General features: G+C 42.2%; 5 protein-coding genes across 8 annotated transcripts; 3 read left to right on the plus strand and 2 right to left on the minus strand.

Moving 5' to 3' along the window:
* The first annotated feature begins 7,427 nt into the window (after positions 1–7,427).
* LOC109899661 (oocyte zinc finger protein XlCOF6) lies at positions 7,428–10,989 on the plus strand. The gene is made up of 4 exons (XM_020495089.2): positions 7,428–7,786; positions 8,013–8,270; positions 8,453–8,549; positions 8,709–10,989. Exons 1-4 carry the CDS (start codon positions 7,640–7,642, stop codon positions 10,505–10,507), a joined length of 2,301 nt encoding a protein of 766 aa, XP_020350678.1. The 5' UTR covers positions 7,428–7,639; the 3' UTR covers positions 10,508–10,989.
* A 5,812-nt stretch (positions 10,990–16,801) lies between these two features.
* On the plus strand, positions 16,802–24,889 carry LOC109899659 (adipocyte plasma membrane-associated protein). Its single transcript, XM_020495086.2, has 9 exons — positions 16,802–17,142; positions 17,909–18,025; positions 19,149–19,264; positions 19,667–19,759; positions 20,221–20,340; positions 20,579–20,753; positions 21,978–22,112; positions 23,055–23,247; positions 23,637–24,889. The coding sequence occupies exons 1-9, from the start codon at positions 17,051–17,053 to the stop codon at positions 23,844–23,846; spliced, it is 1,251 nt and encodes a 416-aa protein (XP_020350675.1). The 5' UTR covers positions 16,802–17,050; the 3' UTR covers positions 23,847–24,889.
* Positions 24,890–25,595: 706 nt separating this feature from the next.
* Positions 25,596–28,736, minus strand: LOC109899660 (cystatin-F). Its single transcript, XM_020495088.2, has 4 exons — positions 28,604–28,736; positions 27,954–28,111; positions 25,934–26,056; positions 25,596–25,777 (listed from the first exon to the last, which is right to left on the minus strand). The coding sequence occupies exons 1-4, from the start codon at positions 28,650–28,652 to the stop codon at positions 25,685–25,687; spliced, it is 423 nt and encodes a 140-aa protein (XP_020350677.1). The 5' UTR covers positions 28,653–28,736; the 3' UTR covers positions 25,596–25,684.
* An 18,551-nt stretch (positions 28,737–47,287) lies between these two features.
* On the minus strand, positions 47,288–74,535 carry LOC109899658 (synapse differentiation-inducing gene protein 1). The gene is made up of 4 exons (XM_020495085.2): positions 74,055–74,535; positions 70,755–71,427; positions 64,297–64,434; positions 47,288–48,794 (listed from the first exon to the last, which is right to left on the minus strand). The coding sequence occupies exons 2-4, from the start codon at positions 71,319–71,321 to the stop codon at positions 48,636–48,638; spliced, it is 864 nt and encodes a 287-aa protein (XP_020350674.1). The 5' UTR covers positions 71,322–71,427; positions 74,055–74,535; the 3' UTR covers positions 47,288–48,635.
* An 8,827-nt stretch (positions 74,536–83,362) lies between these two features.
* Positions 83,363–118,846, plus strand: LOC109899657 (cullin-9). Of its 4 annotated transcripts, none has more exons than XM_020495084.2 (41): positions 83,363–83,602; positions 84,543–85,205; positions 94,643–94,797; positions 94,933–95,529; positions 95,679–95,820; positions 96,008–96,198; positions 97,843–98,242; positions 98,462–98,654; positions 98,760–98,961; positions 99,153–99,346; positions 99,471–99,667; positions 99,876–100,113; positions 100,307–100,412; positions 100,533–100,760; positions 100,974–101,064; positions 101,320–101,491; positions 101,820–101,925; positions 102,038–102,133; positions 102,255–102,430; positions 102,514–102,647; positions 102,765–102,950; positions 103,259–103,288; positions 103,576–103,712; positions 103,919–104,101; positions 104,305–104,462; positions 104,575–104,776; positions 104,957–105,128; positions 108,058–108,203; positions 108,327–108,456; positions 108,700–108,902; positions 109,085–109,335; positions 110,153–110,528; positions 112,859–112,999; positions 113,229–113,393; positions 113,631–113,794; positions 113,950–114,043; positions 116,253–116,438; positions 116,796–116,913; positions 117,023–117,156; positions 117,248–117,382; positions 117,492–118,846. In XM_020495084.2, the coding sequence occupies exons 2-40, from the start codon at positions 84,548–84,550 to the stop codon at positions 117,359–117,361; spliced, it is 7,566 nt and encodes a 2,521-aa protein (XP_020350673.1). In that variant the 5' UTR covers positions 83,363–83,602; positions 84,543–84,547; the 3' UTR covers positions 117,362–117,382; positions 117,492–118,846. The 4 variants fall into 4 exon arrangements, with proteins under 4 accessions (XP_020350673.1, XP_020350671.1, XP_020350669.1 ...); XM_020495082.2 differs by having other exon boundaries at positions 83,367–83,602; positions 103,262–103,288; positions 117,291–117,382; XM_020495080.2 differs by having other exon boundaries at positions 83,368–83,602; positions 117,291–117,382.
* Positions 118,847–129,784: the final 10,938 nt, after the last annotated feature.

Below are 129,784 nucleotides of genomic sequence, written 5' to 3' on the forward strand. Positions count from 1 at the left end.
CCCAGAACTTTTTTGAGTTAGTGTTGCAGGAAGCAAATTTCTGCTTGAAAAAGCTAGCCTTGGCTTTTCTAACTGCCTGTGTATAATGATTTCTAGCTTCCCTGAACAGCTGCATATCACGGGGGCTGTTCGATGCTAATGCAGAACGCCATAGGATGTTTTTGTGTTGGTTAAGGGCAGTCAGGTCTGGGGAGAACCAAGGGCTATATCTGTTCCTGGTTCTAAATTTCTTAAATGGGGCATGTTTATTTAAGATGGTTAGGAAGGCATTTAAAAAAAATATCCAGGCATCCTCTACTGACGGGATGAGATCAATATCCTTCCAGGATACCCCGGCCAGGTCGATTAGAAAGGCCTGCTCGCAGAAGTGTTTCAGGGAGCGTTTTACAGTGATGAGTGGAGGTCGTTTGACCGCTGACCCATTACGGAAAGCAGGAAATGAGGCAGTGATCGCTGAGATCTTGGTTGAAGACAGCAGAGGTGTATTTAGAGGGGAAGTTGGTTAGGATGATATCTATGAGGGTGCCCGTGTTTAAGGTTTTGGGGAGGTACCTGGTAGGTTCATTGATTATTTGTGTGAGATTGAGGGCATCAAGTTTAGATTGTAGGATGGCTGGGGTGTTAAGCATGTTCCAGTTTAGGTCGCCTAGCAGCACGAACTCTGAAGATAGATGGGGGGCAATCAGTTCACATATGGTGTCCAGAGCACAGCTGGGGGCAGAGGGTGGTCTATAGCAGGCGGCAACGGTGAGAGACTTGTTTTTAGAGAGGTGGATTTTTAAAAGTAGAAGTTCAAATTGTTTGGGTACAGACCTGGATAGTAGGACAGAACTCTGCAGGCTATCTTTGCAGTAGATTGCAACACCGCCCCCTTTGGCAGTTCTATCTTGTCTGAAAATGTTGTAGTTTGGAATTAAAATGTCTGAGTTTTTGGTGGTCTTCCTAAGCCAGGATTCAGACACAGCTAGAACATCCGGGTTGGCAGAGTGTGCTAAAGCAGTGAATAGAACAAACTTAGGGATAAGGGTAAGAATACAAATACACACATACAAATGCAAAACCTCTCTATCATCCCACATTAACACACATTATATAATGCGAATCAGGTATTTCTGAAGCTTTGAAATGGCTTCTAAACCGTTGTATCACGGTACAATGCAACCATGAAATGGAGAGCTTCTGAGCTTTGAGTCAACTGACCAGGATGCATCACTCCTTGGCCATGATAGAGATTCTTAGACTCTAGAGACTCCCCCTGGTTTATCTTTCTCTTCCAGTCCTGTTTGCTATCATGAACATTACAGACTGTTCACCATGTCCTTATAGTCACTGTTTTCCTTTAGTGGTACAATAGGCACTATTTCTCAGCTGTGTCAATACTGGTGTAATCTACTCTAAACTATAGGGGTAAAACCAACAATATCTTAGTATGGTTTGTCACTGAGGTTAATGATCAACCCTGAGAAAGCCCATGGCAGTTTCCTCTTGGTAAACTCTTGACACTCAGCACCACTGTGTGGCTATAAAGGGGAATAACAAGGAATATGTGGCAGACTGAACATGAATTTAAAGGGCAATTCCACCACTTTTCATTATATTCATATTCATTATTTTAAGCACCAAACCAGTGTCTACATGTGTGGTTAAATAGATAATAAGGTCCTAAAAAAATGCTTCTCTGTGACATCACAGGGTAGGATTAAAAGTTGTTTTTTTTACAGTGATTTTCAAAACCTGCAACAAGTTTCTAGTTAGAGGGAAGGTATTTTCTTTGCTTCCCACGTCACCGTGAATCTTGTGTTTGAAAATCACGTTTTTGATGATGTCATCAGGTAGAACTTTTTAGTTTCATATTTCTTTCTACAACATATAGAAATGCACAATTTTCATATATGTACACTACATGACCAAAAGTATGTGGACACCGGCTCCTCGAACATCTCGTTCCAAAATCATGAGGTTCGTACCCCTTTGATGCTATAACAGCCTCCACTCTTGTTGGAAGGCTTTCTACTAGATGTTGGAACATTGCTGTGGGGACTTCCATTCAGCAACAAGAGCGTTAGTGAGGTCGGGCACTGATGTTGGGCAATTAGGCCTGGCTCACAGTCGGCGTTCCAATTCCTTCTATACCTTTCCATTTTTGTATGGACCTCGCTTTGTGCATGGTAAACTAATGTCATTTGGAAATTTTGCACAGAAAATATTTCCCAGTTTTGGGGGGTTATTGCATTTTCTCCCAGATCCCTAAACGTCTTAGCTCTGCGAAAGAATCCGAGATGACCAGAAAACGTTACCAATATCAACTAGACATAAGCATTCATTCTACAATTTATGACATTATTCTGGTGGGAAAGGGTTTATTTGGTCTTCTATGGCAACATAATGTCAGAAGAGAAGCTGCATGTATCTAATTATAGACAAACAGAACTACAAATAGCCCACCAAAATGTCGTAAATTATAAGCAGAAACATATCTAAATCAGGCAACAACAAAAAATCCTGCACTCCATGTCAAAAAAAATCGTTCTGCCTTCTCTGACTGTAGCCTAGAGCGCAGTGCATGTTCTATATTTGAGGGTTGGGTTCGGGAGCAGGTCTCAGATTTTCACTTTATCACATACTGTGTAATCGGCGGTTGCGGTTGGTTTATTGCGGGTTAAAAAACAGCTGACTCGCGCACAATGATTTAACCTCGTTTTTTTCGGAGTTCCCAGATCTCTTGAAAGCACCATTATATCTGGAGTCTCGTTCGATATTGATGACGAGTGGCCTACCTTATTCAGAAAATCTCAGGAGTGGACAGTGCTCATCGCCTGACCAGTATGATAAATGGAAAGAAGGAGAAAAGCCTATCAATAGAGACATTGTGAAGCTTGGATATGTGAGGTAGAGTGTGGGAATTGCAAAAGATATGGCCACATGTCAAATGTTTGCAGATGGAAGTTGTGTGTTATTGATGAATCTGTGAATGGAAAATGTTGCAACTGTGGTGTGGATCATACTCTGGACTTATTTGAGTAGGGTACTAGAGGGTAACAACCCCCCCCCCCCCCCCCCAGTCATTAGTGGAAACATTAACAACCTGCAATTAAGTTACTTTATATTCTTAATGTATTTTACCTCAGACGATCTGGTAGTAAGGTTGCTAGCTAGCTCTTCGAGTACGCCAGTTGCCCCCTAGTAACGGGGGCGAGTTGCCCCCAACACACTCATCCAACATATTACTACTTTACTCTAAAATTATCTAAATGTTTCTCTCTAAACAAGTGGATTATTAAGGCTTTCCAATTTGTATAGTTACCCCATGGGGCATTGTCCCCTGGGGACACCATCATCCCAGAAGCCATAGACCCACTCCAGTTCGCATATCGCCCCAACAGATTCACAGATGACGCAATCTCAATCGCACTCCACAATGCCCTTTCCCACCTGGACTAAAGGAACACCTATGTGAGAATGGTGTTCATTGACTACAGCTTAGCGTTCAACACCATAGTGTCCACAAAGCTCATCACTAAGCTAAGGACCCTGGGACTAAACACCTCCCTCTGCAACTGGATCCTGGACTTCCTGACGGGCCACCCCCAGGTGGTAAGGGTAGGCAACAATACATCTGCCACGCTGATTCTCAATACTGGGGCCCCTCAGGGGGGCGTGCTTAGTCCCCTCCTGTACTCCCTGTTCACCCAAAACTGCGTGGCAAAACACGACTCCAACACTATCATTAAGTTTGCTGACAACACAACAATGGTAGGCCTGATCACTGACAGCGATGAGACAGCCTATAGGGAGGAGGTCAGAGACCTGGCAGTGTGGTGCCAGGACAACAACCTCTCCCTCAATGTGAGCAAAACAAAATAGCTGATCGTGGACTACAGGAAAAGGCAGGCCAAACAGGCCCGCATTAACATCGACGGGGCTGTAGTGGAGCGGTTCGAGAGTTTCAAGTTCCTTGGTGTCCACATCAGCAGCGAACTATCATGGTCCAAACACACCAAGACAGTTATGAAGAGGGCACGACAACACATTTTCCCCCTCAGGAGACTGAAAAGAATTGGCATGGGTCCCCGGATCCTCAAAAAGTTCTACAGCTGCACCATCGAGAGCATCGTGACCGATGGCATCACCGCCTGGTATGGCAACTGCTCGGCATCTGATCGTAAGGCGCTACAGAGGGTAGTATGTACTGCCCAGTACATCACTGGGGCCAAGCTTTCTGCCATCCAGGACCTATATACTAGGCGGTGTCAGAGGAAGACCCAAAAAAGACTCCAGTCACTCAAGTCATAAACTGTTCTCTCTGCTACTGCACGGCAAGCGGTACCTGAGTGCCAAGTCTAGGACAAAAAGACTCCTTAACAGCTTCTACCCTGCAGATGTAAGACTACTGAACAATTAATCAAATTTGTCTTTACACTGCTCTTACATGCTGTCTAACATCTATACATAGTCACTTTACCCATACTTACATGTACATATTATGTTGACTAACCTGTACCCCTGCACATTGACTAGGTACCGGTACCGCTTGTATATAGCCTCGTTATTGTTATTTTATTGTATTACTTTTTACTTTAGTTTATTGAGTAACTATTTTCTTAACTCTTGCTTGAACTGCATTGTTGGTTATGGGCTTGTAAGTAAGCATTTCACGGTAAGGTCTAAACCTGTTGTATTCGGCTAATATGTGACAAATACAATTCAATTTGATTTGATTTAGTTACCGCCTCTTACCCTGAGTACCCTGTTATGGGGAAAGCGGTCGAGGTGTGAAGGATCAGGGCTGTACGGCAGATCTTGTATGTGGAGGCGTTGAAGAGAGCGGAAGGGGCAAAGAGGCCACAATGCTGAAGAAGATACTCGACAACCAGTTGCAAATGTTTTATTCCAATCGAGTGATCTGCATAAACTCATTGTGAAGGTGGGTTTTGTAGCATTTTTTTGCCACATTTATTAGTTGTAGCCTGCTACACAGAATTGTGTAGAAAAGATTTTGCTCTATAAGCCAATATGTATTCCATATACAGTGATTCATGTTGTGTCCAATAGAATGGGTGGAGTAAAAGGCCAGCAACACTCCGTATTATTCAGAGCCCCATGAAATGACACCATATATACATCCTACGACTTTTTTATTTTGAACATTTCTGAAATTCCGTGACCCAGAAGTATGATGAGTCTGTGACAGTAGGAGTGAGGTTTTTGGAAAAAGTGGACCCTTGCCTTTTGGCTGATCTATTTGGGGTTTCAGGGTGGGTGAAAACAGAATTGGGTACTGTGGAATCGGTGGGGGTAACCAGAAGTGGTCTTGTGATAATTGTTTGTGTTTCTGCTGGTCAGAGGGAGAAGGCGCTCGGCGTTAAACAAATGGGGGCAAGAAATGTGAATTGTTTCGCTCTCAAGAAAAGGGCGCCTTTGAAAGGAGTGATTACTGGAGTAGCAGTAAATGTAAAAGTTGACCAACTGAAGGGGAAGATTCCCGGTGTTTGTGATGCTCGTCATTTGGTGCGATTCAGACAGGGTGGCGAGAGTGGGGAAACAGAAGAGTCATTGTCTGTTCTTTGGGGCTGGGGATCAGAAATGTCCAGTGCGAGAGAAGCAGGTTGAGGTTTCCAGGGATAGAGTAGTGCAGAAGTTGTCATATGCTGAGGCAGTAAAGAAAGTAGAGGAAGTTGGGACAAGGGGAGGGATCCTGAGAGGAGTGGTGTGAGTAGTATATCTGTACCAGTACAGAGTGATAGGCCAACAAGGGATATACAGTTGACATACACCTTAGCTAAATATAGTTAAACTCAGTTTCACAATTCCTGACATTTAATTCTAGTACAAATTCCATGTCTTATGTCAGTTAGCATCACCACTTTATTTTAAGAATGTGAAATTTCAGAATAAGAGTAGAGAGAATGATTTATTTCAGCTTTTATTTCTTTCATCACATTCGCAATGGGTCAGAAGTTTACAAACACTCAATTAGTATTTGGTAGCATTGCCTTTAAATTGTTTAACTTGGGTCAAATTTTTCAGGTAGCCTTCCACAAGCTTCCCACAATACGTTGGGTGAATTTTGGCCCATTCCTCCTGACAGAGCTGGTGTAACTGAATCAGGTTTGTAGGCCTCCTCGCTCGTACACACTTTTTCAGTTCTGCCCACAAATTTTCCATAGGATTGAGGTCAGGGCTTTACGATAATACCTTGACTTTGTTGTCCTTAAATTTTGCCACAACTTTGGAAGTATGCTTGGGGTCATTGTCCATTTGGAAGACCCATTTGCGACCAAGCATTAAATTCCTGACTGATGTCTTGAGATGTTGCTTCAATATATCGACATAATTTTCATACCTCATGATGGCATCTATTTTGTGAAGTGCACCAGTCCCTCCTGCAGCAAAGCAACCACACAACATGATGCTGCCACCCCCATGCTTCACGGTTGGGATGCTTTTCTTTGGCTTGCAAGCCTCCCCCTTTTCCTCCAAACATAACGATGGTCATTATGGCAAAACAGTTCTATTTTTGTTTCATCAAACCAGAGGACATTTCTCCAAAAAGTACAATCTTTGTCCCCATGTGCAGTTGCAAAACATAGTCTGGCTTTTTTTATGGCGGATTTGGAGCAGTGTCTTCATCCTTGCTGAGCGGCCTTTCAGATTATGTGAATATAGGACTCATTTTACTGTGGATGTAGATACTTTTGTACCTGTTTCCTCCACCATCTTTACAAGGTCATACAAGGTCAAATACATCCTCAGGTACACCACCAATTGGCTCAAATTATGTCAATTAGCCTATCAGAAGCTTCTAAAGTCATGACATAATTTTTTGTAATTTTGCAAGCTGTTTAAAGGCACAGTCAACTTAGTGGATGTAAACTTCTCACCCACTGGAATTGTGATGCAGTGAATTATAAGTGAAATAATATGTCTGTAAGCAATTGTTGGAAAAATGACTTGTGTTATGCACAAAGTAGATGTCCAAACCTATAGTTTGTGAACAATAAATGTGTGGAGTGGTTGAAAAATGAGTTTTAATGACTCCAACCTAAGTGTATGTAAACTTCCGACCTCAACGGTATGTTTCAGGAAAAATGGATTTTTAGCATTTATAGCAATGCTTTTCAACTTTACTGCAGGGTTGGAATGTATTTCGCAGAAAACTGAGGTTGTGGTGGCAGCTGCAGAGAAGTATTTGGGTATGCGAGACTTGACATCAGAAGAGTTACAGGGTGTGTTAAGTGGTGATGTCCCATCTATTTCAGGTTGGCATGAGGTAGGACTAAATATATTTAAATAGTGGAGTAGGATGGTGTTTTATTGATTTTTTAAACATTTGTTTTGTGATTTTAGTGTTAGATGGTAGGGTATTTATATTTTTTTATTTATATTTTTTTAACCAAAGTATAAGGGAGTTGTACTCCAGTCTAGTAGGTGGCGGTAATGCAACACGTTGGAATTCAACTTCCGTTAACACCATCAAAGAAGATGAAGACCCGGAAGTACTTTTCTATTGTTGTTGACGAGATGCTGGTGTCATCTTGTTGAATGAAATAGTTAGCCAGTGAACTACAATGTGACAGCATCTACTGCGTAATCATAACGTTATATTTGTCTAAATGTAGGCTTTTAAATCTCAGGGAAAATGTCACGTTTAAAGGATCAACTGGCCACCGTCATGAGGCTTTTAGTAAATGCAGCCGTGGTGGAAATAAGTAAATTGTTGGACGAGTGCACGAGTCAAAACGTTTACACCGAGTCACAGAGGCAGTGCACTGGCCCTGGGACTGAGGTAAGTGGGTCACAAGCAGAGTTTACATTTGCCTAGCTAACCAGCTTGCATTGTGTTGGCACGGACGTGTGTGTTACATAGGATAAATTGTATGGGTAGCTAACCTTAATTGTTTGTTTGACATTATTATGTCATGTCTTGGGTCAGAAAATTGTCATTGAGACTAGCTAGCTCAGAAGTTAAGAAAAGAGTCAGTGTCATATGTTTGTGTCTTCTCCATATACAGCTGTCTGCCACCATGAAGAGATTGTGCAAAGAGGCCATGCAAAAAATCATTAGTCTCATAGATGAGGATACAGCTTCTCTGCGTCTGCAAGTGTCTGTGTGTCAGAGAGATAATCAGGTTCTGAAGGAGAATCTCCAGGTGATGGATGGGGACCTGAGGTCGACTGGAGGGCTTGGAGAGGTGGATGCAGAGGACAGGAAGACCCAAGGAAAAGACCTGACTAAATTTGTGCGCTTGTCTGAAGTCAACAGTGGCACGGTAGGCTCCCATATATCCATATCACTGGTCACCAATATCTTGAATATGAATAGGATGCAAATTAGTTGCTATTCAAGGAATGTAGCTAGCCTATGTTAGAGGTCAGAGAGAGAGAGAGAGAGAGAGACAGAGTGCGTGTTTGGGGAAGGATACTTTCCACTGATTTATTATTTCACGTCTAGTCTTCAGAGACGGAGGAGGAATGTGCTGAATGGATCACGCTGAAGGAGGGTACCCTGCAACAGGACACCCAGACAGGACACACACATGAGCACACAGGTAAGCAGTTATGAAGTCACCTTTCAATACGTTCAGAATAGTCTGAATGTAGACAACTGACTGCATTACATCTTATATTCACAACTTAGAAAGTTTAAATGAAATGCTGAAACTGCAGCACAACAGCAGTGATATTAATATGGAATGTCTACTGCCCAGATGGAGAATCCAGGACAGAGGATGGGGAGGATGCTACTATTGAACACAACTTAGAGGAGGAGATTACTACACCACTCTCACCAGCAAAGGCCAAAGATGACCAAGACTTAGAGCCTGCTGTGCCCACAGACATATCCAATGATGCTAAGATGGCTGCTCCCACAGTACGTCAAATGAGACTGCGTGCAGTGAGACGCACCCAGGGCCAGAAATCTGTCAAAGGAGACAAATGTTTAAGCTGTGTACAGTGTGGGAAGGCTTTTAGTAAACTAAGTAACCTGAAAGCCCACCAGGTTGTCCACACAGGTGAGAGGCCATTTAAGTGTACGCATTGTGGGAAGGGCTTTACAGCAAAGTGCAGTCTCAAAGTACACCACGTTATAGTCCACAAAAGGGAGAAGCGATTCAAGTGCACATACTGCGGGAAGATATTTGGCACCCAGAGCCAGCTTAAAGAACACCAGGTGGTTTTCAAAGGAGAGAAAGAGAAGGTATTAAGATGTACTTTGTGTGCTAAGGCTTTCCCTGCCAAATGTAGCCTCAAAGCTCACAGAATAGCTGTACACAGAGGAGAGAAGAGATTCAAGTGCTCTCAGTGTGGGAAGGTTTTTGCCAGGCAGAGAGATATGATAGTACACCAGGGTGTACACACAGGAGAAAGACCATTTAAGTGTACAGCGTGTGGGAAGTCTTTTACAGCTAGACGAAGTTTAAATGTACACGTGCTGACTGTACACAAAGGAGAGCGACCTTTCAGCTGTGACATATGTGGCAATAGATTCAGCCAGAGAAGTGGCCTCAAGGCTCACCGAAGGACCCACACCGGAGAGAAGCCCTACATGTGTGACCAATGCGGAAAAGGCTTCAGCCTGAAAAGTGCCCTTAATACCCACCACGTAGTTCACACTGGTGAGAAAGCATTTAGCTGTGAGATCTGTGGCAAATGTTTTAGTTTAGCGCCTAACCTCCGTAGACACCAGCAGACTCACTCGGGTGTGAAAGCGTTCACCTGTGACATATGCCAGAAGAGTTTCACTCAAGCTAGTCATCTCAAAGTCCACCAGCGCATTCACACAGGTGAGAAAACGTTTGTATGTGACGTATGTGGAAAGAGCTTCAACCAAAAGAGTTCGCTGATGATCCACCAGAAGATACACAGTGGGGACAAACCCTATGACTGCTTAGAGTGTGGAAAATGCTACCGGTCTGCAAACTATCTGAAAAGGCACCAGGTGACACACACAGAGAAAAAAACTCACTCTTGTGAAGAATGCGGAAAGAATTTCCACACCGCTACCAATCTCAAAACTCATCGTCGGGTCCACACAGGCAAGAAGACGTTTACCTGTGATATATGTGAACAAGGGTACAGTTCCCTGAGTTACTATAACGCTCACCGGCTCATTCACACTGAGGGGAAACCATTCAGCTGCACCATGTGTGAGAAGCAGTTCGCCAAACAGCGTTTCCTCAATCTTCACCTACGCACTCACACTGGAGAGAGGCCACATACCTGTGACCTGTGTGGGAAGAGCTTCAGTTTTGCACAGAACCTTGTTCGCCACAAACGCGTGCACACTGGGGAGAAACCGTTTCTCTGCATTTTGTGTGGGAAGACTTTCAGCCAAGCGAACAATCTCAAGGCTCACCAGCAAGTGCACACTGGGGAAAAACCATACAACTGCTCCAAATGCAGGAAGAGCTTCTCCTGTATGAGAAATCTGAAGGAACACAAGTGTATTGGAGTTCAAGAACAAATAGTGGAAGTGACTGTTGGGAGACTCTCACAAGTACTGTAATAATGTATGAATAATGGCACAATACCAACACACCTGACTAACTGGAGCTGCTTAGCAAAAAATGCTATAAATGTTGCAAATCCATGTAGCAATTATAATTCTAGAATATCTAGCTATTACACAAGCTGCATAAATGACAATGCATGCCTTCTACTGTACGTCCATGGCCCTTCCATGGATTCCCCCTGATGTTATATTAGGATGGGTTGAAATTTGCATCACTGTTGCTATCATCATGTCTCTCAGGTAACCTGGGCCTAGTCTAATGATAAGTACTACTATGTTATTATATGTATGTAATATGAATTTAGCATTTCCATATTTCAACCCACATGCACCAGTAATGTTGCAGCATGAGTATTTTACAGTATGTTGCAATACATTTGCTCATTTTACAACTCAGGTAACAAGAGGTGTTTGACTTGTGTTTTGTCCCTGTAAATCTGAATTAAATAAATCTACTTAGAATCAAATTATATATATATATATATATATGTATATGTGTGTTTATTCGTTACCCATGTCGTTACCCATGTCGCTGTTCAGTTGAACCAAAGAAAAGTTGTCAGTAAAAAATATTCAGAACTTTGAGTTTTTCAATTTAAATGATTATACAAAAGTCTTGCAACCAATAGAATGTTTATATATATATATGTCATGTGCCGTTTACTGAGCAGTGGCTTCCGTCTGGCCACTCTAGCATAAGGCCTGATTGGTGGAGTGCTGCAGAGATGGTTGTCCTTCTGGAAGGTTCTCCCATCTCCACAGAGGAAGTCCAGAGCTCTGTCAGAGTGATCATCGGGTTCTTCATCACGTCCCTAACGAAAGCCCTTCTCCCCTGATTGTTCTGTTTGGCCGGGCGGCCAGCTCTAGGAAGTCTTGGTGATTCCAAACTTCTTCCATTTCAGAATGATGGAGGCCACTGTGTTCTTAGGGACTTTCGAAGTGTCATAGCAAAGGGTTTGAATACTTATGTAAATAAGATATTTCTAACAGGCTGTTTTCGCTTTGTCATTATGGGGTATTGTGTGTAGATTGATGATTAAAAAAAATAATGTATTCATCCATTTTAGAATAAGGCTGTAACTTTAACAAAATTTGGAAAAAGTCAGGGGGTCTGAATACTTTCCGAATGCACTGTATATATTTTATATATTTACAAAAAAATATGCACTACCGTTCAAAAGTTTGGGGTCACTTAGAAATGTCCTTGTTTTTGAAAGAAAAGCAAATTTTTTTGTCCGTTAAATACCATCAAATTGATCAGAAACACAGTGTTGACATTGTTAATGTTGTAAATGACTATTGTAGCTGGAAATGGCAGATTTTTTAATGGAATATCTACATAGGCGTACAGAGGCCCATTATCAACATCCAATGGCACGTTGTGTTAGCTAATCCAAGTTTATCATTTTAAAAGGCTAATTGAAAACACTTTTGCAATTGAAAACTGTTCTGATTAAAGAAGCAATAAAACTGGCCTTCTTTAGACTAGTTGAGTATTTGGAGCATCAGCATTTGTGGGTTTGATTACAGGCTCAAAATGGCTAGAAACAAAGAACTTTCTTCTGAAACTCGTCAGTCTATTCTTGTTCTGAAACATGATGGCTATTCCATGTGAGAAATTGCCAATAAACTGAAGATCTCGTACAACGCTGTGTACTACTCCCTTCACAGAACAGCTCAAACTGGCTCTAACCAGAATAGAAAGAGGAGTGGGAGGCCCCGGTGCACAACTGAGCAAGAGGACAAGTACATTAGAGTGTCTAGTTTGAGAAACAGATGCCTCACAAGTCCTCAACTGGCAGCTTCATTAAATAGTACCCGCAAAACACCAGTCTTAACATCAATAGTGAAGAGGCGACTCTGGGATGCTGGCCTTCTAGGCAGAGTTGCAAAGAAAAAGCCATATCTCAGACTGGCCAAGAAAAATAAAAAAATAAGATGGGCAAAAGAACACAGACACTGGACAGAGGAAGATTGGAAAAAAATGTTATGGACAGACGAATCTAAGTTTGAGGTGAACGGATCAGAAAGAAGAACATTTGTGGGATGCAGAAAAAATTAAAAGATGCTGGGGGAGTGCTTGACGCCATCTGTCAAGTATGGTGGGGGCAGTGTGATGGTCTGGGGGTGCTTTGTTGGTGGTAAAGTGGGAGATATGTACAGGGTAAAATGGATCTTGAAGAATGAAGGCTATCACTCTATTTTGCAATGCCATGCTATACCCTGTGGACGGTGCTTAATTGGAGCCAATTTCCTCCTACAACAGGACAATGACCCAAAGCACAGCTCCAAACTATGAAATAACTATTTAGGGAAGAAGCAGTCAGCTGGTATTCTGTCTATAACGAAATGGGCAGCACAGTCACCGGATCTCAACCCTATTGAGCTGTTGTGGGAGCAGCTTGACCGTATGGTACGTAAGAAGTGCCCATCAAGCCACTCCAACTTGTGGGAGGTGCTTCAGGAAGCATGGGGTGAAATCTCTTCAGATTACCTCAACTTAATGACAACTTGAATGCCAAAGGACTGCAAGGCTGGAATTGCTGCAAATGGACGATTCTTTGACGATAGCAAAGTTTGAATCATTACCTTGTCAACGTCTTGACTATATTTCCTATTCATTTTGACACTCATTTCATGTACGTTTTCATGGAAAACAAGAACATTTCTAAGTGACTTCAAACTTTTGAACGGTAGTGTATATGGGGGATTGGAAATGATGCAGACAATTACATTGATGGAAGCCACAATCTATTTGCAAAATTAAAGCTGATCTACACCCTAAAAAAAGTGGGGAAAAGGTTATTATGTCATTATGCTATCGTGACGTCAGTTGAAACTGTATAAAAAGAGTCTGAAACAAGGTCATTTGGTCATTTAGCTTCATTTGCAACTGAACCGGGACAGATCTGCCTAGTCACTAATTTCTGGGTGCCCTGAGCAGATTCTGCTCTGCATTTACAGGGAGCAGACAGCAACCGTGGCCTCCCCCTTGGATCAACCAGCCCGTCATGGAGGAGACTCGAGGCGGCTGAGCTCTGAGATTGCTTGAGGTGGCTGAGGTGGAGACCTTGGCCATGACAAAGAGACTCAATGTTCTCGCGCTGCGAGGCTATCTCAGAGTCAAAGCTGAAGGTCTCTGCCTGGAAGAGGAACTCCAGGGTGGAGGACCGGTCAAGTTGCTGCTTCCCCTACTGGTAATTTAAAATGCTCTGAGGGAACCCCTGTCAGAGCGGAGACTTCTGGCCCTTTGCCCTCTTCCCTAGGTGCAAGGAGGTAGTCACGCTGCAGGAGAGAGTTACTGTAGAGCAGCCTACCTCCAGCATCACTCGTTTTAGTGTGCTCTGGGCAGACTTAATCAGTGAAGCCAAAGATCTCCACCTGCTGTTGAACTCCAGGGTGGAGAACCAGTCAGACTGCTACTTCCCCTACTGGCAGTTTGAACTGCTCTGCAACAGCAAATAATGGGCACATTCCTCTGCCCAGGTTTTGCTGACATGTGCCAGATCACCTGGATAGATATTTTACGTGTCAGCTAATCACATCAAATGTTACAGTAACCTGTCAGTCAATGACACAGTCGATGACATAGCACGCAACCATTGGTTGACGCATGCAAAGTCTGAGGAAGAGAACGCTACCGGAGCCACCCCAGGAGTATGTGCATTGTGACATCACAGTTGCTTAAAGGAGCAATCCGCAGTTGAAACAACAACAAAGTGTTCACAGTTTTGGCAAAAAGCTGAGGGATGGGGATGGAGAAATGTTATCACTCTTAAATTCATAGACAGAGCTATGGATGCGAGGAGTGACCATCCAGAATACCAATATGATAGTTTTAACCATGTTTTGAGGCTATACAGTGTTTGCATTTACTTTGTGTATAAACATAGACGTAAAAAAAAGGGTATTTTGGCTCATGAGGCATTTATAATCTATATTCTTCATCAATCAATAGGTACATATCATTAATTTATGAGTCCAAAAATGGATGAAGCAACTGCAGATTGCCCCTTTAACGTTACCATCCACAAAACCTGCGAAAATAAACAAAAATACAAAAGACAATGGAATCTAAAGTAGCATACCCCATTCCCTGATGATGCACTTTTCAAAACCAAAATGTAGAAAATCTGCCCAAAATGTGGGAAGTGTGCACTCGTTCACTACTCATGAATTTCTTCCCACAAATCTAAATGCATTGGAATTGTAGAGACATGGGTTTCCCCCACATGTGTTATACCAGTCATTTCCTTTCGAATCAGTGAAGGAAAGTGAACAAGTGCCCACTTTGGGAGGGAGAGATATAATTGGGACATTGCCAGTGTCACATGTAAACATTCATGGCCATGGGGCAAGGAAGTTTGCGTCAGGTGATATCAGAGAAGAAGAGGCGAAGCGAAAGGGTTTATTTACTCTGCCCAAAATCTGTTCACGTTAAGCAGATCATTAATTATTAAGAAAGTGGTTTGTTTATGTTTCTACCATTGTGGCTAGATGGAATAGGCCAGGGGTGAAAGTAGATGTGATTTCATCCCGATATGGGACCTCATGCACCAACATTTCTTATGTACCTAATCCTAGAATTACGTATAGAATCCCTATTAATTCAATAGGATCTCTGTAGGCCTAGTCGTAAAGATTTATCATTTAACTTTTAAAATGTATTACCTTTTACTGTTGAATAAACACAACCAGTTTCCATCTGTTTGTCAAACAATCACTACAAAAGGCTCCTTTACTAGGCTACCCGCTCACGTTCATCCACTCACAACATATTTACAGCCTCCAAACAGTGATGAATGGAAACAGACATCTTTTACACAAAACGCCAAAAAGTGTAGGCCTAATGACATTTGGCGATTGTCAGTTGGCCAGATTTTTTACGTTTTTATCTTTATTTTGCAGGGATGCAGTACCAGAAATTCCCTCCTTACGTTCACCCCTGGTGTAGGCCTATAGCTTCATCTAGTGGTCACGTCGGGGAACAAATCATCAGTATCACCACAGGGAATGGGCAATGAGAGAGTGCTGAATTTAGGCAAGGAAAAAATGAATTGCTATTTTGATAGGCGAGGCTCATTTGATCTAATAGAAGTAATGCTTAGGTTGTTACGAGTGTACTGATAAGTGTGATTCAAGTCACATCGCGGCAATTTTGAGAAAAGCATCTTATATCAGAGTTCGAAACAGTCTATGCATACCAGTGGAGGCTGCTGAGGGGTTGACGACACATAATAATGGCTGGAACGGAGCAAATGGAATGGCATCAAACCATCTGTTTGATGTATTTGATACCGTTCTGCTCGAGCCTGTCCTCCCCAATTAAGGTGGCACCAACGTCCTGTGATACATATTCATGGAAATAGCATGGCATATCACTCTCCATTGAATACAGGTGGTTGACGTCAACACCCCTCATAGAATATTCAAAAAGTATTTAAATAACGAAATGTATCCACCAATCCAAAGAGAGGAATAGGCGGGAGCTTGAAAGCCCGCTGTTCTGCTCTAAGGTCGACGAATCCGATTGTTAGGGCGGAGACACCAGCATCTCGTAATTATATCCAGTATCTGAAAATATTTGGCATGGGTCCTCAGATCCTCAAAAGGTTTTACAGCTACACCATCGAGAGCATCCTGACGGGTTGCATCACTGCCTCGAATGGCAACTGCTCAGCCTCCGACCGCAAGGCACTACAGAGGGTAGTGAGTACAGCCCAGTACATCACCAGGGTCAAGCTTCCTGTCATCCAGGACCTCTCTACCAAGCGGTGTCATAGGAAGGCCCTAAAAATTGTCAAAGACTCCAGCCACCCTAGTCATAGACTGCCCTCTCTCCAAGTCTAGGTCCAAGAGGCTCCTAAAGAGCTTCTACCCACAAGTCATAAGACTCCTGAACAGCTAATCAAATGGCTACTCAGACTATTTCAACCCCCCACGCTGCTGCTACTCTCTGTTAGTATCTATGCATAGCCACTTTAATAACCCTACATGCATGTACATAATTACCTCAATTAAGATTGACACATTGACTCTGTATGGGTACCCCTGTATATAACCCCGCTATTGATATTTACTGCTGCTCTTTAATTATTTGTTTTTCTTATCTCTTACTTTTTTTGTAGGTATTTTCTTAAAACTGCATTGTTGGTTAAGGGCTTGTAAGTAAGCAATTCACTGTAAGGTCTACACCTATTGTATTCGGCGCATGTGACAAATAACATTTTATTTTATTTATCTCTGGCAATATGACGTTCCAAAAGGGTCTGTAATGCACACTCCACAACAGAAGGTGGCGTTGAACATCAATGATCTAGAGACAGCAGCTGTCGCTGACGTAGAAGAAAAAAATGCGTATTGCGAAAAAGGTGTCCACTCAGAAAGCTCGTCGTATACTGTAGATATCACTACGATATCCTGTATTTGTCTGTCTTTACAAACAATCAAATGATCAACCTACTCATGTAGCGAGCTTCTTATTTTAAACATCATTCTTGGGTAATAGAGTCATAGTAGAAGAAGTCTCATTTCATTATGAATGAGCCAGAGGGACTGCGGTTCAGGAGACTGAACAGACCACAGATCATCACAGACGAATTACAGGAACCCCAATACAAGGGCACCAGGTAAGCTATCTTACTCAGTATTGATATTAACATCAGATGCTGCTTTCCTTGCTACTGTAGTATTGCATCACGCAACGATGCACAATCAACCACTGTGTATCAGACTGCATGATTCTCATTTGCGCGTCCTAGCTGATGGCAGATGCAGAGGTAAACAATCCATATCTAGGTCAGTTGTACACTCACTGACTAAAGGTAAAAGTGGATGGACTGAATATGCAATTACTTTGCATTATGCATGCATGGTATGAACCAAACAGTCAGTAATAAGTGGAGAGAGCGTTGACCAGCGTGCACTTAGTGTAGGCTACTGATAGATAGTAAGGCCTATTCAGGTTTTTCATAGATGCTTTCCCTCTGAAAATAGATACATGTGCATTCTGTGTGTATGTTTTGAGTACAGTATTATCCACTGTTGACCAGAGTTCATGGATCTCTTCAAACACCCAAATAACAAATTGATATTAAAGCTATAGTCTGGGATCTGGGAATCGGTTCGATATACCCATTGATTCTTGAAGAATGTAACTTAGGCCTATGCCTGAGGACACAACTATCGCAACTTATAACCCCAAATATAAAGGTTATAGGCCTATGCCATTGTTTAACAACAACGTAAACCGACAATGTATAAATATATATATTAAATGAATGTCATAGACTGTCAGTCGTTGCATCTAGTGCCCTGTCTATGAATTTGAGAGAGGAAACATTTCCTCAGCTGTATTTAAAAAAGTGTTTAATTTATCTGTTTTGTTTTTCCCAGTACCTATAGTGGAAAGGTATTCCGTGTGATCCTGGTGACCCTGGGAGGATGCCTGATCCTTCCAATGCTTGTAGTCTTTTTTCTGCTTGAGTCTCCTATTCACCCTGAGCTGCTTAGGTGAGCTGTCAAGAATTTAAATCCTTCTCTCTTTTTTCTCCTGTTCTTTAGAATCATGTTCACTCTAATGTATCAGAAACATATTGACTTCAAGGAATGTTGACATTTACATTTGAGTCATTTAGCAGACGCTGTTATCCAGAGGTACTTACAGGAGCAATTAGGTGGTGTCAATGTAAATTGTCCGGTGGCGATTGTTATGAATTGTTCAGTTGTCTAATGGCTTCGGGGTAGAAGCTGTTGAGGAGCCTTTTGGTCCTAGACTTGACGCTTCGGTACCGCTTGCTGTGTGGTAGCAGAGAAAACAGTCTATAACTGGGTGACTGGAGTCTCTGATCATTTTAGGCATCCAGTTGCAGAGGGAGGTGTTTAGTCCCAGAGTCCTTAGCTTAGTGATGAGCTTAATGGGCACTATGGTGTTGAACGCTGAGCTCTAGTCGATGAACAGCATTCACACATAGGTGTTCCTTTTGTCCACGTGGGAAAGGGCAGTGTGGAGTGTGATTGAGATTGCGTCATCTGTGGATCTGTTGGGGTGGTATGAGAATTGGAGTGAGTCTAGGGTGTCCGGGAGGATGCTGTGTATGTGAGCCATGACCAGCCTTTCAAAGCACGTCATGGCTACAGACGTCATTGGATGAATCCCGGAACATATTCCAGTCTGTGCTAGCAAAACAGTCCTGTACTGTAGCGAGTCACTGGTACTTCCTGCTTAAGACTGTTTAATCAGCTTTACAGCAAGATACTTTAGAATCAGTCTGCATAGTCAACATTTCTGCTTACTTTTCAACTTTCTGGAAATCGGTTTTTGGAAACTATTATGTACTAGTCCTTCTCACAGATCTCACTCCACTGAATGACTAGACCTATACTACTTGTATAGCATACATATTATGTAGTATGTAGAATGGTTTCAGTCATCCCTTATCAATATAATTGATCATGTAGGCCTAGATGTTCTGATGCAAAGACAAAATGCTTAGCCAAACATTACTTTTTCAGTAATTGCTTAATTATTGATTGAAGAAAGATTGATGAGGCACTCGGCTCAAAGCTTGAATGCAATTTTCCCTTAGGCACTTTTTGATTTTGTTTCCACATTTCTTTCCTCTTGTCTTTTCAGCCTCAATGAGCCGCCCCTTATGTCTGGCTGTTACGAGCCCAACTTTAAGCTGAGGGAGGCACAGCGGCTGTTTGAGGACCAGCTGGTTGGCCCAGAGTCTATCGCTAACTTTGGAGGTCAGTATGGGACTAGAGTATTCCAGCTGGAGTCTCGCCTCATGACAATGTCTTTCATATCTTTCACCCAGTTTGTTTGGGGCTTGTGTAATTTGTGGGGATTCCACAGTAACAGCAGTCTGATAGTTCAAAGTTGAGGGGGCAATGCTGGGGTAATACTGTCTGGATGGCTGTGTTGACCAATAATAGCAGATGCTTAAGTTTCCAAATCTGCACATACTCTGTGGTCTTAGTGAAGGACAGATATTTGGCATGACACATTGCCACCTTTGATTTGACTTGTGCATTATTAGTTTACCTCTGCAACGGTTGTTCTATGCTGATGTCCAACATATTGCCTTTGCGTTTGACCAGTTTCAACATACACATTTTGATTGTTTATCTCTCTCTCGCTCTCTATAGATTTGATTTACACTGGTACGGCCGATGGAAAGATAGTGAAGATTGAGGGCAAGAGCATCACTGTTATAGCCAGACTTGGCAAGCCACCCTGTGGTAAGTGAGAGAGGGGCTTTGACTGACTGGTTACTCACACACTGTGTGTCCAACTGATTGTGTGTCCATCTTGTGTGTCCATCTGATTTCTTAAGCTTTCATGACACAATGTTGTCTCTTCCCTCAACATGACATGATTTAGACGAATGACCCAACAGTTCCCATTGCTCAAGACTGGAGTTTCAAATGCTCATTCATAAGCAACTCTTAGCAGGTGCATTTCCCACATGCCCTTTATGGATTGTTTTTATGCTTACACAACAAGGACAACTTAATGCACAACAGGCCTAGCATGTTGGCTCAAAACTGAAAAGACCTCAAGAATAGACTCAAGCTCTAACCCAAACATTTGCTCGTATTAATCAGATTAGCCTGTTCAAAATGATTGAAATTATTGCACCCAATAAATGATCAATTACTTTACACACCACATGCCCACTGTGTTATGTGCTTTGTTGTAGATGGATCCCGTGAACAGGAGCCTAGCTGTGGACGACCCCTGGGTATCAGAGTGGGTCCTAACGGCACCCTGTTTGTAGCTGATGCCTACCTGGGGCTGTTCAAGGTCAACCCTGTCACAGGTAAGCAGCACACACAGCAATGGCATCGCAGTTCTCTATTCCTTATAGGATCGATTTTAATATCAATAATGTGACAAAGATATTTTTATTTTTTTGCAAGGTATTAAATATTTGTTTTAGATTTTCTAACAATTTCACCTTTTACTCAGTTTAATCAATTTTGTTCAATATACTATCCTCAAAATAAAAGTGCTGGATTATGCAAGTTATTTGAGTGTTTCTTTGACTCATTACGAAGGTGAGGTGACCAACCTGGTGTCAGCTGGGCAGATGGTTGGGGGCCGGAGGCTCTCCTTTGTCAATGACCTGGATGTAACGCAGGATGGGAGGAAAGTGTACTTCACTGACTCTAGCAGCAGGTGGCAGCGCAGAGACTACCTTCATCTCATCATGGAGGCCACAGCAGATGGACGGTAACTGTTACCACAGAACATATGGAGATCCTTGAGCACATTCTAATAGCAAGGTCTTGTCTACTTTGCCAAGAGTTTCTATTGATATTTGATATGCATATAGGGCAGGGGTCTCCAGCCTTTTGTAGCATGAGAGCTACTTTTAAAAAAATGAAACATGTTGTGAGCTACTCATTATTTTCTAGCTTTCAATAGGCACATTCTTCTCTTCTCCTCTGCAACACTTCCCAGGTCCTTAGTGTACAGGAGAAAGTAGTGCACTGTTTTCTTACAATATACATGGTACTATAATGGCTAATAAACAACTAAAAAATCCCTATAAAGCCCTATAAAATATGTCACTTTTTTATCTCCCAAATTATGTACTCTCAGTTTTATTTTTTGGGTTTTAGATATTTTACTTTTTCAATCTCAAAATGATAATTTTGTAGAGAAACAATGAAATTGAATCTTCTGAGTCCATGTCAATGCTTAAATCAAATCAGGAGACAATTTATTTTATGTCTGGATGGATTTTGGAGTGTAATTCCCCTTTAATTGCACATCTGGCCCTTTTTAATTTCTCATCTAGCGAGTGAGGAATGTGCCATCTAATGTGCCTGTCTAGCGATGGTTCTGTAATGTTGCTGCTCATTTCATGGCAAAATGGACAAATAACAGATACAAATGATATACTTACTCGTGATATACTTCTGCCAGGTAAACTTACTTTACAGTTAACATTTAATTGAGAAGATTTTGGGGAACGTATTTCTGTAAATTAATTGGCAGATATTGTGTTAGGTTTGGCTTTTTAAGCCAATAGTGGCTAACCAGGGGTGGGATAATGTCAATGTTGCGTTGATTAGATAGTAGCTGGGAGCTTGCGGTGTCTGATACTTGTGATATTTGTTTATGACAGTTTGTGGTGGAACACTTGAAAATTGCATGTACTTTAAGAATTGTTTGGCGAGCTACTCATAGGTGGGCTGCGAGCTACACATAGGTGGGTTGCGAGCTACTCATAGGTGGGCTGCGAGCTTTTGGTAGCTCGCGATCGACCTGTTGGAGACGCCTGGTATAGGGCCTTGTCATATTTGAAGATTGAACTTTCTAGAATGAAAGCATTTGTGTTGATACATAATGCGGGTACCTTATATTTTTAAGAAATTGAACACTTTATTAAGACAACAACCTGACGGCTGAGCGAAGATGTTCGTATGTAACCCTTTGTCTGTCTTCTAGCGTGTTGGAGTACGACACAGAGACCAAGGAGGTGACCGTGCTTATGGAGAACCTTCGTTTTGCCAACGGGATCCAGCTTTTCCCTGATGAGGAGTCTGTGCTGGTGGCTGAGACCACTATGGCTAGGATACGCAGGTACTGTAGAGTTGATCCTCCTGAGGAACACAACCAACCTTATTTAACTACTGCACCGAGTGACGAAATGCTTCCCAAAGGGGATTGAAACGTTCTTTAGTTATCTCATGTTTCATCAGATGCTAGGTTGTTGTGGTGCCAGATTTTTTAACGTGCTCCAAGTGCGCCAACAGGTTTTAAAAAATTCTTCTCTGGTTTTCATTATTTTCTCTCTCCCTTATCAAGATTTCATGAATATATGTCGCCTTTGTAATATCAAACTTTTTAAAAATTGCCGGGAGCAGTCAGTTCTCCCACGACTCACATGTATAAATGATGCAAGCTCACTGTTGCCTCGGTAACAGAGCCCCTTCACTGAGCTGCCTGAGCAGAAATACATTATATTGGCTTGTCCTTACACTCATTTTGGAGGTGAGGGGGAATGAGTGGGAGGGAGGTGTTCATTGTTTGTTCATTTCAGCGCGTATGGTAATGCAGACAGTTAGGGGAAGGTTTTTTATTTGCTGACTGTGCATAATGGAAATCAGTAAGTTGATTCCCTGAAAAATGGGGCAGAATTATTTTTTTAAATTTTTAAAATTGTATTTTAGGTTTCCCCAGCAAGTAGATTGTCTCCCTCCCATAACTGGTTTATAATAGTCATAAGTAATGCATTTTATTTTGGCTTTATCAATGCAGACAGAGTCAAATCCCCTGCTGCTGCTAAGAGATCTGAAGCTGGCTTGTTTTTCAATAACACAGTCTTAAAAGTATTGTGAAGACTGCTCATACAGGAGTTTTGTCAAATGTTTTTGAATTGTTTCCCATAATACCTCTGTTACCTGTCACACATACCATAAGCATGAGGCAAGCCATTTTAACCTTAATCTGCATGACAGAATGGACTTTCTTTCCCTCATCTCCTGAATTTCCACAACTTTGTTTCTGACTGTGTCCGTGCAGGGTCCATGTGTCAGGTCTAAATAAGGGAGGAATGGACACGTTTGTTGACAACCTTCCTGGTTTCCCTGACAACATCCGTCGCAGCTCCTCTGGAGGGTACTGGGTGGCCATGTCAGCTGTGCGGCCCAATCCTGGATTCTCCATGCTGGACTTTCTGGCCCAGAAGCCCTGGATAAAGAAGCTAATATTTAAGGTAGATGATATGACATGTAATAGCATATGGTATTATATGATATGTTGTAAAACGATCTCTTTATTGTCCATTTACATGGAAGGTCATTTTAATCCACCAAAAGACTAAAGGGAGGATTGACGTGCCCTATTTACTGTGACTATAAGTCTGGTATTCATTCCTGTTGGTCTGTTTCTTGGGTGTTTCTGCATACAAGGGTTTGGGATCTTGCAAGCTGGAAATCTGCCTAACAAAAATCGAAGGAATACATACAGTATACCTCATTCATTGTGACCATGAGACCATTTTGTTAGACTGTCTCTTTGTGTGATCTCTACTTCAGTCTGGTTTTGGTGACAAGACTCATCCCCCTCTCCCATCTCTCTTCATCCCTCCCCCTCTCCCTGCAGCTCTTCAGTCAGGACGTGCTGATGAAGTTTGTGCCTCGCTACAGTCTGGTGATAGAGCTCCAGGAGAGCGGGGCATGCATGCGTAGCTTCCATGACCCCCACGGCATGGTGGCAGCCTACGTCAGCGAGGCACACGAGCACGACGGCCACCTCTACCTAGGCTCCTTCCGCTCCCCTTACCTCTGCAAGCTGGATCTCAGCAAGGTTTGAGCTGGGAGCTGAGCACAACCGCTGTCTCTAAAGAAAAAAAAACAGTGTTGCTTTCTGATGAAAACCACTCATCTCCAAAACAGGAACTTTTCAGGAAATGGAAAAAACTGCCATATTTTCCCATTAACAAACATACTATTATGAAACTTCAGAAGCTATTTTGAATATATGTTCTCAGTCATAGTCATAAAATGTTCAGAGTACATTGAGGGGAGTTACCTCTTTCAAAAAATGGAGAATAGGTTTTCATCAGACAGCAATATGTTCCACACTGTGAGACTGCTCTCTGCCTACCTAACACCTCCCTACCTAGTCTTTCCCAAAGGAGTGTTTTCCAATAACAGATACATTGGAATTGATCGGAATGGCTTAATGCTTGATGTGCTGGGTTTGCATTGCTTTTCGCCAGCTTCAGGAAAACATGGGCTAGTCTTCATTAAGTAGCTGCACTACTGAGGCACATTTGACTGGGATGCATAGCCATCCTTTCTAGTCTTATCAGCCCACAATGAACTATTAACCCTTTAACTTCTGTTGACAGGTATGATGGTGTGTTTCATTTGGAGCTCAAGTGCTTTTAATGTTTTAACCAAGCATTCCTTGGGCCAAATTGTTTGTGCAGAAATCCCCATGTAAGGTACATTGTTTTTCAGGTCTGTTTTGTTGAAATGAGGTGCCAAATGTGTTACTTTTCTTGTGTGAACCATTCAGTACTGAGCTCTAATCTCACCCCTAAAAATAACTGACAATGTTATTCTTGTACTTCAGACTTAATTTTATCAGTAGAAATAGACGTAAAGAACAGTGAATCTGTATTTTAGGAGTGCCACTTTAAACTGATTTATTGTGTGTATATTTAGATATCCTAGACCAAGTTGATCATACTGTGGTGAGAAAGGAAATAAGTATGAATCATTTCCCCTGACTTTGTATATTGCACAACTGCTTAACGGAATGTTGAATGCTGCCAGCCTTCAGCTGAGCTTCCTTTGAAATAAAACAGTTTGCCTAATAATAAAAATGACATTTCTAGTGTTAATATACACTACCGCCTCCACTGCATGTCTTCAGAGAAACCAGTTGGACAGGGGTAGTTTCATGTCAGTGGACACCTCAAATGTACAGTAGAAATGAGCACACAAACCCTCCCCTGCCTCAGAGCCAGTGGAGCTCATCAGGTCAAGGACCTCATTAAGAGGGTGCACGGAGAGCTGCGTCAAAGATGTTACTGAGAGCTCCGACCCCACTCAGCAAGCCTGATCCCGGGGCTGCCCTCTGTAGGAGGGGCCCGTCCACTGCTGCTGGCTCTCTACTCACTAATATCAGACGCTGCTGCACTGGTTTCATAAGAGCCTTTGAATGATGGAGGCTGTATCATAGACCAGGCTTTTCAAAGGATATAGGTCACGGAGTGCTGAGGAAGAATCATATCCCAGTCTGTACAAAGGCCCTGTGGAGCAAGCCTTCAGATGGAATCTCTAGAAGTTTAGATAGCCCGAGCACAAACGCAACTCGGAACAGCCGCACAGATTTTCTATTCTTTCCTTCCTACGGATATGATGATCCAGTTTGGGATTTAAGGTGTTGATCAGAATGTATTAGTCTGTGCAGACCCTAACTCATGCCAAAACATGAGTTATAATTCATTGTATAATTTGCACAGGATAAAGCAGTCCACCATTTTGAGGATAACAAGGTTCGATAAGTTAACCTAAAATACATATTGGTACTCAAGAAATAGTTTAACAATGGCTATTACTATACGTTAAGGCTCAATTTTATTTTGAGGAATGAAAATGCTCAGTCATGTATGGAGAGAAACAGCTTAGGAACTTCCTTCAAGATCGGTCAGATGGGCTGCATGAAAAATAGGTAGTCTTCATGAAGTGGAGCCAAGGCATTGTCCAAACCTCAAAGACACAGTGGAAGGTCTGAAAGACACAAATGCACTATTATAATTACTCAAATGTTATTACTTTTAGCTATGATCCACTTGCCAGCCAAATTTAGTGCTGATATTCACCCAATTGCTATACATACAGCTTCAACATAATGTATCATATTTCTAAACTAAAAACGTACAATACCTGCTGCAACAAACCATCTGGTTGGAACTTGCAGTTGGCCAGGTCTGGGTCTTTGTGTCCGTTTTTGCGGCACACGGTCCGTGAGAGGTCTACTTCCAAAATGTATTTGAGTCCCTTTACAATCTGTAACAGAAAGCTACATTGAACTGAAGAAGTTTGTGCCTCCCTGGTGTAGTCTAACTATACCAGGGCTGCCCAACACTCTTCCTGGAGATCTTACTGTCCTGTAGGTTCAGTCCAACCCTAATTTGGCATACCTGATTCAGCTAGTTAAGGTCTGGTTGAGCAGCTAATTAGTAGAATCAGGAGTGTTAAATTAGGGTTGGACTGAACCCACAGGATGGTAGATCTCCAGGAAGATGGTTGAGCAGCCCTGAACTACACTGCTCAAAAAAATAAAGGGAACACTAAAATAACACATCCTAGATCTGAATGAATGAAATTTTCTTATTAAATACTTTTTCCTTTACATAGTTGAATGTGCTGACAACAAAATCACACAAATTATCAATGGAAATCAAATTTATCAACCCATGGGAGGTCTGGATTTGGAGCCACACTCAAAATTAAAGTGGAAAACCACACTACAGGCTGATCCAACTTTGATGTAATGTCCTTAAAACAAGTCAAAATGAGGCTCAGTAGTGTGTGGCCTCCACGTGCCTATATGACCTCCCTACAACACCTGGGCATGCTCCTGATGAGGTGGCAGATGGTCTCCTGAGGGATCTCCTCCCAGACCTGGACTAAAGCATCTGCCAACTCCTGGACAGTCTGTGGTGCAACGTGGTGTTGGTGGATGGAGCGAGACATGTCCCAGATGTGCTCAATTGGATTCAGGTCTGGGGAACGGGCGGGCCAGTCCATAGCATCAATGCCTTCCTCTTGCAGGAACTGCTGACACACTCCAGCCACATGAGGTCTAGCATTGTCTTGCATTAGGAGGAACCCGGGGCCAACCGCACCAGCATATGGTCTCACAAGGGGTCTGAGGATCTCATCTCGGTACCTAATGGCAGTCAGGCTACCTCTGGCAAGCACATGGAGGCCTCCCAAAGAAATACCACCCCACACCATGACTGACCCATCAAACTGGTCATGCTGGAGGATGTTGCAGGCAGCAGAACGTTCTCCACGGCGTCCCCAGACTGTCACATGTGCTCAGTGTGAACCTGCTTTCATCTGTGAAGATCACAGGGCGCCAGTGGCGAATTTGCCCATCTTGGTGTTCTCTGGCAAATGCCAAACGTCCTGCACGGTGTTGGGCTGTAAGCACAACCCCCACCTGTGGATGTCGGGCCCTCATACCACCCTCGTGGAGTCTGTTTCTGACCGTTTGAGCAGACATGCACATTTGTGGCCTGCTGGAGGTCATTTTGCAGGGCTCTGGCAGTGTTCCTCCTTGCACAAAGCTGGAGGTAGCGGTCCTGCTGCTGGGTTGTTGCCCTCCTACGTCTCCTGATGTATTGGCCTGTCTCCTGGTAGCGCCTCCATGCTCTGGACACTACGCTGACAGACACAGCAAACCTTCTTGCCACAGCTCGCATTGATGTGCCATCCTGGATGAGCTGCACTACCTGAGCCACTTGTGTGGGTTGTAGACGCAGTCTCATGCTACCACTAGAGTGAAAGCACCGCCAGCATTCAAAAGTGACCAAAACATCAGCCAGGAAGCATAGGAACTGAGAAGTGGTCTGTGGTCACCACCTGCAGAACCACTCCTTTATTGGGGATGTCTTTCTAATTGCCTATAATTTCCACCTGTTGTCTATCCCATTTGCACAACAGCATGTGACATGTATTGTCAATCAGTGTTGCTTCCTAAGTGGACAGTTTGATTTCACAGAAGTGTGATTGACTTGGAATTACATTGTGTTGTTTAAGTGTTCCCTTTATTTTTTTTAGCAGTGTAGTTGGACTATACCAGTGAGACATGAACTTCAATTCAACATAGCTTTCATCCTTATTTCAACACATTCAATATACGACTACTTCAGTATAAAATGTCAGTCCTCCATACCTGTCTTTCGGCTTTTTCAATTGCAGATGGCTTGAAGAGAAAAGCATCATTGGTCTGATTGTTAAATGAATTGGTCCCATGAAGCGCCGCTTTTAGGACCCTCTTGTCATTTGTGTCGATCTTATATGGAGCGCCAGGCACTAACCTTTGGCAACTGACTGAAAAAAAAAAAGATAATTCAACAAATTCACTAAATGTTTGCGACGTTAGGTTTTAGGTTCGACAGGTCTTCCTATGAACACAGAATTAGGTCAGCTTACGCAAGACTGTGCTACAACTGACAGTCAGAACTATAGCCAAAAGGCAAGTGACAATATATTTCTCATACCGATAAAGTCAACCAACATGAGCAGAGAAACCTAACTCCCCACAAAGAAACTGAAATCAAGCCATAAGGGCCTAACGCTAACAGGATACAGCTACATTATTTCACAACAATAATCATTAATGGTCATGCACTGCTACTGATCAAAAGACAATTCATTATTCAACATTTTTGTAATTACAGACATTGTGTGGTTATGGTAAAGTAATTAGAATTGTTAAATTGTGGACAAAAATCCTCAATCCTAAGAAAACCTAGATAACAAACATGCCATACTACTTCTACTAAACACAGACAATGTAATCCTATTAAAATAAGATCTTACCAATTGAGCACAAGCCAGAGAAGAGCAGAAGCATGTAACTCAGCCCCATGCCTGTTAGAGATTTCTCAACACTGCTCTGTTTATTTTACTTCCTGTAAGGCAACACTTCCACCACATGTTGCAGACTAGCCAAACCTACCATGGGCCTACTTCCACAAGACAATCAATTAACTAACAGGTGCAGCCAATAGAGAAAACTGAACAAATTAGTTTGATCATTTCAATATCTTTTGATTGACATTCTCTCATCTTTTTGCAACAGAACATTATTTTCATTAATTGTGTTACATGGAAAGGTGGTGCTTTACTTATATTTAATCAGTACATAAAATAAAAGAACCACAACCAATTTTGAATTGGCCTTAAATTGGTTTAAAGCTCCCTTTGAACAGTCTTGTGTAATAGCATAATTTTTATGTTTAGACAGGCAGCCCAATTCGGATATTTTTTTTCCACTAATTGATCTTTTGACCAATTGCATCAGATCTTTTTCAGATCTGATTGGTGAAAAGACCAATTAGTTGGCCTCCCGAGTGGCGCAGCAGTCAAACGCACTGCAATGCTTGAGGCGTCACTACAGATGCGCAACCGCGAGACCCATGACGACGCAAGAGTTAGGGGAGCACGCTGCCACTTTCGCCAGATGTATGGTGTCTTCCGACACATCTCATGGCTCTCGACCTTCGCCTCTCCCGATATCCAATATGATATCACAAAAAAAATACAAAAAAAATAAAGACCAATTCGTGAAAATAAAGAACAGAAGAAGAGTGTTGCTTGTGTAAAAGTAAAAGTGCTTTTTAAAATAATGATGTCTGTGGAAAGTGGCAATACAAAGTAATAAAACATTAATAATAAAAAGGCGTCTAATCATCCACAAGAAACCAAAGTAGGCTTTGAGAAAACAGTAAACGTGACGAAATTCATGACATGTAGAGTCATAAAACCCTTCTCTATGGGCTACTCATACTGTAGATATACTGTACATTGTTTGTAGTACCAATTACCACCAGCAGCTGGTAGACATAGCTCGCGTTTCCAAGAGCTTTGTCTGCATTGAATTGACAAAATAATGTCTTATTTTACACAAGGAGATAAAAATCCAGATGTGAATTATTAATACATTTTGGGAAACGTCATGGAGTTGTAGAGATCTCAACTAGAGAACGTTGATGATTACACTGACTGGGGGAATCAGTTTAGGCCATGTCAGAGTGACCTGAATCGAGACATTTTTGGAAACTATACCCTGTGGATAAATCTTTGCATGGAAACTGAACATTTACTCTGTCTTCAGACTAACAACCCTGTTTTGAGAGATCAAACTGCACTCCTCAAAACATCTGACAAACTTTTATTTCACTTTTGTCTTGTCTGTAAAGAAGCGCATTGCACTTTCAGTATGTAGAAGTAACATCAAGTTAATTATAATGCTCATCTCATAATCATTTAAATTAACTGGTTTACTGGTCCCACATCCCATAAATGGGATAAAGCCAGAAGTGGGAAACTGTACACATTTTGTAATGTCTGTCAAATTTGGTCTTCATTGGCTGTATCCTCATTGTCTCTTTATTCCCTGTCACATCACTTGACCATGAATTGCATTCTGGTTTTGACATCTAGCTGCATAAAAAAATCTGCTCACTGAAAAAGGTCAGTAGACATTCTACTTCCGAGGAGAGAGATGGTAGTTCACTGATGCACTAAGGTTGAACCTCTGTCATCAAAGTCCCCCCCCCCCCCCCCGTCATAGGATGCTACCTTTCCAAAAACTCAGTTCGTCAAATGTAAGCGCTGTTATTGTGAAGTGGAAACGTCTAGGAGCAACAATGGCAACAGCCGCTAAATGGTAGACCACACAAGCTCACAAAACGGGACTGCCGAGTGCTGAAGCTCGTAGCGTGTAAAAATCAGCTGTCCTCAGTTGCAACACTCACTACCGAGTTCAACCTGCCTCTGGAATCAACATCAGCACAAGAACTGTTCGTTGCGAGCTTCAAGAATTGGGTTTCCATGGTCGAGCAGCCTCACACAAGCCTAAGATCACCATGCGTAATGCCAAGCGTTGACTGGAGTCGTGTAAAACTAGCCACCATTGGACTCTGGAGCAGTGGAAACGCGTTCTCTGGAGTGAGGAATCACGCTTCATCATCTGGCAGTCCGACGAACGAATCTGGATTTGGCGGATGCCAGGAGAATGCTACCTGCCCCAATGCATAGTGCCAACTGTAAAGTTTGGTGGAGGAAGAATAATGTTCTTGGGATGTTTTTCATGGTTCGGGCTAGTTCCAGTGAAGGGAAATCTTAACGCTACAGCATACAATGACATTCTAGAATCTAGACAATTCTGTGTTTCCAACATTGTGGCAACATTTTGGAGAAGCCCCTTTCCTGTTTCAGCATGACAATGCCCCTGTGCACAAAGCAAGGTCCATACAGAAATGGTTTTTCGAGATCGGTGTGGAAGAACTTGACTTACCTGCACAGAGCCCTGACCTCAACCCCAGAGAACACCTTTGGGATGAATTGGAACGCCGACTGCGAGCCAGGCCTAATCGCCCACATATTTTTGGCCATGTAGTCTCCAACATGAAATAGATTTTTATCATTCAGATCTATAAAAAACAAGGTGAGAAACCATGATAGATATTGACTTTGAAATGTTTACTTTGATGTGTGATAGAATATACAGTCAGGTCCAGAAGTATTGGCACCCTTAATAAAGATGAGCTAAAAATACTGTATAAAATAAATAATACAAACACTGAGCTAATGTATACTGTATGCACAAACATGTTTTTATTATATTATTTTATACTAATACAATTGCTCAGAGTAAGAGATTTAAAAAAAATCAAGTAATCATCTCTTTTCCCCAAAAGATAGGGGTCAAAATGATTTGCGTCCCTGTTTCCAATACCTTTCAATACCTCACCTTGCGAAAATAACAGCACTGAGCCTTTAAAATAATTATTTATGAGATTGGAGAACACATTTGGAGGGATCTTAGACCATTACTACATACAGAATCTTTCCAGATTCTTGATATCCTTCGTCTGCGCTTATGGACTGCCTTCTTCAATTCAAACCACAGGTTTTCAATGGGGTTCAAGTCCGGGGAATGAGATGACCATTGCAAAATGTAGATTTTATGGTCAATTAACCATTTCTTTGTAGATTTTGATGTGTGCTTTGGGTTATTGTCTTGCTGGAAGATCCACTTGCGGCCTAGTTTCAGCCTCCTTGCAGAGGCAACCAGTTTTTGGGCTAAAATGGTCTGTTACTGGGTAAAGTTGATGATGCTGTCAGCCTTAAAAACTGCTACAGTAACATGATGCAAATGGGTTTGTCAAGTATACTGTATTGATTTGTGGGCCTTTTAGAGGCCAATCTTGTTGCAAGAGGTAAGCAATCAAATAGACTGAGTGGTTCCTGCCATTTTGATGGAGTGCTCTAAATTTATCTCAGCCCAACAATGTGAGCATTTGTTCTGAGCTCATGTTGCTCTTGCAGGAGGATTCCGTTTGAAAGGGAGAGGTTGTTTTTATATCTCAAAGTGTCTGTTGTTTAATTATTACTTGATTTCCTCGGTAGCCAGAGAGCCATGTGCAGCTTGAGGATGTACATTTCTAGGTACCACTTTATATTTAGCTCCCTTCATAAAACATTTATAAATAGTTTGTAAAGAGTTTACTTGCCACTTATGAATCATTGTTCCTATGTTTGTAAATGTCAATAAGCAATCTTTAAATATTTCCGCATTTATGAACACTATTTTAAATAATTTATTAATGATTTATAAGATAATGAATAAGGTGTTTGATCATAGTAGGTTCACAATTTGTGTAAATGATAAATTAATAATAATGTATTGCTAATGTACTTACAAACCAGTGATAAAGGAGTTATTTTCAACTCACAAGATTATTTATAAGGCATTTGTAAATGGTTGATTAATGGTTTGACCATATGCATATTTATCAATATATTTATATACGCCATGACTGGGATATTTAATACTTGTTAATGAGTGCATTTGTAAATGTGAGTAAATGCACATACTAATACATCAGTTGATGATTAATGTAGCACCTTATAAACCATTTACTGATTATTCTTGTGTCTTGTCATTCTGTTACCAAAAACCCACATATCTTTAAGATATTTTCTTATTTCACAGAAGTAATAGTAAAGGTAGACCTACCAGTTAGTTATAGTGTTTTAACTGATAAGAATTTAGTTGTTTCTGAATTATTAAGTGGTTAAAATTCAGAATTCTGTTGCCAAATTGGTAACAGAATGACTGCAATTGAATTGGCTACAATTGGGGAATCATAGTAGTGACAAGCCACAGTTGGGTCACCTGCTACTGTCCTCATCTTCTACTGGCATACTGTTATGTTCAGCTCATAACTGTTTTCTTTCTCTTTCTGTCGTCTGGTGGTCAATGGGAAAACCATTTGGACAACCCCTAACTCTCTCACTCCCTCGCTCTGCCTTCTCTATATCTAGTTAATGTTACCTCTCCCGGCTCAGGGGTATTACTGACACATACCCATACTACCCTTTCTTTCCATTTACTGTAACCAGCATCCTTACCCCTGAGCCCCGACCGACACCTGACATCCATGAACGTTGAAAAGTAGTTGAAATTCAGTCTGCCCTGGCCTTGATTTTCAAAGTACATAGGCGTAGTTTTTGGGTCCAGTCCGGACCGGCCATGATTTGGCCTAAACATAGACGTCCATGATTGGTTCAGATTTGGTCCAGTCCAGACAGTAGAGTACAGTACTGTAGAGCACACTAGAGTAGAAGAGAGTAGTATAATGTACTGTTTTGCACTATACTGTACTAAACTCTACTTTACTGTACTGTTACTGTATTCTACTCTACTGTGATGTACTGTGATATCCAAACTTGAAACATACATGTCTGTGATTGGTTCAGGTTTGATCCAACCAAATTTTGTCTTGTTTGGGGGTGGAGATTATTTAAATAATAGCCAGTGTGTAGGATAATACCCAAATATGAAAAGAAGGATATTGCACCATAAAGAGAATGACATTCATATCCATAATTATGCCAAAGGATCATGTGTGAGTGATATAATATGTAGGAGTGACCCTCCAAGTTGGTTAGAATGATAAAAATTGTGATTATTTTCTGAGCCAGCCTTATATAAACAGGTGTGTGCCTTTCGAAATCATTTCCAATCAATTGAATTTACCACAGATGGACTCCAATCATGTTGTAGGAACATGCAAGGAGGATAAATGTAAACAGGATGCACCTGAGCTCAATTTCGAGTATCATAGCAATGAGTCTGAACACTTATGTAAATATATGCACGCCTGCTCCCGCTCTTCCCCCCTGGCGCTCGAGGGTGCCAGGCTCTCCAGCATTGCGCACTCCTGCCACCATCATTACGCACACCTGCTTTTCCCACTCATGCACATCAGCATATTATTGGAATCACCTGGATTCAATCACCTGTTTATTACCTCCCCTATATTTGTCAGTTCCCCATCTCTGTTCACCGCTGCTGCATTGATTGTCATATGTCCTTGTATAGTGTGCTGACGTTGTGCCTGTCTTGTTTCATGTCTGTTCCTTATTGGTGACTCCCCTTACCTGCTTCTCATCTCCGGTATTGGTCCTTACACAGTGTTACATTACAGCCTTATGTTTTTCATTCATGTTTTTTTATTTCATTTAAATTAGCAAGAAATTCTAAAAACAAGTTTTTGCTTTGTCATTATGGGGTATTGTGTGCAGATTGATGAAGGATTTTTTTTAAAGTTTGGAATAAGGCTGTAATGTAACAAAATGTGTAAAAAGTCAAGGGGTCTAAATACTTTCTGAATGCACTGTATATAATGTCCCACAGCTGACAGCGCATGTCAGAGCAAAAACCAAGCCATGAGGTCGAAAGTGTCACACCCTGATCTGTGTCACACCCTTATCTGAAACAGATCAGGGTGTGAAACCTTCGACCTCATGGCCTTCCAACAGGACAACGACCCTAAGCACACAGCCAAGACAACGACCCTAAGCACCCCCCCCCCATAGAATTTTCTATGTGGTCTATATTGTGTAGTCTTAACATTCGGTATACTCCCCTTGTGTAGTCTTAACATTCAGTATACTCCCCTTGTGTAGTCTTAACATTCGCTATACTCCCCTTGTGTAGTCTTAACATTCGCTATACTCCCCTTGTGTAGTCTTAACATTCGGTATACTCCCCTTGTGTAGTCTTAACATTCGGTATACTCCCCTTGTGTAGTCTTAACATTCGGTATACTCCCCTTGTGTAGTCTTAACATTCGGTATACTCCCCTTGTGTAGTCTTAACATTCAGTATACTCCCCTTGTGTAGTCTTAACATTCGGTATACTCCCCTTGTGTAGTCTTAACATTCGCTATACTCCCCTTGTGTAGTCTTAACATTCAGTATACTCCCCTTGTGTAGTCTTAACATTCGGTATACTCCCCTTGTGTAGTCTTAACATTCGCTATACTCCCCTTGTGTAGTCTTAACATTCGCTATACTCCCATTGTGTAGTCTTAACATTCTGTATACTCCCCTTGTGTAGTCTTAACATTCGCTATACTCCCTTGTGTAGTCTTAACATTCGGTATACTCCCCTTGTGTAGTCTTAACATTCGCTATACTCCCCTTGTGTATGCTTAACATTCGGTATACTCCCCTTGTCCTAAGGGTAAAAAATTACCCGCTTTCACTTAACCCCTAATATAAAGCAGCTTAGTTGAATTTTAAACCCCAAATATTTTTTGCATGAAGAAACAACCTGTCGTTCATCACAAACTTTGCGAAAAACTTGGTTTTCCCGCTTCATAATGCAAAAAGATTGCATTTAATCAGTGGACCACTCGTTTTTATTACAACACACCTTTTCTTTACTAAAGTAGAGGTTTAGTATTATTTGTATTATTGCTAAAGGTACTGCATAGGTGTAAACATACATTTTTTAGCAAGAGATAGCACTTATATATACTGTACAATGAGGAACTCAACTACAAAATACTAGTCTTCTCCCATTTTTTGTACCATTACCCCCACACAGTAAGGTGTGTAAACAACAACAATAAATAAGAATAAAATAAGATAATAGATACGAAACAAAACGTGAAGAACATAAATCATTCAACTCTAATTAGCACATGTAGGACAGTATGCAAGTGTGTGTGCATGGACTTTGCAGATGTACGTACGTTCCTCCTGGACATCTGAAAAAATCAGATCTACGACCTGTTGGGCTCTGAAACGTGCACTCATGGCTTCAGCAAAGCTAGAACTGGGGGGACTGTCACCTGCACCTGTGTTTTTTGTGGTGTGTAAATTATTTTATAACTGCCAGGTGAAAAATGACCCTAAGACAATCTTTGTACCCTGGTGGTGTACAGCTTTCATGGAAATATGAACAAAGGCGATGTTTCACTTTTTCTAATGTTGGCGTCACTCTAGGAAAAGACATCACATTTCAAGTTGAAAAAATATAATTTAGGTGGTTTTATCCAAGGGTTAAAATTCAATATCTGTGCACAATTTCTACTTAAATTATTAAAGGGACGCAAAAGGCACTCATTTCGTGGAATGACCCTTCTCTTGAGCATATCAAGTGGATGGGGATGTAACTGTATGTAGTTTTATTTGTTTTGTGTACTCTATTGTCTATCCTTGGTGTGAACGTCTCCAGTTGCTTTACATATGTTGAATTACATAACCTAATTGCAAGGGCTTTTTCAACCCTTCAGTGGTGAAATTTTTACTTTCAAAGTGTGTTGTATGATGACCCACAACGGGTCATCAGCTAAATGGCAACTATCTGGCTGACTATTATAAAGTAATAAAGAGTGTTTGTGGTTTTCCAGCTAGATATGAGCATTACACAATACAGCTAGTCATCCAGTCTGGAGGCGTGTAATGCATTTAGTTATGAATTGCCTCTCGCTCCCATCCTGCTTTTCCAAGGACATCTGTCCACAGGTATAATGTGATGTTCAGAGATAAGGGGATGCTCTCTGAGTAACGTTTATTCAGTCACTTCCAGTCATTTGACATGCCCGGTGGTAGAAACTCATGCAGGCACAAATCAAAACAAGGCTTTAGCCCAACTAATGTTATGTATATACCCATTAAAACAGGTAGCATCTGTCACTCTTGGCCCTGTCTTTGCTTTGCCTTGCAATACGACAGCTTGGAGGAGGCGAGGAAGACATACAAATTCCTGTATTTTTTCCATCTTTAGTGGATATGTATTTTATATAATGAGTTTTTGCCACATCTTCACAACTTTTAAAAATAGAAATAGCAGAGGCATGTTTCTCAACAATTTAAACCAGGTCATGTCATTATTCTGTTAAACTGAATGTAACCTAGCAACAGCACCCAAAGTGGATGCATTTTTATTCCCCAGTCTAGGTCCTCCAAACTCAAACCTGTTCATCACCACATCACCAATGACAGCAGTGCTGTGTGATTGTTAACTGCATACTAATTTAAATCAGATTTAGTTCAATATAAACCTATACAATATGTAATGTATGCAAAGAGGGAAGGATGAAAAGCAAAAGCGGTCTTAACCAAAGTGGACTCATAGTCGTACATACAGTCGATCAAGTGAAAACAGGTAAGGTATATAGAGGCATTAGTGCAGACTGATTGAGAATGGAATGCCTGCATTGCTCTTCCAGTCGACTGAGGCTGGTGACAGATGACTGCCAGGCATGGATCATTGCAACCGGTTTAGGGAACAGAGCTGAAAAAGAATCACATTTTTCGAGGAACAGAATCAGAACTGGGAACGAAAGTGATCTATACTGTTCCAGAAAATAACTGTTCTTTTAAAAGCTTGGGAACTGGTAAATAATGCTCTTTTACATTCTGGGCATTTTCCCCCATGTAAACAACTAGCTATATCCAGCCTGCTCCAAGGCATGTTGCTCTATCCACACTGATTGGTGAAAAAATGTAATGTTGAGCTAAATGTTTAAAAAAATGTATACTAAACAAAAATATAAATGCAACATGCAACAATTACAAATATTTTACTGAGTTACAGTTCATATAAGGAAGTCAGTCAATTGAAATAAATTCATTAGGTCCAATCTATGGATTTCACATGACTGGGATTACAGATATGCATCTGTTGGTCATAGATACTGTCGCTTAAAAAAGGTAGGGGGCATGGATCAGAAAACCAGTTATTTTCTGGTTTGACTACCATTTGCCACATGCGTCGCGACACATCTCCTTTGCATAGATTTCATTGTGGCCTGTGGAATGTGGTTCCACTCCTCTTCAATGGCTGTGCAAAGTTGCTGGATATTGGCAGGAACTGGAACATGCTGTCGTTCAGCATGATGACATTTTCAGTTTCCAGGAATTGTTTACAGATCCTTGTGACATGAGGCCATGCATTATGATGTTGAAACATGAGCTGATGGCGGGGGATGAATGGCACGACAATTGAACCTTTATTTAACTTGGCAAGTCAGTTAAGAACACATTTTTACAATGATGGCTTACCCCGGCCAAACCCTAACCCGGACAACACTGGGCCAATTGTGCGCTGCCCGATGGGACTCCTAATCATGGCTGGTTGTGATACAGCCTGGGATCGAACCAGAGTCTGTAGTGACGCCTCTAGCACTGAGATGCAGTGCCTTAGGCCGCTTTGCCACTCTGGAGCCCTAATGGGCTCAGGATCTGGTCACGGTATCTCAGTGCATTCATAGTGCCATCAATAAAATGCAATTGTGTTTGTTGTCCATAGTTTATGGCTGCCCATACCATAACCCCACCGCCACCATGGGGAACTTTGTTCACAACATTGACATCACCAAACCTCTAACCCACACAATACCATACACCCGGTCTGCGGTTGTGAGGCCGGTTGGACGTACTGCCAAATTCTCTAAAACGAGGTTGGAGGCGGCTTATGGAAGGGAAATTAACATAAAATGATCTGGCAACAGCTCTGGTGGACATCTCTGGCATTGTGTTGTGTGACAAAACTGCTCATTTTAAAGTGGCCTTTAGTGTCCCAAGTACAATATGCACCTGTGTAATGGTCCTGCTGTTTAATCAGCTTCTTAATATGTGACACCTGTCAGGTGGATGGATTATCTTGGCAAAGGATAAATGCTCACTAACAGGGATGTAAAGTCATTTGTGAACAAAATTTGAGAAAAACAAGTTTTTTGTGCGTATGGAACATTTCAGGGATCTTTGATTTCAGCTCATGAAACATGGGACCAACACTTTACATGTTGCGTTTATGTTTTTGTGAATTTCAGAGGTTTCACAAGGAACTGAAAAGAACAATTGAACCATTACTTTTTTTGGAGTTCGAACCGATTCAGAACTTTATTTTGCTGTTCAGAACAGTGAAATGGAACGAAAAAAAATTATGGTTCTGTTTGGAACAAAACAATTGGAAAATAATTTAGGTTCCAACTGCTGCGGCTCAATTCTCCCTCCCCTGCAGCCTCTCTTAGAGAACACAGACAAGTTACACCCCAAAACATCTTCTCACAGCCATGACCAGTACACGTAGTTAAAGCAGCGTTTTGAAAATGTTTTATTGGCTTTGATACTCTGATTGGTTAGAAATGATCCAATCGCTGATGACTTTGTTTTGCGGTGACATCCTTTTGACGCCACCACAAATGACTTCAACGATGGCAGTCTCAGACTGAAGTATGTAGCGAACATAGAGCAAGCGGAATAATTAAGTTTGAGTCGTCAAGCTAATCCTGACATGACTCTGACATCAATGATTTGGACCTAATGGGCATCGGTTTGGACTTCGTACCCTGCTGCTATGAATGGGAAGATATCCTGAAAATATATCCACTCCATATCCTGATGGTCAGGGTACACGGGTCATGCTTTAATTGTTCAGTAGCTTCAGCGTAGTGTGAACAAATAGGCTACTGCTTCACATGTTATTCGAATGCTGTGGATGTAATTTTAGACATTGACTTCATTGTTATTCCCCATAGCTTTGAGTAATGCATGCATGTCACCCCATACATACAGGAAAGTGCATAAGCCACTGTCTGGGTTGCATCACCACCATAAGAAGCACTCTAAACTCTGTAACCCATGGCTCTGCCTTTGGCATACATACTTGTTTACTTTACTAAATGGCAGAACTATGTTCAGCAAACACAATTGTTAGAAGCTTGAGATTTTAAAAGTATTACTGAGAGTTGAATTAAGAATGCTAGGGATTGAAATTGCACATTTGGGTTTAATTGTATGATTGTACTTCATTTTCCAAAACGTTTCTGTATTTTCCACTTCTACCTCTTCTCTTAAATGGGGCAGCTGTAATCTGGGATATGGATTTGCTGTCACCTGACTTCACTGATACAGAACATCACTTCCTGGTCTTGACTGCTTCCTCTTGCTTGCTTGATGGATGGCTGCCATTCCACGCACAAAAACGACTTCCTCAAAAACAAATAGATATGCAACACACTAACTGCATTACCACTGCTCAATGAAGTTATCTGGCTTTTTAGAGGGCACTTTCATTAAATGCTCTTATAGAAGAACCATGTCTCTGTATTGTATAGCGTCTCCTGTGGGATAGCTGACAGTGTTGTTTGTATAGAGTAATAAATTAGCTATTTATATAGCTTTACATAGCTTTTCCACCAGGAGCTCAAAATGCTTCACATTGTATGGGAAAACTCACCTCATCCACTATCAATGTGTAGCACCCTCCTGAGTGATGCCTGTGCAGGCATTTCTGTCCCAGAGCTCATCATCACACATCAGCTATCACAGTGGAGAGGTGAGGAGCGACAAATGCCAATTAATCAGGGGATGATTAGGTGGCAATGATATGAGGGCTAGATTGGGAATGTAGCCAGGACACTTGCAATAAGTGCAATAGATCCCAAGTGTTTGGGATCTATAGTCAGGAGGACCTCGGTTTAACATGTCATCCCAAATGACGGGACCAGTGAAAATGATGACGTCAATGTGTCGGACGCAGTAATAGCAACATAGTGGTTTAATGAAGGGAGAGGGTGTCTGCTTAGCCCATTCATAGATGCTAACTAACTTTAGAACCTATTGATGAAGGTATCTTCTTCATCGCTTGCGGGTTTTGGACACATAAGGAACGTATCTGTCATATCAGCGAGAATACATTTTCAAAAAAACAAAAGGTTCAATTACTACACACCGTCATAGGATTAGTGTTCCCACACTGCCATATCTCCATGTTACAGCGCTTGTTTACGGAAGACAGACAAAAAACAGAGGCGACCCCCTGTGCTAATTAGCTATTTAGCGTGCTCAGTACACCGATGTGTCAGCATAACTGGGGAGGAAGTGTAGTTCGTCAACTGGAGACACACACAGCATATGGATGCAAATCTCCTACAGTAATTGTATATTTTTTTATTTGAAATATCATTTTTTGCTGATATGAAAGCCATGTTTCGAAAACGTATCTTGACGTTAGTAAACGGTAAAACACAGTGTCAGGATTGTAGTTCACATGGAGCCAAGCTTGGGTGAAGCTAGCCACTCTGAACTCTAGGGAGAAATCAGAATTCTGCCTAGAGTTTGAGAGAGCTAGTGTCTGCTCTGCTGTGGTGTGATTGGAGCAGTGAGAAGCAGGGCCTACATATCGAGCCTCAGGAGGCATAGACAGCATTTGCATAGCAATTAAAACTCCATTGCTGGGTGATTTCCATTTGACTGCATTACATTTCCTTTTTAAAGGTTGATTTATTATACAGTACTCTCTACGTTAATCAGCCTTCCTCTTCCCACCTCTTTCTCCTTCCATTTTGTTTTCTGCTTCATCCCTCCATCTGAAGTCCATTTGGTTTGTGGTTGCTCCTGCCTGGTCTCTCCTCAGACTCCAGTGGCTAATGGCAGTGGTTATTAGCAGAGTGCTACTGTTGTCTCCCTCTTAACCAGATGACACTGTCTGCATCACTGATCAGAAATCCTCATTATTGTGTCTGAAGTTTCCGTTTAACCTGTGGTCGGTTGCATTCATATTGCTGATTCATTTAATAATCAAATACAGTACATTATAATGTAATCCAAACAACCAAGTGAAATTCTTGCATCAGTATACACAAGTAACTGCATTTCCACCAAAGAGTTTTCATTCAGGCATTGTTCAGACTCTCACTAAAGGGTCAAGCTAGAATTGCAGAATACAGTCGTAGCTACAACAATGGTGTGGTATGCTGAGTGTCTCAAGCATGGTCTCCGCTGTGCAGACATGCCTCACTAGACCCCAACCTCCCTAAAGGCAGGGCTTGGTCTCCAATGTGCAGACATGCCTGACTAGACCCCTCCCCCCTTCCCCCTACCCCCTCCCTAAAGGCAGGGCTTGATCAAAAGCATTTGGGTCTGCTGCTCTGATCCTCAGTGAGGTAGGGCCGTGATTGCCTTCTTCCTTTCTCTCGGCGTACAGTATGACGGAACCGCCCAGAAGAGCTTGGCGTCTGTGATCTCACAGGAACTCTCTACGGCATAAGCGGGGAACACAACAGTGGAGGAGAGAAAGTAACGCTCTGTGTATGTGAGGTGACCCAACTCTGATTGTTCATTTCAGGCTAACATCTGATTAGCCATAGTGCCTGTATTGTTCATGAGATAATATGACACTAGCCATGATGACCCAGTTGGAACACAAGTGTCCGATTCTGTATCAGAGTACACAACAACCTCCTGTTGACTTGCCTTGCTCCCCGACCACTTCTCACAACTACTGGCCCATCGAGAGAGTTGTTGGCCTCGGAGAAGACTGGATGAAAAAATCATTCAAAGATGAGAGAAGTGGGTTGAGTCATCACTGCTCCGTGCCACAGCAGTGGGCTCTTGTACATTGATGCACCACTTGCACATTCATTAACATTTGCAGCTGTCATGGAAACCCGAGAGCGAACCCTTTAGAATGAATTGAAAAGGGTAAAGCCAGGACCTTTTTCTTTGCTACTTATGCTGTATTATGAATAGCTTAATCTCAGCAATCTTTAATTGACCCATATGATGATTATATTGAATTTTGGGTGAAGCATCTGAGTGGAGGGTTGAGATGCACACCTAGCTCAGTATCATATAGATAATGTATTTATTTGTGCAATTATTTATGTGTTGTCCTTTGCAGGTAGTTATGCACAATATACCTGTGAGTGTGTGTAAGTGTGCGTGCGTGCGTGCGCGTGTATACATTCGTGCCCATTATTCATACCTTATTCATGTGGCAGATATTCTATGTGACTCTAAAATGGATCTTAGGGACAATATGTCTATTTCATCATAATTAACCCTTTAGCTCAAGGGAGAGGATGCACACACTACAGATCTAGGTTGACTTTTCTTCTTAATTAACTGCAGCCCAAACCACAGTGTTGCATCAATGGAAAAGAACTCAGACCTCCCGTAATGTAATGTACATTATTAGGGGCAGTGTATAATGATAAACACTATACATTTCCAGTTACCCACAGCATTGGTTCTCGTTTCCATACATTTTCCATTACAAAATATTATAATGTATAATTTAAAAAATAATCCCCTTTCTCATCCTTTCCTTGCCTTATTCCTTCTTGAACATAAACAGGTGTAGATGTGACCTACCAGATCGATTCGGTCTTATGTTACAAAATTTGAAATTGTATTTTTTACATTGGATAAAAGTAAAGACTCAGAGCTAGAAAATGGTATATCATACACTACAGTTGAGGAACAATGGGAAAGTAATTCTGGTAATTAAGTAATTCTGGTTTGAAAGTTGATAAACGTGCAACCTCACTTTGAGAAAATGGCCCTTGAATATTTTGGTGAACCAACTGGAGAGCGCTTCTTTGTCTACACCCATTCAGCATCGTTCACACCCTCTTAAGCCTTAGCCCCACCCATCTTTTTAAGGATTCACATGTGAGGCCATGTAATGTACTAACCAACCAAAGATTTCAAGACTAAAGGTTGGTTTATACTACATCTACGGACAGTTGTTGCAGTGACACCATGAACATTCTATTGTCATCCGACATCAAACTTGTCGTTATGAAAAAGTATAAACACAAAAACTACAGGCTGCATGACATCATAATAATAACTAGTGTATTTTAACACCAATAAACCCACCTGTTTAAAAATGAAATGAGTATATGTCAATCTATCAAACCAGGCTACTAAAATAAACTTTCTAAACAATGTTTTGGTTAGTTTCTAGCTTGTTAACTAACTAGCTAATGTTAAGTTAGCTGGCTAGCCAGTTCAAATAATTATCATATAGCTGACAACGTCTTCACTTTAGCTAATTTGTTTTCATTATTACAGGAAAATAAACTCACAACAAAATCATTATTTACAAATGAATGTTGAGCCAATTACAGAAAATAGCTTACGGTTGTGAGTGTGACTAAATAAAAGCAGGGCATTCTACCAGATAATTTTTTCACTTGGACATTGTCTCATTGGCCTAACGTTATATCCTAATTTGACTTTGGTGCAGGTCATGTTCTTCACATTACCGTCTCCAGTAAACACATACTATGATTTCATTTGATAAACTTTATTTGTCACATGCACAGGATACAGACGGTGTAGTGAAATAGTTACTTGCATAGTGGAGTCTTTTGTTTAGACATGTAGCTAGCTAGCTAAACAATGAACCATAATCCCAACTCATAACATTACTACCCTGCATGAATCTGCAGGTAGCTAACCAACCAGGTTCAATGTTAGCTAGCTAGCTAACATTAGGCTATAACTAGCAATGTAAATGGCTCTGAGAAACAATTAATATTACTACACAGATCATACACGTAATGTAACGTTAGCTAGCAAGCCAGCAAGCTAACATTAGCTAGCTAGCTAACAGTAAGTTTGAACTTTAAACGAAAACGACTTTGACAAAATTAGGAATGTATAATATCTGAAAATGTAGCTAGCTAGACTATCTTACCCGTATACATGGATGGATGCTTCTCCCTCTCTGTCACGGGTGCCATGGTTGCCCTTAGTTTGAAGATGTTATCCGAAGTGTTTTTTACAACAGCCTTCTGTGTTCTCTTTTCGACTCCCTCTGCATATTTGCATTTAAACGTGAGATTTTTCTCCATCTCCTTAGCTATCATACTCTTAATTGCACCAGGCATTCCACTGATTTCAAAACGGGGTCTTCCAGAAAGTGGAGAGCAACACTTTTGTGGTTCTACTATGTGATATATTTCAAAAAAGCAGCATTACAAAGGAAATGACATACACGTACTGACCAGCTCATGTTATAGACAGAAGCGTGCTACAAACTCATCTCTCTGCATGTTCAGACTTTATCTCAGCCAATCATGGCTAGTGGAAAGGTTCCTGTCTTTTTCGGTGGCTAAACCAACTATTCGTATTTATTCGTATTTACAGATGGCATACAAGTTTGTTATTAAGGCACGTGAAAGTTCACATGTTCCAAAAAGCATTTCTGCCCAAAAATGATATATATATTTTTTAAAGTTTATGTTCAAATGGCTCTCCTGTGAAGTAGTGACGCGCGACATACACCTAGTTTCATAAAACGAGTGTCACAAATGTCAAACTGCTGCAAAAGCTAATGTAAACCTGTCTGTCCCTCTGTGTCTCCTCCTCAACAGAGCCCAGCCAGGCCAAGTTTTTCTGTGGAAGAAAATTCAATCACTGTTCATTTACAATTAATGAGCCTTGGGAGAAAAACAGCTGCTGTCATTCATCGACTAGATTCCTCCTCGCCACAAGAACCACACCATGTGATGAATGGTAGCAACTTCTCATTTCATTCACTTTTTGTTGCTGGTTGAGACCAGCAATGATATGTATTGTAGCTAGTGCTACTATACATCTTCTGTCTAACCTATCAAATCTCTGGAGCCGAACACTGTATTTGACTCAATGATTGACATTGAGAGTTAAGTGTCAAATGGGGGTGTTGTGCTAATCGACATTTGAATTAAAACATATCTCCTTTTAGATCTTACCCTGCCAACTCTGCCTCAAAGTGTAGTCTTACAGTACACAACCATAAATCAATGCCCTTCACATGTTTTAGAGGATACGACAATGCAGATATGAATAGACTGCGCAATCATCATCTCTGCTTTTCAAATCAGATGTCCTGCTAGTTAACAAAAACATTGTTGAAGCCACTGTGCATTAAGCTAATTACCCATCTTCCCCCACTCCCTCAGTCCCCCGCTCTCCAACCATCCACCATTTCACCCCTTATTAGATAGGGTTGTGGGCTGCTCTTAGCACACAGATGTTAGCAGCAGGCGTTTATCCCTATTGGCAGCTCTTTGCCTTGGAGTTGCTTGTTAGTTTTCTGGTGATAAGGGGCCCTCTGTTTAACAATGAGAGCTCTAATGCATTGTTCCAGTGCTGTCAATACATGTTAAAGGTCCGTGTACGGTCGAGTCCAATACTTTGATGGCCAAATGCAAAAGAGTGTCTCATCTGCTTCTTTATCGTATCGTAACACATGTTGGAGGTCTAGACAATACCGATATTGGAATAGGCTATTGATTTCCATGGTTATTGTTGCAATCCAATTTCCCCGTGCCTTCTAAAAAAGGGTATCTTAACCATTCCAGTCTATAGCAATAAACGCTAGCTGGTAGGTGTCTTCTTTACCATCAATCCTCCTTGCATTTACAGAATGGCTGTTGTTATTGCCTCTGCTGGGTTTCCAGCCCCTGTGACTCAACAAGAGTCTGATAGCCTATTGGTATTATTTTTATGGTTACGTATTTTACTTCTCTATTGTCTTTCTCTCTGCGTTGTTGGGACGGGCCATGTAAGTAAGCATTTCACTGTTAGTCTACAATATGTTGTTTCGGAAGCATGTGACGAATACAGTTTGTTTTGAGTACAATAGGCCTTAACCACTGAGTCTCTCTCATGTCACATATAGTTATGATACAACTATAGCCACCCCCCCCCCCCCCTCCCCTCCCGACATTGAAGTCTTGGCAAGCACATAGAGACGCGTTAATTACAGGCAGCGGAACATCCGCTCTGAGCTGAATTACGTTTTCATTAATTAGAGAGAAACCCGGCCTCCCTCTGATCGTGTCCACAGGGTCCCACTCACCAAACCTCCAATCACCCAATCCCACACTCTCATATCATATAGGAGGGACAGAAGAAGAAGGGTTGGAGCAATTAAGGTGCCCGCAATGTCATGTAAAATGTATAAATCATCTGGGCGCCTGGCAAGCTAATATTTCTGACAGGCAGTGAGATGTTTCTGCTGCCATGAAATATGCACAGTGCGTGCAGGTGATTAGTCATTCCTGGGTGCAAGGCTGGGTGTAATAGAGTTGCAATAGTGTGTGTGCAGTGGAGGAGAGGATAGGGAGTTAGGGGAGTGAGTGGAGAAACCTGATGCTTGAGCAGGGTCCATAATGTAGGTCTATATTGACCTCAATAAACACTCAGTAATCTTTTAGTGTGTTCAAGTAATATTTTGGTTTGTTAGAAGCCTTTACATTGCACACATATTTTTTTTAAAGTATTTTATACTGTACAGTATATGCAACAAAATAGCCTAACCTGCAAGACTATATTACTTAATGTGGTAATACTGTGTGCATGAAGGAAAAAAACTATAATTTTAGCAGCTGAACTAACCCAAGTCAGACTGTGAAATCAGCCATTTTAATGGAAATACATTTAATTTGCAAGCACTTTTATGTCAAACACTGAGTCCAATGAGTTTCCCCCCAAAATTGACAGTTTTGACATAATAATAATTACATTTGTCCTACTTCACACATGTACAAGTGTGTATTATACATATGTGTGAATTGGAAATGTGTTTTTTGCATAACTCACTCCCCCTGAGACACCCTCGGAAAGTGGGGTCACAGCCAGAGATCAGCCATTATTGATGGCAATTCTGGAGCAATTAGGGTGAAGTGCCTTGCTCAAGGGCACATAGACAGATTTTCCCACCTAGTCGTCTCGGGGATTCGAACCAGCAACCTTTTTGGTTACCGCCCCAACGCTCTTAACTGCTAGGCTACGTGCCACCCATACATTGCAGTTAGGCATGTATCGAGGTATTTACAGCATGGCTTCTGCCTCCAAAGACTCGTCTGCTTTCTCTTCCTTAGTGATTTGTGCCTATCAACATGGAGGTATCTCTGTGTAAGCAGGTTCTGTCAGAGAGCTGCAAGCCTGTGCACTTGATCTCCCTGACGAAACACAAAAGCATGTTGTCGTAGGGTTTACAACAAAGCTCCACATTTCAGGTGTGTGGCATGTGTTAAAAAATATTGTGCCGTGAGGACACATCAGTTCTCCCTTGAGATAATAGGACCACCAAGATACTGTATTAGAGTGCAGTATATAGACCATCACCTTACTTAATAAGTGAGCTGCAGTGTCTACTATGCGACTTCCACAGATCAATTCAATGTGATGTAGAATACATGTGTACAGGTTGAATGTATGGATGAGTGACAGCTTTAAAAGCACTTTTATCCACCCTCTTTATACTCGACAGGAGCTGCCAAATGTGACTGATAAGTGTGGTAAATGTAGCTGAACATAAAGCAGCCCACTCCACAACTAACTGTTAACAGAGCAGAGAGCATGCCCCGTAAACGAACACTATGCCCTTGGTACAGGTAATATTTAGTGCAGGTTGGTCTGACCTCTCAAAGGATGTGTCTTGCCTTGGTAAAACTCACACACCAATTTTAGACATCTGAAGAACAAAATATTCAGTTGCGTATGGAACGACTAAGAGTTTCCAGTTTTTCTTTGTCAAAATGAGAGAATGACTTGACCATTACAAGACTATTTTCCATATCATAACCCTCTTATGTTACATCCCATGAATTGAGTCAACCATATGGCCAGGTTCTGTTCATCCTGATAGTCCCATAGTTTGCAGGCCTAAATTCCATTGTTAAACTGCCCCCAAGTGAACCACTCCCCCAGCGCAATCAGTCCTGTAGTGCAGGGGGTGGGGCCAGGGCAAGGCTACAAGTGGTGGTTCTTGGAGAGGTATGCGATGAGTGCTACAGCCAGGCCCACATATATGCCTGTCCCGATGGTGATTGACAGCACAGCCAGGAAGAGGGCACGTCTGGAGCTGGAGCTGGCCAAGTGGAAGTCCCCCTTAGATACTGCCTTGTTCGTCTGAGAGAGAGAGAGAGAGAGAGAGAGAGAGAGAGAGAGAGAGAGAGAGAGAGAGACAGAGAGAGGGGAGACAGAGAGGCAAGGCGGGGAGAGATAGACAGACAGAATTACTCAATTAATAGGAGGAAATGAAACAGTAGATTGGCCATTTTCCAGTGAGATGTCTGGGGGATCTTGTGGGGTCTCTCAGCAAAACATGGCAACACACAAAGGATAATAATGAAATCACCTGTGACTCAACCCACCAATAGGGCATGTAGCCTTTTGAAGTGCACAAGATGTTACCAAGATTAACAAGGGATATTCTGATTAATACATTTCTGTCTCAACAACCTAGAGGTATTCCTTATCATTTCATCTACACTGTACATATCTTCCCTGACACACTTCTCTGTGAACTATTCGCCCTTATTACCTTGCTGAGGATCATTCTGATGTATTATGTAAAGGAGAGGGGGAGTTGGATTGTTAGCAAGCAGACCTTGATCTTTTATCTTCAGCATTATGGGTGGCCATCAAAAGATTGTCTCCAGACAGGCTCTCTCTAACATTGTTAATTGTGGACATTTGAACTCAAAGACATTTATGAATGAACCAGTCCTTATTTAAAGATTCCAGACGAAGTTCATCACGAGGTGGGTAGGGGCTGAAAGCTGATTACCCCACCGGTGCATGGCCCAAGGTTTCAAAGAACTGTTCTGTGGTCACTGGAGGGTGAAGACAGGAGATGAGAGGATTGTGATGTTTTAATCTTGTTATTTTTTATATTCAGACAGGTGCATAAATGGAGACTCATATTTTTATGTACAGTGAACACAATGTAACAGCGAAATAACGAAGGGCTCTATTCCATCTATAAAGCGTTACAGATTCTGCGATTGAAAAGTAAAAGCAATTTCCAATTGAGCCGAAATATGGAGTGTTTACCGTGAATGCAGTCTCCGCTGAAGCAGAAACATCGCTTTTAAATTTCAATCACGCTGTAATGCTGAACTTCTGCGATGCGGATCGAATAGAGCCCTAATTACATTTTTTTTTACAAGAACTTCCACCACAACTACTGTCTCTACCGCTGTTGTCTGTCAAATGTTTCGTTCCTTCTCAAATACCTTTCCAATTTAACGGTACTAAGAATTTGCCTAATTATATCATTCTGAGTGGAGATATTAGATTAATTTCTAATTCTTTTTAGGGAAATCTACAACCCTTATGAAGCTTGCAATATCTTTGTTCATATACAGTGCAGTAGAAAACTGCTTCTCACTGAAGAAACAAACCTCCTCTGCTGCTGCAGGAAAAGAGTGAGTCAGAGGAAGTGAAAATGGTTCCTTGGAAGTTGTGGGAACGTACGTTTTTGGTTTCCCAAAAACAACGACGCCATAAGTGTCCTGACTGGTAAAACGTAATGTTTTTTAAACGTTCTGAGAACATTTAGTCTGTTTTTTAGGTTGCAGGGAGGTTCTGATAATGTTTTACCATGATTCCTTGAAAGTTTTATTCATGTTCTGAGAACGGAAATTAAATAACTTTCTGAGAACACTACTAGCTTAGTTTTGGTTAACTGTTTTGAACTCCAAGCACAGATAGGACACATGTAAATTAATTTGCTTTAGCATTAAACATGCAAACACATGTATTTACTTTTGTGGCACAGCGTCAGTGAGATTCAAACCTATGATACTTTGATCTCTAGCCATGGAATTAGTCCAATGCATCACCAGGATGGAGCTGTTTTTCCAAACTCATACAAAGCTGCTCATTTTAGTCTATTCGAACAGATGAAATTCCAAAGGAAACAAGAACGTATTAATATCACAGATAGAGTATAGAGTTTTCTTGATGCTGAAAACCGAATGTATGTTTTTAAATAATGTTCTTAGAACGTTCTCTGAATTTTACTAAAGTTTGCTTGTGGTTTTTATGGAATGTTTTCTTAACATTCTCTGTACAATTTGAGAACTTTAATTTAAATAGAACCATAAGGAAACATTACACTGAAGTACTGAAATTCCCACAGACCACACTGCCAATACTTATTTTCCACCATAATTTGCAAATAAATTCATTAAAAATCCTACAATGTGATTTTCAGGATTTTTTTCTCATTTTGTCTGTCATAGTTGAAGTGTACCTATGATGAAAATTACAGGCCTCTCATCTTTTTAATAAGTGGGAGAACTTGCACAATTGGTGGCTGACTAAATACTTTTTTGCCCCACTGTTCACGCTGGTACCCCGTTGTGACCATTTTCCCAAGCATCTCTGAGCAGTCAGACCTTTTGATTATTTTGTGCCGCCAGGGTCACAATCCTTTGCCCCCTATCTGATTGTCCGAGTGTGACCCCCTCTCCATGAGTTACTGCAGCTAGTGTTGCCAGCACTGCCACTACCTGGTTGATAGTCTCCACCAGAATTCCCACCGGCTAGGAACAAGGTCATAAAAGTTCTCATTAGCAAATTCCTTGTATATTATGCTCACCCACCCGGGGCTTTGGCTTTGTTGGACCAACCCTGCCAGGCAGGCTCAGATCTTGAGGGGCGGTGCTGCTTAGTGGGTCTCTGACCGCATCATCTTTCTGCCTTGGCTGCGTATAGGCTACTTGCAGTAGGCCTATAAAACAGATGAGGACTTCTCCTTAGTCTGTGGGTCGCTCAGGTGGGTGTCTAGGTATAGGGTTGGGGACCGTTCCATCATGATAGGACAATAAATAAATATACTATATTTGTAATTTATTAAAACATTTACTGTGTATCCCATATCTGCACAAGATTGAAAACTCTCTCTGTCACAACTTCTGCTCGCAGACACACATGGGCTCCATTTTCCTTTTTCACTCAACTCACCACACTTTCTCACTCACAAAAACACACACCCCATCTTCCATCACAACAACACTCCCCCCACATATACACCCGCACATACCCACATACTGTTCCTTCTATGTCCTCTGTTTTTATCTCTACCATGTTGATTCCTACCTAATTTCGGGCTTTTGAGTTCCAGTTCCTTATATTTTAAGATGTATTATTTCAATAATTGTCCTTTCGTCTAATGCTGTCTTTTATCCATTTATAAATATTATTTTACAACATTCTCTATCTTGAATGGTATAGTGTATTTGTAGTTTATTTCTTTATCAATTGTTGTATTTTATTGTTTTCCTGTTTTTATAACAATCCCTACCATGGATAGTATTCGACTCCTCTATGGGAACTATTATCGAGAATAGCCATGGAGTAGTCTTGGTGTCTCAGAACAGTTGGTTATCAATGTACAGTTTATCAACTACGAGAGCTACACGTTTCTATCACTTTGAAGAGTGGGTAGAGAACTTTGCGCCGTTCTGAAATTTCCTTCAGGAACTGATCATTCATGCGCCTGAAGGGAAATCTTAACGTTACAGCACACAATGACATTCTAGATGATTCTGTGCTTCCAACCTTGTAGCAACAATTTTGGCAAGGCCGTTTCCTGTTTCAGCATGACAATGCCCTTGTGCACAAAGCGAGTTCCATACAGAAATGGTTTGTTGAGTTCGGTGTGGAAGAATTTGACTGGCCTGCACAGAGCCCTGACCTCAACAACAGCCCTGACCTCATCAAACACCTTTGGGATGAATTGTAATTCCAATTTAGCCTAATCGCCCAACATCAGTGCCTGACCTCACTAATGCTCTTGTGGCTGAATGGAAGCAGGTCCCTGCAGCAATGTTCCAACATCTAGTGGAAAGCCTTCCCAGAAGAGTTGAAGCTGTTATAGCAGCAAATGGGGGACCAATTCCATATTAATGCCCATGATTTTGGAATGAGATATTCAACGAGCAGTTGTCCACATACTTTTGGTAATGTAGTGTATATAGAATTAAAAACATGACATTACATTTCGCAACAGATTTCACTACACATTAAGTGTGTGTCCTCAGACCACTACTCTACTAATACATATCTACAACACAAAATCTGTATGTATGTGTGTGTATAGTGCGTATGTTATTATGTGTGTGTGTGTGTGTGTGCGTGCGTGCGTGCGTGTGTGTATGCGTGTGTCTGTGCCTGTGTGTGTGTCTCTTCACAGTCCCCGCTGTTCCATAAGGTGTATTTTTTATAGTTTTATTTTAAATCAGATTTTACTGCATGCATGAGTTACTTGATGTGAAATAGAGTTCCATGTAGTAATGGCTCTATGGAGTACTGTGTGCCTCCCATAGTCTGTTCTGGACTTGAGAAGAGACCTCTGGTGGCATGTTGTGTGGGGTATGCATGGGTGTCTGAGCTGTGTGCTAGTAGTTTAAACAGACAGCACGGTACATTCAACATGTCAAAACTACTCACAAATACAAGTAGTGATGAAGTCAATCTCTCCTCTACTTTGAGCCAGGAGAGATTGACATACTGATATTAGCTCTCCGTGTACAATACTGGGTTACTCCAAGCAGTTTAGTCTCCTTGCTCAATTTCCACAATATTCATTACAAAATGTAGTTGAGGTTTAGGGTTTAGTGACTGAATACAATGCTTTTATTTAAAAAAATATTTATGGCTAACTTATTTCTTGCCGCCCATTCTGAAACTGACTGCAGCTCTTTGTTATGCGTTGCAGTGATTTCACTTGCTGTGGTATCTGACGTATATAGTCAGCATACATAGAAACACAGGCTTTACTCAGAGCCAGTGGCAGGTCATTAGTAAAGATTTTAAAAAGTAAGCGGTCTAGATAGCTGCCCTGGGGAATGCCGGATTCTACCTGGATTATGTTGTAGAGCCTTCTATTAAAGAACACTCTCTATTCTGTTAGACAGGTAACTCTCAATCCACAATATAACAGGCAATGTGCCCTAACACATACATTTTCCAGCACCAGATTATGATCGATAATGTGAAAAGCTGCACTGAAGTCTAACAAAACAGCTCCCACAATCTTTTTATTATCAATTTCTCCCAGCCAATCATCAGTTATTTGTGTAAGTACCGTCCATGTTGAATGCGCTTCCCTATAAGGGTGCTGAAAATCTGATGTTAAATTTGTTTACTGTGAAATAGCATTGTATCTGGTCAAACACCATTTTTTCCAAAAATTTATTTAGGGTTGGTAACAGGCTGATTGGTTGGCTGTTTAAGCCAGGAAAGGGTGCTTTGCTATTCTTGGATAGCAGAATAACATAAGGCTCCTCCACACACTTTCCCCCATGGCCCTGCAATACAAACTCAATTCAAAAGGATTTATGTAATGCTTTTTGTCAGGACATATATTTCAGTCATTGAGCCCAGGCAGCATGGCAGCAAGTTGTTTCTCCTGTTCTGTGATCCATTTATATATTACTGACATATAGCTACCTCAGCCATGTCCAGACCTGAGGAACAGAGAATGTGGTTTAGCCACACACATCGTCTGGATTCACAAACTGCAGCCTCAGTTATAAGCTTTCGTGAAAGGCTAAGTACAGTATGTTCAAAAACATGAGTGAACCACGGTTCAAATGTGCTTGAATCATTTAGGACATTACCTAATTGCTCACTATATCATCAAGACTAACCCTAGCTCTTGTGAACTTAATGATACTCCAAACCGTAACAGGTTTTATAGAAGATTCACTTTCTTGCCCACATTTCTGACTGACAAATATACTAAAGAGGCACTTACAAGACAGACCAGGAAGAAGACTAATAACATGCAACGTATTAAACACTTCATTTTCAGATCGATTGAAAAGCCTCCTACTTTGTGAAATTAAACATTGGTAATATGAGCTTAAACCTAGTACTCATTACAGATAAGGAGATATACAAAACGAGGTAATCTTTTTTTTTAAATGAAGCATGATGATTTCTCCAATTAGTCAAAAAGCATTGTTCATGGAAGCAAAGGATTAAGTTAATTTAAATAATGATTTTCTGCTTTTGCTGCTGCTTTGTATTGAGAGGTCAAATGTATTCTCTAATATAATAGATTACATTTACAGTGTCTGGGCGGACAACCCACCCCTAACACACACACATTCTCTGTCCAACTCCAAACAATGCTACCATGAGGTCCAAAGGCTGATTATTATCTCCTACGTGGGGATCCCTAATCCATGGTTAATCTGGGCTTGATGGTATTATTTAAACAAAAAAAGAGAACTGCCACCCACTGCCCCCACCATCCTCCAAAATATAAGCCTCCACAGAGACCTTAAAGATCAATAGCAGACCTGAGCAGAGTAACTGCAGGCCATGTTACAGATTTAGTGTGCATCGAGCTGAAAGATGTGGGCCTTGACCCCAGTATCAGGTAGCATTCTGCCCCGCTGCCCCAGTGACTTCTAAAATCTGAAGTTTTTTTGATTACTCTCTGTGTTTGATGTAACATACATTCCCCCAGGGGGAGGGGAAGCCGGGCATAGACACAAAAATTGACCTTCACTACCTTTAAAAAAAAAATATATTTAACCTTTATTTAACTAGGCAAGTCAGTTAAGAACAAATTCTTATTTACAATGACAATGAGCCTACAATGAGCCTACCCCGGCCAAACACTAACCCGGACAACGCTGGGCCAATTGTGCGCTGCCCTATGGAACTCCCAATCACGGCCGGTTGTGATACAGCCTGGAATCGAACCAGGGTCTGTAGTGACACCTCTAGCACTGAGATGCAGTACCTTCGACCACTGCGCCACTCGGGAGCCCATCTGTCTTCATCACATAGTGAGGACACTTGCACAGTTTAACCATTCGCAGAGCTATGCGATGTTAATAGCCTTTGTTAACAATTGATCTGTGTTGTTATGTCTATGATGTTACATACAGTATTTGAAACAAAAGACGAGTCATTTCTGCATGCTTAGAAAGGTCAGTAGGACATGGTTGTTTTGGCTGCAGTCGACCGAATTGTAATGAATTGACAATGAAACATTCAGTTGGGCCTGAAAATGACTGTTTATGAATATACAGTATGAGAGACATCTCTATAGAATGGCTTCGATGTTGTTGTTTAAAGTATAAGACAGTGAGATCAAGATTCCTCAGTAACTCTCAGGAGACCTTCAAAAATACAGACTGTTTCAGATGACTGACAAATGCATGAAAATGAGCCACAGTGCTCCCAGTTTGTGTCTCATCATTCTAACTATCATCTGTTTGAACTAGAGGATGCCACACAGGGTGTTGTTGAGTCTTGGGAAAATCTTACAGACACAGTCCCATTTTCCACCCAGCCCTCCATAAATTGAACGAGCATACTAAGTATGCAAATACGATTAACAATCCTATTGTTTTGCGCAGGCGAGAAACAGTTCTTTTGTAATTACTCGTTCAATTCAAGTCAGCATAATGAGTTCAAATCAAATCAAAGCAAAAAGGAATGAACCACGGAGCAACTGCAGTTCTTCAGATGCAGTACGGAGAAGGAGAGGAAGAGAAACCGCATCATAATTTTGCGACTGGGGATGAATGTTTTTTTTTTTTTTTTACAAACATATTACACAATTATCTTCTACCCTTGTGATCTGAAGGTGTTTCCTTAAAAAAAAAAAAATTGCATTTCAAAAACAAACTTAAATACAGTACTCCTACACTATTATCCACAGGGACATAAATATACTGTATACACTACGTGAAAGTATAGAGAAGTAGGTCATTGTGGATAAGAGGAAAGGACATACAAGCCCATCCATGGTATACAGTAAATAAAGAATCTGTTCTTTGTGGATCATCACCATCATCGCCCAGGAAAGGTATTTGTTCCCAGCTTATTCCATACAAGGCCCACTCTCACACTCTCTCTAGCCAAAATATTATAGAAAAAGCTTACTCCATTTGTATGGAGTAAACTCTAAAAGCAGTGAATCAGATTATGCACACTGGTTTACTAAAACAGATAGTTGCAGTTTGGTATCGGAAACAGTGAGAGACCTCTCTAGGGAGACGCGACCTATTCAACTTTGCCCATGTGATAGTATGGAGCTTAATTAAAATAAGATCTACAGTATTAATATCTCACGGCGACAAAAAAAAACTGGGGAATTATTCAGCTGCACATAATGTGTTTTTCCATCACACCATTTGTATACACAAACACCTTATTCAGAGAATAACAATGACCTGGTATGCTCAGGAAAATAGATAAATAACAATTCCAATACAATAATCCTTGGCACAACACAATGACTCAAATCACAATCATCCGCCAATAACAGAAGAAATGTTTGAGAGGTACAGGTAATAGTAAAATACTATTCCTATTTGTTTGTGTCTGTGGCTTTGACAATGGTAATCCTGTGGAGAGGCACGATACCTGTCTCAACCAAAACTAAATGAGGTGTTACTTATTCTTATACAGCAGCTAAATGACCAGCAGATCTCATTCTGGGCTCTTGTGTTCAGGCCGTTCAATCTGTATTTGGCCAGTGCGCCCCCAGCTTAATGAATTTGTGAGCCGGTAAATGGGCACATGCATAAAGATGAAGCTGTCCATTTAACCACAGCGATTGAAGTGGGTTATGTGATAATAGTCGTGGACACACATGTTGTTTGCTCTTGCTGGGTAGAAAGAGGCAACACCATGCACCAATTTGGTCTTGTCGATACACAGTTGCAATATATCAGCGACAGCTGTTGATTAAAACTGTCTGGGTCCAACCATGTAATGTGTCACTAGAATGATGGTGAGGGCCGAGAGAGGGATCCTCATGAAAACAACACTTTCATTAGTAAACCAGAGTTATATATTTCCCTGGAGAAAGTAAATAAAAACCTTAAGGCTTATTCAAACCAGGGAAATACCCTCAAAGCAAAGCACTTTAAATATTCAAAGAGTTATGCATGTCCATTTACACAGCACTATTTCTCTGTGGATCAATGGAGCATGCAGTTCTGATTTATGCTCTGTGTAATGGCTTTTAGTTAGCCTGGTTGCAGAGTTGTTTGTACTTTAGCATGGTTTGATTGGTTTGACAAAAAGAAGTCTGAAGAGTTTGCTAATGCACAAGCAATTTTGGCAACCAGGCAGGCACGTCAGGCAGTAGAAGGTGGCAATTACAATAACAACGCTCTCAGCCGGTCATATTAACTAGAGACATAAATGGACAGATTGGCCCTTGTTCTCCACCAGGTTGCTCTTGGATTGGTGCACATCTATAGAAGAGACCAACCCTTGCTTGAATATGTATTTCACAATCTACCCTCTCTGATAGTTCCTCCTAAGCCTTAGAACAGATGGGAAGTAGTGTGGTGGTGGTTGCAATATGCATGATGACCAGAGCTCTTCCACTCTGCCAGATGAGTCAGAGGGACATAGTCATCATCAACTGTTTCACTGTTGGTGTCATAATAGTGAAAGTGGAAAGAAATTGTACCAAAACACGCCTCAGCCCAGCTTGATCGGAAAAAAAGGGAATCCGGAGCTTGACTGAGGGACTCGAAAATCCCCCAAAAACATTCCTAACCCCAGGAAACTTCAACGGGTGAATATTCAGGAAAATAAAGAAAAATGGTCACTCTGTATGTATTGATTGGAGTATAGATTGAAGGGACATACAAACCGGCTTATGTTTCGGCATAATGACCTTAGATTCAGTCTGAATCAGTCTGGGAGTTTCCACTTCGATAAAAGCCAATCCATGCATGTCCTTTGAGTTTGAGACAGTAACATAAGAGTAAGGAGTAAGGATGCTGGGAGCTGTTGATCGATATAATAACATATAGTAGTAACACTTAACTGCTCTCAGAAAATGGCATCCTTACCACGTAAGACGTAAAAACTATCAGGGGTACCAATGCAATAATGATGAAGAACGGGCGGAAGAAAGACAAGACGACAACGATCATGATGATGATGTCCTGTATCTCTTTCAGTACAATAACTGCAGCTAACAATGTGCAGAAATGAGTTGCTAAAATCAAAGTCATTCTGACAGATTGGTTTAGGGGGTGGGGGGTCCCCTGCAATCTCACCCATGAAATCTAGATTGGTTGTGGTTAAAGCTTTTTTTCCTACACGCTGTCGCCCCAAAGAGCTGTGTATTGATTGCTTTGTTCCTCCTCAAAGGAGGAAATGAATTGGAGTGTTGAGCAGTACAAAAGGTAAAGGCAACCAATTAAAATGGCTACGGCCTGTAACCAAAGTGCAATACTCAAAACACAGCTCTTACTGACGTCCTACCATTGACACAGAAGTTGCTTTCTGGTCTGCTTTGCTTTGAGAGTAGGATTGAGGCACATTTTCACAGAACGAGCCCATAAGCAGTAACCTGATCTTGATTAGAGTGCACTTAACCTATTTAATCCCATGGGTCACAAAAGTGAGAGCACAAAGCGTTTGTACTTTACAAGCTCTAAAGAAGTTAAAGTTGTACCTCTAAACAAATGTATCATATTATGCATTATTAAGGTGTCTAGTATGATTCACAGAAGTTTCATATGATTTCTCAAAATGGTCACAATTTCTCCAAGGAAGAAGTCTGTATTCAACAACTTTTAAAAAATTGTTGAAATGTTTTAATATTTTCTTTGCAAAAAGAATGTAGTTGACATACAGTATGTGCCTGCATTTTCTATGTTTTGTTAATGCCCGTTGTTTTGTTAATGTCAGTATTGCCTTGTAACCTAAGCTTTGTGCCTTGTATGTGATTTCATTCATTTTACAATGATATGGTATAGAATATATTTATTCCATTCTCAGACCTTTCTTGTTATTATTCTTGTGTCTCTTTAAGAAAATCGGTTGCATGTTCCTATTTATCCTTCAGCTTTATAAAGTCAGATATTCCAGTTTTAATACACTTGGTAATATTAACTACATTGTCTTATTATGGGTTGCATGTGATGTATGTACACTGCCTTCGTAAAGTATTCAGACCCCTTGACATTTTCCACATTTTGTTATGTTACAGCCTTATTCTAAAATTGATTAAATAAATAATAAATCTACACACAAAATGCCCCATAATGACAAAGAGAAAACAGGTTTTTAGAAATGTTTAGAAAAAAAAAATCTAACAGAAATACCTTATTTATATAAGTATTCAGACCCTTTGCTATGAGACTCGAAATTGAGCTCAGGTGCATCCTGTTTCTATTGATCATCCTTGAGATGTTTCTACAACTTGATTGGATTCCACCTGTGGTTAATTCAATTGGTTGGACATGGTTTGGGAAGGCACACACCTGTCTATATAAGGTCCCACAGTTGACAATGCATGTCAGAGCAAGAACCAAGCCATGTGGTCGAAGGAATAGTCCGTTGAGCTCCGAGACAAGATTGTGTCTAGGCACAGATCTGGGGAAGGGTACCAAAACATGTCTGCAGCATTGAAGATCCCCCTTAAGGTTACTAATGGCATTAGATTTGCATAGTGGCATGTCTGAGAAAAATTTGGTAACAAATGGGTTAAGATGATTGATATCTGAAACACAAACTCCTGAGGGAGGTGTTGAAAGAGAACCTATGCTATGGCAGAAACCCTGTATGTGTGGGCGGTAGACAACATGGTTTATCTAGAGTACACATAAATACAGACTGTAGCAGAAAATTGAGCCGTACTGCAGCAGTTCCTTGCTTTAAGATTATCGATCTATGCATGGTTATCCATTCAATTATCACATTGTCACATGTACATAAATGTAAATACTAACAATGTTCTTAATTATAAGGTTCTGGCTTCTAACTATTTAGATCCAATAAACACACATATATCCGTGCCTATCCATTCTGCACACACAGTACATTGTGTCTATAGTATTTTTTTAAATAATGAAGTGAAGATTTCGACATTTTGTGTACGTGGGTTGCTTTCTCAAGGCTGCATTTTCCTTCATTATGTTTTGTAGACCACCTTTGATTTTCCTAAATCCCAAAGTGTCAGTATCAATTGAGGACAACTCAAAGAAGGAAGATGATCAGAAGAGATTTACTTAACATGAGTTTGTGCATGTGTTTTCCAATCACTGAGGCTCAAAATGTTTTCCTGTCCTGCTCCTTTCAGGATCTTTCAATGGCTGCTTTGAATAGCTTATCTTTGATAATACCCTAAAGCTTTTCAAAACCTCCCACCATGGCGATGTTGTTTTAAATCCAGCCTGCTACATTTTTTATTCTGCGTCTGCTAGGCTTTGTAGTTGGATTTTAGGGAATTGATTTTAGTGTGGGCTGTGTTGCCCATGCCAACCGAGCAGAGTTGTTTTTAAAGCTGGAGAATGAGAGAGAGATGTAGGTGTGAGTCGTGATGTGCAGTCAGACCAGAGTGATGCAGTGTGGGTAGCAGGCCTCTGCCAGAGGCTTCGAGCAGCTCACAGATATATGAGGTCGTTACACACACAGGGAAAACAACTACCTACCATCTTCATCAGGTCCACTCTTAACTTCCTCTCAAGTTTAATTAATGTTGTTTTTATATGGGATTTTAAGAAACATTTGTGTGTTGAAAATGCCTAACCACTTGTATAATCTATTTGCATACACTTCAAACAGACATGCACTAAGTGTACAAAACATTAAGGACACTTTCCTAATATTGAGTTGCACCCCCACAGTTGTGTCAAGTTGGCTGGATGTCCTTTGGGTGGTGGACCATTCTTGATACACACGGAAACTGTTGAGCATGAAAAACACAGCAGGGTTGCAGTTCTTGACACAAACCGGTGCGCCTGGCACCTACTGTACAACCATACCCCGTTCAAAGGCACTTAAATATTTTGTCTTGCCCATTGACCCTCTGTATGGCACACATACACAAACCATGTCTCAAGGCTTAACATTTTTTAACCCCCTGCCCTTCATCTACACTGATTGAAGTGGATTTAATAAGTAACATCAATAAGGTATCATGGCTTTCACCTGGATTCACCTGGTTAGTCTATGTTACGAAAAGAGCAGGCGTTTTGTACACTCAGTGTACATACCCCACCAGGCATGTCACTATGGGTTTCTTTACGGTACCAAACCAAAAACAGCTGTAACGTTACTCACCACATTTTATGCTCTGCAGTGCTAGCTAGATGTAACTTATGCTTTCAGTACTAGATTCATTCTCTGGTCCTTTGACTGGGTGGACAACATTGGGTGGTCAGTTCATGCGGCAAGAGCTCTGATAGGTTGAAGGATGTCCTCCGGAAGTTGTCATAATTACTATGTATGTCTATGGAAGGGCATGAGAACCACGAGCCTCCTAAGTTCTGTATTGAAATCAATGTACCCAGAGGAGGACGGAAACTAGCTGTCCTCCAGCTACACCATGGTGCTACCATACAGATTGTTGTTGAGGCTACTGTAGACCTTCATTGCAAAACAGTGTGTTTTAATCAATTATTTGGTGACTGGAAAACATATAGTATAGTTTTATCTAGAAAGAATAACTTTTTTAATGTTTCACTATTTGTATTTTTATGAAATTCACTGAGGATGGTCTTCCCTTTCCTCCTCTGAGGAGCCTCCACTGGCATAGAGCCATGTCATTGTGGAATGCTCTGCCTCCAGAGGTTACTCGGGCGTTTTTCCTATTTTGTTGCATTACAACCTGTAATTTAAATATATAATTTTATTTGAATTTCATGTGATGGACATATACAAAATAGTCCAAATTGATGAAGTGAAATGAAAAAAAAAAATATATATATATACATTCTAAAAAAGTGTTGAGTGCATATGTATTCACCCCCTTTGCTATGAAGCCCCTAAATCAAATCTGGTGCAACCAATTACCTTCAGAAGTCACATAATAAGTTTAATTGATGCCACCTGTGTGCAATGAAAGTGTCACATGATCTCAGTATATATACATATGTTCTGAAAGGACACAGAGTCTGCAACACCACTAAGCAAGGGGCACCACCAAGCAAGCGACACCATGAAGACCAAGGAGCTCTCCAAACAGGTCAGGGACAAGGTTGTGGAGAAGTACAGATCGGGGTTGGGTTATAAAAAAATATACAAAACTTTGAACATCCCACAGAGCACCATAGAATCCATTATTAAAAAATTGAAAGAATATGGCACCACAACAAACCTGCCAAGAGAGGGCCGCTCACCAAAATGTACGGACCAGGCAAGGAGGGCATTAATCAGAGAGGCAACAAAGAGACCAAAGATAACTCTGAAGGAGCTGCAAAGCTCCATAGCGGAGATTGGAGTATCTGTCCATAGGACCACTTCAAGCCGTAGACTCCACAGAGCTGGGCTTTATGGGAGAGTGGCCAGAAAAAAGCCATTGCTTGAAGAAAAACATAAGCAAACACATTTGGTGTTCGCCAAAAGGCATGTATGAGACTTCACAACATATGGAAGAAAGTACTCTGGTCAGATGAGACTAAAATGTAGCTTTTTGTCCATCAAGGAAAACGCTATGTCTGGCGCAAACCCAACTCCTTTCATCACCCCGAGAACACCATCCCCACAGTGAAGCATGGTGGTGGCAGCATCATGCTGTGGGGATGTTTTTCATCGGCAGAGACTGGGAAACTGGTCAAAATTTAAGGAATGATGGATGACGCTAAATACAGGGAAATTCTTGAGGAAAACCTGTTTCAGTCTTCTGGAGATTTGAGACTTGAATGGAGGTTCACCTTCCAGCAGGACAATGACCCGAAGCATACTGCTAAAGCAACACTCGAGTGGTTTAAGGGGAAACATTTAAATGTCTTGGAATGGCCTAGTCAAAGCCCAGACCTCAATCCAATGGTAATGACATAAAGATTTCTGTACACCAGCAGAACCCATCCAACTTGAAGGAGCTGGATCAGTTTTGCCTTGAAGAATGGGTAAAAATCCCAGTACCGAGATGTGCCAAGCTTATAGAGACATACCCCAAGAGACTTGCAGCTGTAATTGCTGCAAAAGGTGGCTCTACAATGTATTAACCTTGAGGGGGGGGGGGAATACTTACGCTCAAGTTTTCTGTTTTTTTGTCTTATTTCTTGTTTGTTTCACAATAAAAAATATTTTGCATCTTCAAAGTGGTAGGCATGTTGTGTAAATCAAATGATACCGTGCTTCCACACCTGCATTGCTTGCTGTTTGGGGTTTTAGGCTGGGTTTCTGTACAGCACTTTGAGATATCAGCTGATGTACGAAGGGCTATATAAATAAATTTGATTTGATGATTACAAACCCCCCAAAAAATCCATTTTAATTCCAGGTTGTAAGACAAAAAAATAGGAAATATTCCAGGGGGTAAATACTTTCGCAAGCCACTGTATATATGAATAATGTGAAATAGTATTTTTGTTGTCTCTTGGTGTCTTTCTAATATATAACTCTTGTTTGAATTTAATGTCACATCTTTTGTTATTGTCTCTATCTGTTCGTGTACTTTGTCATCTATTTTTACGTTTAATGTGGACCTCAGGAAGAGTAGCTGCAGCATGTGCAGTAGCTAATGAGGGTCCTAATAAACAAAACGTAAATCTAGAAATGATTGACTTATTTCGGTTAGTTATTCTCTGATGTTATACACATTCTCCTAAGACTGTCTTGATATTTACGGTGACCATGCGTGGTGTAGAGTCATTGACAGTACAGTAGTACTTACCTCGTGGGACAGGTAGAAGGCAGCGATCCCCAGGGGCCAGAAGCAGCACACCATGGAGAAGACGCTCAGGCCCAAGTGGTCTCTTGGTGGCATCATGAGGAAGTTGTCCTCACTCTCCGAGTCGCTCGAGTACTCGCTCTGTGAAATCACAAAGAGTGAATACTTTGAGTGAATACTGCATGTCAAGAAAGGAGAGAGGTCTACAGAAGACTGCACTGTAGCGCATCATAGGGTGGCCTTGCTAATGTTTCGTTGAAATGATTTTCTGTCTTTATAGACTACAGATGACCCCTTGTTTTCCTCACCTCAGCACAGGTTTGTAAATACACTGACAGCTTGCACAGTTGGGCTCTCTAGCAGTCGATTTGCACCGGGAGGGCCCTGTACATATGTTCACCCAGACAGGGGCACGACTAGCCATGCCAGCTGGACAATGATGGGCAAAAAACAACCCACCACCTTGCTCTCTCTCGCTCTCTCTCTGCTTCCTCTCTCTCTCTTAGACACAGTGCCTTCAGAAAGTATTCACACCCCTTGACCTTTTCCAAAATCTTTTGTGTTACAGCCTGGTTTCAATAATAATAATAAATCAGGATTAACATTATTTTTGAATGACTACCTCATCTCTGTGCCCCACACATACAATTATCTCTAAGGTCCCTCAGACGAGCAGTGAAGTTGAACCACAGATTGAACCACAAAGACTAGAGAGGTTTTCCAATCCCTCTCAAAGAAGGTCAGCTATTGGTACATCAGACATTGAGTATCATTTTGAGCATGGTGAAGTTATTAATTATGCTTTGGTGGTGTATCAATAAACCCAGTTAATACAAAGATACAGGCGTCCTTCCTAACTCAGTTGCCAGAGTGGAAGGAAATCGCTCAGGGATTTCACCATGAGGCCAATGGTGAATTTAAAACAGTTTAATGGCTGTGGCAGGAGAAAACTGAGGATGGATCAACAACATTAACCTAAATAACAGAGTGAAAAGGAAGTCTGTACAGAGTAAAAAATATTTCCAAACATGCATCCTGTTTGCAATAAGGCACTAAATGAAAACTGCAAAAAATGTGCTTTATGTCCTGAATACAAAGCGTTATGTTTGGGGGAAATCCAACACATCACTCACTGAGCATCACTCTTTATATTTTCAAGCATTGTGGTGACTGCATATTGTGTATGCTTGTCATCGGCAAGGAATAGGGAGTTTTTTAGGATAAAAATTAATGGAATAGCTCTAAGCACAGGCAAAATCCTAGAGGAAAGCCTTTTTCAGTTTGCTTTCCAACAGACATTGGAAGACAAATTCACCCTTCAGCATGACAATAACCTAAAACAAGGCAAATATACGCTGAAGTTGCTTACCAAGATGACATTGAATGTTCCTGAGTGGCCTAGTTAAATTTGACTAAATCGCCTTTAAAATATATGGCAAGGTGGTCTCCCGAGTGGTGCAGTGGTCTAAGGCACTGCATCACAGAGACTGGTGGCACAGTCGGCCACAACTCACCGCGATCGGGAGGTCCATGGGGCGAAGCACAACTGGCCTAGCGTCGTCCGGGTTAAGGAGCGTTTGGCCCGTAGGGATGTCCTTGTATCATCGCGCACTAGCGACTCCTGTGGCGGGCCGGGCGCAGTGCTGCTAACCAGGTCGCTAGGTGTACGGTGTTTCCTCCGACACATTGGTGCGGCTGGCTTCCGGGTTGGATGTGCACTGTGTTAAGAAGCAGTGCGGCTTGGTTGGGTTGTGTTTCGGAGGACGCATCTGTCACGCCTTGGTCTTAGTATTTTGTGTTTTCTTTAATTATTTGTTCAGGCCAGGGTGTGACATGGGTTTATTGTGTTGTCGTATTGTGTTTTTTGTAGGCATTGGGATTGTGGCTGATTAGGGGTGTGTCTAGTATAGGCTTGGCTGCCTGAGGCGGTTCTCAATCAGAGTCAGGTGATTCTCGTTGTCTCTGATTGGGAACCATATTTAGGTAGCCTGGGTTTCATTGTGTGTTTGTGGGTGATTGTTCCTGTCTCTGTGTAGTTTCACCAAATAGGCTGTAATAGGTTTTCGCGTTCCGTTTGTTGTTTTGTTTATATATATATATAGTTATTTCATGTATCGCTATTCTTCATTAAAAGACATGAGTAACCACCACACTGCATTTCGGTCCGACTCTCCTTCAACAGACGAACGCCGTTACAGCATCGCTTTCGACCTTCGTCTCTCCCGAGTCTGTACAGGAGTTGTAGTGATGAGACAAGACAGTAACTACTAATAATTGGATACCACGAAATTGGGGAGAAAAGGGGGTAACATTTTTATTTTATTTTATTAAATGGCAAGATTTGAAAATGGCTGTCTAGCGATGATCAACAACCAACTTGACAGTGCTTGAATAATTTTTTAAATAATAATATGCAAATATTGTACAATCCAGGTGTTCAAAGTGCTTTCAGGCTTACCCAGAAAGACTCACAATTGTAATCACTGCCAAAGGTGATTCTAAAATGTATTGACTCAGGGGTGTGAATAGTTCTGTAAATTAAATATTTAATGTATTTCATTTTGAAGAAATTTGAGAGAAAAAAAAGTCTAAAAACATGTTTCAACTTTTTCATTATGGGGTATCATGTGTAGATTGAATCCATTTTTAATTCAGGCTGTAGGGCCATGCTTTATGGCCTTTTAAAAAAAGAAGCTGCCTTTACCTTAATTTCCAGCATGATCCACTGGGTTTGCTGCAGGTAGAACGTTCTAGGAAATGTTATTTTAATTGTCTCCAGTCAATCAATCAATCAATGTCTGGTTGTGCATGTGTGTTTGGTGGGGGAATCGCCTAAGTCTGCGGCGGCGTACCTCTGTGACCTTAATTGCACAAAGCCATTTGTCAGAGAATACTATTTGTAGTTCAGTGATTCTAAACCTCACTTTGCTCAAGCTGATCCTTTCCAACGGACTTGTAAATTGTAGCTAAAAATGGGTCAGTTAAAGGGGAGAGTCAATCAAACCAAATGCAATATACTTCCATGGTTGGTTTCATTGACTCATGCTGGAAATACTGGTGAAAGCAAAGTGCCCCCCCCCAAAAAAGCCAAAAAAGCATTGCCCTAATTATGAGGACATTCTTGTCCTGGAGGGTGGATTAGCAGGAAACTACAAGAAATCCTTGCACCTCTTCAGAACTCTAGCTAATTAACTTCAGATGGATCCTGAGCAAGACGCCAAAGAAATGTAATTCACAAATCTCATTCCAGACACAGTGCCTAAATCCGACGGTAATGGAGGCAGAAATGTGGCTGCATAATAGAAGAGTCAGATGCTCCATTAACTAGATTCTGAGACAGACTTCAACGTTCTATGAAAAATACCAGAGTACACAGTAAATGATATATGATAATTGAAGGGACTTAGATAGTAACTTAGACAGCCTATGTACATTTGGAAGGCTTAGACATGTTTCACTCCACAAGTACTGTAAGAACATTGTGAAGGGCAGTCCAATAACAGAAACCCACGGGAATCATGTTAAGTGTGCGGTACCGTATTTGTTATTCATTTTAAGGATAGTAATCCACAATAATTATTCTGTGGGCACCTCATACAGTTGAAGTAGGATGTTTACAAACACCTTAGCAAAATACATTTAAACTCAGTATTTCACAATTCCTGACATTTAATCCTAGTAAATATTCCCTGTCTTAGGTCAGTTAGGATCACCACTTTATTTTAAGAATGTGAAAATGTCAGAATAATAGTAGAGAGAATGATTTATTTCAGATTTTGTTTCTTTCATTATATTCCCAGGAGGTCAGAAGTTTACACAAACTCGATTAGTATTTAGTAGCATTGCTTTTAAATGGTTTAACTTGGGTCAAACATGTCGGGTAGCCTTCCACAAGCTTCCCTCAATAAGTTGGGTGAATTTTGGCCCATTTCCTCCTTACAGAGCTGGTGTAACTGAGTCAGGTTTGTAGGCCTCCTTGCTCGCACACACTTTTTCAGTTCTGCCCACAAATTTTCTATAGGATTGAGGTCAGGCCTTTCTGATGGCCACTACAATACCTTGACTTTGTTGTCCTTAAGCCATTTTGCCACAACTTTGGAAGTATGCTTGGGGTCATTGTCCATTTGGAAGACCCATTTGCGACCAAGCTTTAACTTCCTGACTGATGTCTTGAGATGTTGCTTCAATATATCCACATAATTTTCTCCTCACGATGCCATCTATTTTGTGAAGTGCACCAGTCCCTCCTGCAGCAAAGCACCCCCACAACATGATGCTGCACCCCCCGTGCTTCACGGTTGAGAAGGTGTTCTTCAGCTTGCAAGCCACCCCCTTTTTCCTCCAAACATAATGATGGTCATTATGGCCAAATAGTTCTATTTTTGTTTCATCAGACCACATGTCTCCATGTGCAGTTGCAAACCATAGTCTTTTATGGCGGTTTTGGAGCAGTGGCTTCTTTCTTGCTGCGCGGCCTCTCAGGTTTTGTTGATATAGGACTTGTTTTACTGTGGATATAGATACGTTTGTACCTGTTTTCTTCCAGCATCTTCACAAGATCCTTTGCTGTTGTTCTGGGATTGATTTGCACTTTTCGCACCAAAGTACGTTCATCTCTAGGAGACAGAATGCGTCTCCTTCCTGAACGGTATGATGACTGCGTGGTCCTATTGTCACGTTCTGACCTTAGTTCCTTTGTTTTGTCTTTGTTTTAGTATGGTCAGGGCATGAGTTGGGGTGGGCAGTCTGTTTGTTTTTCTATGTTGTATTTTGCACTTGGCCTGGTATGGTTCTCAATCAGAGGCAGGTGTCGTTACTTAGGTAGCCTTTTCACACCAGTGTTTCGTGGGTGAATGTTTTCTGTGTCTGTTTTTGTTTCTGTCTTTCACTTTGTTATTTTGTATTTGTATAGTGTTCAGTTTGTATTATTAAAATGGACATATACCACGCTGCAAATTGGTCCGACCTCTCTTACTCCTCATCAGAGTAAGACGACGAACGCTACACCCATGGTATTTATACTTGCGTACTATTGTTTGTACAGATGAATGTGGTACCTTCAGGTTTTTGGAAATTGCTCCCAAGGATGAATCAGACTTGTGGAGGTCTACAATGTTTTTCTGAGGTCTTGGCTGATTTCTTTTGATTTTCCCATGATGTCAAGCAAAGAGGCACTGAGTTTGAAGGTAGGCCTTGAAATACATCCATAGGTACACCTCCGATTGACTCAAATGATGTCAACTAGCCTATCAGAACCTTCTAAAGCCATGACATAATTTTCTGGATTTTGCAAGCTGTTTAAAGGCACAGTCAACTTAGTGTATGTAAACTTTTGACCCACTGGAATTGTGATGCAGTGAATTATAAGTGAAATAATCTGTCTGTAAACAATAGTTGGAAAAATTACTTGTGTCATGCACAAAGTAGATGTCCTAACCGACTTGCCAAAACTAAAGTTTGTTAACAAGAAATTGTGGAGTGGTTGAAAAATGAGTTTTAATGACTCCAACCTAAGTGTATGTAACCTTCCGACTTCAACTGTACATTATTACATTGCTGTGTATTTCAAAGAACCCACGTTGAGAATCCACTGAGCTAATTTTGTACTGAATAAGGGCCAAATGAAGAAGGGGAGTTTTTTTGTTGTTGCTTTCTCTAAAGTATTACAACATACCGTAATAAAGATCTTATTAACTCAAATTAAGAATGCGCTATAAAAAGGGTGTTCACCTTGACTGCTCCAGTGACAACCACCAGAAACCATGGCAATACCAGAAACCAACAGTTTAGTGTTGCCCGGCAAACATTTAGTATATAAATAACTAGTCTTTGAAGGTCACATAAACACAGGGATAGGGAAATAATATATCCACAAGATAGCCATCTGAGCCCACATACAGTACATGTCTTCTCCTGCCTGGTCTGTCCAGAAGCCTCCTGAGCAGGTTAATGCCTGGGCTGTGCTACACCTGAATCAGAACAGTTGGCAGAGACAGTCAGACGCAGTGGATACCCAGTGGTCCAGACTGCCTCTCCCTTTTCCTCCTATTTCTCTTCTTCTCCCATCTCCTCCGTTCTCCTCTATCATCTCTCCTCCCCTGTCTCCTTTCACCCATATCATCTCCTTTCTCCTCTCTCCATTCTAGCCTCTCTGAATTCTCAACAGAGCCTCTTTCATGCTGAGGCAGCCTATGAAAAGCCTGATATTTATCAGATGTCAAGAATAAAACGTTGCTCTCTGTGAACAGCTTCAAGGACCCAAGTGATCTTCGTCCTTCAGACAAAAACTTCTGTAATCCATCTGGTCCATTTGTATTTGGCTCTAAATGCAATAATAGAAACATATAATAGAAACTTCTAACCATACAGAAATACATTAATGTGTTTCATACATATAGCCATCCCTTAAAATGTTTACATTCTAATGTATTATGATAAAAGACAGAGCCCCCGAGCCTTACCTCCAGCTCTTGGAACTCATCATCATCGTCAATGTCATAAGACAGGGTCTGGATCTTTGCATCCTCCACAGACAGTTCCAGGAACTTTCCATCGGAAAACATCAGCCCATCCTTGGAGGCAGCAGAGGAGCCGGATGCCAAGTCCTCTATGAAGGTGGTCTCACAGCAATCCCCGACTCCTCCATCCCCCCAGGCCCGCAGCATGTTTTCAGAGTACAGGATCAGGTTGGGCCTGAAGCGGGGGTCCATGCCCTGGGGCAGAGCGCTGGGGTTGAGCAGCTGTGGGGGTCCCCCTCCTCCGCCTACCCCCTGACCATTCTGCTCCTGCTGAGGGGACAGGTTGACCACCATGTGACCCTGGTACTGGGGGGCCGAGTACACCGACACCAGCCCTTCTTTAGTCTCTACCATCAAGCTGCGGGTGTTGATCAGACCGTTGTGCTTGCAGGAGGCCAGCCCTGCATTCCTTCCTCTCCCGATTGGAGAAGTCATCCGCTGTGTGGGGGGCTCAGCCTCCACAGCCTGGCTCGAGCCTGACCCCGCTCCCTGTCCTGGTCCACTCTCCATCCTGGCTTAGAGAGCTGGATTGTTTGATCAAATCCCCTCCTATTTAAAGGCCTCTCTCATAGGGGCCTTGGGTTGGGGAAGGCATGGGATGGCAGGCTGCACTCTCCTGTGGGAAGTCATATTAAAATGGTTTAGCAGATAAAAAGGTATTTTGTATTCAATTTGCCTTGTTGTTGTTTTCATCAAAAGCAGTATAAACCCAGACAAAGCTTTCAAACGTTCATACTTCCTCTATTTAGGTTACTGAATTGGTATTTCAAATGAGAAAAAAATCATTTTTAAATCAGTGTTGGGCTTTCTGCCTATTTTCATGTAGTCTTGCACATGTTGATTTATTTTGGTGAATCCAGCTCAGTCAGAAACATGGCCAGGTAGAGGGTTTAAGAAAAAGTGAAGAGGAGTGTTTTGTCAATTAACATCCACCATCTCTGTGAAGATTTAATGGCACAGCTGCTAGTCACAAAACATAAACCCTGCCAAGCATTAAATCCCAAGGTGTTCGTTGCTGCCTAAGGCACTTCTAACTCCCAACCTATTTCACTTTGCCTTTTATCTGGTGGGGTATGTACCAACAAATACATTTTGTTGTCAAACACACACATGCCTGCAAGCACATACACACACAAAAACACACACATGCACAGCACACACGCCTCACCCTCGATCCCTCTCTCAGCCTGCAAGATTTTGGTTCTCAACCATGCAAATGTAGTCCCTGCATATGCAGTAACGTTTCATGTCAGAGCCATTGATAATCTATCGGCATGCTCTACCTTGCCAAGGCCTGGAATGAAAAGGCCATTTTTGCTAGGTTCAGCAGTAAACTGTGTGTGCAGGATGAGAAACGGGCCACTGCAGGGGAGGCTCTAATGGACAAGACATCCTGGGCAGTTTTTGAGTGTATTGCCACAGACTGTGAGAACAGATTCCCGTGCAGAACCCTGTGACCAATTAAACGCCTCACTGAATGTGGGAGGTATTGGGACTCCCTTGGCTTAATTTCAAGCCTTCATTTGTTTGCTTTTGCATCTTTTGCTGAAGAGTTCAATGACCTGCTTTGCATTCATGGCCTCGGGGAAAGTTAACCAACAGCTTTAAAGCATGTTCTTGCTTTAATTAGCTAATTAAAGGCTCCAGTGGAATTAAAATGGACTGCCACTGTTCCCTTTCTATCACCTTCAATGCTCAAAGCCAATGTCAAAGCTGAAGCCTATTGGAGGGAGAGTCCTTCAACTGTTCAACATTGCAATCTCTATTTACATTATGAGAATATCTAGCAGGTCACGTTTTGGCTCAGTGGCAGTCACAACACAGTGCTATCTCTGAGCATATGACCACAATTGGCCCTCACAAGACCAAGCTTTTAAAGGCTTGACTCGGCACTGAGCCTCTGAAACCATTGGAGTACATAACTAGCCTTGCAATACAGACAATAATGGGAGTCATTATTCTGAAAAGATACTAGATGGGCCACTTTGAAAGGGACTATAGCTCCCTGTTGACAAGAAGTCAATGAATTGAGAATGTGAAATGAAGTGACAATTGGTACCCCTTGCAACACTAAAATACAATGGAAACAGTGAAGATCATGTTTCCATACAGTCCAATGACCTCTATTGACGTTTTTTTTTTAATACAGAAAAGTACATGTTTTGAAGCTATCAATCAGGCCAGATAATGTTAACGTTTTCAAATAATGAGTGTTAGGGTAGCCTACCAGTCGACAATTTAACTTTCCATGAAAGCAATATACAGTATCTCAGTTTGCGGGTTATAGCCAGGCTAGGGGTTGACCAATTTCCTTGAATTTTCATAGTATACATAGTGCATGCAATACTGGTTCAGTAAAATAACCTAGTCCATTCGAATGAATTAGAGTGTAAACTAATCCAAGTGTAGGACATGACACATGTGAATGGAGAAGTAGGCTAAAACATGGTCAGCACCGGATCAAAATAGCTCCACGAAGTCTCCTCCAGTGAATGAAGGAGCTATCCATGGTGCTGTCATTCAAGGTCCTTTGTTTACCTTGTTTGTAATGAGCACCGGACCGTCGTCAGGGCCCAGACATCCATCACTCATCTTGAAACAAAACCAGCCTTATATGATATACAGCCCACGCGGAAATGCGGCAATATCGTTGATGTTATTGTGAAGCATATGTATTCAAAAAAGCCAGTAGCCTACCCTTTTGGTATATTTATCTGCATCGCCCAAAAAAACGAATCATTGAAAATACCAACTGGGCAAAAACTGGTTGCATCAACGTTGTTTCCACGTCATTTCAACAACCACAAAAATACATCTGATGACGTTGAATCAACGTGGAAAACTGATTGGATTTGCAAAAAGTAATCAACATAAGGGAATTTCGTCTTTTTTTCACCCAACCTTTAACCTAAATCCAGTGACATAGTGACATTTTGTTGAATTCACATTAGTTTACTTCTCAACCTAATGTAAATCAACACTAGACGTTTAAATGACGTATTTTCCCAGTGGCTAACTAACATTTATAGGCTTGCTTGTGTTCTTCGCACTCTCCTCAATTCTTTAAAACCCAATGTCGTGAATAAAATTGACAAATGTAGGTTACACTTATATTTGAATTGTGAATAATTTACGAAGACAGTGTTATTTGGTTATGCGCTGGTGTCATCTTGGTGCAATCATTCATTGCTGTAACCTACTTGTTCGTGATCTGACTGGCAAGGCATTCACACACACACTTACCTTCCAAGGTGAAAGGGCGTTCTGCGGCGAATAGGCTGGATCCCGTGGGAAACATAAGTGGACAGAGGGTTTATCAATGGCTCGTTCCCTTTCTCTGGTAATTATCTACAAGCTATCCCATATACATCTAGCCAGAACTCCGAGTCTCCGCCTAATCTGCCCAAAAGTGTTAAACCCAAGCCTCAACAGTCCGATTTCCACCCTCCAAAAAGCAGAGCAAAAAACATCAGTCAATTACACTTTTCTTTTGTGTGCCTGCAATGGGGGTGTTGCAGTTGGCTTCTGCTCAGATTGGATGAATCCAGCGGGGAACAGATGCAGCAGCATGCAAGCAACACAAGCTACAGACATACCACAAGAAGATCATCTTACTTGTGAAGCGAAGGCAGCTGCACTGTGCTTTGTATGTGAACATGTCGAATAGAAACCTTTCAGACCTTACCTAGGCTATCAGTCTAGTGTTGGATGAAGGTCCCAAACAAAATGGGACAGTTTACCCCATGGTCCTAAAGAATGCGGGTTCTTTCAACTCGTTTTCATACTTTTTTTTATGCTGAAATATAGGGTTTTTGAAGAGGATTACATTATCAATGAACCATCAATATCAATGAACCATGGTTAAGTAACCCATCTGCTACTATTATATAAGGTAAATCCTATACCTCATTTTATATTTACAAATATTACAATGTAATGTTGTGGTTGTTGAAGGAGGCATTATTGAGTTTCTTGCTTGCTGTTGCTTGTCATATCAAATAATCGGATGCTGCCCCCAGGTGTATCTGTGCTTGAACAACAAGAGGTGCTACTTTAAATCTTACTGAATTTCTTGTTGAACAGAAATTAAATTCAAAGAATGAATCATTTTTTGCATATATTTGCATATAGTATTTTGATATCTAAAAGACAATATATTTCAGCACTAGACAGCTCCAATTTACAGATAAAATAGATTATGAACTAAGCTAAACAAAAAAGAAAAATCCTCATGAGTGATTATAAAATTGTGTAAACATCCTGATTGAAGTGTGACCAATCAGTTTCAAATATAAGTTGATTTTTAACTTGATTTTGCTGATTTATTCTAATCAAATGCTTTCCTTCAAGATCTACATGCATGCATGAGCTTGTTGTAATGTATTCATGTTTTCCGAATGTTGTTGTGTTAGAGCCTGAATTTAAAATGGATTGATTACGTTTATTTATTTTTGTCACTGGCCTACACACAATACCCCATAATGTCAAAGTGGAATGATATTGTTATGGCGAGCCTAAATTAAAAATGTCTTAACAAGTCTCAAAAGTTGCATGGACTGTATGTGCAATAATAGTGTTTAACATGATTTTTGAATGACTACCTCTTCTCTGTACCCCTGCTTAGCTCCATTCCATTTATTTCTTATCCTCCCCAGTCCTTACCGATGACAAGAATACCCATAACATGATGCAGCCACCACTATGCTTGAAAATATGGAGAGTGGTACTCAGTAATGTGTTGTATTGAATTTTCCCCAAACATAACACTTTGTATTCAGGACAAAAAGGTAATTGCTTGGCCACGTGTTTTGCAGTATTACTTTAGTGCCTTGTTGTAAACAGGGTGCATGTTTTGGAATATTTGTATTCTGTACATACTTCCTTCTTTTCACTTTGTCAATAAGGTTAGTATTGTGGAGTAATTACAATGTTTTTGATCCATCCTCAGTTTTCTTCTATCACAGCCATTACACTCTGTAACTTTAAACTCACCATTGGCCTCATGGTGAAATCCCTGAGCAGTTTCCTTCCTCTCTGGCAACTGAGTTAGGAAGGACACCTGTATCTTTGTTGTGACTGGGTGTATTGATACACCATCCAAAGTGTAATTTATAACTTCACCATGCTCAAATGATATATCTACCAACAGATGCCCTTCTTTGTGAGGCACTATAAATCTGTTTGAAATTCGCTGCTCGACTGAGGGACCTTACAGATAATTGTATGTGACAGATAAAATCCTGGAGGAAAATCTGGTTCGGTCTGCTTTCCACCATACACTGGGAGATGAATTCCCCTATCAGCAGGACAATAAACTAAAACACAAGGCCTAATCTACACTGGAGTTGCTTACCAAGAAGAAAGTGAATGCTCTTGAGTGGCCGAGTTACAATTTTGCCTTAAATCTACTTTAAAATCTATGGCAAGACCTGAAAATTGTTGTCTACCAATGATCAACAACCAATTTGACAGAGCTTGAAGAATTTTGAAAATAATAATGGGCAAATGTTGCACAATCCAGGTGTGGAAAGCTCTTAGAGACTTACCCTGAGACTCACAGCTGTAATCGCTGCCAAAGGTGCTTCTACAACGTATTGACACAGGGTGTGAATACTTATGTCAATTCGATATTTCTATATTTCATTTTCAATGAATTAGCAAACTTCATTTGCCATTATGTAGTATTTTGTGTAGATGGGTGAGAAAACAAATATATTTAATACATTTTGAATTCAGGCTGAAACAACAAAATGTGGAATTAGTCAAGGAGTGTGAATACTTTCTGAAGGCACTGTACAGTACATAAATAGATCCCCACCTACCTATATGTACTTCTTACCATTGAGCTATTCCCTAACCCAAATCCCCTTTAGAGTATGTCTGGGTGACTCTCCATATTCTGACATGACAAAAAGGTCTTAGTGCCACCAGAAATTGATCATCACTCTTATTGGTACTACATAACAATTGTTATTGTTGCTAATGAATTTCTAGTAGAGGTTGTGTACACCCATAAAGGGCAGCAAGTGCTAGGGAAGCTATGTACATCACCATTAACTAATAGAACAAGAGATCAGAAATTCTGGGATGCATCAAGCTGCAGATTATGTGCACTGAAGTGTGTGTGTGTCTCAGATGTGTTTATATTTTTGTGAACAATTGTTTTTATTGGGTCACATCAGAGGATGGTTGCCAAGATGTTGCTGACAGACACGGTTGCACTGTTTCGAGCTCCTACCCAACATTGCAGGATTTAGTTTTTTTTGTGATACTTTTTACATTATTTGCTCAGAACGTTTCTAGTATTATTACCTACAGCCAAAAATAACTTTGGGATATTAGATCGATGTTCACTCACCAGAAATTCAACTAGAAATTTGACTTCCCTGGCCTGGATCCTTTGTTTGAACTTCCAGAGGCTGCCCCATTCATCCCGGGTGCAAAACCAAAACGTTGACAAAGGAGAAGAGGGAGGAGAAGTGGGGTTCTAGTCATACTCAGGTGGCGAACAAACCATCCACCACTTCCGAGTATATTACTCACTAATGTTCAGTCCCTGGGCATTAATTAGACGAGGTCAAGGCGAGGATCTCCTTCCAGAGAGACATAAAGGACTGTAACAAACTCTGTTTTACGGAATCATGGCTCTCTCCGTGAAACTCTCTGTGAAACACCCCTATACCTACAGAGGTATTGGGGTGTTTGTAATGATTAACAACTCATGGTGTGATTGTGGTAATGTACAGGAAGTCCTTGTTCTCCTGATCTGAAATACCTCACCATCAAATGCTGACCGCATTATGTGTATATCCCCCCCCAATGGCTCTCAAGGAACTACACTGCACTTTGTGCAAACTGGAAACAGCATATCCATTTATTGTAGCTGGGGAATTTCATTTAAAAGAAATCTCCTGAAACGCTCCTGAAATTCTATCAACACATCTTCTGTGCTACACGCAGAGAGAACACGCTTTAAAAAATACCTTCCAGGACAGACTAAATGGCCCTCCCTCCCCCGCCCTCCCTTTGCAAATCAGCAAAACTGAAAGCGTGAACCACCGCATTTAACCATGGCAAGGTGACTGGGAACATGGACGTTTACAAAAAGACCAGCTATGACCTCCGTAAGGCAATCAAAGAAGCAAAACGACAGTACAGGGACCAAGTGGAGTCACAATTCAACAGCTCAGACACGAGACGCATGTGGCAGGGGCTCCAGACAATCACAGATTATAAAGGGAAAGCCAGCCACGTTTCGGACGTAGACACCTCGCTCCCGGACAGGCTATGAGCCTTAACTAGCCTCTCAAAGCACTTAATGATGACAGAAGTGAGTGCTACACAGTGATAGTCATTTAATGCAGTTATGTTTGCTTTCTTGGGTACATGAACAATGGTGAACATTTTGAAGCAAGTGGGGACAATGGATTGGGATAGGGAGAGATTGTATTTGTTTGTAAACACTCCAGCCAGCTGGTCTGCACATGCTCTGAGGATGCGGCTTGGGATGCCATCTGGGCCGGCAGCCTTGTGAGGTTTAACACACTTAAATGTCTTACTCACGTCGGCCTCGAAGATCAGGAGCACTCATCCTACGTAACTACTGCTATACATACCTTTTCTATTCACATACTGTCCATATTATCTGTACACACCATTCACAAACATATATACTGCATTAGTATTCCAGACTCTAGTCCAGAAGCTAATTTCCTGCAATTCTATTCATTTTGCAATGGGGGTTGTACTGTGTATTTAAATTCTGTATTCTCAACAGCTCATTCTAATTTTTCTATGACTGTACATTGCATTTTAGTTACAGTTTCTTGCGAAAGTATTCACCACCTTGGCATTTTTCCTAGGCATTTTTCCTATTTTGTTGCCTTACAACCTGTAATTAAAATGGATTTTTGGGGGGGGTTGTATCATTTGATTTACACAGCATGCCTACCACTTTGAAGATGCTAAATATTTTTTATTGTGGAAACAAAAAAGAAATAAGACAAAAAAACGGAAAACTTGAGCGTAAATATTCACCCCCCCAAGGTTAATACATTGTAGAGCCACCTTTTGCAGCAATTACAGCTGCAAGTCTCTTGGGGTATGTCTTTATAAGCTTGGTACATCTAGCCATTGGGACTTTTGCACATTCTTCAAGGCAAAACTGCTCCAACTCCTTCAAGTTGGATGGGTTCTGCTGGTGTACAGCAGTCTTTATGTCATACCACAGATTCTCAATTGTTTTGAGGTCTGGGATTTGACTAGGACATTCCAAGACATTTACATGTTTCCCCTTAAACCACTTGTGTTGCTTTAGCAGTATGCTTCGGGTCATTCTCCTGCTGGAAGGTGAACCTCCATTCCAGTCTCAAATCTCTGGAAGACTGAAACAGGTTTGCCTCAAGAATTTCCCTGTATTTAGTGTCATCCATCAATTCTGACCCGTTTCCCAGTCTCTGCCGATGAAAAACATCCCCCCAGCATGATGCTGTCACCACCATGTTTCGTTGGGGGGGGGATGGTATTCTCAGGGTGATGAGAGGTGTTGGATTTGCACCAGACATGGCATTTTTCTTGATGGCCAGAAAGCTACATTTTAGTCTCATCTGACCAGAGTACCTTCTCCCATATGTTTGGGGAGTCTCCCACATGCCTTATGGCAAACAGAAACGTGTTTGCTTATTTATTTCTTTAAAGATTGGCTTTTTTCTATCCACCCTTCCGTAAAGCACAGCTCTGTGGAGTATATGGCTTAAAGTGGTCCTATGGACAGATACTCCAATCTCCGCTGTGGAGCTTTGCAGCTCCTTCAGGGTTATCTTTGGTCTCTTTGTTGCCTCTCTGATGAATGCCTTCCTTACCTGGTCTGTGAGTTTTGGTGGGCAGCCCTCTCTTGGCAGGTTTATTGTGGTGCCATATTCTTTCCATTTTTTAATAATGGATTTAATGGTGCTCAGTGGGATGCTCAAAGTTTTGTATATTTTTTTATAACCCAACCCTGATCTGTACTCCCCCACAACTTTGTCCCTGACCTGTTTGGCGAGCTCCTTGGTCTTCCTGGTGTAGCTTGCTTGGTGTTGCCCGTTTCTTAGTGGTGTTGCAGACTCTAGGTCACCAGTAGACAATGGACCTGATCGGACAGCTCAGAGCGTCTGCTCTTTTCTGTCCATAAGAAACAATTGGATTGGTGGAAGAGGCAGGGCAGGCCAGGAGCAAGGAAGGAGGGTGTGGTCAAGCAAGGCATCCCCCGAGGTTAGATGCCCTAGGGTTTTTATCAGAGCGGGCGTAGATTAGTTTTGCTTTTTTTATTTTCCCGACATGAGTTTGTGGTGTTAACTTTTTTTTTTAAATAAAAAATAAATAAATAAATTGGATTGTTTTTTTTTGTATTTTTTAAATATTTTTATTATTATTATTTTTCTTCTCCCCTTTCCCCTCTTCTAGGTCAGTTTCAGCATTATGGACATGGTCTGTGGACTATTTGGCCTGTCCCACGGCTTCCTTCAATGATGGGTTGTGAGCGGCTCTGTTGATGAACTTCTGGCCAATGATTGACTGTCTATTGTTGATTGATGTCAGTCCAGATATGCTGTTAACGTAGTGATTGCTGATGTATCTTGGTAGTCTATAAGCCATTTTTATTGCTATGAACTCTTCAGGTGCATGGATTCTACAAGGTGTCAGAAACGTTTCACAGACGATGTTGGTCCATGCTAAAGCGATGGCATTACGCAGTTGCTGCAGATTTTATTTTATTTTTTATTTTACCTTTATTTAACTAGGCAAGTCAGTTAAGAACAAATTCTTATTTTCAATGACGGCCTAGGAACAGTGGGTTAACTGCCTGTTCAGGGGCAGAACAACAGATTTGTACCTTGTCAGCTCGGGGGTTTGAACTTGCAACCTTCCGGTTACTAGTCCACCGCTCTAACCACTAGGCTACCCTGCCGCCCCAGATTGGACGGTGTACGTTCATGTTGCAAACAGCCAAATCCATCTCATCCCAAAAATGCTCTATTGGGTTTGGTCAGCAACAATGTTCAGATAAGCTGATAACCTGGATGGCACGAAGCTTGGCACCAGTGATGTACTGGGCCGTTCGCACTACCCTCTGTAGCGCCTTACAGTCAGATGCCGAGCAGTTGCCATACCAGGCGGTGATGCAACCTGTCAGGATGCTCTCGATTGTGCAGCTGTAGACGCAACAGGACTCGGATTCGATGGACCAGGCAATGTTTTTCCACTCCTCAATTGTCCAGTGTTGGTGATCATATGCACACTGGAGCTGCTTATTTTTAGCTCCTATCCGTGACAAGGATCGACGAGCTGTGCTTTCTGAGATGTTGTTCTGCACACCACTGTTGTACTGCGCTGTTAATTGTCTGTTTGTGGCCCACCTGTTAGCTTGCACAATTCTTAACATTCTCTTTCAACCTCTCTCATCAATCAGCTGTTTTCGCCCACAGGACTGCCGCTGCCTGGATGTTTTTTGTTTGTCGCACCATTCTCTGTAAACCCTAGACACTGTTGTGCATGAAAAGCTCAGGGGGTGGCCGTTTTGGGGATACTGTATCCGGCGAGCCTGGCACCGACGATCATACCACGCTCAACGTTGCTTAGGCGGACTGTTATGGCTGAATTAACAGCAGGATCTTTTGTTGTTGCCCATTCTAACGTTCAATTGAACAGTAACTGAATGCCTCAATGCCTTTCTGCCTGCTTTATATAGCAAGCCACTGCCACATAACTCACTGTCTGTAGGAGCAATCCCTTTTTGTGAATGGGTTGGTGTACATAATAAACTGTGCAATGAGTGTATTGTTATCTATCTTAAATGACAGGACTTTCACGAATTTTATGATATTATCGTGAAGTTTATTTCAAAACATTAGGGGGGGTGGCAATACACATTTTTGGGATGGGTCCGCCATAACACTCACAGAGAAGAAGAATAAACATTAGGGGTGAGAGGCTATGCTGACAAGCCTGATGCCCAAAATGTATGATTTATGCGCAGCGAGATAGATGCCGCTTTCAAGACAACTTGTAACTGGGAAAATATCAGAATCGAACAGAGCCATAGAATCGGTTTAGTCAGTTGTCTAATGAGCCCTTCCCAGCTAGCTAGTTTATGCTTGTGGCTAGAAACTTCAACCAGAATTTCAAATTTATCTGCCGAAGTTGGGACTTAAAAAAAAGAAATGTAGATGTAATGCCGTAGATTTACATTTTCGGAGAAAATCACTACAATAAATGTGCTTTAGCTGTCACATTGGCATGATATTGGCTACAATATTCTAGATTATTAATTCTCTTTACTGCAGGATCCACGGCAAGCGGGACACACTGCATGTTGTTGTGTTACTATGGAACGCCGTTTGGGCCATACTATGGACATGTACATTGGATGCAACCCGGATATAGACCGTCCATGAATCGAAGTATGCGAATCTGAATAGATTACGGTGAAAACAACGGTAGGACATCTTGGACGCAGTCTCAAATTCTTTGTTGGAAATGGAAATGGCCGTTTCTGACATGACGTGAACAATGTAATATTCTATGAAAGAAACTGTTCCTCTTCACTTCCGTAGCATTCCACCTAATGTGGGGGAGGCTATACGGACACGCCTTGTGCCCAAGTTCGCAGTTGAAAGTTGATTTGAGACAAATGGATTTGGTTTAGTTGGTTCAGTCAGTTGTTCTGACGAGCACTTCCCAGCTCGCTATTTATGCTGGCTAGCTGACAACAGCAGCGTTGCGATAGTTAAAAATTGTAAAAGAAAGTGATTATTTCAATTGTAGTTATATTTAGAGTAGGATAACAGCCTACTTGATATAGCATGAGCAGCAATTAATGAATCATGTAAACCTAAAACATGAGACATTGGATGAAAATAAAATGTTTTTTCGGTTGCAGTGATTTAGACCGCTGTGCAACTCGGGAGGATGGCTATATCAATATTTCCTCCACCAGTTATTGCATAATTAATTTTACTGACACAAAAAGATCGCACCATGTTGAAAAAAACAAATGATCTGTTGGAATTTATACAATTGTACCACAAATAGGATACATGTCATGATTAAATAAGGTATGACTTTACTAGCATACTGGCATAAAAACTGGATGGAATGGAAACGCGATTAGTGACTGTAAAAATAACCGCAGAAGAGTTTTGAAATCTTCCACATCCCATTTGAATCAGCTTTTGTTTTGTTAGAGAAAAACATGCTACTTATTGTTTTCTATAAAATGTTTTTCACAATTAATTTACTTAGTTTTGATCACTTTACACTTATTGAGCGATAGACCCCAGTAAATGTAATTTGCCTAATGAAGCGCGAGTGATGGAGAAGAAGGATATTGTTTCAAGCAAGTGCATTTCCAACCACGTTCACTCGCCTCGATTAACTTCGACCTTTTTTAAGAGGCGAGAGATGACGCAGGAGGTTAGCAAATCGAATTGATAAAAGGCCGGTGACCGGAATCCTGCACCCTTGTTTGCAAAGCGAAATACTTGGATTCCGAGTTTCCCCACTTGGGAGGTATCAGAATCAACCAATAGCAAGTTATACGGTCTATACAAAGAACTTACGTTCATTTGACTCGTAGTTACCGAGTTGTCGACATGACGTGAACGTGGTGAAATTCCTACCTGTCACGTGCGCGCCCCGTATCAAACGCTGGCTAAAAACTAGTTCCAGGCTGGGAAACGACATATTACAACAGAGAAGAACATTCCATCGACAGAGGAGCGGGAAAAGGGGGAAACCCTGTTACACTGGAGGTAAGAGGTATCCCCTGTTATTATAGTGTTATTAGGCCGCACTATTCCAGCTATCCGTAGCTAGCTACTGAGCGATGCTGGCAAGCTAGCTAGTTGAGGCAGGCTTGCCTTGTCAAAACGGGCCCCTGCTGATAATGAGGCAGTCTGTCGGTAAACTGGTGTGTTGGAGTTAATCAGCGACATTGGCAGCCACACCTGTTCACCGTAAATATGAGAATAACGTTAGTGTTTAAAAAGTAGAGCTGACTAACCTCCCAGCTGATGCAATCAGATGTTTCAAGTTCAAAGTTAGCTAACGTTACCAAGCTAACGTTAGTTAGCGTTTTCTAGCTAACTGCAGCAGCAGCCAGCGTTTACCATGTATGCAATGCGCTAACGACGGTGGTTGGCATTTGCAACTGCTAACGAACTAGCTAGCTAACTGTTACTCAATCTCTTATGCAAATTATTCAAACGATGTTCGTAACTAGCTAACGTTATTTAGGTAACTTAGTTGAACTTACAAAATACTTTACTGTCTACATGTTAGTCGATATTATTGTTCAACACGACTAGCTGAGTTGGCTAGTATAACCTGTTAGCTGGCTTTTTAGTGTGGCGTCATTTCGCTAATTATCTTTGCCTTGAAAAAGGGATGTTCAAATAACTCATAGTGAAAATGAAAGTTTCCAGAAATGTATAGTTGTCCTTTCACCAATGGCTTTATCATGTCTATCCTTCCCAAGAAGGGTACATCTTAAATGCAACTAAGCCTTCATTGGCTGAGTACAGTATTTGCCCATCCAGTATCTCACTCTGATTTGCATAGTCTTAATTGCTGATTCAAAATTACTTTAACGTTGCAAAACTAATGTACAGCTGTTTTTAAAAATATTTTTAAATAAATATGCCGATATCAAAGTATATTGATATTAAGCATTCCTTTACATTTCCCTTACAGCAATCATGGTAGGCGAACGCCGCAATGGGAACCTACTTGTCCAGCTGGGCACGAAGCTGCAGGCCTATCCAGAGGAGTTGATCCGGCAGCGGCGGACTCACGATGGCCAGACAGAGTACTTGATCCGCTGGTGCCTGCTGGCCATAGACGACGGTAGTGGCTCAGGTGGAGGGAGCAATGAGGCAGGAGGAGGTGGGGGAAGCAGTTCAGGGGTGGGGGGCTCCAGCGGCTCAACCTCAGGCGAGAGCAAGACGGAGAACATACTGATGTGGATGTCAACGGAGGATGTCTACGCCAACTGCCCCACTCTACTGGGCAAGCGCAAGGCAGACACCCAGCGGCCCCTCCAGGAGGAGGAGAGGCCCAGTGGAGAGTTCCCTGCTGATGTCACCTTTGACGAGGTGGAGCTCTCAGACATGAAGGACGATGTCAAGAACTTGGTCACGAGGGCCCGCAAGCAGATGGCCAAGAAGAGCGACTTTGCCATCAGCATCACACACACCATCCACGTGCTTAGTGCCTACGCCAGCATCGGCTCACTGGTGGGCGTCTTCAAGGAGACCGGTGCCCTGGATCTGCTCATGGAGCTGCTCTGCAACAAAGAGCGACAAACCCGCCGAAGTGCTGGGAAGATGCTCCGGGCTCTGGCCTCTCATGATGCAGGTATGGGGTTTTGATAGTTTCATTCTTAGACTATCCCAGTGTCAGCCATGTCGTAAATGAGAGTAGAGTGACATGCTGTTAGCATGCTGACTGCAGGAATGTCCACCAGAGCTGTTGCCAAAGAATTGAATGTACATTTTTCTACTATAAGCTGCCTCAACATAATTTTAGAGTATTTGGCAGTACGTCCAACAGGCCTCACAACCACAGACCATGTGTATGCGTTGTGTGCTTGAGAGGTTTGCTGATGTCAATGTTGTGAACAGTGCCCCATGCTGGGGGTATGGGCATGCATAAGCTATGGACAACAAACTATTGCATTTTATTGGTAGCAATTTGAATGCACAGATACTGTGATGAGATCCTGAGGCCCATTGTCATCCCATTCATCTGCCACAATCACCTCATGTTTCAGCATGATAATGCACAGCTCCTTGTTGCAAGGATCTGTACACAATTCCTGGAAGCTGAAAATGTCCCAGTTCTTCCATGGCCTGCATAATCACCAGACATGTCACCCATTGAGCATGTTTGGGATGCTCTAGATTAGAGGTTGACCGATTAATCGAAATGGCCGATTTAATTAGGGACGATTTCAAGTTTTCATAACAATCGGAAATCGGTATTTTTGGGCGCAGATTTTTTGTTGTTGAATTTACTTATTTAAATTAAAATGGACTTAAATTTTTTTAAATTTATACACCTTTATTTAACTAGGCAAGTCAGTTAAGAACACATTCTTATTTTCAATGATGGCCTAGGAATGGTGGGTTAACTGCCTCGTTCAGGGGCAGAAAGACACATTTTCACCTTGTCAGCTCGGTGGAACCAATCTTGCAACCTTACAGTTAACTAGTCCAACGCAATAACGACCTGCCTCTTGTTGCACTCCACAAGGAGACTGGCTTACTGCATTTGCGTAACAGGCAAGGTAAGTTGCTAGCTAGCATTAAACTTATCTATTAAAAAACAATCAATCATAATCACTAGTTAACTACACATGGTTTATGATATTACTAGATATTATCGAGTGTGTCCTGTGTTGCATATAATCTAATTGAGCCATACAAGTATCTGACTGAGCGGTGGTAGGCAGAAGCAGGCGCATAAACATTCATTCAAACAGCACTTTCGTGCGTTTTGCCAGCAGCTCTTCGTTGTGCGTCAAGCATTGCCCTGTTTTTGACTTGAAGCCTATCAACTCCCAAGATGAGGCTGGTGTAACCGAAGTGAAATGGCTAGCTAGTTAACGTGCGCTAATAGCGTTTCAAACGTCACTCGCTCTGAGCCTTCTAGTAGTTGTTCCCCTTTCACTGCATGGGTAACGCTGCTTCGATGGTGGCTGTTGTGTTGCTGGTTCGAGCCGTGCGAGGAGAGGGACGGAAGCTATACTGTTACACTTGCAATACTAAAGTGCCTATAAGAACATCCAATAGTCAAAGGTTAATGAAATACAAATGAGAGGGAAATAGTCCTATAATAACTACAACCTAAAACTTCTTACCTGGGAATATTGAAGACTCATGTTAAAAGGAACCACCAGAGTTCATATGTTCTGAGCAAGGAACTGAAACGTTAGCTTTCTTACATAGCACACATTGCACTTTTACTTTCTTCTCCAACACTTTGGTTTTGCATTATTTAAACCAAATTGAACATGTTTCATTATCTACTTGAGGCTAAATTGATTTTATTGATGTATTATATTAAGTTAAAATAAGTGTTCATTCAGTATTGTTGTAATTGTCATTATTACAAAAAATCATAATCGGTTGACCTCTAATCAATATAGCCTAACCAGAAGAGAACCTGTTCCTGACACCCCCCCAGCGTGCTGCTGCTGGCCTTCTGCCATTTATTCAAGTTGCCAGTAATAGGCTACACCAGCGGTCAACAACCTCTTCCATTTGGAGTGCCAATTTATTTGACCATTTCTACTGACATGATTATGATTTTCATATGCACAATTTTATGGAACAGTTACATTTGTAATAGTCTTCATATCTCAATCAATGTCATGTGGTCAATCAAAATGTTACTATTCGAAAAGTAAATGTGCTAATATGTAAGAATAGCATACATACAGCCGACAAATAAAAATATTGCATTCGGTAGGTAGAAAATATCCTGGTTTTAAAAGTAAATATCCTATAAATCACATTGGCTATGCATGGCCTGTCTGCAAGGAACTTAACATTGTATTAACTTGGTCCAGCCCAAAGCATGCGCTTGCAACATTGTATAAAATATTTTGGGCCCTCAGTTTCCCACAGCTGTAGGCTACTTGCGCAAGGGATAATAAGTCAATTGTGCTTTACCGGAATAAAAGTAAGTTACCAGAGACAACTCATTTGGATATACGTGCTGAGGTCAATACGTAAAGCTTATTACTGTCCTTACGAAACTATCAACTTTACCCACACATGAACATTGTGTTTTCACAGGAGGCGCGTGTAGCTTGTTGTTTTTGTTGGCCAATCATCAGTGGCACTAGCCTCTGACTCTGTGGCAAGCAAGTTAGGATATCAATGGAAGATTGATTTAAAATGATGCTGTTAAATGAGAAGGATATGTTTCAATGACCAAGAGCCAGCAGGTAGGCTGCTACTTCAACTTTGAATTAAGTTACTGTGTAGGACGGGGAAAGGGCAGCCTATGTAGCATTGATTTAGCTAGCTTACCAAGCTTCTCTTCTTGGTTTGATGCAGTAAAAACGAGTGCTATGTAATCAGTGGATGATAAATAACCTAGCAGCTAGAAGTTAGTAACTAGTACAAGTGGGCTTCTTTGCTTCACTCTCTTCCTCCTTGTGCTACTCAGCCACACAGTCAAAAACACAGCACGGCTCCTCCCCCGCATGCTGCCAGCTCAGTTTTCCTCTCCCTTAGTTTGTGCGTTTTTAAGAGCTTCAGTTAATAACATAGCAAAAACAATGTATTTTCTGCTGCTTCCCTCATTCGATTCGGATCAGCCTGTTCTGGACTTGACAGGGTCTATACAGGGCTGGGTCTGGTTGTCTGTTTGGACCTGGTCTCCATATTTAAAACATACATTTATTCAGGTAGGGTCCAGGGAGGAAAGCTTGTTGGACCTGAGAAGACATCTAATCTGAGAAATGTATTGGATTGTCTTGAACGGGAAAGATTCATATCCTTAATAATGGGTCATTAGGTCTGTGTGATATTAAAAGGTTCAAATATATTCTTCTGTAAACATCATTGACCTAAGTAATGGTATTTCTGAATGACTTATAGCTTTATTTTCTGAAGAGGGGCTTGAATTCTGGGTTTAGCAATGCAGTTTTTCCACTGGTTAATCTTACCTTTGCCTGATGGCTTTAGTTTGCGTAGCATTTTCTATTTGACCAATAATGCTTCCGGTTTGATTTTAAGGGTGTGAGTCTTTGGGTAATGGTTAGCCTGTGGGCAATGGTTAGCCTAACTATGGGCTCTCGTACTTGCCCTTTAGTCATGACATGAATACTCTGTAACTTGGAATTGTGTGCAACTAGTCCGGATGTGAACCCGGACCAGTTAAGCTGTTTGTTATTCATTTGAATATACTCTGAATTGTTGACATTGGCAAAGTCTGTTGCAGTTGACAGCCATGACACTTGATCAGTGACAATTCACTGATGCAATGACAATCTGTACAATGCAAAACACAAAGATTAGTGGTACTGGTAAAGCCTTGTACCAGGTCCCACCAAGCATTTCTTTACCATGTTTTTTGCCTTCCAACTGACCCTTTTTGGCATTTTGATGTAGCCTTATTACAGAGAATTCCCCAGTTGTAGAGCTGTTGATGTTTTTCTGCGTCATCAATGAATGGTAAAAAAAGAAGGGCTTACTCATCTTCCCTTTATAAAGAGGCCACGTCGGCCACCTTGGCTGATTTGGACTGTTTGTTTTAAGGTTTCTTAGCAACTATGTTTGCTGGAGGAAATGGATAACATTTTCATGTTTGATAAGATAAAGATTTTTTTTAACATGCTTTATGAAACCAGTCAACATTCATTGAATTGGGTTGTTGATTGTTATGGTAGGTTCATTTTTCTTTTATTAAGCCACTCACAATTGTCCTTTGAATTAATAAAGACACTGTCTGCTCTACTGTCTTGAATGGAATAACACAGCTATAGTGTTGTATTGCGCCTCTGTTTCTGTACTTTTTGAATTCCCACTCCTTGGGCCATGACGGTCCAACCTTGTGGACTCTTAAATGTGACTCCCCTATCAGGAATGGCTGAGACCTTTTGACATGGCACTAAGTAGAAGTCGACCGATAATGATATTTCAACGCCGATAGGACCGATATCGAATTTATTATTATAACTTTTTATATATATAAAAAAATATATATTTGTAATAATGACAATTACAAGAATACTGAATGAACACTTATTTTTAATTTTTTGTGTGTGTGAATTTTACCCCTTTTTCTCCCCAATTTAGTGGTATCCAAATTCTTTTTTAGTAGCTACTATCTTTTCTCATCGCTACAACTCCCGTAAGGGCTCGGGAGAGACTAAGGTCGAAAGCGATGCGTCCTCCGAAACACAGCCCAACCAAGCCGCACTGCTTCTTAACACAGCGCGCATCCAACCCGGAAGCCAGCCGCACCAATGTGTCAGAGGATACACCGTGTACCGGGCAACCTTGGTTAGCGCGCACTGCGCCCGGCCCGCCACAGGAGTCGCTGGTGCGCGATGAGACAAGGACATCCCTACCAGCCAAGCCCTCCTTAACCCGGACGACGCTAGGCCAATTGTGCGTTGCCCCACTGACCTCCAGGTCGCGGCCGGTTACGACAGAGCCTGGGCGCAAACCCAGAGTCTGAGCCACCAGTCTGCGCAACCACTGCGCCACCCGGGAGGCCCATGAACACTTATTTTAATATAATACATAAATACAACTAATTTAGTCTCAAATAATGAAACGTTAATGAAATAATGAAATGTTTAAATAATGCAAAAACTCAGTGTTGGAGAAGGTAAGAGTGCAATAGGTGCCATGTAAAAAGCTAATGTTTCAGTTCCTTGCTCAGAACATGAGAACATAAGAAAGCTGGTGGTTCCTTTTAATATGGGTCTTCAATATTCCCAGGTAAGAAGTTTTAGGTTGTAGTTATTATAGGACTATTTCTCTCCGTACCATTTGTATTTCATATACCTTTGACTATTGGATGTTCTTATAAGCACTTTAGTATTGCCAGCCTAATCTTGGGAGTTGATAGGCTTGAAGTCATAAACAGCGTTGTGCTTCAAGCATTGCGAAGAGCTGCTGGAAAACAAAGGAAAGTGCTGTTTGAATGAATGCTTACGAGCCTGCTGCTGCCTACCACAGCTCAGTCAGACTCCTCTATCAAATATCAAATCATAGACTTAATTATAATAAAATAACACACATATGTGACTTTAGGTCATTAATATGGTCAAACCCAGAAACTATAATTTCCAAAACAAAACGTTCATTCTATCAGTGAAATACAGAACCTTTCCCTATTTTATCGAACGGGTGGCAACCCTAAGTCTAAATATTGCTGTTACATTGCAGAACCTTCAATGTTATGTCATAGTTATGTAAAATTCTGGAAAATTAATTACGGTCTTTGTTAGGAAGAAATGGTCTTCACACAGTTCGCAACGAGCCAGGAGGCCCAACCTGCTGCATATAACCTGACTCTGCTTGTACTGAACGCAAGAGAATTGACTTTCCCTAGTTAATATTGTCTGCTAAAATGAATTTCTTAACTAAATATGCAGGTTTAAAAATATATACTTGTGTATTGATTTTAAGTCATTGATGTTTATGGTTGGGTACACTGGTGCAATGATTGCTTTTTTTTTTGTGAATGCGCTTTTGTTAACCTCTTACAGTTACCCTCCTACTTTTTTCAATTTCTGCCTGAAGACATACCCAAATCTAACTGCCTGTAGCTCAGGCTCAAAACCAAGGATATGCATATTCTTGGTACCATTTGAAAGAAAACACACTGAAGTTTGAATTGAATGTAGGAGAATATAACACAATAGATCTGGTTTAGATAATACAATGAAAAAACCATATGTTTTTTTTCATGTTTATTGTTGTATCATCTTTAAAATGAACAAGACAAAACAAACAGGATGATGGGGACAATTTCAGTGAAAAACATAAGACGGCAACAGTACTTGTGCAAAGTTTCAGAATGATAACTTCCAAAATGAGTGTGCTACATGACATTTATCATGAAGTCACCCAGGTGTCCCACACACCCCTGAGGCACATCTAAACCTGTAGAAATACATTTGGGCAGATGAACACCACTTGTGGCAGGAGCTGGATGAACCAGCTCCAGGACACCTTGGCACTGGGGGCTCCCATTCACTGTGAATGAAAATGTTCAGTTAGAATGGTTTCACATGAGCCCTGTATCAACAGGTATAATAAACAGATATATATCTGTATATATATATATATATATGTATGTATGTATGTATGTATGTATGTATGTATGTGTATGAATGAATGAGAGTGTACAGGGAACATAAGGTTGAATATATTATTATAGACCTGCTAGATCTGTCTCATTTATATTATGACATTTCAGCTAGATCTACAGTCTCCATTTCACTTTGGCCATTGTTGTGTGCCTGCCCTCCTCTCAACAGCCTCTAATAGGCTATTTCATGTGGGGTGAGGTGGGGTGGCAGACACACTCGTCTCATATTACATTACATTTTTATATATTGCTACTAAAATTTTCAAAAATCACATTTTATATTATTAATTTCAAACAGCATTAGCATGAGAATAACTTACCAGTCCAAAACTGTCCTCTCCGTTCAAAAAATATTCCTCCATTTGGGAATCGCTAAATGAATCGTCCTCCAACAATCTGTCTCACTTTCCCGATCAATTTCTCCTAAAATTGTGTGTACATCTGTACATTTAGACTTCGATTTAGCTTTCCCTGACTTAGTCGCCATACAGATTGATATATAAACAGCTGAAGATGCGCTTTACCAAAACTACGCTGAGCGTAACATGCGTTGCTCCTTCCGGTATGAAACTTCAATGGCGATTGACCCTCTTTTACGTCGGAGCTTACTACATGGGTTGGTCTTCCAACACATAGACATATTGCCTTTTACCTCAGCTCATTGGCTATCTACCCAGCTAGATTTCAAAACGATCAGTGGTCATTGGGTTAAAATACAGTCAATCAACGAAACAGCGGTCATATCATTGGTGCCCAATGATGTCATTACTTGTCTTCAAATCGGTTTCTTTCAGTCAATACGTCCTGGGAAATGACCCATCAAGTTTGCTTGTGTTACAAACAAACCAGTTGATTGCAATGAAACCAAACATGACTGAAAGTCACGTTTAGTGTGTGTGTTTACATCAAATGTGTCGTCGAAAATGGAATGAGACGGAATTCACGACACAAGCGGTTCACAAAATGTTTCGTGTTAGGCTATAAAAATCGATTTTATCAAACAATAGACCATTGTGTGAACACTTATTTTAACTTTTAATATACATCAATAAAATCAATTTATCCTCAAGTAAATAATGAAACATGTTCAATTTGGTTTAAATAATGTATAAACAAAGTGTTGGAGAAGAAAGTAATGTGCTATGTAAGAAAGCTAACGTTTCAGTTCCTTGCTCAGAACATGAGAACATATGAAAGCTGGTGGTTCCTTTTAACATGAGTCTTCAATATTCCCAGGTAAGAAGTTTTAGGTTGTAGTTATTATAGGACTATTTCCCTCTCATTTGTATTTCATTAACCTTTGACTATTGGATGTTCTTATAGGCACTTTAGTATTGCCAGTGTAACAGTATAGCTTCCGTCCCTCTCCTCGCTCCTCTCTGGGCTCGAACCAGCAACACCACGACAACAGTCACCATCAAAGCAGGTTACCCATGCAGAGCAAGGGGAACAACTACTAGAAGGCTCAGAGCGAGTGACGTTTGAAACGCTATTAGCGTGCGTTAACTAGCTAGCCATTTCACTTCGGTTACACCAGCCTCATCTCGGGAGTTGATAGGCTTGAAGTCATAAACACTGCAATGCTTGACGCACAACGAAGAGCTGCTGGCAAAACGCACGAAAGTGCTGTTTGAATGAATGTTTACACGTCTGCTTCTGCCTACCACTGCTCAGTCAGATACTTGTATGCTCAGTCAGATTATATGCAACGCAGGACACGCTAGATAATATCTAGTAATATCATCAACCATGTGTAGTTAACTAGTGGTTATGATTTATTGTTTTTTATAAGAAGTTTAATGCTAGCTAGCAACATACCTTGGCTTAATGCATTCGCGTAACAGGCAGTCTCGTTGTGGAGTGCAACGAGAGAGAGGCAGGTCGTTATTGCGTTGGACTAGTTAATTGTAAGGTTGCAAGATTGGATCCCCCGAGCTGACACGGTGATAATCTGTCGTTCTGCCCCTGAACGAGGCAGTTAACCCACCGTTCCTAGGCAGTCATTGAAAATAAGAATGTGTTCTTAACTGCGCAAGTCTGTGCCCAAAAATACCGATTTCAGATTGTTATGAAAACATCGGCCATTCCGATTAATCGGTCGACCTCTAGTTGCCACATTCGCTGAGGTTTCCTTTCTTTGGCAGTTTGAAGATAAGTACTTTTCTCCAGTCATGTGATATGATATTATGCTCCCAGATCTTGCGAACGAGATCAGTCAGCACCGTGGTAGTGGTGTTGACGACAGCTTTAAGTAGCCGCTGTTTCTGGTAGCTTACTTTTATTACACTATTTTTAACCGCGCGTAGATGAAGATAACCTAGCAAATTACATAAGTGTTATTTGAGTGACAACCTATCACACAAGCCATTTTAGCATTTGAATGCTGAATGTGTCAGATATCAGGAAGAGGCCGCCTACCTTGCATTGCTCAGTGCTGGGCATATTGCTCAGTTTGACTACGTTACTGATGCTGCCTGGGTGGTAATACTAGATTAATGACTGTCAACATTTACATGCAGTTTGACACTGATGGAGAGGATGCTTCAGTTGTCTCAAGATGAGCGGTATTTTCGTAAGGTAGAATGTAATATGAGAAACATTTTAGTGAACTGGCAATTCGTAACATATTAATTCATTTTATGACCAATTTATTCTACACTTGGACCGGTTTGGGTCCTGCTGACCTATGCACTTGTATCTTAAACATATTTGTATCTGGTACTGAAGCAGTGAATCATTACCTCACTTTTTTAGAGTATGACTTGAAGTTCAAATTGAGTGAAACCGAACAGGGTTGTTAATCAGGTAGGTGTGTGTGTGTGTACTCTCCTAGGGCAGTGGTAACCACCTCATTAGATACTAGGTGTCATGACAGACCAACAAGCAGTAATGATTCAGAGGGTAAGCTCAAAATAGTGTCCACATAAAATAATGGTGCTCCTGTCTTCCCACAGGGAGCCGTGCCTATGTGCTCCTGTCCCTCAGCCAGCAGGACGGTATTGAGCAGCACATGGACTTTGACAATCGCTACACCCTCCTGGAGCTGTTTGCAGAGACCACCTCCTCTGAGGAACATGGCATCTCTTTTGAGGGGATCCACCTCCCTCAGGTAGCTACCACATCATATTCCATGTCTCTGTACTGTAGTCTTACTTACCAATGGGTTCCTACATGTACCTCTGGATCAAACCAGTGAATTACCGGTCGTGGAGATGTAATGTGGCTTTTCCCCTGTGTGCTCCAGATCCCAGGGAAGCTGCTGTTCTCCCTGGTGAAGCGCTACCTGTGTGTGACGTCCCTGATGGACAAGCTCAACACGGCAGGGGTGGAGTCGAGCTCTGAGCGGCAAGACGCAGCAGGCTCCTCCTCAGGGACAGGCCACCAGCCGGAGAACCTGCGTGTCCAACGAGAGTTTGAGTTCACCATGGCCATGGCTAACCTCATCTCTGAGCTGGTGCGCGTCATGGGCTGGGACCGCAACCGGCAGCCGCCACAGTCAGCCGGCCTGGTCCAGGGCAGCGCCTGCGGGGAGGACCAGGAGGACGAGCCGCCCCGCCGTGTGGTGCGTTCTATCTTCCAGCCTCGCTTCTCTGCCTCTGCTTCTGCCTCTCCTGTCACTGCTGCCGCCTCTAACATGGCAGCCACCACACCACCCAAGAAGAAGACCAGCAACGGCTTCAAGACGCGCACAGACTTCGCCAGCCGCTCGGCTTATGTGGAATATGTGCAGGAAAACCTGAAGAGCGGCATGCTGGTCCGTATGTTGGAGGATTATGAGGAGGTCAGCGCTGGTGATGAGGGGGATTTCCGCTACAGTAATGATGGCTCGCCACCAGTGCAGGTAAAAATCACACCTTGTATCAGCCTAGACTGTGTCACACAGCACAGGCTCCTGCGATTTGAGTTAGGGTTGAGTGATGACTGATTTGGGAAAGACATTAACGCTGTTTGGTCAGATTTGCTGTAAAGTGATTATTTTTCTGTGCACAGGTGTACTGGACCTCCCTGTCTCGAACCTACTGGGTGCACTGGCACATGGTTGAGATCCTGGGCACTGGCACTAGTGGACAGGGTGAGAAAGACGCCCAGGAGAAGGCCTCCTCTCTGACTGAGACCATCAAGCTCACGACTGGTAAGAGAATCCCCTGCAACCACACTCACTCATGTAAGTGACTTTTAACAGTAACATGGCTCCGAAGCGCCAAAGAACACAAACTTTGAACCCTAATGCACACGCAGGTTATTCTGTAAATTCAACAAATTGCCATAATATTGTTTTTATTAGAAACTGTTGTCTAATATTGTTGTCTTGTATGCAGTGAGTCAGACATTATTCTCCAAGCCTCCTGGTGGGCTGTACTCGTTGCCTTACCTGGCTGAGGGGCTGCAGTCTGACGGTGCCACCCTGAGCAGGGCCGAGTGGTGGGAAGTGCTCTTTTTCATCAAGAAGCTGGAACCAAAGCAACAGCAGGAGATTAACAACATCCTGCGTCAGAGCCTCGATGAACAGGCAAGTGCCCATCACTGGAGCTGTGGCGGTCATGAAATGTTGTCAGCCAGTTATTGTCATACAAGCCTTTTGGATATCTACATTTTAAAAATAAGTATAATAAATCACTTGAATATACACTATCACAATAAATGAATGATTTATTTTAGGTCTGAAACATGTGAAGAAAATGCATTTCAGAAGAACAGAATATGATTTCCCCTACTGTATGTTATCTGACGGTGCACCGTGCTGTTGATAATTTACCAGACAAGATGTGCTTAAGTCCCGTGCCATTATTTTATAATAAGAGGAACATATTTGAACTTAACTGAATAAAATTGAATGGATATTTTTCCCTTTCCGGAGTGAGAGTGCGCCCATATGAAGTGGCTATGTTGAGCGTTTGAAACATGTACTATATGCTAGATTTAGAGTTATTTAGCAACTTTAGTTGTGAGTGATGCAAACCTTAGACGGCCTTAGAAATCACAAGATATGAGCTGCATGATGTGACCTATAGGCTATTGATGATTTTGAGAAAGTCACAAATAAGCTTGCACTCTGTTCCTTGCCTCAGGCTGCACACGTTGTTCTCTCAAGTGATCATATTTTCACCCATCAGACTGTTCTCAGCTTAATCTGGTCTTTACTTGAATGGCCCATTTATTAATTGGGCAAGACAAAAAAGGTGTGTCATCCGTATGCCCTGGAGTAGCGAATGGAAGCCACTTCCCCGCCGGTATGTTTTTCACTCATGTTGGGTAGGCTACTCTGGTAATTTGGCTGTCAACAGGTGATATTCTGCCCAAACTTTGTATGCCATGGCTCTCCAACCCCATTCAAATCAAATTTAATTGGTCACATACACATATTTAGCAGATGTTATTGTGGGTGTTTGTTCCTGCAGTAACCCAGTGCATAATTTTTAGGAAACCAGGGGAAATCTGTTCTGGAACATTGATAGTTACATGTTTTGTTATGAATACAATCTCATTAAACTGACAGCCCCTCTCTGCATGCTGGAGAAAGGAATGAAGGAGAGAGGGGAGGAGATGGAAACTCACAGTGGTGAGATATTCTGTTGCTAAAGGTAATGTCAGGCTATTATGGAAATATAAAAATATATTCGCTATAAATTACAAATTCACTAAGTGTAGGCTAAGTCTGAATTTGTTTAATTTAGGCTAGACCAAAGATGCATTTCTGCCAGGTGTAAAATGTGGTTTGCTATGTATTGTGTAACAGCACAATCATTATTTGAAATCAATTTGGGGGGGGGGGGCTCATAAAGGCTTATGCGTAAGCTCCAATATGCATATGGGGGATTTGAATTAATCCTCACCTTAGAAAGTGCTGTCCATTTCGTTGTTTGGCTCTGAAACAACATTCACAACGACCATGTTTTCCACTCAGTTTCAACCTATTGTTGAACTCCTTTCTTCAAATTGAGCAATCGCAGTGAGGTGAGTTGTAAAAAGCACATACTGTGTTAAGTGTTTTGATGTGATTTTCTATTGGATTGATGTTCGAGGGAAAATAGAGCCACCCTATCTGTCTTTAATTCCCACTCTCTAATCCTCTCACTCTTCCTGCTATTTTCATGATGCTCAGCCCCCATGGATGTTGAGTAGATTTCATATTTTTTCCTCTCTGCTCTGTCAGATGTCAGACGTAGATGAGGCCACTCTTATCCAGCTATCGGTGCCAGGCGAGGTGGCCCGGAAGATGCTCCACTACCTGAAGCAGACCCTGCAGAATTCATGTCTGTGGGACCTGCTCTGCTCCCATGCCTTCTCTAAACACTACCTGCGGCGTGGTGGGGGAGGCCTGGAAGACGATGAGCTGCTGCCCGACGGCTCCCTCGGATCCTCTGGCCTGGGTGGAGGACGGGGCAACTCCTCATCTGATGCCACCGCCGCTGCCTCTTCCTCCTCTGCCATGGGCTCATTGTCCAAGAAGCCCAAGAAGGAGAGTCCTACGGACTATTGCTCCGACACAGAGTCTGAATTGCCCATGGAAGATGAGTCAAACTACCCAGAAGACCTGAAGGAAAAGATGAAAGGTGTGGCAGTCTGTGTTTGAGCTTTGTTTGTTTTTGTTGTTGGCAAACTACCTCTAGCTATAGCCAACCCCTTTTTCCAGAGAAAGACAAGTGAAACCATAAACATGCCCAAGAATACAGGGTTGTTTTTATTACCTCACACTGTTGCACTCTAGCCTGATTTTTAAATAATGACAGCCATTCTTGCTCTAACATGCTTTGCCTTGTTTTCCCTACCAGTGTTTAACAACCCCAAGGTGCAGGGCAAGAAGACAGCCCTGGAGAAGCTGGGGGAGGTGGTTGACATCATGAAGAAGAGTGGCTCAGATCCAGTCCAGCAGCTGGCTGGGATCAAGTTCATCATCCAGGTCCTAGAGGATGAGGGGCCTCAGGAGAGAAGCACCCTCAGGACGGACGCTGTCCAGACCATACGGTAAGGCTGCTGTCTGCACACTTCTATTCTCGTAGGGTCATGTTTGAACTCTAACATTTGTGTCCTCCAACTTGATCTTTGAACCCCCCCACCCCCACCCCCCAGGGATAAAGTCCTGAAGCTTTTGGTTGAGATACTGAGTGGGCAGCCCAAGGAGAACGTGGTCAGCACCCTGCGTCTCACCCGTGCCCTCATGGTCAAGTATGAGTGGAGGGTCTCCTTTGCCACTGAAGGTGGCGTCAAAGCTATCCTCTCCTGTATGCAGGAATACCCCACTGTCCCACAGGTCCAGCAAGTCGCTCTGGCTGTGAGTTCTCAATCACTTTTTCTTTTTTTTACTCACGTTTTATTGTCTAGCTAGTTTTATAATGAAAGAGCACATGTTTCCTTATAGTTTTAGGGGATGACAAGTCATGACAACTTCACAGCTGCAGTGTTATCTATCATATTTCTGTCCACACTTACAGTGTGTGCGTGTTGGTTTCTTCCCCTCCCTAGACTCTGATGGTTATCACAGGTGCCAGTAAGCATGATCTGGGCAGTATGAGCAGCTGTTATCTTCCTCTCTCTGAGTCTGGCACACCCATGATGCTCGGGGTCTTTGCCAGTATTGGCTCTGCCACCGCCGAGGGCTCCAAGGGACTGCTGGCTGCAATCCCCGCTGGCATTGAACTGATGCTCAACACACCTAGGTATGTCTTTTACACCCCGACTGGCTCTCAAAGGGAATGGCAACATGCCCAACTCCACTGTTTCCTATGATGACACTGCTATGTCACAGCGGCTAAGGGATATCTGCTCTCTCTCTCCTTCCAGGTGTATGTTATCGGTGAGGAATGGTCTGTTGGTGATCATCATGCTGATCTCCAGTAGTAAGAGCCTGGCGGAACAGCTGGTGGCCTGTGATGTCAGCGCTGTGCTCAAGAAGTGCCTTGCAGCCTCGCGGCCAGTGAACATGCTGGCCATCATTGCCCTCAACCACATTTCCATGGTCCACAAGCTGGAGAAAAAAGGTTCGATTTCACTGCTTGTCTGAACACACTCCTTCCGGTTATGTGTAGGGGTTCCTAGCTAGCTAGTTCTGCCATGCCTCTTGCATTCCTATAATAGATCCTTCTTCCCACAATAAAGAACAGTTTATTGTCCTCTTCTTGTGGGCCTATGTCCTAATGGGGACTAAGAAGATTAAGTAAATAAATTATGTTCTGGATATTTTTCCAGAGTCAAAGGATGAGTTGGACTTCAAGGACACAGAGCTGAAGATGCTGGTGGTGAGCCTGAAGGAGATGACGGCAACCAAGGAGGTGATCCTGACGCTGGAGCAGCTGCTGTGCGACGACGCCTCCCAGCTAGAGGAGGAGCGCAACCAGGTGACCCGCAGCCGAGAGACCTACCAGGACCTGGTGCGCCTCATGGACCAGCACCGAGCTGACCGGGCCGCGCAGCTCTCCATCCTCAGGTGAGACTGAGGGGCTTGTTGTGCTGCCTACCGACAGGGTTTAGTTGTTGGAATGTCATGTCAGTGCCTAGATCATGTCATCAGTGTACTGTGTACGCCAAAGGGCGTATGTATGCACTGCATGTATTTTATTTTCAATGGTGCCCTGAGAATAACTAATTTAACACGAACATTTGTATATTCTCTCCTGTAGAATATTGAACAAGTTTTTGGACAATTATCTGGAGGATCTGCTTCCATGGCATGAGAGCATAGAACCATGCTTGTCTTCTATGACCGCATTCATTAATGACCGTGAGGTAGGAAAGATCCTCCATAATTATAAACCCAATGGCGTGTAGTTATAATCCTCTACGTTTCTATTTTAGATATGTATTCAATTAATGGTTATGTAATTAACACAAGGTTGTTTTCTCTAGGTGGTCCAGCTCCTCATCCGCTTCCTGTATCGCCTGGCCTCTGTGAACAAAGACTATGCCGTGGTGATGTGTCGTTTGGGCACGAAGGACGCCCTGGTCAAGGCGCTAGACAAGCACAGTATCAACCTGCTGTTGGTCACAGAGCTGCGGGACTTGATCACAGACTGTGAGAAGTACGCCAGTCTCTACAAGAAAATGACCACCAGCGTTCTGGCTGGTTGCATACAGGTTTAATACAAATTCTACTATCTTACCTATTCAGTCAGTTACAAGACTATGTTTTTATATTGTAAAATTCTACATTTTTATATAATTTTTTTACTTGTGGGTCTTTGAAATGTTCCTTCAATAGTGGGTGCCACATTTGGCTTGCAAGTGTCATGCTACTATGTTTCTAATAGCTAATTTGTAATCTCTGCTGTCCTTTCTAACCAAATACAGATGGTTTTGGGCCAAATAGAGGAGCATCGGCGAAGCCACCAACCAATTAACATCCCCTTCTTTGACATCTTTCTGCGCAATCTGTGCCAAGGTGTGTTTAAAAAATAAATATATATCTCTATCTTACTTTTAACTCAAATTACAAGTGAATACTAGCCTTGTATGGAAATGGTGCCAAAATAAATCATGTTACTTTTTTTCTTTTTTTTTCTTCATATAATCAAGAAATGAGTACTGGTAGATGTATTTACTTTAACCAAACATCATTTGAAGTTTTTATTTTGCCTCTGAAAGTTAAAGTACAACTTGTCTTAAACTGTCATTCTTTGTCTATGACCATTAACAGGATCTAGTGTGGAACTCAAGGAGGACAAGTGCTGGGAGAAAGTGGAGGTTTCCTCTAATCACCATCGAGCCAACAAGCTCACTGACAAGAACCCTAAAACGTACTGGGAGTCCAATGGCTGCACAGGTTCCCATTTTATCAACATCTACATGCACAAGGGGGTGGTGATTAGGTACGTCCACACATCACTTTGGCCATACAGAGGGTTTAGAATGTTGGCATTTTTAATCTTGATGTATGCAAATTGCACTTTTTTTTCTTTTTTTAAGACCATTGAAAATGAAGCACACCTGGTGTTGCCCACTTTTACCTTGCCTATATACTGAAACTTTTGTTATTGTCTTGTTCATGTGTCTGGATTTTTATGCTAGACTGCATGCTCTCAAACAACTGGTTACCTCAATGACATTGATATTTGTACTTTAAACCTTTAAAAAAAAATTTTTTTACTCTTAACTACTTAATGTAAGTACATTTTCTCCTTTTCTTGATTAACTCAGGCAATTGGCAGTGCTTGTGGCCAGTGAAGACTCCAGCTATATGCCTGCCCGCATGGTAGTACTTGGAGGAGACGACCCCACAAACATCAACACAGAGCTGAACACAGTAAGTAGCTGTATAAGCAGACCGGAGTAGGAAACTTTTGGAAATAGGTTACATTTACCATCTTGTCTTTAAGGTTTAAGCCCCTCACCCACCCAACTCTTTGTTTTTACAGGTCAATGTGCCTCCTTCAGCCAATCGCATTGTGTTGCTGGAGAACATGACCCGCTTCTGGTCCATTGTGCAGATCAGGATCAAGCGGTGTCAGCAGGTGGGCTGTGGAATCATGAAAATTTGAATTTCTGTTTACTTCCTGAATTGACATGGTACTAATCCCAACTTTGGTCAGCAGGGAGTCTCCTTTTAAATTTTGAACCTGCTCTTCCCACCAGGGTGGCATTGACACAAGGGTCCACGGCTTTGAGGTGCTGGGACCCAAGCCCACCTTCTGGCCCGTGTTCAAGGAGCAGCTCTGCTGTCGCACCTACCTCTTCTACACCACTAAGGCCCACACCTGGTGCCAGGAGATCCTGGAGGACAAGGCCCAGCTGCTGCAGCTCTTCAACAAGTAAGCCTGTCTCTACTATACACGGTACTGCAAATTACATGGACCCCCTGACTGTGCTAACCTGGCCTGGTGTGTGTTTGCAGACTGAACAGCGCTCTGCGACACGAGCAGATGTTTGCTGATCGTTTCCTGCCTGATGCCGAGGCAGCGGAGGCTCTGGGACGTACCTGCTGGGAGGCCCTCATCACCCCCATCGTACAGAGCATCACCATCTCGGGTAACTTTTGGAGTTTGTCTCACTCTGTCCCTCTTGCGCACACACTTCCTGCACTTCAGCTAGCTTCTATCAGTCATACATTACAAATAACTTGCTTCTCTTCTCCACTCCCAACAGAGACCCAAGTCCTCAGTCCCCTCTCCTGGCTGCTCAGTGAGTACCTTGACAACGCAGAGTCAGCCAGGCGCTGCAAGAGCCGGGCCGCCATCTTCAACTCCCGCGTCCGTCGCCTCACCCACCTACTGGTTCATGTGGATACCAGCAGAGTGGACACAGAGGAGCTCAAGCCGCCCATCAAGTGCAGTGAGTAATCCTGTAACGCTATACCTTACCACGCATTTACTTCTGATAAACACTCAAGGCTGCTATGGGTCTTTTCTCTGTCCAGCTTCTCAACCTTCAGAATAGTGAACTGACAATTATTGCCCCTGGAAATGGGTGCTGGGAATTGCCAATCAAAATGAGCTGAGAATACGTCTTAGTAGACTAGATTTTGCATGGTAGTATAAAATTTGGAAATGCGAGTGTATTGATACTTACTTTACTTATAATATTTGGTAGACACCACTCATCAAGTCTTCCGTATTTCAAGGTATTTCTTTTGTTTTCAGAAGGTATCAACCGAAGCAAAGATTTAAAGAGTAAGTAACAGTTTAGAGGCTAATGTACTGCATTTCGTTAAGTTATTCTTCCAGCTCAATGGCACCCCATTAAAATTATTATTTTTTTTATATATTTTTTTATATATAACTAATGACTGCAACATTCCGCTTTCCTCCCACACGCAACCCTCCAGTTTCAGTTGAAAATGATCAGGACGATGTTTGATTTTTGTTTTTTTTGTTGTTTTTGGCTGCAGATTGTTTTTACCCTGATTTTATCTCAAACCTTTTGTTTAGAAGGTAACTGAATTGTCATTTACTTTCAGATGGAAAAGATGGAAAGAACAAAGATGCAGCCGCTGTCTCCTCTTCCTCCTCCTCCAACTCTGTCAAGCCGAAGATGAAGAACACCAGCAGTATTGCAGGGATAGCACTGTGTTGGCAGGGCGTTGTACAGAGACAGGTAAGCCACTCCTTTATCTCTAAAACCGCTGAGGCCCATTATAAACCTACTCTGATCTAATGTCCTTGAAGTAAGTTGGTGTAGTAACTCTAAAAAAAGGTTTGAGTCTAGATGGCATCACTAAATGAGTCTTTGGCAGGATTTCAAAGTTGGAACTCCTAGATAAATAATAACTTTGGAGTGATGACTTAACACATGTTTAACAGGTTAAGAAGTTTTTGGACTCTACGTGCAGCCTGCCAGACTTTGTTGAGCGCTACAGGAACATGTACCTCCGTCTAAAGAATGCCATGGAGGAGCTGTTTGGCCAACAGACAGCATTTGTGCTGGCTCTCCGCCATGGCTTCTCTGCTGCTCTCCTACAGCTCTCCATCCTCACTGCCATGCACGTGAGTTATATTAGACGACCTATACTCAATACTACTTGGGTCATATTAGGGCATGCAACAGAAAACACACAGTTCTTCCCCGTTCCAGTCATTTTTCTTCTGTTTGGTGCCTAATGAACGTGACCCGGCAGTGCACCGTTAACACATCTATTCTCCAGATCACTGCTCTTTGTGTAGGTTGAATTCTCCGTCTCTGTTTGCAGGTGAGCGAGCGGTTTGCCCAGTACATCGACTTGATGATCCAAGAGAGTGGAGTGGACTCTGGCAACGTGGAGACTCTTAACCAGTTGCAGCAATTCCTAGAACCCATGCTCTTCCTCTCCGGCCTGGAGCTGGCCAACACCTTTGAGCACTTTTACAGGTAAGGCCATATTTCTATCCCTGTAGTTGGTAAGGTCCACCTAACACCATTTATCATTCTGAAAAGGACCATATTGTACCCAAGTTAATCCATCTCGTTTCCTCCTCCACAGGTACTACCTGGGTGACAGGCTGCTAGGCCAGGGCAAGGTGTGGCTGGAGAGCGCTGTCATAATGCAGATAGGCACCTGCTTTCCCAACCGCTTCCCCCAGCAGATGCTGAAGAACCTGAGTGAGTCTGAGGAGCTGCAGCAGGAGTTCCACCTCTACCGCCTCCAGCAGCTGGACAAGACCCTTCAGGATGTCGACGAGGAGGTGAGCAGAGGACGAGAACTACTATTGTATCAGGCCCTGCAATGTTTGTCCTTTAAAAAATAAAAAATAGATATATAGCTGATGCTCGTTTCCAAAGCAGCATACACATGTTACGATGTGATATGGGCTCCTGGGAATCCAACCCATAACAAGCTATTTTTGTCCTTTGCTGTGCTACAGATGATGGATGATCAGCCATCGGAGCCTGAGGAGGAGAGTGAGGTGAAGGTGCTGATCCTGTCTCCTCGCTGCTGGGCTGTCTCCTCCCCCTGCTACATGGACAACCACAGCAGATACTTCCCCAAGCAGCTCTGCACCTACCTGGCAGAGTTTACGGACTTCTACTCTAACAGTCAGTCCCATTCGGTTCTCTCTTTTCAAAAAGTTTGTATGCTATAATTTGTTTGCCTCCTATTGATGTATTTTATTATTTCTCATATGTGACTGACCACCTCGATTCGGTGTTACGTAGCAACATTTTAAATTGTGTTTTTTACATTGGATAAAAGACTCGACTAGAAAATGTTATCATACACTACAGTTGAGTAACAATGGGAAAGTAATTCTGCTTTAAAAGTGAACTTTTAACCCCAGTTTTGAGAACATGGCCCTTGGATGTTTTGGTACACCTACTGGAAAGCTCTTTGTCTACACCCATTCAGCATCGTTCCCACCCTCTTAAGCCTTAGCCCTACCCTTCTCTTTAAGGTTTGACATGTGAGACCAAGTGCTATACAGATTAAGTAGTTTAGTAAACAACCAAATATTTCAAGTCTAGGTGTAAAAAGTAGTTTCCTACAATAAGGAAAGAATCCATGTAAAATACACTTGTCTAGTCCTTGGCCTATATCCTAATCTGACTTTGGTGTAGGTCATGTTCTTCACATTAGCGTCCCTGGTAAACACACACTATCAAATAACATCCAAGTTATGTTATGAACATTTTGTGCAACTTCCAGCGTGCGTTTACTGTGAACACTGAGGCTGTACCTGCTTTAAGTTAGTTTTAACCAGTGGCCTACATCAAAAACGGAGAAAATGCATCCCGTAACATTTTAACATGGAAATTAGAGGTTGACCGATTAATCAGAAGGGCCGATTTTCAAGCTTTCATAACAATCAGTATTTTTGGACACCGATTTTCCGGTTATTAGTCCAACGCTCTAACCACCTGCCTTACATTGCACTCCACGAAGAGCCTGCGTGGCAGGCTGACAGCAAGAAGCCAAGGTAAGTTGCTAGCTAGCATTAAACTTATAAAAAACAATCGATCTTCACATAATCACTAGTTAACTACACATGGTTAATGATATTACTAGTTTATCTAGCGTGTCCTGCGTTGCATATAATCGACGTGGTGCCTGTTAAATTATCATCGAATCACAGCCTACTTCGCCAAACCGGTGGTGATTTAGCACTGTCGTTGCACCAAACCTAACCATAAATATCAATGCCTATCTTTAAAATCAATATACAAGTATATATTTTGAAACCTGCTTATTTAGTTAATATTGCCTGCGAACATGAATTTCTTATAATTAGGGAAATTAGACTTAGGGATGCCACCCGTTAGATAAAATACTGAACGGTTCCGTATTTCACTGAAAGAATAAACGTTTTGTTTTCGAAATGATCGTTTCTGGATTCGACCATATTAATGACCAAATGCTCGTATTTCTGTGTGTTATAATTAAGTCTGATTTGATAGAGCAGTCTGACTGAGCGATGGTAAGCATTCATTCAAACCGTACTTTTGTGCGTTTTGCCAGCAGCTCTTTGCAATGCTTCAAGCAATGAGCTGTTTATGACTTCAAGCGTATCAACTCCCAAGATTAGGCTGGTTTAACTGATGTGAAATGGCTAGCTAGTTAGCGGGGTGTGCGCTAATAGCGTTTCATTCGGTGACATCACTCGCTCTGAGACTTGGAGTAGTTCTTCCCCTTGCTCTGCAAGGGTCGTGGCTTTTGTGGAGCGATTGGTAACGATGCTTCGAGGGTGGCTGTTGTCGTTGTGTTCCTGGTTCGAGCCCAGGTAGGGGCGAGGAGAGGGTCGGAAGCAATACCGTCACACTGGCAATACTAAAGTGCCTATAAGAACATCCAATAGTCAAAGGTATATGAAATACAAATGGTATAGAGAGAAATAGTCCTATAATTCTTATAATAACTACAACCTAAAACTTCTTACCTGGGAATATTGAAGACTCATGTTAAAAGAAACTACCAGCTTTCATATGTTCTCATGTTCTGAGCAAGGAACTGAAACGTTAGCTTTCTTACATAGCACATATTGCACTTTTACGTTCTTCTCCAACACTTGTTTTTTTGCATTATTTAAACCAAATTGAACATGTTTCATTATATATTTGAGGCTAAATTGATTTTATTGATGTATTATATTAAGTTAAAATAAGTGTTCATTCAGTATTGTTGTAATTGTCATTATTACAAATACATTTAAAAAATTGGCCGATTTAATCGCTATTGGCTGTTTTGGGCCTCCAATAATCGGTATCTGCGTAGAAAAATCATAATCGGTCGACCTCTAGTCATAGCTGTAGTATGAATCTGCAGGTAGCTAAAGCTAACCAACTACCTATGCTCAATGTTAGCTAGTTAACATTAGGCTATAACTAGCAATGCAAATAGATTTCTGATTCCAATAATATTACTACACAGATCATACATGATTTGTGTAATTTTGCCAGCAAACGGTACGCTTTAACTTGGAATGAAAATGAATTTCTCACAAAATTAGACACTTGTATCTGAAAATGTTGCTAGTCTTACCCGTCCGTATACATGGTTGAACGCATCATAGCAGATGGGCACCATTTGAACTCCATTTTTGTTTGTAGCCACATTGTTTGGCCAGAGTTGTCAAGTCACTCCCGGTCACAATTACCGTGGCGTGTGCAGAAAGTAGCCCATCACTTTTTCCAATTTATCTGTCAAAAGTGCCTGCTAAATTCAGGGCATCAATGCTGTTGAGAAAGTAGCAAAACTTTTGTAGTTCTCGATGGCTAGCGTTATATCTTTAAAAGAAATTGCACGGTAGAAAGAACACATACTGAGCTGCTCACGTTATAGACAGAAGCATGCCACATGGCAGACCCATCCAAACTCATCTCCCGACATGTCCAGCCCATCCATTATCTCAGAGACATATGCCTAGTTTCCTGAAACGAGCCAAAATCTCATCAGAACCAGTCCGTTACAATGGCATCTTTCAGAACTAAAGTGCTCGAGGCTAAACGTTGAGTGGTGTGTGTTTGTCTGCAGGCCAGTGCATGTACAATCTGACCCACAGTAAGCCCCGGCGTCTACAGTGGACCTGGCTGGGCCATGCAGAGCTGCGCTACGGCACCTGCACTCTCTACGTCTCCACCCTGCAGATGTACATCCTCCTGCAGTTCAACCACCAAGTGGTAACTAGATGACCGGGGGGGGGGGTACAGTGCAATGCACTATGGGGAGTTGAAGTAATACATTTTCTCCTTTGACAATGGGCTGTTGTCTCTGATACTACCGCCTGTTGTATTTTATTTCAGGATGTATCTGTGGAGGCTCTTCAGCAGGCCACAGGCCTCTCCCCGACAATGCTGGCCCATGCTCTATCTCCCCTCACAGCAGGGAAGGGCATTCTCACCCAAGACAGCCCTGACAACAATCTTGTGAAGGGTGAGCTCCTGCTCTTTGTCTTCCCCTGGCTAGCTCTTTCTCTCTGAGCCTTCACAAATATTTTATGGAGCTACTGTTGATCCCTGTAATCCATCAGATTTTGTGACATTGCATTTTTACTGACAGACCTCATCTCCTGCATTGTTCCCCAGTTAGATTTTATTTTAGTGACCATTTTGAAATTACTGTTGGCATTTGTCGGTGGAGTTGCACTGAATGTATAGTTTTGTTCTCTGCTCATAGGAGTCCTGAGATTGAACAAAAAAGCTCTGTCTCAGAGTTTGGAAAACCACAGCTATTGCTACCTGCTGCCCAAGCAGACCTACCTGAATGTGGATGAGGATGCTGCCCGCTCGCTGGAGAGGAAGAGGAACTTCATCTACTGCCTCATCATCCAGATCATGAAGGCTGAGAAAGAGATGCACATAGACAACCTGGTGTTCAGAGTAAGGCCATGTTTCCTCCCCATGTCCTTTTTCATGTGTGACCAATGGAGATCCTCAACTGAACCTATGTAGTGGTAGTATAGATGTCCATCCCTCCGTGGTTCAGGACCAGCTTTATTTGATGGGCCAGATACTAGCAGCTGGTGTCTTATGTACTACTTTTCTCACTTGTCCTCCCCTAGGTGTTGGACACGTGTCAGAAGCGGGAGGTGACTCGTTCCCCGGGCTCAGTTCGTTTCAGCTGCAGCACTACGGACGTACTGTCCTGCGTCATGCATGTCATCAGCAAGGGCTACATCAGGCGCAACGAGGACAGCCCCCACATCGTGGAGTTCCTGCCTGAGGACCCCTCCACTCCCCAGAAGGGCCAAGCGCATTTCTCCTTCAGCAAGGCTGAGCTGAAGAATAACCCCAGCAGCAACGCTGACATCAGGTGTGCGGACTGGCCTTGACCTAGTGGGGGGAAAGAATTTTAATGTGGATGGCTGGTGTGGCCTCTGGGGAGATTCTGTATCTCGGGGCTAGTTTGGTTTTTGAATTGTAGGGAAGGAGAGTAGACTAGATTAACAGGCCTTTTCCATTTATGTCCCACTGCCTTAGGCATCGGATAAATGCTTTAATAAATAACCAATTGGGTTGAGGTCTTCAGTCCTGTTACAGCACGTATTTGTGACATATATGTTCTCGTTCTGTCCTACTTAAGCTTTTAAATGCACTTTGACCTTAACTGTGGCTGCATGGCAATGCCCACCAATGTCAGTAATTTCATATTCAGGATGACCACTGATGCTGTTCATCTAAGCCATTACTTTCCAAGAAACCCATGGCTCTACTCAAACGATAAATGCAACATAAAAAATAATCTAGGCTCTTATACAATATGTTCAGGAACAGGCAAAATATGCCAGTGAATGTTTTATTATAAATAAAGAAAATTGATCAACTTTGAACCATGTTTGTTGCTTTCTTTGTGTTATAATGAAATAGTCTAGAAATGTGTGGGGTGAGATTTTCTAACGAAGATACCAAAATCAGTCACGCTGTCATTAAAATCACATTTACTACTAACCTGATGACTAAGTTTTGCTTGTCTATAAGGATGTTATGGTTACTCGCTAAGTAACACAAGCTTGTTCTCTTAGAGAGCATTTCCAATGTAATCACACTAAACTCTGACACCCTCACTTTTAACAAGTTAAGATTTCCATAGTTGTAAGTACCCTTGTGACCCACTGTGTCTCCTCCTGCAGCCTGGAAGGCATCATTGCAGCCCCTCCGAGTGCAGAAGATGGAGTCCTGGAGGCTGTCCTATTGTCCATGGGCCGGACCATGAACCAGGAGGAAGTCCGGCAGCTGATGCAGCGCACCGTCCAGCAGGTCTCTGGCACTCTGAGTTTGGACCTGGACCGGGCTGAGCACCTGTTGGTCCACTGCAAGTGGAACGTGGATGTGCTGATCCAGCGTTACACAGACGACCCAGACTCCCTGGTTTTGGCTGCCGGGCTAAAGGGCCTGAACCCCCAGCCGCCCCCTAGCCCCGTGGCCAGCTGCCCCGTGTGCCTCATCTCCCAAACAGGGGAGGCAGAGCCTGCCCCCACCCTCTGCTGCATGCACTACTGCTGCCGGGTCAGTCACCTTACACCTTTTTCTACCCCTTTTCAGGGATTTTTCAAAATCTTGCACGGATACTTTAATTCTAAAGTCTAAGCTGTTGGGGAGCGAGGGTTCTGCACTGACATGGAATCGTTTTAAGATGGTCATACTATAGATAATTTAGCTATTTGATTCTGAATTTCAGTACCCTTCAGGAATAAAATATTTATTTGATAAAATATTGAATTTGTTAGTTACTACTATAGCCTAGAGAAACTCATTGAATAACACATTCATAAATGGTAAAAAAAGACTGTCAAAAACCCAATCATAAGGAACCAGATTTAAGTGTTTGTCTTCTCTAGAAGATATAAGAAAGCTCAGGAAATATAGATTTGTTTTACACATTTAACTCTATTTTTGGAGGGGTTAGGCATAAAACTACCTTCAAACTTCCGTTATTTAAATATTTTTTTAATAAACCGTACCGGTTACCTTCAGATGAGTCCTGTGACCCTTTCTGTAGTGGGTCACATTAGTTTGTAGCCAGCTGTTTGGACACTACAAACAGAAATTTGCATGTCAACGGTACCGACTTCAGACGAGTCCTCTGACACTTGTGGGGGTCGGTGACCACTATTGTGTACGTGAAAGTTTTCCCCCTTTCCATAGTGGTCATAAGAGTTTGTATGTCAAACCGTTGGGACGCTACAGACGTTACGTGAGAATGAACTCTCGGGGGTTAAGGATGAAGGACGCTGTACATACTGAGTAGTAACATCTCCTAATTCATGTGTACAGTTTGTCAAAGGACTCATTTGATTATTTACGGTGTCTTCGGAAAGTATTCAGACCCTTTGACTTTTCACATTTTGTTACGTTATAGACGTATTCTATAATTGATTAAATTGTTTTTTTTGTCCTCATCAATCTACACACAATAGCCCATAATGACAAAGCAAAAATAGGTTTTAACAAATTGTTTTTGCAAATTTATAAAAAATCACATTTACTTAAGTATTCAGACCTTTTACTCAGTACTTTGTTGAAGCACCTTTGGCAGCGATTACAGCCTTGAGTCTTCTTGGGTAGGACGCTACAAGCTTGGCACACCTATATTTGGGGAGTTTCTCCCATTACTCTCAAGCTCTGTCAGGTTGGATGGGGAACGTTGCTGCACAGCTCTTTTCAGGTCTCTCCAGAGATGTTTGATCGCGTTCAAGTCCGGGCTCTGGCTGGGCCACTCAAGAACATTCAGAGACTTGTCCTGAAGCCACTCCTGTATTGTCTTGGCTGTGTGCGTAGGGTCGTTGTCCTGTTGGAAGGTGAACCTTCGCCCCAGTCTGAGGTCCTGAGCACTCTGGAGCAGGTTTTCATCAAGGATCTTTGCTCCGTTCATCTTCCCTCAATCCTGACTAGTCTCCCAATGCCTGCTGCTGAAAAAACATCCCCACAGCATGATGCTGCCACCACCATGCTTCATCGTAGGGATGGTGCCAGGTTTCCTCCAGATGTGACACTTGGCATTTACGACAAATAGTTCAATCTTGGTTTCATCAGACCAGAGAATATTACTTCTCATGGTCTGAGTCATTTGGTGCATTTTGACAAACTCCAAGTGGGCTGTCATGTGCCTTTTACTGAGGAGTGGCTTCCATCTGGCCACTCTACCATAAAGGCCTAATTGGTGGAGTGCTGCAGAGATGGTTGTTGCTCTCATTGCCACAGAGGAACTCTGGAGCTCTGTCAGAGTGACCATCAGGTTCTTGGTCACCTCCCTGACCAAAGCCCCTCTCCCCCGATTTCTCAGTTTATTCGGGCAGACTGCTCTAGAAAGAGACTTGCTGGATCCAAACTTCCATTTAAGAATGATGGGGCCCTTAAATGCTGCAGAAATGTTTAACCCTTCGCCAGAACTGTGCCTCGACACAATCCTGTCTCAGCCCTACGGACAATTCCTTCGACCACATGGCTTGGATTTTGCTTTGACATGCAATGTCAACTGTGGGACCTTATATTGACAGGTGTGTGCCTTTCCAAATCATGACCAATCAATAGAATTTACCACAGGTGTAGTCAAGTTGTAGAAACATCCCAAGGATGATCAATGGAAACAGGATGCACCTGTACTCAATTTTGATTATCATAGCAAAGGGTATGAATACTTATGTAAAGGTATTTTTTTTCTTAATAAATTAGCAGAATTACTAAACCTGTTTTTGCTTTGTCATTATGGGATGTGTAGATTGCTTAGGAAATGTTTGTTTTATTTAATACATTATAGAAGGCATTAACTTAGCAAAATGTGTAAAAAGTTGAGGTCTGAATACTTTCCGAAGGCCCTGTACATTTCCTTCCTACAGTCTTGCTGGCAGGAGTACCTCACGGCCAGGATTGAGCAGAACCTGGTGATGAACTGCAACTGTCCAATCACAGACTGCCGTGCGCAACCTACTTCTCAGTTCTTCTTCAACATCCTGACCGACAAAGACACCATTGCCAAGGTCTGTCCCCCACACAACTCAATGAGAGAGACACTTATTTTAACCCAAAATGTTATGTCACATTAGTCTAGTTGTCATATGAAGTGCTGGCTCAGTTTAGCATGGACATTTCTGTCCAGTTTTACAATGTTTGTTTGCGTCTCGTGAGTTTAAAACAGCAGTACCTATCCTTTCGCTGAGCCCCTCCACTCTTGTCCTCCTCCACTCTTGTCCTCCGTTTCTCCTCCAGTATGAGAACGCACTCCTCCGGGGCTACGTGGAGTGCTGCTCCAACTTGACCTGGTGCACCAACCCCCTGGGCTGTGACCAGATCTTGTGCAAGGAGAACATCGGCAGCATGGGAACCTGCTCAAAGTGCTGCTGGTCCTCCTGCTTTAGCTGCAACTTCCCAGAGGTTAGCACTGAGCTGTCATACAGTACACAACTTCATGTCTTCATTCTCATTTGTGTGTTAGGGCTTTAGTGAAACATTTTGGGTTGATTTGTAATATTTTTACTTTAATGGTATTGAATCAGAAATCCATATTTGTATGGTTAGTGATCAAACTTGGTGTAGGGTAAATCTATCGATACATATTTTTCCAGACACTCAAGCAAGCACAGAGTACAGCTTAACCTCCATTTCCCCCAGGCTCATTACCCAGCCAGCTGCAGTCACATGTCCCAGTGGATGGACGATGGTGGCTACTACGAGGGTATGACCATGGAAGCCCAAAGTAAGCACCTTGCCAAACTCATCTCCAAACGCTGCCCCAGCTGCCAGGCCCAGATAGAGAAGAACGAAGGCTGCCTTCAGTAAGTGTAAAGCTACTGGACCCGTTTTAATCCTCAGCCCTGTTCTGGTGATTTTTTTTTTTTTCTCCATCAAACCATTTCAAGGTTTACCAGAAGTATGTTGTAGGGATTTATAGGTTTCACTGTTACTACCACTCCGTTTGTTTTTCTTCCAGTATGACCTGTGCCAAATGTAACCATGGATTTTGCTGGAGGTGTCTCAAGCCATGGAAACCAACCCACAAAGATTACTACAACTGCTCAGCTATGGTGAGTCCATATGACTTGATTCAATTAAGTTTGCACTTCATAAGATTTAGTCCAAATGCAAAGGGTTTCCATGAATTGCAGAGTATTTTCCCCTTTGGTATGTGATATGATCATCCATGTCCAATCCTACATACTTTAACTTCTCTAGGATCCTGGCAAACATCCAGTGAAAATGCAGAGCGCCAAATTCTAATAAATTACTATAAAAATGAAACTTGTGAAATCACACATGCAATACACCAAATTAAAGCTACACTTGTTGTGAATCCAGCCAACATGTCAGATTTTAAAAAGGCTTTACGGCGAAAGCTATACGAAAGGCTTTACTCAGATAATAAACACAGACAATCGTATTTCAACCCACGAGGCGTGACACAAAATGCAGAAATAAAGATATTTTAAACCTTACCTTTGAAGATCTTCCTCTGTTGGCACTCCAATGTGTCCCATAAACATCACAAATGGTCCTTTTGTTCGATTAATTCCTTTGATATATATCCAAAATGTCAATTTAATTGGCACGTTTGATTCAGAAAAACACCGGTTCCAACACGCGCGACATGACTACAAAATATCTCAAAAGTTACCTGTAATATTTGTCCAAACATTTCAAACAACTTTCCTGATACAACTTTAGATATTTTTTAACGTAAATAATCGATCAAATTTAAGATGGAAAAAACAGCGTTCAATACCGGAGGAAAACAAAGTGGAGCGTGCTTTTCCGGTCACGCGCCTCTAACAAAGAGTACACTTCCCTCTACACTCTTTCTTAACCTCTTGGAACTACCCCTCCCGGATCCAGGAGAATTGTCATCAACTGACACTAATTAGCATAATGCAACGTACAAAATTACTTGAAAATATTCATATTCATGAAATCACAAGTGAAATATATTGAAACGCAGCTTAGCCTTTTGTTAATCACCCTGTCATCTCAGATTTTGAAAATATGCTTTACAGCCAAAGCAAGACAAGCATTTGTGTAAGTTTATCGATAACCTAGCATAGCATCATGACTAGCTAGCAGCAGGCAACCTGGTCACGAAAATCAATCAAATTAAATCGTTTACCTTTGAGCTTCGAATATTTTCACTCACGAGACTCCCAGTTAGATAGCAAATGTTCCTTTTATCCAAAAATATTATTTTTGTAGGCGAAATAGCTCCGTTTGTTCTTCACGGTTGGCTGAGAAATCGACCGGAAATTGCGGTCACTACAACTCCGAAAAATATTCCAAATTAGCTCCATAATATCGACAAACATGGCAAATGTTTATAATCAATCCTCAAGGTGTTTTTCAAATATCTATTCGATAATATATCAACCGGGACTGGTGGCTTTTTAGTAGGATAGAGAGAAACAATGGCCGCATTTGTCCTTTACGCACAAAACACTCAGACTTCAGCTGACCACTGACGCAATGTTGACGTTCAGGCTCATTTTTCAAAATAAAAGCCTGAAACTATGTATTGTGACACTAGACACATTAGGAAAGGAATCTGGTTGATATCTCATTCACTGCTCAATAGGGACGCATAGGAACGCAGAGCTTTCTAAATAAGAGTCCCTTCCCGATTGGATTTTTCTCAGGCTTTCGCCTGCAATATCAGTTCTGTTATACTCACAGACAATATTTTTACATTTTTGTCTTCCTATCCTAAGCGGTCAATTATATGCATATTCTAGCATCTTGTCCTGACAAAATAACCGTTTACTTTGGGGATGTTATTTTTCCAAAAATGAAAATGGTGCCCCCTAGATTCAAGAGGTTAACAGTGCTGCTTCATTTCTCAAAGAAAAAACCTCAACCAATTTCTAAAGACTGTTGACATCCAGTGGAAGCGATAGGAACTGCAAGCCTGCCCCTTAGAATTCTGGAATCCCAATGAAAACTCATTGAAAGGAGTTACCTCAACAACAAAACAAAAAATATCTGAATGGTTTGTCCTTGGTATCACCTGCCAAATATGTTTTGTTATACTCAGACATCATTCAAACAGTTTTAGAAACTTCAGTGTTTTCTATCCAAATCTACTAATAATATGCATATCTTAGTTTCTGGGCCTGAGTAGCAGGCAGTTTACTTTGGACACGCTTTTCGGACGTGAAAATACTGCCCCCTATCCCAATTAAGTTAATACAAAACTAAGTAATAAACAAAAGCTCAGATTTCCAATGCAGTGATATTTTTTTGGTCTGTCTGCAGGTGAGTAAAGCAGCAAGGCAGGAAAAGAAGTTCCAAGACTACAACGAGAGATGCACTTTCCACAACCAGGCCAAGGACTTCGCCATCAATCTGGAGAGCAAAGTCTCCTCCATCAATGAAGCCCTCCAAATGAAGTCATTGACATTTGTTATTGATGCCTGCAAAGTACTTGCTCAAGCTCGCAAGGTAAGAGGAAGTAAACCAATAGGAAAATAACCAACTAATCTGTTGCGACATTGAAGCAATACAGTGTCTCTTGTGTTAAAGAGCATTTTGGAAAAATCTACCAGCATGTGATTTCACATACCTTACCTTCACCCCGGCTTGTAAGGTACTGCGTCCTGGGAAAATAAATAGTGGGGTTATTACACCATTATTTAAACTTACTGCGGGTCAGCCGCATGACAAATTAGCAAGTTGACCCGTACCGGTAAGAAATTAAATCTGCTTTCACCCCTGCATACAAGGTTCACAATGAACCTTGTTAGTATTCAAAAAATATCCATATGACTAATATGGACCTCTTGCCTGACTGCCATGTAGGTGCTGGCCTACTCGTGTGTGTACAGCTACTACAACCAGGACACCGAGAAGATGGATGTGATGGAGCAGCAAATGGAAGCCCTGGAGCTTCACACCAATGCTCTACAGATCCTGCTGGGTAAGACCTTCATGAATTCTAGGAAAATCATAGTAAGATTTTGTCAAAGCAGATTGCTATTGAGGCTGTTGTAAGCCTCATGGATAAGTTATCGTGTCCCCCCCCCCAGAGGAGACCCTGTTGCAGTGTACTGATCTAGCGTCCTGCGTCCGTCTCCTGAAGCCTGAGCACCTCAACACTGGCTTGGAACTCATCCGCCGCATTCAGGAGCGTCTGGTGGCCATTCTACAACACTCGACCCAGGTAGGGACTTGCGCGCGCACACACACTCTGAAGAGCAGAACACAAAGTGTGGTGCTAATACTTACTGGATGCATTGTGGTCCAATCAACAGCAAATCATTAGGGTTTCCTCCTGTCTGGTCTCTCCAAACACAGGACTTTCGAGTGGGCTACAACTCCAAAACGGGACAGGAACAGGAATCTGCTCAAGCTTCAAATCTCTCTAAGACCACAGATGCCAACAAAGCGTGAGTACAGAACATTTTGAGAAGTGGACTTCCACATTACCATCTGGATCTAGTAGCATGTTTTTCCTGATTTTCTGTGCTCAAGATGAGACTGGTGTTCTCTCTGCAGGGCTGGAGCCTCTGAGTCTGGTGACTCTGACAACAACAACAACAATGAGGAGGAAGGTGGAGATGAGGCAGAGGAGGATGATGAGTATGACGATGAGGAAGTCCTCGAATGGCATGAAGATGATGAAGATGACATAGACGAGGACGACTTCTTCTCTGATGACGACGAGTCGGAAAACCTTGAGAGGGATTTCAGTCCTTTTGACTAAATATCTGAAAATATTAAAAGGAAGAAAATGTCAATCTGTGCAGGCACTGCAAACACCATATAACTATATTAGAAACAGTACTTAATAAACAAACAAATATCCATTAGAGAGCTTTGGTAACAGGAAAGCCATGGTCTTGTTTAAAGTGAGGCTGGCTGTGAGCCTTCACATTTCCGTTCAGCCTGTTTGTGCTGATCTTTCACAATTTTTGTCCCATGCCACAACTGCAATTGTTAGGGGCTAGGGGCGTACACTTTTTCCTCTTATTGTTTATCAAATAGGTTTGAAATCCTAGAGCCTTTCATTATTTTTCACATTACTGTTTTGAAGCCGATGAGGGTTCCATGATCATCATGCATAATGAAGGATCCCTGTAAGAAGATATATTTGGGAGGTGTGGCCGTATACTTCGGAACAAAGCCCATACTTTTGTTTAATACAGATGCTGCATTTTGATTGATCCAATAAAGGGATTTATAATCCAGTGCTAGGATGGCTGTCTTAGTTTTAAGTTAATGGTTTTTATATCTGTTGTATACTGACATGTTGAGTTGGCATATGTCGTTCATTACCAAATGGTTTGCCTTGGTTTATTTTTTAATACATGGATATATGCCTTCAAAAATGATAAAGAAAACAATGAATCAATTGATTTCCATAGTGAAAGTTAATACTGTTCAATTATATTTGGTTTGTTTAGTAGCCTACTAAAGACATCAGTTAATACAATGTTTGAAGAGTGAAACATTTTCATGCATCTGGGTTAAAAGGGTTGCAGGGGGTGTAAGATATTTGGTGTGTCTGGCAACAAGAGCCACAGCCCATCAGACTGACAAATCAGAAACATGTCGCCACCTCTTAACCTCTGCATATAACGGATTGAAAGTATCATAGCTAATGCATTATTTGCTAAGCGAAAACCTACATGCTTTTTTTTCTTGCTGGAAAATAGCATTGATTTTTGTACATGTCAATGTTCATCTGTTTAATGGGTTGAGAGGTATCTGATATGTCAACATACTTTGCTCATTGAAGTTGAGATATCCTTATTCATTACTGAGCATCTTCCAAAATGTTATCTTTCTGATCTCATTGTTGAAGTTGTGCATCTTCAGCTGACTAAATAAATGCTTTTTCTGCTACCGTACTAGAGTGATTTCATAACTGTATTACCTGATTTTAAATTAGAAGCATCCAGCGAGGCAACTCACTTTCTTTTCTCTTTTATGAAAGTCAGTGAACTAAGTAGACCAGTGCGTAACCACGGGCAAAACCGATGTGATTAGTTAGATGACATGTAAGCTATATTTCGTCTGCAATATTTATTGAAAACATACATTTGCACAATGACCACCTCCCTCAAATACATCGTTGCAGTTGTTGGTCAGCTAGCTAACGAATTTTAGCCATATTAGCATTAATATGAAATCCGTCATAACACACAAGACATGGTATCAAATGGATGACCTGCCCTAAGACTACCTCCCTTCAGGACACTTACAGCATACCATGTCACAGGAAGGCAAAAAATGTCAAGGACATCAACCACCTGTGCCACGGGCCTATTCATCCCGCTATCATCCAGAAGGCGAGGTAAGTACAGCTGCATCAAAGCTGAGTCAGAGGGACTGCAAAACAGCTATCTCAAGGCCATCTGACTGTTAAATAGCCATCACTAGTCGGCTTCCACCCGGTTACTCAACCCTGCACCCTAGAGGCAGCTTGGAATCACTGGCCACTTTAATAATGGCAAGCTAGTCACTTTAATGTTTACAAACTGCTTTACTCTTTTCATATGTAAAAACTATATATTCTACTGTGTTTCAGTCAATGCCACTCTGACATTGCTTGATCTAATATATATTAATTCCTTTTTTACTTTTAGATTTTTGTGAATCGATACTACTGCACTGTTGGAGCTAGGAACACAAGCATTTCGATAGACCTGCAATAACATCTGCTAAATTTGTGTATTTTATTTTATGAAACAAGCTGAATGGAGCTATTTACCATTCCCCACGTGGCAGTTTCTTGTCATTCTTGTTAGCAATCTGGCCATCCAGAATCACAACAAGCTAACTTCTTCTCCATGGAAGCGCACGCAACGTTTTCGTGACGTTGACAGACCATAGAAATGTCTACATTCGTTTTTGCCGCATTTATTCTATTAAAGACACCTTAAAACATACTTTTAAATTATATTACATGAGATAAATATACAAATATAACACTTATTGTCCCCACTACAACAAAATACTTAAATGCATGTCATTTTGCCCTTGAAACATGTAATTGAAAAATGTAGAATTCCATTCATTCCTATGGAGGACTGCTCCGAATGGGCAATACCAATATGGCCGAATGGTGGCTCGAAAGCCTCTCAATAGCACCGCGAAGTGGTCGCGTCATAATACCCATACAATCTAGCGGTAAAATCCGGTAGTGGTTTCAATCGTTTTTCCCCCATTAATTTTACATCTGGGATTTTAGAACTACTTCAATATAGTCTGTGTTTCGTGTAGGCTGGTGTGACGTTTTGATAGCCATGTAAATTCTCTCTGGGACAAGGTGAGTTTTCTCAATATATTCGCCGAAATGTACTCAACAAAATGCCAATTAGCAACAGATAACACCTAAAATACTACCAAAGATGTGTATAACTAAACCAAGAGTCCACAACCTGTCGTTTGAAATGGGAATATTAGGCAGAGGAGGATGACGAGGGCCAAGCACGAGCCACCGAGATCCTGTAGCCTATATTTGCATATTTCCTCTGTGAAGTGCGCGTGTGCAATAATTCAATTCGCTTTTGCTCACCTAAACGCAATTTTTTAAAAACTTTGTCAAATGGTAAAGTCCACATAACTTAGTCCACTCTGTACATAATAGATTCTAGTTTTGTGACCAGAACTGCATTGGGATCAAATGTTTCATCGATGAGTAAAATGAGCAGAATGTTGGCCAAAAACCATCTCGTTTCTGCCGGCCACTTGGCTTCCTCTCGCTACCATATTTGGTAGTGAGTGGAAACCCCGGATGCTTCACTTTTATACATCTGGTGAAATATCTGTCTCATTGTTCTATCAGTGCTTACAACGGTAGTTGACAACAAATTCCTGCAGGAAGCTCCTCACGTCATCTCTAGCCGACGTCAGCTACCGTTTTATATATGCATTTTTTTTTAACCTTTATTTAACTAGGCAAGTCGGTTAAGAACAAATTCTTCTTTACAATGACGGTCTACCCCGGCCAAACCCTAAACCGGATGACGCTGGGCCAATTGTGCGCCGCCCTATGAGACTCCCAATCACAGCCGTTTGTGATACAGCCTGGAATCGAACCAGAGTCTGTAGTGACTCCTCTTGCTCTGAGATGCAGTGCCTTAGACCACTGTGTCACTCGGGAGCGTTCAACAGCGAGTTCGGAGACCTTTGTGCCCTATCCATGAATTTACATCCCCTTTCTCTGTCTTAGCTAGCCACTGGCTACACTTTTTAGCTAGGTAGTTTAGCAGAGCAGTATAAATATAAAACATTTGTTTGTTTTACTTAGACTAGATAATTGTTTTGTACTGTATGTCGTATTTGGTGGCTATTTCAGATATTATAGCGTTTTTCAAGGATGAGTATATGAGCATTAAAAGGGGAGAAGACCACTAGAAGTCTGGCCATGTGAAGTAGTGCAGCCATAGTGAGGGGCAACTTACTGGTTTGGTCAGGGCCAGCATGAGGGATAAAGTTTATCCCGTGTCAGTGAGTGTAGCTATTAAGTTAAGTTTTAGCATCTAGCAATACAATGTGTTCTATACCACTGTCAACATTCTACATGGAAAGAGCCACTTGATCAATTATATCATCATTAACCAGATTATCCCGGATACTAGACTTCTATGAGCGATAACTCAGTTCTAGAAGGTTGTCATTGATGCAAATTAATCTACTGATAGCTACTTTGTTGGGGGGAAAATGTACTTTCTATGCCTGTGATATGTGGCTGTCCCATCTAGCTATCTCAAAATTAATGCACTAACTTTTAGTCACTAAATGACTGAAATGTAAATGTAATGACCAGAGTCATGCATTCACACAGTCTTGATTTATAGGATCCTTTCCACTATAGAATTGTCAAGTGGTAATACCCCAAGTTATCAATTAAACGTTTATGGAAAAACTGCACTTAAATATTCTACAGCTGTAATGTCATCAATCAAATCAAACTTGATTTAAATGGCACATTTCTTACAACGACTGCATTTCAAGGTGTTCAGTCGTTGGATTGGGTGTTGTCTCTAAAGTGGGGCACAGATAATGAAGAGGGGGGGGGGCATCAAATGGCTACAGAGATGGATGTGCATGAGTCAGGCCTTTGGATCACGGAGTCTGGGATCCAGGGTGGCTTACCGGATGGTCTGGTGGGCACCACAGTAGGGGTGGAGATCAAGTGTCCCTATGGTGCAAAAGGGACCACACCATTGAAGAGGTAGTGAAGTCGAAGGATTTATCTATTTCTATATCATGGAGGGAGGGTCTTACAGCCTCCATGAGGTCCAAAGGCAGCTCCACATCACTGGAAGGGACACCTGCCTCTTGTTGTGTGGACCACCAAAGCCTCCATCACTATCCCCATCAGGGTAAAGACCTCTGGTAGACTCATATTGCCCCTCCTGCTAGTACCTGTTTTCAGGGAAGCTAATGGGCCAAAAATATTCCACATAGTTCATACTAGAAAATATCACATTTACATAAGTATTCAGACCCTGTACTAAGTACTTTGTTGAAGCACCTTTGGCAGTGATTACAGCCTCGATTCTTCTTGAGTATGATGCTACAAGCTTGGCACACCTGCATTTAGGGAGTTTCTCCCATTCTTCTCTGCAGATCCTCTCATGCTCAGTCAGGTTGGATGGGGAGCGTCGCTGCACAGCTATTAAAAATGATTTAACAAACACTTTTTTGGTTACTACATGATTCCATATGTGTAATTTCTTAGTTTTGATGTTTTCACTAGTATTCTACAATTTAGAAAATAGTAAAAATAAAGAAAAACCCTTGAATGAGTAAGTGTCCAAACTTTTGACTGGTACTGTATATGATGTGTGTTTATATATGTGTGTGTGTAATGGGATGTATAAACATTATGGACAGTATATGTAGTATATCTGAAGAATACACAGGATAGAATAGCATATGTACAGTAGTAGTTGAATAGAATGACCTTGACTAGAATACAGTATATACAGTTGAAGTCGGAAGTTTACAAACACTTAGGTTGGAGTCATTAAAACTCATTTTTCAACCACTCCAAAAATGTCTTGTTAACAAACTCTCATTGTAGAGTTAGTTTGGACATCTACTTTGTGCATGACACAAGTAATTGTTCCAACAATTGTTTACAGACATATTATTTCACTTATAATTTACTGCATCACAATTCCAGTGGGTCAGAAGTTTACATACACTAAGTTGACTGTGCTTTTAAACAGCTTGGAAAATTCCTGAAAATAATGTCATGGCTTTAAAAGCTTCTGAAAGGCTAATTTGTTACGGTTTTCTAGGTGTGAAGGAGAGTCGGACCAAACTGCAGCGTGTAGATTGCAATCCATGTTTAATCAAACAAACATAAACACGAAATAACAAACACTACAAAAACAATAAACGTAACGAAAACCGAAACAGCCTATACTTGTCAACTAACACAGCTACAGGAACAAAGACACTAAGGACAATCACCCACAACAAACTCAAAGAATATGGCTGCCTAAATATGGTTCCCAATCAGAGACAACGATAAACACCTGCCTCTGATTAAGAACCACTCCAGACAGCCATAGACTTTGCTAGATAACCCCACTAGCTACAATCCCAATACATACACACCAGAACCCCAAGACAAAACACACCACAATACAAAAACCCCATGCCACACCCTGGCCTGACCCAATACATGAAGAAAAACGCAAAATACTTAGACCAGGGCGTGACAGAACCCCCCCCCCCCCTAAGGTGCGGACTCCCGAACGCACCTCAAAACAATAGGGAGGGTCCGGGTGGGCGTCTGTCCATGGTGGCGGCTCCGGCGCGGGACGTGGAACCCACTCAGTTAATGTCTTAGTCCCCTCTCCTCGCGTCCCTGGATAGTCCACCCTCGCCGCCGACCATGGCCTAGTAGTCCTCACCCAGAACCCCACTGGACTGAGGAGCAGATCGGGACTGAAGGACAGCTCGGGACTGAGGCAGCTCGGGACTGAGGGGAAGCTCAGGAGTGAGAGAAAGCTCGGGAGTGAGAGAAAGCTCGGGAGTGAGAGAAAGCTCGGGAGTGAGAGAAAGCTCGGGAGTGAGAGAAAGCTCGGGAGTGAGAGAAAGCTCGGGAGTGAGAGAAAGCTCGGGAGTGAGAGGAAGCTCGGGCAGGTAGGTAGATCTACCAGATCCTGGCTGGCGGTTTCAGCAGATCCTGGCAGATCTGGCGGATCCTGGCCGACTGGCAGATCCCGGCAGATCCTGGCCGACTGGCAGATCCCGGCTGATCCTGGCCGACTGGCAGATCCCGGCTGACTGGCGGATCTGGCAGATCCCGGCTGACTGGCGGATCTGGAAGAGTCTGGTTGACTGGCGGATCTGGAAGAGTCTGGTTGACTGGCGGATCTGGAAGAGTCTGGTTGACTGGCGGATCTGGAAGAGTCTGGTTGACTGGCGGATCTGGAAGAGTCTGGTTGACTGGCGGATCTGGAAGAGTCTGGTTGACTGGCGGATCTGGAAGAGTCTGGTTGACTGGCGGATCTGGAAGAGTCTGGTTGACTGGCGGATCTGGAAGAGTCTGGTTGACTGGCGGATCTGGAAGAGTCTGGTTGACTGGCGGATCTGGAAGAGTCTGGTTGACTGGCGGATCTGGAAGAGTCTGGTTGACTGGCGGATCTGGAAGAGTCTGGCTGACTGGCGGATCTGGAAGAGTCTGGCTGACTGGCGGATCTGGAAGAGTCTGGCTGACTGGCAGATCTGGAAGAGTCTGGCGGATCCTGGCAGACTGAAAGATCTGGCTGCTCCATGCTGACTGGCGGCTCTGGCTGCTCCACGCTGACTGGCGGCTCTGGCTGCTCCATGTAGGCTGACAGCTCTGGCGGCTTCTTACAGACTGGCAGCTCTGGCGGCTCCTTGCAGACTGGCAGCTCCTTACAGACTGGCAGCTCCGTGCAGACTGGCAGCTCCGTGCAGACTGGCAGCTCCGTGCAGACTGGCAGCTCCGTGCAGACTGGCAGCTCCATGCAGACTGACAGCTCCATGCAGACTGACATCTCTGGCTGCTCCATGCAGACTGACAGCTCTGGCTGCTCCATGCAGACTGACAGCTCTGGCTGCTCCATGCAGACTGACAGCTCTGGCTGCTCCATGTAGGCTGACAGCTCTGGCGGCTTCTTACAGACTGGCAGCTCTGGCGGCTCCTTGCAGACTGGCAGCTCCTTACAGACTGGCAGCTCCTTACAGACTGGCAGCTCCTTGCAGACTGGCAGCTCCGTGCAGACTGGCAGCTCCGTGCAGACTGGCAGCTCCATGCAGACTGACAGCTCCATGCAGACTGACAGCTCTGGCTGCTCCATGCAGACTGGCAGCTCTGGCTGCTCCATGCAGACTGGCAGCTCTGGCTGCTCCATGCAGACTGGCAGCTCTGGCTGCTCCATGCAGACTGGCAGCTCTGGCTGCTCCATGCAGACTGGCAGCTCTGGCTGCTCCATGCAGACTGGCAGCTCTGGCTGCTCCATGCAGACTGGCAGCTCTGGCTGCTCCATGCAGACTGGCAGCTCTGGCTGCTCCATGCAGACTGGCAGCTCTGGCTGCTCCATGCAGACTGGCAGCTCTGGCTGCTCCATGCAGACTGGCAGCTCTGGCTGCTCCATGCAGACTGGCAGCTCTGGCTGCTCCATGCAGACTGGCAGCTCTGGCTGCTCCATGCAGACTGGCAGCTCTGGCTGCTCCATGCAGACTGGCAGCTCTGGCTGCTCCATGCAGACTGGCAGCTCTGGCTGCTCCATGCAGACTGGCAGCTCTGGCTGCTCCATGCAGACTGGCAGCTCTGGCTGCTCCATGCAGACTGGCAGCTCTGGCTGCTCCATGCAGACTGGCAGCTCTGGCTGCTCCATGCAGACTGACAGCTCTGGCTGCTCCATGCAGGCTGGCAGCTCAGGCTGCTCCATGCAGGCTGGCAGCTCAGGCTGCTCCATGCAGGCTGGCAGCTCTGGCTGCGCTGAACAGGCAGGAGACTCCAGCAGCGCTGTAGAGGAGGAAGGCTCTGGCAGCGCTGAACAGGCGGGAGACTCCGGCAGCGCAGGAGAGGAGGAAAGCTCTGGCTGCGCTAAACAGGCGGGAGAATCCAGCAGCGCTGTAGAGGCGAGGCGCACTGTAGGCCTGATGCGTGGTGCTGGTACTGGTGGTACTGGACCGAGGACACGCACAGGAAGCCTGGTGCGGGGAGCTGCTACCGGAGGGCTGGAGTGTGGAGGTGGCACAGGATGGGCTAGACCGTGAAGGCGTACTGGAGATCTTAAGAGCAGTGCTGGCACAGGACGTGCAAGGCTAGGGATGTGCACAGGAGGCCTGGTGCGTGAGGCTGGCACCAACTTCACCAGCCGACTAACACGCACCTCAGGACGAGTATGGAGCGCTAACCCAGGTGCCATCAAATCCCCGACACGTTCCGTCGGTCGAATTCCATGCAAAAAGCACCAACACAGCAACTTCCTCATTTCTCTCTCCTCCAATTTCCCCATTAACTCCTTCACAGTCTCTGCTTCGCTCACCTCCAACACCGGCTCTGGTTCTGGTCTCCTCCTTGGCTCCTCATGATAAACAGGGAGAGTTGGCTCAGGTCTGACTCCTGACTCTGCCACACTCTCCCTGAGCCCCCCCCCCCAATACATTTTTGGGGCTGATTCTCAGGCTTCCTTCCGAGTCGCCGTGCTGCCTCCTCATACCGGCGCATCTCCGCTTTCACCGCCTCCAGTTCTTCTTTGGGGCGGCGATATTCTCCAGGCTGAGCCCAGGGTCCTTCTCCGTTTAGGATTTCCTCCCATGTCCAGAAATCCTTATAGCGCATTTCCTCTTTGGGCTGCTCCTGCCTGTTGACACGCTGCTTGGTCCGTTGGTGGTGGGTGATTCTGTTACGGTTTTCTAGGTGTGAAGGAGAGTCGGACCAAACTGCAGCGTGTAGATTGCAATCCATGTTTAATCAAACAAACGTAAAACACGAAATAACACAAACACTACAAAAACAATAAACGTAACGAAAACCGAAACTATACTTGTCAACTAACACAGCTACAGGAACAAAGACACTAAGGACAATCACCCACAACAAACTCAAAGAATATGGCTGCCTAAATATGGTTCCCAATCAGAGACAACGATAAACACCTGCCTCTGATTAAGAACCACTCTAGACAGCCATAGACTTTGCTAGATAACCCCACTAGCTACAATCCCAATACATACACACCAGAACCCCAAGACAAAACACACCACAATACAAAAACCCCATGCCACACCCTGGCCTGACCCAATACATGAAGAAAAACACAAAATACTTAGACCAGGGCGTGACATAATTGACATTATTGAGTAAATTGGAGGTGTACCTGTGGATGTATTTCAAGGCCTACCTCCAAACTAAGTGCCTCTTTGCTTGACATCATGGGAAAATCCAAAGAAATCATCCAAGACCTCAGAAAATAAATTGTAGACCTCCACAAGTCTGATTCATCCTTGGGAGCAATTTCTAAATGCCTGAATGTACCATGTTCATCTGTACAAACAATAGTACGCAACTATAAACATGGGATCACGTAGCCGTCATACCGCTCAGGAAGAAGACGCGTTCTGTCTTCTAGAGAATAACGTACTTTGGTGCGAAAAGTGCAAATCAATCCCAGAGCAACAGCAAAGGACCTTGTGAAGATGCTGGAGGAAATAGGTAGAAAAGTATCTATATCCACAGTAAAACAAGTCCTATATCGACATAACCTGAAAGGCCGTCAGCAAGGAAGAAGCCACTGCTCCAAAACCACCATAAAAAGCCAGACTAAGGTCTTCAAATGCCTATTTTTGTACTTTTTGGCCATAATGACCATCGTTATGTTTGGAGGAAAAAGGGGGAGGCATGCAAGCCGAAGAACACCATCCCAATCATGAAGCACAGGGGTGGCAGCATCATGTTATGGGGGTGCTTTGCTGCAGGAGGGACTGGTGCACATCACAAATCTTGAGGAAGGAAAATTATGTGGATATATTGAAGCAACATCTCAAGGCATCAGTTAAGCTTGGTCGCATATGGGTCTTCCAAATGGACATTTACCCCAAGCATACTTCCAAAGATGTGGCAAAATGGCTTAAGGACAACAAAGTCAAGGTATTGGAGTGGCCATCACAAAGCCCTCACCTCAATCCAATAGAAAATTTGTAGGCAGAACTGAAAAAGCGTGTGCGAGCAAGGAGGCCTACAAACCTGACTCAGTTACACCAGCTCTGTAAGGAGGAATGGGCCAAAATTCATCCAACTTATTGTGGGAAGCTTGTGGAAGGCTACCCAAAACATTTGAACCAAGTTAAACAATTGAAAGGCAATGCTACCAAATACTAATTATGTAAACTTCTGACCCACTGGGAATGTGATGAAAGAAATAAAAGCTGAAATAAATAATTCTCTCTACTATTATTCTGACATTTCACATTCTTAAAATAAAATGGTGATCCTAACTGACCTGAGACAGGGAAGTTTTACTAGGATTAAATGTCAGGAATTGTGAAAAACTGAGTTTAAATGTATTTGGCTAAGGTGTATGTAAACTTCTGACTTCAACTGTACAAATGAAATTGTAAAACAGCATGTAAACATTATTAAAGGGACCCGTGTTTCATTATTAAAGTGACCTGTGTTCCATGTCTATGTACATAGGGCAGCAGCCTCTAAGGTCCATGGCTGATGGAGTGTCTTGGTTTTATGTTCAGAATAATAGACCAGGATGTGGCAGACCCTGGCCGTGACCCTGACCCCACTCTTAGAGGTTGTCTTAGGGAGAGTGGGATATGGAAAAACACATTTCCGATTCACACAAGCATATTAATACACTGGTACATGTGTGAAATTGGACAGATTTAAATACACACTAGCTAGTTGTAGTCCACACTACTATAAGCATTTCGCTGCTCCCGCTTTAATATCTGCTAAACTGTGGACACAGAGATTCTAAACCTAGTACATACTGTACTGGGGTGCGTCACCTGAGTGGGTTGATTCACTGATGTGGTCATCCTGTCTGGGTTGGCGCCCCCCCCCCCCTTGGGTTGTGCCATGGCAGAGATCTTTGTGGGCTATACTCAGCCTTGTCTCAGGATGGTAAGTTGGTGGTTGAAGATATCCTTCTAGTGGTGTGGGGGCTGTGCTTTGGCAAAGTGGGTGGGGTTATATCCTTCCTCTTTGGCCCTGTCCGGGGGTGTCCTCGGATGGGGCCACAGTGTCTCCTGACCCCTCCTGTCTCAGCCTCCAGTATTTATGCTGCAGTAGTTTATGAGTCGGGGGGCTAGGGTCAGTTTGTTATATCTGGAGTACTTCTCCTGTCCTATTCGGTGTCCTGTGTGAATCTAAGTGTGCGTTCTCTAATTCTCTCCTTCTCTCTTTCTTTCTCTCTCTCGGAGGACCTGAGCCCTAGGACCATGCCCCAGGACTACCTGACATGATGACTCCTTGCTGTCCCCAGTCCACCTGGCCGTGCTGCTGCTTCAGTTTCAACTGTTCTGCCTTATTATTATTCGACCATGCTGGTCATTTATGAACATTTGAACATCTTGGCCATGTTCTGTTATAATCTCCACCCGGCACAGCCAGAAAGGGACTGGCCACCCCACATATGCTCTCTCTAATTCTCTCTTTCTTTCTCTCTCTCGGAGGACCTGAGCCCTAGGACCATGCCCCAGGACTACCTGACATGATGACTCCTTGCTGTCCCCAGTCCACCTGACCGTGCTGCTGCTCCAGTTTCAACTGTTCTGCCTTATTATTATTCGACCGTGCTGGTCATTTATGAACATTTGAACATCTTGGC

The sequence above is a fragment of the Oncorhynchus kisutch genome, linkage group LG11, assembly GCF_002021735.2.
Source record: "Oncorhynchus kisutch isolate 150728-3 linkage group LG11, Okis_V2, whole genome shotgun sequence".
Lineage (NCBI taxonomy): Eukaryota > Metazoa > Chordata > Actinopteri > Salmoniformes > Salmonidae > Oncorhynchus > Oncorhynchus kisutch.

Excerpts from the sequence above, each read along its gene's own strand:
- LOC109899661 (XM_020495089.2), top strand. The coding sequence starts at position 7,640 with ATGTCACGTTTAAAGGATCAACTGGCCACCGTCATGAGGCTTTTAGTA. Across the intron at positions 7,787-8,012 it reads GCACTGGCCCTGGGACTGAG|CTGTCTGCCACCATGAAGAG; the intron begins GTAAGTGGGTCA and ends CTCCATATACAG. Across the intron at positions 8,550-8,708 it reads ACACACACATGAGCACACAG|ATGGAGAATCCAGGACAGAG; the intron begins GTAAGCAGTTAT and ends TCTACTGCCCAG.
- LOC109899659 (XM_020495086.2), top strand. The coding sequence starts at position 17,051 with ATGAATGAGCCAGAGGGACTGCGGTTCAGGAGACTGAACAGACCACAG. Across the intron at positions 22,113-23,054 it reads ACTATGGCTAGGATACGCAG|GGTCCATGTGTCAGGTCTAA; the intron begins GTACTGTAGAGT and ends GTGTCCGTGCAG. Across the intron at positions 23,248-23,636 it reads TAAAGAAGCTAATATTTAAG|CTCTTCAGTCAGGACGTGCT; the intron begins GTAGATGATATG and ends CTCTCCCTGCAG.
- LOC109899660 (XM_020495088.2), bottom strand. The coding sequence starts at position 28,652 with ATGGGGCTGAGTTACATGCTTCTGCTCTTCTCTGGCTTGTGCTCAATT. Across the intron at positions 28,112-28,603 it reads CTCTGGCTTGTGCTCAATTG|TCAGTTGCCAAAGGTTAGTG; the intron begins GTAAGATCTTAT and ends TTTTTTTTTCAG. Across the intron at positions 25,778-25,933 it reads CAGATGGTTTGTTGCAGCAG|ACCTTCCACTGTGTCTTTGA; the intron begins GTATTGTACGTT and ends TGTGTCTTTCAG.
- LOC109899658 (XM_020495085.2), bottom strand. The coding sequence starts at position 71,321 with ATGGAGAGTGGACCAGGACAGGGAGCGGGGTCAGGCTCGAGCCAGGCT. Across the intron at positions 64,435-70,754 it reads ATGAGTTCCAAGAGCTGGAG|AGCGAGTACTCGAGCGACTC; the intron begins GTAAGGCTCGGG and ends GTGATTTCACAG. Across the intron at positions 48,795-64,296 it reads CCTTCTACCTGTCCCACGAG|ACGAACAAGGCAGTATCTAA; the intron begins GTAAGTACTACT and ends TCTCTCTCTCAG.
- LOC109899657 (XM_020495080.2), top strand. The coding sequence starts at position 84,548 with ATGGTAGGCGAACGCCGCAATGGGAACCTACTTGTCCAGCTGGGCACG. Across the intron at positions 98,655-98,759 it reads GACGCTGTCCAGACCATACG|GGATAAAGTCCTGAAGCTTT; the intron begins GTAAGGCTGCTG and ends CCCACCCCCCAG. Across the intron at positions 104,777-104,956 it reads TTCAGGATGTCGACGAGGAG|ATGATGGATGATCAGCCATC; the intron begins GTGAGCAGAGGA and ends GCTGTGCTACAG.